Source organism: Tachypleus tridentatus, chromosome 10 (assembly GCF_004210375.1).
Source record: "Tachypleus tridentatus isolate NWPU-2018 chromosome 10, ASM421037v1, whole genome shotgun sequence".
NCBI classification, from domain to species: domain Eukaryota; kingdom Metazoa; phylum Arthropoda; class Merostomata; order Xiphosura; family Limulidae; genus Tachypleus; species Tachypleus tridentatus.
The window spans coordinates 153,186,097-153,288,479 of record NC_134834.1 but is presented as its reverse complement, the minus strand read 5'-3'; the positions used below and the strand labels follow the sequence as shown (position 1 = coordinate 153,288,479).

General features: G+C 33.2%; 1 protein-coding gene across 2 annotated transcripts; it reads left to right on the top strand.

Moving 5' to 3' along the window:
• The first annotated feature begins 8,409 nt into the window (after window positions 1–8,409).
• On the top strand, window positions 8,410–73,320 carry Adss (adenylosuccinate synthetase). 2 transcript variants are annotated; one of them, XM_076464557.1, is made up of 13 exons: window positions 8,410–8,655; window positions 13,205–13,307; window positions 23,456–23,569; window positions 28,338–28,395; window positions 28,603–28,648; window positions 34,120–34,181; window positions 35,742–35,823; window positions 36,551–36,674; window positions 44,317–44,471; window positions 57,660–57,784; window positions 58,177–58,274; window positions 64,882–65,031; window positions 72,545–73,320. In XM_076464557.1, exons 1-13 carry the CDS (start codon window positions 8,476–8,478, stop codon window positions 72,595–72,597), a joined length of 1,350 nt encoding a protein of 449 aa, XP_076320672.1. In that variant the 5' UTR covers window positions 8,410–8,475; the 3' UTR covers window positions 72,598–73,320. The 2 variants fall into 2 exon arrangements, with proteins under 2 accessions (XP_076320672.1, XP_076320673.1); XM_076464558.1 differs by having other exon boundaries at window positions 71,528–73,320.
• Window positions 73,321–102,383: the final 29,063 nt, after the last annotated feature.

The following is a 102,383-nucleotide window of genomic DNA, read 5'->3' as shown; positions in this document are numbered from 1 at the left end:
CACCACGAGAATTTAGAAACTAAATAATTAATAATTTGGAATAAGTGCCTGTGTTGTTATAGAAGGTAAGGAACAATATCACTCCTATCTCTTTCAAGTCTGTCCTCAGGTCGACGATTAAAATTAACATTAAAACCTATTATCTTTAAATTTAAGACGTGGTGAAGAAATGTTAACTTTTTCTTACTCCTAAAACATTCACATAAGTCACATATGGCATAAAAATTTCTAACATTAATGAAAATAAGATCAAAACAGACAAAAGACAATGAAATAGTGAATGATATGAAGTACAAAAAAGGTGAGGAAATCTAACAAAAGGAATGCATATCACAGGTATATACTTATAAAGATAAATATACCTTTAACAGGGATTTATCACATACTTTTTAAAAAAAACTATGAAATAATGATCTCAAAATACTTTGCATATATACAGGGGTGTAGATCCTGGGGGGATGGGGTATACATCCCCCCTTCATTTTAGGTGGGGGGTATGGTGCATGCAGTCATCCCCCCTACAGTTTGGTCTGTTGAATTGTTTTATTGCATCACAGGCCTACAAATTGTGTGTTTGTTCTTGTGATTTTTGTGTTCTTACCAATCGAATTACATAATTAGGCCTAGATGTAGGCTTTTTCAGTAGCCAAAATGTACATCCTTAATATAGGCGTGCTTCTAAGCTTTTTGATCTAAGCGATAGTTCATAAGTATCAGTCAGTTGGCCTAAGTATACATGCAAGTATCTTGGCAACAAGATTACTCTGTGACTGCATGTTTACAGCTTTCAGGTTCACATAATTAAAGATTACCAGTTTGCAAATTGAACAGTCCACACAAGTGGTTGCAAAAGTTTATATTAAAGTTGGTGATAAAGCCCTTCATTGCTCTGGTGAGTGTCAAAATTTTTGTATGAGAAAAAGAAAGTTAAGCCTAAATAGTGAAACTCCATTAAGAAGGACTGTGTCCATTTCGTTAGAGGGGAGACAGTTAATCTTGTTGAGAATAGTGAGCTTGATTTAAATATGGGGAGGCAGATATGAAGTGGCTTAAGACAAAAGTTACTGAAATTTTGTCAAGACTTGATGACTTTCACTTAATTAAAGTAAAGGTCGAAGAATTAGTGACTTCCTTTCAATATTATTCAGAGAAGGTAGAAACTATGAGTGAGGATATCACAACTTTGAGAGCTGAAGTTAAGGAGTGTAAACAGGAAAATAAAACATTAAAGCATGAAAATGAAGAATTGTGGAAGGAGATGGCAAGTTTCGGAGGAAGATGTGTGAAGCGGAACAATATTCTTATAACTATAATGTTTTGATTGGAGGTATTCCAGAGAAGCCTGATGAGAATTTGCAAGAAGTTGTTGAGAAGATTACAACTACTTTTGGGGTTGACTGTGCTCCTACAGATATTGACACTGTTCATCGTATAGGAAAGAAAACAACTGAAAATAAGAGTCCGAGACAGATTGTTGTTAAGTTTTGTCGTAAAGCAAATTAAATTTGATCTGCTTAAACTTAAGAAAACTAAATTTCGCTCTCTTAATACTAATGATATTAAGGTCTGTAATGAATCTTATCCAGTTTATGTTAACGAACATCTCTCCATATTATCGGATATTTTCATGCAAGCAAAACGAAAACAGAAAGATCTTGGCTATAAATTTCTTTGGGTATCGAATGGTAATATTCTTATTAGAAATCAGAAACTACTCAGCCCATTGTTTTACGTTGCTTGATTGATCTTAATAATTTATAAATACTGCAATGGCTGATGATTTTGATGATATTGTTGGTGTTACACCAACTTTGTCTTCTCTTTCTGATTTACCAAATGTTTTTTCTGTTGGTCATTTAAATTTAATACATGTTAATATTCGAAGTCTTACTCAAAATTTTGACCAATTTCTTGTTTTTTACAATCAAGCGTTGTTAAATTTCATATAATAGCTTTTTCTGAAACTTGGTTTGTTGAGGATGGATTTGTTTCCTTTTCGATTCCAGGTTACTCCTTTTATTCTTCATCTTCTGGTCTAAATAAGGCTAGTGGAGTGGCAGTTTTTGTTAAATTTGAGATACTGACTATGATAAAAGAAGTGCAGTACATTAAGTCTGATGCTTTAATTTTATTTTGTATGATTCAAAATAAGAAATTTAATCTCTTTGTTGTTTATCGATCTCCTAGATTGCCTGTATTGAAATTTATTGATGAGCTTTCATTAGAATTGAATTTATACAAATATGATATTAATATACTTGTTGGTGATTTTAATATAGATGTTTTGGCATTTGATGATGTTTGTTATAAAATGCATATTTTAAGTTTTTGTCTGAGAACAATCTTCGTATTATTATTTCTTCTCCTACACGGATAACCAATGTTACTAATTCTTGTATTGATCATTTTTTAATTAGTGGAAATACTATTAAAAATTGTTATTCTTATATTGTTGAGAGTTTTTTGACCGATCATTTTCCAATTGTTTTATGTATAGACATTTTATCGGATCTAGAACATGTCTCAAATGTTCAAAAGATTAAGTTTAATGAATTGAGTTCTTGTTTGAATTTTTCAGATTGGTCCTGTGTTATGAATTGTTCTGATGTTAATGTTGCTTATGATAATTTTGCTGAAGTGTTAACTGATTGTATTCAAAGTTGTACTACTACTGTTTCTGTGTCACGAAAGTTTAGAAAAAATTAAGCCATGGATTACCAGTGAATTGGTTTTGTTAATGATTAAAAGAGATAAGTTAAAAAGAAAGTACATCAATTTCCTGATGATATTTATCTAAAGATTAGATTTAAGTGTTTAAGGAATTATGTTGTTAGCTTGACCCGTAAGACTAAATGGACTTATTATCATAACCTGTTTAAGAATGCTAAAACTATTAAACAGAATTGAATCTTTTGCACCAATTTTGACTTTTTTAATTAATTTATCTTTTACTCAAGGGAAGTTTCCTAATGCTTTAAAGTTATCATTGGTCATTCCTATTTATAAATCTGGTAATATTTCTGATTTTACGAATTATAGACCTATTTCCTTATTAATACATTTCTCTAAACTATTTGAAAAATCTATGCCCCTGCATATATATATATATATATATATGAGAAAAAAGATTAAAATATTTTACATTAACAAAAGGCAAATCATTATCAAAATAATCATGTACATGCACATAAAAAAAAAATAATAACTTTACAATATATATGTGTGTGTTTCTGTGGACTATACTGGGAAGTGGCAATACAGCTTTTTACAATGAAGTTCAAGAGTAGACAATCTCCTGACTGCCCATCACCTTTGTTAAAACTCATCATCTGACATCTGTTTTGTTAATTGAATGATGGAGAAGGTGGACATTTTCAATTGACATCTTTACTGTGATCAACTGGAAAATGCTTATAAACAGGGAATGAAAAAACAAAGATAGGCAGGTGCATTCATAATTTGATCCTTCATATAAAAATCCAGATTCCAGTATAACTTCAATGAATTCCATCAATCAAAAGTTCAGCTGAGCATGTAGGCTGAAATAGATTGAAATGCATGGTTACATCAATGAAGTAAGTACTGATTAAGTAACATGTACTCAAAACCATCTCCACCTATAACATGTATTCTCAAGAAATGCAAGTACTTCCAAAGGTTTTCACTTGACTAACTAATTATGACGATGCTGTCTTTTGAAATTCCCACTAGCAGGACAATGTGTAACGTTGTCATGAGCTGATTTGCAGACAGACCGAGTGGATTCTCTCAGTGTAGCCATTGGAGATCGACTAACACTAACTGCTGTTACACGAGGTATTTATTTGAAGTGAGGATGTAGTGAGTGAATGAAGCACACAGGCACTAACTTGAGGGCATATAATTAAAACAAAGCAAAGAGACTTGAAACTAATACTTCCAACAACACTTATTTAAGCCTTCAAACACTTAGTATTTGCATATGAATAGACAGTTGTCCTAACTAATGTTTTTCATAGATACTTCTTTTAACTCTGTTAACATGATGATTGATGTTACAGAATAATGGCATTAGAATTACTTATAAAGTGTTTGGGTGTTACTCAAAACTGAAAAAAAAAGAATTGCTACATGGAAAAACTTAAGTAATTACGAGTAGTTTGACAGACTAATTTGAAAAATGTAGCCAGAATTTATACATCACTTCTATATTTTGAGATTACAATATTTCATCAGTATTATGTGAAAGACCATGCAATAAACTTAGTACAATAAGTTTATGCTGTGAAATTAACTTTACACTATGGGTAAAAGCCATACATTTTTTATAACTTCAAACATCGAATATACTGTTTTTGTGTAATATTCCAAATAGATTGCTCATATATGATATTTGTTCTCAATAGAATTGTAGGAAATTGCACCCCTTTTACTTCACTTCCACCTTCTCTGCCTGGAAATCATGAAACCCTCACATTTTCAGTTTGCTATAACATTCGAGTAGTTCATTGATTGAGCATGAAAGTAGCAGATTCAGGGGCTTCTCTCTCTCAGTTCCCCTCACTCACTAAGTTGATCACTTTGCCTTGCTTTGTGCACAGTCAAAACAAAGTCCACTCTTCTTCCTCGTATCATATTCATGGTATAATCAAATCCTGCAAAACTTTGGTTTCTAAAATAATTTAAACTCTATTTCTGTAAACATAATTATTGTATTTTTAGAAAATTGTACGAAAATAGTGACTGCCTTCAGTTCAGGTAAAGATTGAAAGTGCAAAAATCTTTCAAACAGTTTCTGTTACATCTGTGGAAAATATACTACAGTTTCATGAAGAAAGAACATCACACATAAGTTAAAGGTAGCTCAAACCTCTATTTTGGGTGTAAAATTGGTGACCAAGAAAAACAGTGGGCTCCATGTATATGTTATACAGTTGCACATCTGGCTTGACACAGTGGCTAAAAAGAAGAGAGCAAGTATGCTATTTCCAGTTCCCTAAATATGGCATGAGCCTAAAAATTATATAATTTAGTGTCATTTTGGCATAACCACTGTTTCTGGATATTTAGCCAAAACTAAACAATTCATTACACATAGAGATATTGCATTTACAAAGAAACCAGTACCATATGGGGATGATTTTCCAGTGCCATATACACCAGCAAATTAGGAAACAGAAGAGTTAGCTTGTTGGGAAGAAAGGTATCTCTTCATCCTATTCATCTAGTAGTTCTCTTCCTGATGTACTTCAATATAAACTGCCAATCTTATACAGAAGAAGAGCTAAATGATCTGATTTGGACTTAACTCTATCAAATCAACATGAAGAATTTCTTAGCTCTTGCTTACAGCAGTGGAATTTATTAGGTCTGTAAAGAAGAGTTTCAGTTTACTATAGTTGTCATCAAAGTTTTGCTTTTCACTACAGCATGCACGATACTTTTATGTTTCTGTATGAATGTTCATGCACTGATGGAAGAATTAGGTACTGAATAGCATCCTCAAGAATGTATACTTTTTGTCAACTCATCTAAAGTAAGTCTGAAAGCTGTATTTCGCACAATAGGAACACTAAGTCACCGATTTCTGTTGCTCATGCTGTGTATATGAAAGAAACTTATAAAAGCATGTAGATTATACACTCGTAAATGCAATTTTCAATAAATGAATAAAGTTATTAAAGGAAAACTTCTCACTATATATGAGAATATTTCAAATAAATCTGTCAGAACTCGAAAACTAGAGGTTATCTGTAAGAGCATTGTGATTTTTAGAATCTGCAATGCCAAATTATTCAGAAACGATTGTATATTTACTAGTAACAGAGAAAATTTTTGTTTCTGTTGGTCAGTGTAATTAAATATGGTAACGTGAACTGTACGGTCCCGAGTGATTTACAACTTGTATGACAGTATTATTAGTTAGACATAGTTTAAATGGCAACAAGACAATAAACAGGTGAGTACGATTAGAAGTTATGGTATAGAAAAGTAGTTACAGACTCAGTTACACTGACAGAGCCAGTAGAAAGAGGGTTCACTTGCTTCATCCTTCCTTGTACCGCTTTTTTTTCATTCCTGCCTTGCTCTTACGCGATATATCAAGAATAAATATGCTGTTTTCTCCCCCACTCCTTTGTTGCATTAAATATTTATTGCATTGTCTACTGAACCTTTATTTTCTGAAAAACTTACAATTCATTAATTAAAAGGTAGTGGAATCGTTTCGGACCTTCCTTGAAAGAAATATGATGTATTCTCCCTCATTTTAAGCACTTCTTATAAGTATCGTATTATTATACCCTCTAATAAGAGCAGATGAATAAAACCAGAAAATTTGTGGTGTAATTTGTATTTGAAAAAAACAACAACCAATTGACTTTTCTTGTGTATAAGATATAATGAGGATGAACATGTTTAATAAAATGAACATAGTCATTACTATCAACAAACAAAAAGAAAACATAGCATCTGTACTTGCTTAAGCTAAAAGACAGTAACTTCTACTGGATTATGATTGGGTCTACAACTCCCACTCTGTGCAAAGAGAGATTAGAACGCTCGACTTTCAATATGAATGACGCGAGTTCGAGTTCCATTCCCAAACATCTTTTTCCTTTTAATGGTAATAATGTAATGGTTAATTCAACTGTTTGTTGTTAAAGAGTAGCCTGAGAGTTGGTGGTGGGAGACAGTGACTAGCTGTCCTTCCTCTCGTCTGTCATTTTAAAATTAGGACAGCTAAAGCAGATAGTCTTCGAGTAGCTTTGCGTGAAAATAAAAACAAAAGAAACATTTTTAACAAACTCGAGAGAAATGTCCGCAGAACTAAAATACAATGAACTTAAATTTTAGTCATTCATTATATTTCCAGTTTTACATTTGATGAAAAGAGTGTGTGTGTGTGTGTGTGTTTTCTTGTAGCAAACAACCACATCAAGCTATCTGCTGAATCCGCCAAGGAGAATCGAACTCCTGGTTTTAGCATTGTAAATCCGTAGAGTTACGGCTGTTCCAGCGGGATACTTGGTAAAAAGAAGAATGTGAATATTGTCATAATGACAAGTTTACTAATTTAGATAATTCCTTTTTTAAAGGCCCGGCATGACTAGGTAGTTAAGGCGCTTAACTCACAATTTGAGGATCGCCAGATCGAATCCTCGTCACACCAAGCATGTTCGCCCTTTCAACCGTTGGAGCATTATGATGTGACAGTCAATCACATTATTCATTGGTAAAGAATAGTTCAACAGTTGGCGATGGGTGGTAATGATTAGCTGCCTTCCTTCTAGTCTTACACTGCTAAATTAAGGACAGCTAGTGCAGATAACCCTCGTGTACCTTTGCATGAAATTCAAAAAACAAAGAAACGAGCCTTTCAAAATTCACCTCAATATTGTTACTAAGAGTGTTATCTGGTGCATGCTTAGATAATTGTTATTACTGGCGGTTATGACGTTCTTTTGTTGTTTAATATTAGGTAAATTAAAAACATAGTTATTTTATATTTATAAATTACTTAAATTTGATAATGCTTGGGTGTTGCAACTATTGGCTATGAAGAGAATTCTGCTTTATAAAAGGATTTAGAACGTTTAGTGAGCAGGGCTAACAAACTGGCAGGTGTGTTTTAAATGTAATAAATCTCATTAAGATGCTTAACGTTGTAAAGGGAATTAAAAGTATAGGTGCATCTTTTTTCATACTTAACTGCGAGAATAATAAGAGAATGCGGAAAAATCTTCAGCTATTTGTTTGTTTGTTTGTTTTGGAATTTCGCAAAAAAACTACTCGAGGGCTATCTGTTCTAGCTGTCCCTAATTTAGCAGGGAAGGCAGCTAGTCATTACCACCCTCCGCCAACTCTTGGGCTACTCTTTTACCAACGAATTGACCGTAACATTATAACGCCCCCACGGCTTGGAGGGCGAGCATGTTTGGCGCGACGGGGATGCGAACCCGCGACCCTCAGATTACGAGTCGCACGCCTTAACGCGCTTGGCCATGCCAGGCCCGTCTTCAGCTGAGATAGTTTTATTTTACTATCAGAGTTATTAGCCTCTAGAATAGGTTGCCTTCAGACGTTGTGAAGGCAATAAATTTAAGCGAGTTCAAGATAAAGCTTGATAACTATATGAATGATAAGGGCTGGCATAAAAAATTGTTTATTTATTTAATAGTTTAGTTTAGAGAATGAAACACCCGAAATGTACCGATACGTTCATTGTTGCCCTTAAACATTAAGTTATGTTATAATATAAGTATGTAAGTCAAATATTAGTTCTTTATTATGAATTTATTATAAAGATGAATACTTTTAAATATGTTTTTATAATTTTCGTCGTGTTTTATTTAAACTTGGCCTTTATTTATTCGGGACTTTTGGTTAAAAGCTAGAACTCAGTGGCATCTGGTGCCTTATGTTTGAAGCTATTTTGATTTAGATCTGGTCACAGGATTAAGTATCTTTCTTTGCGTTAGCGCGGTACAGAAGAAGATGGCTACTGTCCAGAACGGTGAGATAAACGGAGAAATGCATGCTGATCCTATCATGAAACGACGCAAAACAGAATTTAAACCGGTAACAGTAATATTAGGCGCACAATGGGGTGACGAAGGCAAAGGAAAAGTTGTTGATTTACTTGCTTTTAACGCAGATATTGTGTGTCGTTGTCAGGTAAAAACTAAATTTTTAATTATTTAAAGTTGATCCTGTTGTTTATTGCTATGACTTTCAGCATTACTTGGTTCGATTTTCATGGTTTAACCATATTTTACTGTCTGTACTGAATTATTGTGTTAGTGGAATTGAAAGTTACAAATGGTGTGTAATTATATTTAAGACGTATATAATTGTGATACTTTGTTTTCAGTAGATACATAGAGATAATACTAATAGAACAAAACTAAAGAAAGAAAACAATACAAGTAACATAAGAATAAATATATGAAACAAGCACTGAAAGGAAATTGAAATATTATAGTCAATATTACAATTAGCTTTATTACTATTGCTGTAGTAGTAAGGTTAATATTGGTAAGGTGCCCTCCGCTAGTACAGCAGTATGTCTCCAAATTTATAATGCTAAAATCAGGGGTTTGATTCCCCTCTGTGGGCTCAGCAGATAACCCAATGTGGCTTTGCTATAAGAAAACACACAAACACACAATATTGATAAGTGATATTTACCAACACTGATACTGTTTAATGGAACTAACATGAGCTCTGGTTATTGTTAAGTTTTGGGCATATCACTGGACTCCTTCAAAATTTAGTTATGAAGAAAAAAAGGTCAAACATTGATGTAAGAAATGACTGACTTTTCAGAATTCGGCCATAATCATTTACACATTTTGTAAATTTTAGTGATACATCACTTCACCATTAAAATTGTTGCTTGCTATTTGTGGGAACATTAAAAATACTTAGTCTAACAAATCAGTTTCTGGAATTTTCTCTAAGTCATTAATCTTATTTTTATAATATCAAATTAAACCTGCAAAAAGACTTTAGTAAAAAGAAATGTCTAAATTTCAGTTTACCTTTATATTATTTATGAACTCGGTACTGTAATTAACTTATTTTTCATTGGATGTACAGAACTTTGGAAATATTTTCCTTATTCAGTAAGAAATCTGTGTAAATTAATAAAAGAAATTATCATTATGTGACTGTAACTTGAAAACCATACCTAATCCAAATAATATTTAAGTTGAGAAAACAGTAAAAGAGTTGATGAAACAAGGTTGGGCTAGGTTGGCTAAATATGTAAAGATTAAAAATTACATTAAAGATTTATTCAAATATATTAAGGGTAAGAGAAATGGAATGGTTAGATTAGGGTCTCTGATGAATATTTAAGGAAGTCAGTAACTAGTGAGTGGGAACCAAAGGAATGAAAATGAAAGTTGACTAATGTTACTTGAGTTTTTAAGGGAGATGAAAAAATGTCCAAGTACATGTAATTATGAGCTAATTAGTTGTACATCAGTGGTAGGAAGAATCTTTCAAAGTTTGACAAAAGATATTTTGCAAATTCATATAACAGTTTAAAATTTTATTGTATGGTAAATATAGTTTTATTAGGCAAAAAATTTGTCTCGCTGCTCTTTTGATAATCAAAAGGTTACTGTTTATATATAATATATACAAATGTATAATTGGATCTTCAGAAAGCATTGACAATACCAAATTAAAGGCATGTAAAATCTATAACTTTCAGATATATAGCTGAGCTAGTAGTAAAATCATGTAAGTAGTGAATTATCAGGTTCATTTGTTTATTTTGTTCAACTAATTGATTATTTTCACAATCATATCAGATATATATAGCTGGAATAATAATATCTCCCTTTTTGTTTTAGTTTATCATGTTTGTGACACAAAATAAGTTGAACTTTGAATTAGTAAGAAATGATAATTAGAAACCACAGTGCCAATATTTTGAGTAATTGGAGAGGGAGAGATGGAATAATAAAAACACAGTAATAATCATTAACAGTTATTTTGACTAACTGTTTTTATAGCATTACTCATCTGGATCCTAATTTCAATTATTTTACGTTTGTAGTCCGTAAGAACTTAAGAGTAGAAGCAAAAAGTATGTTATGTCAACCACTCTACATTTACCTTGTACAAGGCCTTTTGCCAAATAATACAACATGCTAGCCTGCTGTGATACATTATTATTACAATACAAATAATAGACTATTTTTGTATGTGTTGAAGTTATTACAGATCCAACTTGAAGTAGTCTATTTATTATTTGTATTGTAATTAATGCTTAGAGCAAGGTGATTGACTGAATTACCTGTATGTTTAAAGATTTTTATGGCAACAAGGAGATGCAATTAGAGATGTTAAAGTTGATATAGTTTTTGGTTCTTTGCTGTTTATCTGACAAATTAATCTGTTTGTGTCACAATAGTACACACAGACTCAAGGAAAATAACACTGGAAATCTAAAACTGAAATTTTTAAAAGTTCTAACAACTTTGATAAAGTATCAGTACAGAGGAGTTTAAAGATAAATGAAGTTTAATTAGGAATGAAACATAACTCACTTTGTGTTCTAAGCCACCTAAGAACCAGATGTAAAAAATTAATTGGGAAAGTGGTGCTATGCTCCAAATCAACTTTTGTAAGAGAAGCCAGATGTCTGAACAGTTTTGGCAATGTATGCAGCATTGGCAAGAAAGAGTTTACTATTCTTGTGATAGTTTCTTTTCATCTTTGTTTGAAGCCTCACAATAAAGAATGTCAGAAGACATGTTGCTAAAAGTATTTTTTGAGTTAGCTTCAAGAACTTTTTAACAATATAAAAATATTGTTAGCACCTGCTATCTGGGCAGTGTGCCACCTGGGTGTGGTCACATGCAATTTTGCCAAGTTTTGCTCTGTTTGCTGCTGACATCAGAAATGTTAAGCCTTACAATATGAAGTTTATATTTCATATGATAACTGTGTGATAAATTAAAAATTGTCATTGACCTTAGGTTTTATCTAAAATTAGTAGTTATATGTAGAACATTTGAACAAAGCTAATAATTATAAGATTTTATAATACATTATTGCATCTTAATTATAGTGAAAATGTTTTTGGTTGTATAGACACATTATTGTATCCTAATAATTATAATAAAAGGGTTTCTTTTGCTTTGGATACACTGTTGCATTCTTGTTGTTATGAAAAGGTTTCTGATGTTGTGGATACACTATGTAATGATTATAATGAAATGGTTTCTGGTGTATGTAATTGCATCTTAATATTTACAAAGAAAGGATTTCTAGTGGTAAAGTTACTTTATTGTATTCTGAATGTTTATTAAGTTAAAAATATATATATTCTCAGCTTTGAGACCCAGAAGATGCTCTTATCCTAAAATTCTATACAGTACATTATTTAGTTTGGCACATAAACTGCTGCCTTTGTAAGTGCTGCCTATGCAGTACGGTATTTAGTTTAATGTCCTCAAGTTGTTGTGTGGTACAATATATAATTTGATCTGTAAGTTATCCTTTTCAGATCCTGTGTAGTATACTATTCATTGCAAGGCTTAAGTAGCTCATCATTTATTCTGCTTTACATAACAGTTAAATACTCCATATATAGTACAATTGAAAATCCTAAAAATGGTTTAGCTAAGGTCTACACCAACATCTATGAATTGTTTATCAACTTACTTTTGCTTATTTGGCAGGAAGCCAAATTTACATGAACTCCCCTTTCTTGTGTGAAACTTCCCAAAATCCCTCTTAAGTTCCACAAAAGTTTTGCAGTTATCATTGATCTTTCAAAAACATGGATCACCCTTCACCTACAATGTGAAAAGAATTTAATTTGACTGGTAAATCACCCTGACAAGTCAGACCAAATAATATTCCTGTGGTAATCTCAAGTATGTTGAATTTCCTTTCTGATAGTGCTCACAAATATCAATATTCTTGTGAAAGCATATTTTTTGTACCTTTTGTAGCCTATTTAGTGGTATTCTGTGTTTAAAATTTCACACTGATGTTTTACTGACTTCAAAATGAAATATTTCATCTAATCAACATCTAAGTAACTGAGCTGAGCTACATTCTTTGACCAATGTTAAATAATAAAATGTTAAGTTCTTCAGGAACCTCAATTTGGAATCTTTTACCAACTAAAGACATGCATGCACACATCTGCATACCACATTCCTGTATAACAAATATGATTAACTGTTTAAAATTAAACAATTGTGAGGGAACACATAGCTTAAAACAAAATTTGTATCATTTTCAACAGTTTGAGTAAATATCATACCCACAACTAGCTTGTAATTATTATTTCTCATTTTTAAAAGAAAGCCAACAAGATTCTCAAATACTGAATTTGTGTGTAGAAATTATTGCCAAGAAAATCTGTAAAACCAGTCATTGTATTCAAAATGAAGGGTGTGAAATACATATCCACAGATAAAATATGACACAAAATGGAAAATATTTTCATACAGGATCTGTGTGAAAGCTAAGAATCAGAATAATTTTACAACAGGGTGAGATGCACTTTATCCATGGTTTTAATTTTGCTATTGAGTTTTAAATTCAGTAGCCAGCATGGCTGCTGATGTATGTTAGCTATCAAGAGTGTTACTTCAGTTACTCTCCCTCCCATCCCAGTTCACACACACAAAGCAAGTTTAGTTACAATGCCATGTTCTGTTAGTCTTAAGTGTTTAATCATTTTCTGTTCTAGGGAGGAAACAATGCTGGCCACACCGTTGTTGTTGGAGAGAAAGAGTACGACTTCCATCTCTTACCTAGTGGGATTGTGAATCCCAACTGCACATCTGTAGTGGGTAAATAGAGAATAAATCAGTAGATGTAAGTTCAGGGAAACTTTTACCTGTACATATGGGAAAGGGGTAATATTATGATGGAATGATGAAAGGTAGAAATATATTTTTGTACCAGTATTTGAAATTAATATTCTCAGTGTGATTTTGAGAGTTTGTTGTTTGTTTATTAAGTCTAACAAGTATGTTGGTTTGTGTAGGTTTTTTTGTGACATTTACTGATAAAAAAAACTTTTTTTATCCTTATATAAAAGTTTTAAAAATAGAATTGTAATTTTAGGTTTAAGTAGTGTAGTTTTTGAAATATTGCTATGTTTGCAATGCCTCTGGCAGCTAAGTTTCTTTCTCTTAACTATTTTGAAACTAGCTCACATCTTTCCACTCTTTTATGTGGCATCAGGCTACTTTTATGAAACAAGTTAACCTTCATCACATGTGATAGTGTTTTCTTTCCTTTGCTAAAGAATTTTTAAAGTTTGCTAATTTCAGGAGATTCCTGATACATGGATTACTGGAGGAGCTGGTCTTACTGGGAAAGCTATATACTTATTGTCCAAACCCATATAAATAATATTTTTTAAGTTTCTGGTAAATGTAATGGGGCTCAAAAGTAATTCCATGTTAATGTAATTTCATCTGAGGGTACCAATTTAAACAGCATTATTCTTTTTATATTATTATTTCATCATTCATGATTTCAAATAGAAAATAAAGATCAGTAATGGCATTTACAAATGTTTCAAGCCATTTTTATTATTATTATTACAGAACTGCATTCAAAATTCAATTTCTTAATCAATGGATGTCCGGGAGTTTGGCATGAAAATATAATTTAATATTAATTTTTCTTAAGTTTTAATTTCTTAATTTCAGAAGAAAACATTTTTATTCTACACCTCTCAGAATCTTAAGATTTGGTGGTAGTCTGTCTTTTTATTTATAAAATTTTTGTTCCATTACAAAAACTTCAAATTGCTCAACTGCTTTCAAACACCCACCTACTATTGGTATTGACAAGTCAGGTGTAAAAGCACAGCCCTTTTTTTTCTTTGCTTTATTTGTTTAACCAATGTTGACACATGTCCTCTGCCTTTTAGAAGTGTTTTTAAGTCTCTGATATTGCTACTGGACATATTAATTATAATTATCAATAGAAAGAACAATTCTAAAACGAAAGACTTACCCATCTTCACACATTAGTTATTCCTGGCATATCTGCCTCAGAGAATTTGCACATCACAAACCTTCAGCTATCTCTCATGTAAGATGTGTGAAACACGAACTGTACTTGTGCACAGTATAATCATTATGCAAAAATATCTCTCCAAAAGAAGGGTGACACATTCCATCTACAGTATACTTCCCCAAAAGCACTTGCACTCAATATTAAATTCATTCTTATTCTCTGCACTGTCTTCAATAGACATGTTTCTTAAGTCTAAATGCATTTAGTTTTGTGGGGTTTGCACTGCCTTTTTCCCAGGTGATAAGCATTTTTCTTCTGCTTATCCATCAGGATTTCCACACCTTCACTTATATCTCTTATGGGTTTGGGTGTGTTGTAAAAAACTTCATGTCTTTGGGAGGTTCGTCTCTTATGGAGTATATTTTCTACATCAGTGTTCTGGAAATCTTTGCCATCTGTCATTCACATTCCATTTTTCAACCATACCTTGTAAATCATTTGGTTATGATTCATTTTGACAGTTCTATGATCATTTCACATATTGGTTGTCCAGATGAGATAAGCTGCAGGAACTTTTGCTTTCACATGCTAGACATTCTGTTTTGGGCTCATTCACATTGCATTCATCTTATATCCTGATATATTATGGAAGTTTTGAAATTTTTGAAAATTGACTTGCTTGATTGGAAATGATTTTTCATGTGGAGTGGTTACTTTATTTCATAGGATTTGTTTTCAGTTGAGTACATCATTGATCAGTGGTTTTACCACTCCTGTCATTACTAAACTCTTCCTCTTCTAATCCTTGGTTCATCACCAAGCAGTTCTGGCTGTGGATATCTTTAGCACTGTTCTCATCTCTTTCTGTATATGTACTCTCTTCTTTTTTTGACTTTTCTCATGTGTCTGTATGTTTATTTGCAACACTCCTGTTCATCACCAAGTAGTTCTGGCTGTGGATATCTTTAGCACTGTTCTCATCTCATTCTATATATGTACTCTCCTCTTTTTTTTACTTTTCCCATGTGTCTGTGTGTTTATTTGCAACACTCCTGTTCAGATCCTATTAACATCTTTTGGGTAGCTCAGTCTTGATTTCTTAGGGATATACCTATTGAGGTTACCTACCCCTCATGCTACCTTGAATTCATCACGAGGAGTTATTGCTGAGAGGGATTTGAAGAATGTTCCCGAGTCAGAGGTTCTCACTGGTTTCTCCACTCAAGGAGTTTCTGCAGTGAGGTGCATCTCCACTTGCAAAGATAGAGTTACACTGCCAACAAATACCCTTGTTTTGACATTTACATCATCACGTGCATCTCCCACCATCAAGGCAGGTTATCTAATTTGCAGGATACGTCCATACATTCCAAATCCTCTCCGATGTTTCTAATGTCAGAGGTTTGGCCACTCAAAGACATCATGTCGTGGTTCCCTGACAGGTGCTCATTGCGGTGGCAAGGACCACGATGCCTATGAATGTGACATGGACCCACATTGCGTCAACTGCAATGGTTCTCACCTCTCCTACTTTTGTTCTTGCCCAAAATGGTTGGAGGAAAAAGAGGTGCAGTGTTTGAAAATGACTCATAACATCAGTTATCCTGAGGCTGTCCACAACTCCATCGGACATAATTGCACTGTCCACAACTACAGTGGGACTGCGGACAGATCTCTCTGTGACTCCAAGATAATCGTTTTCAAAACAAATGAAAAAAAGCCTTTTGACCTCCATGGTTAAAAAGGTTGATGACTCGACTTCCACACCCATCTCTGTTCCTCCCATACATTCCAACAAATCTCAAAATCCACATCCTTCAGTTTCAAATACAGGCATTTCTTCTGATACATCTTTTTCTTCCACCCCAAAAGGCAAAACAATCATTCGTTCACATCCTCAGTCATCGGAATCCCCTTCCAATAACAAAGATCTGCCCAATTGACCCAGGGAAGGATCCATGGAGGTTGATAGACCTCCTCTGACTAAGGACAGTAAGGAAAAAAGATGTGGTCATAAACAGAAGAGTTCTCCAGCCAATTTGCCTACCCATCATTAAAAATGGCCACCTTGATACAATGGAACCGTCGAGGTTTACGTTCTAATCTGGATGATATCAAAACACTGATTGCTTCCTACCATCCTGAATGTCTTTCCTTACAAGAAACATTTCCAAAACCTGCTGATACAGTCACCATTCGGCAGTTTTCTCTGTACAGAAATGACAGGCTGTGTGATGGATGAGTGTATGGAGGGGTGGCAATATTGGTTGATCAGCATGTGCTCACCCTATGTTTGTCACTCAACATACCCTTGGAGGCCATAGCCATCCATGTTTCCTTGGGTCATACCATCACTGTTTGTTCTCTCTATCTGTCCCCTGGAGAGACATATGATCAATCAGACCTTGATGCTCTTGTTGAACAGTTGCCATCTCTTTTTCTACTCCTGGGGGATTTTAATGGACATCATCCCCTCTGGGGCAGTGCTGTTATTGATGGGAGGGGTTGCTCTGTACAGCGGATGCTCTCTGATCACAATCTTTCTCTTTTCAATACAGGTTCTTCCACTTATTTTCATGCACCCAGTCAGTCCTTTACTGCTATTGATCTCTTGGTTTGCTTCCCTTCATTATTTTCCCATTTTTCATGGAGGGTTGACAGTAATCCACTAGGCAGTGATCATTTTCCTATCCTTTTGAGAGAGACTGGCCATGGTTGATGCCACTCTACCCACGTGCCTTGGTGGAAGCTGGATCAGGCAGACTGGTCCACTTTCACTGCTCTCACAGAACTTGATCCTGTGGTGTAATCCTGCTAGCCACTTAGCACAGAAGGCTCAAAAACGGGCCTGGGGTACTTTTTGTAGATACCCCACACTTTCGAACTGTGTCGCTTTCCAACAGGCCAGTGCACATGCTAGGTGGGTAAGATGACAAAGCCAGAAGGAATCTTGGATTAAGTTCACAACTAGCATATTTTCTACCACCAGTTCCAAGGTCATAAGGGACAAGATTTGAAAGGTCAGTGGGCACAACAATTCTGTCCCCCTCTCCATCTTACTCTCTGATGGTCAGGAGGTGGCTGATGTCCGGAGCATTGCTGATATTCTAGCTGAAAACTTTTGCTGGGTATCTAGCACTTCTGCTTGTTCCTCCACCTTCTTGGCCATCAAGACTCGGGCAGAGCATTCACCTCTTTCCTTTCGAACTGACTGTCTCTTTGACTATAATTGTCCCTTTACACTAGAGGAACTGAAAATGGCCCTTCATCGGTTTGGCAGTACATCTGTTGGACGTGATGATGTACACTATGATATACTGCACCATCTATCTCCTGCTTCTCTTGATGTCCTAATTGTCTTTAACCAGATCTGGCAGGAGAATGTTTTTCCTGATGCCTGGTGCCAGGCTATCATTTTACACCTTTCTAAGCCAGAGAAAGATCCCAAGATTCCTTCAAACTACTGTCCAGTTGCTTTGACGAGCTGTCTCTGTAAGATCTTAGGATGGTTAATGCTCGTCTTGTTTGGTTCCTTGAATCACACAATCTCATCTCACCCACCCATTATTGGGTTCCGACGACAGCACTCCACCACAGACACTTAATTCGACATGAAACATCAATTGGAGAAGCCTTTCTCAAATGCCAACATCTTGTATCAATATTCTTTGATATTGAGAAGGCTCATGACACAACATGGAGGTATGGCATTTTGTAAGACCTTCATACATATGAGTTGTGTGGCCATTTACCCATGTTTACTGAAAATTATTTGATGGACAGGAGATTCCAAGTTTGTGTGGGTTTGACACTTTCCTGTTCTTTTGTACAGGAACTTGGGGTCCCTCAGGGCTGTGTTTTGAGTGTCACACTTTTCAGTATAAAGATAAATGCCATCACTGAACAATTCCCTCTCACTATTGTGAATGGGCTCTATGTCGATGACTTTCACATCACATGTAAGTCGTTGAACATGAGATATATTGAGCAGCAACTACAAACTGCACTCAATCAGGTACTGAAGTGGACTATGGTGAATGGCTTTAATTTCTCTCTCTCTCAAACAATTTGCATGCACTTTTGCTGCCAACGAGGTATTCACCCTGATCCTGAACTTCATATCAATGAAGTTTTGCTGTGAGTGGTCCCTGAGACCAAATTCTTGGGGCTTATCTTTGATCGTCAGCTGACCTTTATACCACACTTAAAGCAACTACGGGTCAAATGCACAAGAGCACTGAACATCCGTGTTCTCTCTTCTGCCAGATGGGGAGCGGATCAATGTTCTATGTTAAAGATATATCATGCTCTTCTTTGATCAAAACTTGACTATGGATCAATGGTCTATGGCTCTGCCAGACTCTCTGCCTTAAAGATGCTAGACCTCATTCATCACCAAGGATTTCTACTCTGCACTGGGGTATTCTGCACCTCTCCAGTTCAAAGCTTATACATTGAATCTCATGAACCTTCTCTGCACCTTTGCCGTTTGCAACTCCCAAAGCATCCTACCTGGGGATGTGTTTTCCTTCCTCAGTGGACCGTACTTTATCAGAACAGATGATCTGCCATTGTTCCGTTTGCCCTGTGCATCCAGGTGCAATTGGATGACTTGGGTCTGTCCTTGGATAACATTGCAGATTCCACAGGTCAGCTCATTCCACCATGGATTATTACAGCACCCAAATGTGACCTTTCTTTCAGTCATCTGAAAAAGGCAGATACTCCAGATTGGAAGTACCGTCATTTATTTAATGAACATCTTTCAGACAATTATTCCGTTCCAATTTATACAAATGCTTCCTAATCAGGAAATTCAGTGGGCTCTGCTATGGTTTGCTGCAGTTCGGTGGTTGCGCAGAATCCCCTCTACAGCTTCTGTGTTCACTGCTGAACTGTATGCCATATCTCTTGCCCTGGATCATATTGAAGCTGAGCAGTACTCCAACTGCACTATTTATACCGACTTGCTTAGTTCTATACTGGCCCTAGAATCCCTTCACGTTGGCTCATACCCTGTTCTCGCTGATATTCAAAACCGACTGGGCCATTTCTCATTAACTGCTACTTCTATCCAGTTTTTCTGGATACCAGGCCACGTTGATATTTGAGGGAACAAGCTTGCAGACACGGCAGCTAAATCTATCTGCTCTGGCACTATCACCACTCTGCCTATTTCGTACATGGACTATGGTCTTGTATTCAAGGCTTGGCTCCATGCCAGCTGGCAGTCCACTTGGAGTGAGCAACGCAACAACAAGCTTTTCCAAATAAAACCCTATATTGGGCTTTGGCCATCTAGCTTCCGTGAGGTTTGGAAGGAGGAAGTTGTTATAACGAGACTATGCATTAATCACAGTTTGTTATATTCTTTTATCTGGAACTGATGCACCAGTGTGTAGTTTGTGTAACACTCAAATCACTGTAAGCCACATTTTACTTTCTTGCCATTGTTACGACTCTCAACGACGGCACTATTTTAAACATGTTCTGTCCCAGGGTTTGTCCGTAACATTGAACAGTGTTATTGGTGATGGTGACACTGTCCACCTTGATAAAGTTTAGTTTTTTAATGACCATTAATATTTTTAATCTCAATTAAGTGTTGGATATTTATTCATTTCACCTTTTTAATTGTGGTTCCCTTTTCACAGTTTCTTTCTGTCTAGTTCAATTTGACATTGAAAAATGGCCAGAACATTAAATAACTCGACACCAGGACTGGAAAGGCTAACTTCAGGTGAGTAATGCTGCTGAACTACCCAGTTGTGGGAGTAATGCTGCTGTATTTTAAACTTTTTGAACTATCCATTTGAACTACCCATTAGTTGTACCTGGGAAGTTCTTTACAACTTTATAGTTATGTCAACATTGGTTTTATGGAATTTTCTGTTTTAATTGCTGTTTTGTTTTACCTTCATTTTTTACAAATTTTACTGCATTTACTTTACTTTTACTGGACATTTAGCTACATTATTATGATTTTGCCATATGTCTTTTAAAACTTCTATTTTACATTTTGATAATGACACATAACATAACGGAACCAGGACTGGAAAGACAACTTCAGGTGAACTTCTGTAAGGTTATGATCATTACCTTTGCTGGAGGTACTTTACAACTTCTTTCACTCTGCTTTCTTTCTTTCCATTGTAAACTAGGTGTCAACATTGGTTTTATACTTTTTTCTGTTTTTCTAAATCAATCAATCAACCATACATGGATTATGGTCCTGTATTCAATTCTTGGCTTCTTCCACTTGGCAGTTGACTTGGAGTGAGTAACATGAAAATAAGCTTTTCCAGATAAAACCCTGTATTGGACTTTGGGTGTCTTCTTTCTGTAGGGATTGGAAAGAGGAAGTTGTCCTAACTAGACTATGCATTGGTCACAGGTTTTAACTCATCGTTTTCTTTTATCTGGGACTGATTGATGTACCAATGTGTAGTCTGTGTGATATTCAGACCACAATAAGCCACGTTTTAATGTCTTGTCATTGTTACGACTCTCAACGATGGCACCATTTTAAACATGTTTTGTTCCAAGGTTTATGCATGACATTAGATAGTATCATTAGCAATGGTGACACTGTCCACATTACATATGTTTTTAGTTTTTTTAAACATGATTAATCTTTTTAATGCTATTTAAATTTTTAGTTTATAAATTAGATCTTCTTTTAATGCGTATCCCTTTTAAGAATTAAAGTACAACTAGTACTATATGAAATTAGAAAATGGCATGTTAACATCAAATAACTCAAGCAGGACTGGAAAGGCCAACTTTGGGTGTCTAATCTGATGTTTGAACAACCTGTTAGTCAAACTGGCAAATTATAATAGTTAAAAGATTGCTATTGAAAGTCTTTAAAGCTCGTGTTACTTTTCTTTCTGAAAATGGGCGTGACATCAAATAACTTGAAATCAGGACTAGAAAGGCCAACTTCAGGTGACTAACACTAATGTTTGAACTTATCCGTTAGTTATCCTGGCGAGTTATGATAATTACAATTATGCTACAGAAAATCCTTTACAACTTGTATTACTGTAGGATTTTTCTTTCTGCTGTAGACTAAGATATAAAAATTAGATTTAATGTATTTATGTTTGTTATTCAAAAATTAAACTTTGTTTTACCTTAATTTTCTTTTATGAATTTTAATAATTTTACTTTAATTTTAACTTTTTACCCGATGTTTGGTGCAGATAGCCTAGTTGCTTTGTGGCATAAAACACTAAACCAACCAACCAGCCAACCCAGTTTTTTCTTGCCAGTGAGATGAGACACTGTTTTTCTCTTGTGATAGGAAGGGACATAATTTCTCTTGCTTTATGTAATGTGAGTATTGTGCATGGAAAATGTTTCACGCTTACATCAGAAGAATGCCAGTAATACATTATGATTATATCATACACCAGCACAGTTCATGCTATGTGTTACATATGAGATAATTCAAGGGTAGTGGTATGTGCAAAATTTGAAAGGCTGCTGCACAAGGAATAGCCAGTGTGTGTGTGCAGAAAGATAAGAATCAATTGGAAATACATTTTCAGGTTGGAAAAATATTAAGATCCTGTACTGTTATATTTTAGTGGTAAAAGTAGCTAATTTGAGTAATGGTATGATATATTTGGATGGAAGATGATCTCAGAAATAATGAAATCTTTTAAACCTATTTTTTGGGTATTAAAAAAACCAGGTAAATTATTATAGTTTTGAACATTATAATTTAATGTCTTATGTATTTTTGTGCTATGAAATGTGTATTTCAAAGCTACGTGAATTTTAGACAGCTCACATAACTAGAGAGAAAAATTTACCAAACCATGTTTATTCTGACCTTTTACTACAACTGTTAACCCACACCACAATCACTTCCATATTCTTAGTTTCTAAGACTGCATAAACTTTGAAGTGGACAAAGCAATTATGAGCAAAAATCTAAAGAAATTAAAGACTTTATCCATCACTCCCAGTTTTAAGCTTTTAATAGAGAAAGCCACCCAGCACTTCCATTATGTAACTCCAAGAATACACATTAAAGCTAATCTTTCTTTCTGTCATTGTGCCACACAAGCTAGTTTTTTATTCATTTGATATTTTTGTTCACCTTTTTTATATTAAATTTACATATCCTTCATTGTTGAATCTTACTGACCAACACTATGTGATTATGCTTTAATTTTCTCATTATTTTCTTACATTGTAGAAAACATTATTTATGTTCTATTTAATTTTCCATTTAGTTTGTTTCTCTGTTTTACTGTCTTTATGATTTAATTAATTTATAATTTTTTTTCTTGGGTATCACTTATCATACCTCATTTTCTGCAATACTTTTAGAAATAAAATGTGTTTTTACTTCATATTTTTCAACATTTGCTATATGTGTATTTGCTGCAGGTAGTGTTAACGTAGAGAAAAAAATATGTTTTTGCACAAAAAATTTTGATATTCATTTTGGGGGTTCTGTAGATCATGCAAATGATATGAAAAATTTTTTTTCTTACTGAAATCACTTCTGATTAAGAAGTTATCACACAGGATCACATGCAAAAGTTGTAATGGTTTTAAAACGAGACACAAAACTCAAGTTCTTTCAGATAGTTCACTATTTTTCAGGAAAAAGAGTAGTAAAATATTTGAAAGTGCTCGAGTTTGGTGTCATTTATAAACCATTAAAATCACTTTTTATTCAGACTGACTCAGAAGAGTCTTTGTAAGTTTTCATACACATCTTTAGTATAAATACGTGGATGTTTTTAAGGTTTAGCACTACTACTCGACTGACATCAAAATAGAAACATCACATCCAACTTTGTTATTTTTATTGACAATAGTATCTTCAAAAAAAAATTTGTACCATAAGTTTACATCTAAAATAGTATACTTGCAGAAGCAGTAATGGTAAAATGTATGAATTACATGTGGTTTGTAATTTGAAAAAAGTATGTTATTTTTACAGGGAATGGAGTTGTAATAAATCTACCACAGTTTTTTGAAGAGATAGCTAAGAATGAAGCTAATGGTCTGCCTGACTGTAAAGGTAGATTATACATCTCCGATAGAGCACACCTTGGTTAGTTTTTTCTTTTTTTTAATAAGTAATTCTTATTTTGGAGTATTGTTTTGTCAAAAGAAAAAGAAAATGTGTGTTTTAAAGGGGCTTAAAAATTGATTTTAACCACTATTTCTCTAAATGGTTATTTGAATGCATATGTTATATCTGAACATGGTAATAATTCTTTATTATTACAGGTACTTTTGAGATAAAAAATAGTTATTGTAGATGTACTTTGATTAAATAACAATAAAATCCCTAACTTGAGCCTTAGATGTTTTGTTTTCTAATTGTCACAATTTTGGTTCTCCCTTCTTATTGATTTGTTTTAAGTATATAGTAAGATATTTTTTTGGGCTTTTTATAGCACATTAAAAAAGTGGTTTTTTCAGTGATAACTTGGAAACATGCATTAGCCTATGTACTGTTGACTGGATATTAAAGGACCTACATTGCATGTGTGTTTGAGACTTGTAGCAAAAATTAAGTATGTCAATAAAACACACAAATGTTAATTTTTTTTATTGTAAACAATTTTTTTTGACTAAATGTCTTCTAGCAGTTTTGAAAATGATGAATATTAATGCAACTATTTTAAAAACTATCATTGTCAATATCTTGAAAAACAGTGTAATTTATTATAAACTAGGTATAAAAATCATATGTAAAAACATTATGGAACTACATAAACAACAAAGTTAATTTTGCTGGATTATCTGTCTTGGTTGAGGTACTTGTTAACAAATTTAGTATTAATGTACTTGTGCTTGGGTGTGTTGAGGTAATTTATGGAGTTTTTGGTTTTATGATGCCAGTTTTAAGTAGTTTTGTTTATTTGAAGGTATTTTCTCAGATGTCTGTAGTTTTGTGTAAGTTAGAAACACAAATGACTGATACTTAAAAGCTAGAATATAAAATAAAAACCAATCTTTTCTATGTGATGAGATGTAACTTTATTTAGTGAATCAAATGCAATGGTTTCTTGCTTACCTCCTTATATACACTTAATTATATATATGACATGTGAATAACCAATTGAAAGTTCAGAATGTCTCACAAGTGGTTTTTCCCAGCCACTTTAAAATATAATGCCATATTTTTTTCTTCAAGACAAACCTTTGTGCTGTTGTTCTTAGCTTGTCAGAAATTCGTATTTGTTTTTTCACATACAACTCTGTTAATAAACTTGATAAATTTCAATGGATTTTTGGGGTGTTGATATAGTAATTTATTAAATTTTGGATATTCAAATGTTTATATAAAACAAAAAATCTATATTGTTTCATACCCTTCCTGTGTGACATTTGTTAACTCTTAGCAATCTTCGACAAGTAGAACCAAATGTAAAGGCCATGACTAGAAGAGATTACATATATATACTATTCAAAAAACAAAATGCAAAAGGCAAAATTTGAGACAAATTGTTAACAAGTTTATTCTGGGTAGTTCTGTATGACGTGTGAAACTTTGCACATTCACTGCTGAACATCCAAAGTCTGCAAATACAAAGTTCACGCTCACTTGTTGAAGTTTAACGTCACTCAACGTCAATAACGAGTATGCCCCCCATGAGCATCAATAACTGCTTGGCATCTCCTGCCCATGGAAACAATGAGATGACGAATCACATCCTGTGGAATGGCTGTTCACTCAACCTGCAAAGCTGCTACAAGCTGAGGTAGAGTCTGCGGTTGAGGTTGTCGCCGTCGCAGACGTCGGTCTAACTCGTCCCAAAGATGTTCAATGGGGTTTAAATCTGGTGATCTGGAGGGCCAGGGAAGAACGTTGATGTTGTGGTGTCTCAAGAAGACAGTGGTGAGTCGGGCTGTGTGAGGACGGGCGTTGTCATGTTGAAAAACGTCGTTGACGTCCACCATGATGGGTTGCACATGGGGCCTAAGAATCTCAGTGATTGCGTATGGTCTGATCGGAAATCCTACACAGCCCTGGTATGGTTGAGGCAGTAGATGTTGCAGTGGTGGTCCTATCCCTAAAGTGACGTAACCGGATGTAGCAATCTTGTGCGGGCGTGGTCACACGAGGTCTGCCAGATCGTGGATGGTCACAAGTTGATCCATGTTGTTGGTGACGATTCCATAGCCTTGTGATGGTGCTTGAGTGGACATTCACAGCTCTGGCAACATCTGATCGAGATTCGCCTGCTTCCAAGCGAACAATGGCGTTGTTGCGTTGTGCTTCAGTCAGTCTTGGCATAACTGTATTGCGTGTCAGTGGCTTAATACTGAGCTGTGGAAACTGAGAACCCGTCACTTTTTATAGGGATTTTGCACGTGTTGCACTTGCAGAACATGCAGATCCCTCAAACAAATTTATTGGACACGAATGTGTTTTGGCGAAAAATCCTCCGTTTTCAAAGTGCACAACTTTTATTGTCATTTTGGTCTGACAATCAGTGCTTTAACATGTGTAACATCACATACTCTGAGTGTGTAACGTTATTACGTATATTTCTCTTTAAAATAACAAAAATTTGCATTTCTTTTTTTGAAGAGTATATAAAATACAACTGAAATGTGATTGTATTTTACAAAATACTAGTTAACTAAAACACAGCAAACATAAGTTAATTTGTGAAGACTATAGGTTAGTTTTATATTCTTGGATACAGTAACATGAGTGCATATGCACCTTGTCTTTGTAACCTCTATTTTAGCCAGCAATGACTTATAGGTCAATATAATAAGAATAATAAATATATATAAAAATGTATGTTTTGATATTTAAGCTATTTGGATCAAAACTTTGTTTTTGATTTATAATTTTAGTCATTCTAGAAAGAAAAAAACATTTATATTTATGTCCAAAATTTTTATTGTGGTTGAGATTGGTGAAATCTATTGAACACATACAGAGATTCTGATTTGGCAGTGAAAATAACAGATAAAATTGAAAGTTTCATTTATGAAAAAACATTTGATAATTATCTGAAAGTTGTAAAGATTTCACATGTAAAAATTGAAAATTTTATCTTGCACAAAAAAATTTTATTCTTAAAATGAAAATTACTCTGCATGTTCCTTATTCAACATTTTGAAAGAAAAACATTCATGAGAAAACCTGACATTTTATTTTGGAAAGCCTTATGTTTACTGATAACCAGCAAAATTTTGTAAATGTGCACATCTCATCAAAAATCATACTGTATGGATACATTCATGGTTACAAGCTTGATGGATTCCACCTAACCCTTTATGAAAATGTTAACTATTATTAATGTATATGAAGAAATTTTGTGAAAAAATAATTATTGAATCACATTTTAATATACAAGTTTTAAGGTCTTGATTTTATAAGGAAATATTTCAAAAATCCTCAGTCTTCCCTACTTTCAGAATTGTAACATTTGTTCTTTAAATCTTCCCTGTTGTGTAAATTTGGTCATCACCCCTTCAAGAAGTACAGAATTTAAAGTAAATTATCTATCATAATATGTATATTACTCAGCAAAACATAATTATTCCATTGCCCAAATTAACTAATAGGTTGGACAATTGCCAAGTAATTTTGTTGTTAATTGAGCCATGAATTTGCTAATGAGACTTATTTGCTATGCCTACCTGTCATATCCTCTTTCAAAAATTGATAGTAGTTCTGTCTAACATTTTATGCTACATTGTTTATAACCAATGGTAGGCTAATGTTTTAATCTATTAAGTAATATCATACTACTTTGTTTTCTGTACAGATTAGACATTTTGTTCAGTTTCAAATTTAGTCTCGTAGAAATCACATTGTGAGCTATGGAGAAATTTTGATGTTTTATTGTATAGTCAGAAGCATTATGATAGTTAGAGGGTATTCTTTGCTTTTTGCTTGTTTTTCTTCTGTGGTCTCAGTTGCATTATTCAATTAAATAAAAATGTAGTGTTGTGTCATTAGTATAATATAAAAAGGTAGCCTTAAGTTTCATTGACTGCAAAAAAATTGATCACCTATATTCTTTACAACAGTAACTACAATGTGAAATTTAAAATTTGATAGATTAGATAAGGTGTAAGATAAGATAGTAAAGTTAGTGTTGGAAAATGAACTTAAATAACTAGTGTTTTAAGCTCAAATTATATTTTGTTTTGATATATATTCAAAATGTATAGGAAATTACCTTCATCTTGAGGTTCTTGCATTCTTGTTCAAAATATTTTTCACTTAAGGTTGTGTTTGGTCTTTACATTTTCTTTCAAAATGAAAATGTGAAAAAACAATTACAGATGTTTAGCATCATGTGACCTTGAAGTTTTTCACCTCGGAAGTGTGAAAAACCTTCTGGATAGTGTTATAGAATTTATGTGAACTAAACTAATCGTAGTGAAAGTATTTACAGTTCCATTTTTACTTAATGATCTCTAAGCAAATTGAGAATTGGTATTGCATTTGAGTAATTGTGTGATAAAACATACAATTTAACAATTTTCATCACATCTGTTAGGCTTAGTGAGTCTCCTTACCTCACCACACTGCAGTGTAGTAAAATATTTTTGAAAAATTGAAATCTTTCAAACATTTGGTTTAATATTGTAATGGGCAGTTATTATGCTATGTTGTTTCAGTTATGTTGCTCATATTTCTGTTTTGGTCTGCATTTAGTGCAGTGGTAATATTACTTTCTTGAAGCAGAAGTTCAAATGTATTCTATTAGTTTTTGTTGTTTTTATTGTTGCACTTATTTATTGTAAGTCTTAGTTAAAGTCATAATATCTGTTCAATTAACTAGTTATTGATACATAACAGAGATGACAAAATGAAATAACCAACTCACCTTTTCTAGTGTTTGATTTCCACCAACTTGTTGATGGGATGCAAGAAGTGGAAAAAGGAAAACAAAGGTCAGTATTTATTTATTTAATATATAAACCATGTTTGGCTGATAAAATAAATTTAGAGGATTTAATCAATATTTCACTTTTATTTTGATGACAAAAAAATTAAGAAATTTTGTAACCATAGACATATCTTTTTTTAGTTTTGTTTTATAAAAAACAAATGTTTTATTGCATTTGTTTTCCTGATTCAAAATTATGTATCTTTTTCAGTTTGGGAACAACTAAGAAGGGAATTGGACCAACATATGCCTCTAAGGTGAAACTTGTCTGAAATAATTATTTCAATTATATATAGATTCAGGAATTATAAGGTGCATTTTTACTTATGTTTGGTACAGTGACTTATACAAATAGAACTTGTCAATTCTTGCTGAAATGTTGTTAATGAAACTATGTCAGACACTAAAATTTGTAAATCTTCACTTGGAGTAAAATAAGGTTATGAGGTTTGTTCAAATTTACCAACTTTGTGAAGAGTTAGGATAGAGGAAATGATAGAAAATAAGTTTTTCTGAAAAAAACAACAAAAACAATTGGTATTTATTAAGGAGATTTTAGGGATTATGCAAACAAAATCTGAAAATTAAGAAAAGTATTTTTCATCTTATTATGAAAAGCACTTTGCATTTGGAGCAGTCAGTATTCTAATACTATGTAATTAAACAGTTTCAGCAAAAATACTTGATTAAAAATTCTGATTTCTGTTTACAAAAGACTACTTCAGGTTTAATAAAATCTTTATACATTTCATTAAGATATAATAAGTATTTTCAAAGTTATAGTGTGTATACCATCATGGTTATATAGTGGTTAAAAGTTTTGTAAAATAAAGAGCCTGACATGGTAGGGTTAATGATCCAACTGCTGGAACCTTAATTCTCAACAGTATAACACATATGTTTGTAATGCATTAGTTTATTGTGAAATTACTGTTATTTCAATTATTTGAGATCAGATTAACTTGAAAATTACCTAAGAAGGTCAAAGTTGTTCTTTATTTTAAAGTTTTATTATCCTTACCAACCAACTTAAGAATACATAAAATTAGTCAGTTTTTATTACCTTACAGGTCTGACAGAGTGGTTTACTGCATGGACAACAAATATTTTTGGGTAGTATGTAATTCACTTGTGTGAATAATCTCTTTTAGAGTTTTGCTTTTTGCTCTGAGCAATACTAAATTTTCAAACATAATTCCTCTTATTATTGCCTATCTGTTTAAACTCAGAAATGTTTTATGAATTCTGAAAAACATTTTGTGTAGAACAGATTTTTGTCTTGAATAGGTATTTCCTCATGTTTCTATTTTATCCTTCCAAAAAGACAGAATTCTAAATGATATCACATTCACTATGTATGTATATATATTCAGTCATAAATAATCTGTTGGTCTAGACAGATTAACATACATATATGCATAAGTAATAACTATCAATTTTATAACCTAACCCCTCGAGGTGGATTTCTGTACATGAAGGAACCTCTTGGAGAAAGTTCTGTACTTTCAGTTTACCTCTTCTGGGATCTAAAAATCCACTGATGTTTTACATGCATGGTGACCTGTGAAGGGGAGGAGAGGATCCTGGTGGTCGAGGGATCCAATGCCAACATGCCACTTTGGCCTTGAATTCCTGTAGATGGGCAGTCTTGGTCAGTCAGCTGGTGAACTTGGACTAGCATCAACTGAGTAACAGTATTATATGTTCTTAACAGGTGTTGTGGACATTGTCTGATACTGGTGTTTGGGTATAGTGCTCACAAAACCCTGGAATTGCTGCAGTATTCTTGTTTGGCATTGTATTGTGTTCCCTTGTGGGGCTCCATGATGGGTAGGGTCAGTGGGCTCTTGGAATGGATAACTCCATTTATGAAAATATAAATAAAAATGAGAAAATTGAAAAAAAAAAACAGATAATCAGAAAACAACCAAGCATGGATATCTATTGTACAGTCAACATCACAGTCAGATGCTGCACCTCGATTTCTAATCCTTTCCTTATCTGGGAAATCCTTAGGGCAGATGTCCCCCTTATTTATTCAAAAGGGATTAGAAGGGCTTGCTGGCACCCCTAAGTTAGTAAATTCACCATAACGTACAAAATTGAAATTGAAATTGAAGGTCATTGGGGTTACTCCTTATACAACTTTCAATTCTTTCAGAGGAGTTATAGTTGTAAGAGATTTAAAGAACATTTCTGAGTCAGAGATCCTTGCTGGTTTCTCCAGCCAAGGTGTTTCTGTAGTGTACCAAATCTCCACTTGCAAAAATGGAATTATGGTGCCTACTAATGTGGTGATGTAAATGTTAGTATCGGAACATCCTCCTGCCACAGTAAAAGCAGGTTATCTGCACTGTAAGGTATGGCCATACCCTCTTGGATGTTTCCAGTGTCAACAGTATGTTAACTCAAAAACATCATGTCGTGGTTCTTTAACATGTAGTCATTGTGGTGACAAAAACTATGATGTTTATGATTGCAGTGCTGTTTGCAACTCATCTGAAGATTCTTTTGCCCTCAATGATTAAAAGAGTTAACAAGTCTATGTGTGCTTCCATCTCTCTTTCCTTCCACTGATTGCCTTGTTCTGCTTCCTTTAGCTTTTGGTTCAGGTGATTCCTTGGGTCCATCCTTTTCTGCAGTCCTAGAAGAAAAACAACCATTTGTTCACACCCTCAGTCACAGGAATCCTTTATCCACAGAAAGAGATCTGCCTTTTCGACCCAGGGCAGGAACCATGGATGTCAATAGACCTTTGTCCAATAAAGAAAAATAATGCCGTCAAAAACAGAAGAGCTTCCTGCCATGTTCTCCTTCACTTAAATAAAAATGGCCACTCTGATCCAGTGGAAGTATTAGGGTTTTCATTCAAATATAGATGGTATTAAGGAGTTTATTGATTCTTACCATCCTGTGTGTGTGTCTCCTTATGGGAAATGTTTCTGTAACCTACAGATTGTTTTCCTTCATGTTAGTTCTCACTAATATTCAAAATTAACTGGCACATTTCTCTCTATTATCTGTTTCTATCCAGTTGTTCTGGATGCTGTGCCATGTTGGTATTTGCTGGAATGAACCTGCTGCTATTGCAGCTAAGTCTGTCTGCTTTGACATTATCACTGCTGTGTATGTCTCATGCATGGACTACAGTCCTGTATTCAAGGCTTGACTCTGCACTATTTGGTAGTTGACTTAGAGTGAGCAATGTGATAACTACTTTTCCAGATCAAACCTTTTGTTGTTCTTTGGCCATCTTGCTTGTGCAAGGATTGGAAGGAGGAAGTTATCCTGGATAGGTTATACATTGCTCACAGTTTTCTAACTCATTGCTTTATTTTATCTAGTACTAATGCAGCAGTGGTGGTCTGTATGACATTTAGGTCACAATATCTCACATTTTACTATTATACTGTTATTATGATCGAGAGTGAATGTACAATTTTAAAAATTTTTACCTCTGGTTCACACTTGATGTTGGACAGTGTCATTGGCGATGGTGACACTGTCCATCTCAGTTGTATTTTTAAATTTTTAAAGGCCATTGGAACTCTATATAAGATTTTAATTTGAAAATTGGACTTGGTCTGTTTCAGCATGATTTCTTTTTATATATTTTAGTGATTTTAGCTTTTACCAGATAGCGTAGTTGGTGTGCACCAATAACTACTAAACAACTAAACAACCTACAATTTGAACACATTGTTAGATTTTTGAATGTCAAATTAAGTACTAAGTTGCTCTTTACCAATAAGACTTGTATACTTGAAAATAATTGGACTGGTGACTAAAACATTGTATCTGTTCAAAATAGAAATTTTACTTGCTATAAAAGCTATAACTTGTGATAAAACATCATAAATACTGCTTAAACCATTTGTGTGCTACAATCAGATTTATCTGACTTGATATTTACAGTTATTTTGTGGGAGAAGTGGATTTACCACACAGTATTATAAAACAACTTTTCTTTGTAGTGAGACATTGATCAGTATACATTAATGTCCTTGGATTCCCTACTTTATATGTGCACATGCATATACCACTACTAAGTTTTGATACAAAATAGTACTGGATGATTTGCACTTCTTAAGAACCACCCAAAGTTTAATTACATACTCAAATGGTTAAGGACTCATCTGTCTGATTGAGGTGGTTTCAAATGGTGATATAAATATCAGTAGCATGGGGAAATATTTTTAACACTACTCATGCTTCTAAAGACTTGAAATAAAAAGTTATTTAATTTCTCCATTAATTTATTTTTCAAAATAATTGTTGCATCAGTGATACATCACTTCAAAAATAAGGAGCATCAGTTCTTTCAACTTAGAGTTTTTTTACTTAATATTAGTTAAGTTACCTAATATTTTAGTATCTTTTTTAGTAAAAGGTAAAGGACAGGAAAGGAAAATAAAACATTAAAAATTATGTTGATGATATCTACAGTTAGTGAGAAAGTTTATAAAAATAATGACCTTAACCCTCCATATGTACATGTAAAAGAATTTTTTTATATTGATCAACAACAATATTCTCCCTGCAGCTTCATCAAGGTTAATACACAAATTTTTGATATTAGAATATTCATTTATCTGTAAAACTGCTTGTAATGTTCTATTTCTGGAGTCTGCAGTAAAATGTGTCTGACAATTTATAAATTATGTTTCATTATTGTTATAATATAGTTATACCTAGAGAAAATTAAATATAAATGTTTACCTTAAACAAAACTTTTCAGTATTCATTTAAAAAGTTTTAGAGGTTGTACAAATGAAACATGAAAACTATAATATGATTAAAAGTATTTTAATACTTAAAATGAAAATCTCCTTTTCACTTGAATTACTTGGAATTTGATAATAGTGATAATGACTAGATGAGCTTAGATATAGATGAATGAAATTGCAAAGTTACTGATCCAGTAGACCAATAAAAGTTTTTATGAAGTTTGGTTTAGATGCAAGTCCCCTTGGGTCTAACACTGATATATGATCATCTGCATTTCTTTTATCCAAGTGGATGGATAATGGTAGTAATGATTTTAGTGATTTTTCAACAAAACATTAGTAATTTGTGGTGAAACATGAGTTATCTTTGAATTTTGTAAATCCAGGATATTTGAAATATTTACATGGTTGCATTTAGTTTATAAATGTTGTTAGTTTTGTCTTAAAATAAATATTACACCAAAATTATGTCAGTAGAATGTTAGTAACATTTTAGTCTATATAAATAACTATTTTTGCTAGACCTGAATTTAATTTTAACAAATGGAAATTACTTTTGACAACTAAAGAGACAACTTATTAATTTTGCTTCATATTATGATTTCTAACTAGTGTTTAATGATGAACAAGATTCTAAAATTTAAATAATTTTTTAAGTACTTCCTGTACACTGACTTCTATGACAACTTTATTTTATTGAAAAATTTAAAATGATTGGATATTGTTTCTATGATTATTGCATAATGCTCCCTTATCTATCTTTAGTGATCAAAGTGACTAGTAAAGAACTGTAAGTTGTTACTTGATGTTCAGAAAATTTTCTGTTTAGCATTATAACTTGATTTCTAAAAACAACATACAAGGATGCATGATTTTAATACTGTAAACCTTGAATGAAAATGTTGTTTACCACACTTAGCTGTCAAAAGAAAAAGTAAACTTTTGTGATTATTTTAAAAGTAAAATATAATTCTAATTGGATTATAATTGCTATTCTATAGGCAAGTAGAAATGGAATTCGTTTAGCTGATCTTTTGGGGGACTTCAGTTTATTTATCGAAAAGTGAGTATGAACAAAACACTGGAGTATAGAGAACTTTGAATAACTAACATTAGATGAGTTATGTAAAAGACTAAAGATTGTTTAATTGGTTAGGTAAGAGTTTGGAATAGATTCTAAGTACATATAAATAGATTAAATAAGAAACTGATGAAAATGAATGTTCAATCCTTAGTGATTGATGGGTTGAAAAGAGGCTAAGGATTGACCTTTCAATCCAGAACAGTAGTTTATTGAAGGTTGTTATTCTGGAAACAATAACAAAATATTTTTAAAGTAAAACTTTATTTTCTTTTACATGGGATAATTGCTTAATTTTTTTGTACCTAAGACACTCAGTTTTTTATGTGTGTGTGTATGTGTGAGAGAAAAAAATTTGCTTATTAAAACTGTGAATTTTTGTATAATAGCCACAATTTTAAACTAGTGTTTTCTTGTTTTATAATTGAAGTAAATGATCAAATACTAAAGTTTGTAAATCCTCATGATAAATCTTGTCAGACATATTTTGTAAGTACATTATAACACTCTGTAGTAACTGAGTAACTTCTATTCGAATGTTCATCCCAATTCAAAATAAATCCAACATAAGTTATGATACCAATTGGTAAACTTTTAATTACAAATTATTGAAGGATTGATTAGTATACAAAACATGGTTCTATGTAACATAAACTGCTTGGTCATAATTTGATATGTTGCTGCATAGTGTTAGGGTAAAAAATATTGGTGTTAGTTTGCTGTGTGATGGTATTTTTCAGGAACACTCACATTGATTCTGGTTTAGTGATCTGTTGTGTTTAATGATATAGAATTGATTCATCAAAAATTACTTGCTGTAGTAACAGTGATTTTTTTATGTCTTCAGAAACTATTTATGGATCCTTAACAGGAGTTTTGCTTTTAAATTTTCTTTGTATAGCATGAAACACAAATTCCACTTTTTTTTCTTTAGATAAGCTAACACTATAGGAGTCTTTCTACACTAGATTAATTCACTGCTCTCACTACAGTTGCACAAATGTATAGCATAAAAGTGTAAATAATCTAACTTCCATTCCATCCTGTGTTACCAGGTGTTAAATTATGCTTTATCTACACCTTCATAAGTAAATTCACACACACTCATCTATAACTGAATCAAGAAAAATGTATTTCAGTATGCAACTGAATCAATAAAAATGTATTTCAGTTGCATACCATTTTAACACTAGTTGATTCATTTTCCAAAAGACAGACATATTTAAGTGTTAAACTGCATATATAAATATTGTTTTTTTCCATTTTGCACCACTTTGCATCTACATTCCTCCATTCTCTTTGGAAGTGTTTTTGATAGAATATCAGTAATATTCTAAATTGTTTGCAATTGGCACTGAAAAGTATAAGCCATGAATTGTAAGAAATTGTGAGCTGCATTTTTTGTTAAGTTACACGAAAGTTTGTTGGTCAGCTGTACACACTTACTTGGTTTATAGCTAATTTTACTGATTAGCTTTAGTTGTTTTTTGACTGTATTAAATTTTTTTTAAAGATTCCATCTTGATTTTTATATCTCTGCAGATTCCACAATCTTGTTTCAGCCTTCCAGCGTTTATACCCTGATTTAAATGTTGATGTGGAAGCAGAACTGGCGAGGTATAAGGTGAAGGGAAATGCCATTGTATAGGATTAAACAAAAAATATATGAAATTTTCTGTTATTTTACTTTGTGTGTTTTCTAAAATGTGAATTCATCAGAGTAACATTTTTCTTATAGTAATAAATATTGTGATATTAACGTGTGTATTTACTTGCTTATTTAGTAATGAAATATTCTCTTAGAAAAGTAAATGTTTGGTATTGTTTTTTTGTTTTGTTTTTTACTTAACATTAATAAATTAGAAGTAAAATACTGAGATGGCAAGTTCTTTTCCAGTATATAACTGAAGATGAATTAGTTCAAATGATTTTCTGGGTACAATCTCAACAACTCAATTTTGTCATTTTCTTGATTAATCATTGACTTAGATCTTCATACATTTTTCACACAGAGCTCTTATGGTTATACTACTATTCTTGCATATCAACTTTTATGTGAAGGTTGACTTGAATATATTGACATTCAAAATGATATTCTTTAGTAACTTTAAATAGAAATGTTTTGTTTAAACTAAAGTTATAAAATCATGATTATTTTGCTTTTACTGTTTTAATATTTAACTTTGTTCTATATTATTGAAAATGTCTGAAAGTGGATTTTGTCTGTCAAGCTTAATGTCAATAGAACACTGTCTGGTATACTTGTAATATTCCTGTTACATTTTGAAAAAATTCTTAAGTTTATTGTCATATAACAAAATTTAAACTTCACTGTTGCTATTGTATAACAGGTGTATGCTGAGAAAATCCGTCCTTTTGTGACTGACACTGTGTCTTATCTTCACAATGCAATAATAGCAGGTAAAACTGTGATGGTTGAAGGAGCTAATGCTGCTCTCCTAGACATTGATTTTGGTAAGAGATTCTTTAAATGTAATTTCATAATCATACAAAGGGTAATTTACACAATTCTTAAATACAACTTACCAGTGGTTAAAAAAATCAATTTTATGCAAAATATTTATCACTTTGCTGCCAATATAGAAATTAAAATGCTTCTTTTTGTAGCTGTTCATCGGTTTAAAATTAATTTTTAATATCAGAAGAAAAGAATTTTAGCTTCATCCTTGATTTTACAGTGCATTTTTAGGGCCTGGTAGTTTAAGTACTAGGCTTACAATTTGAGGGTCATTGGCTTGAATCCCAATTGTTTAACATTCTTTCCTGTATGCTTGCAATCTGGGCTGGCTATCAGAGTGTAAAAACTTTTCACTTACAAAATAACTTGCTGACACCAAAATACTTGAGATTCAGATCTTTATAAAGAAAAAGATTGTTTGTACAAAGTTTTTGTACAAACAATATATTTATAAAAAAATTTTCCTATTTACAATTAAGAAAAAATGTGAAAAAATGTTCACATGAAATTTATGGTAAAGGTAGGCAAATATCCTTCCTTATCATATATATTTGTAGCTTTTGTGTTTGTAAACATGTTGTCTAATTTGAATGCTATAAAATATTGCAGTAGTACAAATATTACCAATTCATTATTGTCTGTAGATTTTGTTAAAAATGCATATATAATGTATGAGAAAAATTTCACTTACAAAATTTAACTTTCTTACAGAAGGACTAAGAGTTGTAAAATATGAGGTGTTTTAATGGGATTTGGCACAGTTATCTACTTGTATAATTTTTGGTATAAATTCATAGTTCCCTAACTGCTGGGAAATTGGAGAAAGTTGTGAAAAATGTTGTTCCTGAATGGGAAAAGCATAGGAATTTTTTTTTAATTTATGAAATCAGGAAATAACCTTGAATTTCTCCATGGTAATCCAGAAAGTTTTGTCTATTTCATTGCCATTTAGCAATAGACATTAAAATTTCAAAATGCATGGATTTATTACTTTATACAGCTAGTGACACTTTTCTCGAAGATGGCAATACTATATGTGTACAGAAACTGAGTGCATGGTTCATGTTTTGTCAGCGTGAGCATTTGTGAATTTTTCTAAAGTTAAGACTTTTTTATTTATTGTCAGTGAATAAGTTGTGAAAGGTAACTATATTAATATGAATTGGGATTGTGCAGAAATTAAAGTTATATGTTCAATAACTCTTATGTACATACTCTGAGAAATATCAACAAATTTTAACCCAAATTTCAGACTATTGGAAATGCTGTTTAGAAACATAAACTACATTCTCTTTTGTATTGTACATTTAATTATATCATTATATAAAATAAACTTTAAAATAATAAACACTTTTTATCAAATATTATATTTTTTTGAATATATATCCTATTTCTAATAAAAACAAAAACTATCATGGGTAGGTATAAATTTGTGATCCATCTTGTTAAGTGAGTGATGCTGGTATACATTATAAAATTTGAGATATTTCTTTTGTCATTTGATTATATTTTAATACAGAATAATTATATTATTTATCTTTTATTTTGTAATGTTTGTATTAATTTCAGAATTCATATTATATGCAGTTAATATTGTGTTCCTGTGTGAAAAGTAAAAAATTATAGATCAGTCTTGGCTGTGAGCAAAATAAGAATAGCTAAAGAACATTTCTTAACCCCTTGAATTTGTGCATAACCTTTTGGACTGTTTGCATGTCACAATCTTTGTTTTACATTCAAATTTAAAATTTAATTAAACAGTTCTAATGCATACCAGTAAACATTTTACATGAAAATATAGCTAAACTTAAATTAATGTATTGTCATTATAACTTCTTTATTTCAACAAAAAATAATCTGAATCATGATTACTGTTTCATGACTTGTCTAAGTTCTTGTTTTCCCATTTCAGAAATCTCTAATATCAAAAATAACTGTTTCAATTTGTGCTTTACCTAGATATCAATCAATGTCAAACCCTCTGAAAAACCTCTCCCCATTTTTCTGATTTTTTTCAAATTGCTTGTTTATAAACTTTACATTATTATAGAATTGAAACAGGAGATTGTTCTTCACATAATACTAACAAAGCCATGGTTTGATTTTTCCTACCATAAACTGGATTTTTCTTAATCTACTTAGAACTTAATTTTTAACATTTTTATAACAAATTCATTTGAATAAGAATTTTGTCATTAGTAAAGGTTTACTATACATTGTTTTTAGTCATCAATTGAACATCCTGTTTTTATTTTTGCAAGTGTTCCCCTTGGTGTGGATTCCTGTACATGGTGTTCTTTCAGTTTGCCTTCTCTGGGTTCTAAACATCCACCCACGTGTTTGCCGTGCATGGAGACCCATGAAGACGAGGAGAGGATCCTGGTGGTTGAGGGGTCTAACCTTAACACACAACTTTGGCCTTAAATTCCTGTAGATGGGCAGCCTTGGAGTGGCCCCCCCTTGGGTCATTTGGCTGGTCCAGTTGGGCTAGGGTCAACCAAGTACCAGTGTTGGATGTTGTCAACAGGTGTTGTGGACATTGTATCTGATGCTCGTGTTTGGGTATTATGCTCACGAAACCCTGGCGTTGCTGTAGGGTCCTTGTTTGGCATTGTAGTGCATTCTCTTGAAGGGCTCCATGTTGGGGTGGGATCAGTGGGCACCTGAATATTCTTTATTTATTATGGATCCCCCAATCAAAATAAAAAAACAGACCACAGGTAAATGACCACGTCTTGAAGATTCTGTCTATCAGTCTTCTGAGTTTCTGATATTACATTCTTTGTCAGACAAATCTTTAGGGGCAGATGTCTCCCTTTTTTTATTCAGAAGGGACAAGAGGGCTTGATAGCTCTCCTAAGCTATGTTCTAGGGACATCTTGATGGAAGCATCCACTCCAAAACACAGTGAACTCCTCTTACATTTGAAGGCCATTGGGGATATACCCATTAAGGTTACTATCATGTTACTTTTAATTTGTTCCTAGGAGTTGTTGTTGAGAGGAATTTGAAGAACATCCCCAAGACAGATCCTTGCTAGTTTATCCACCCAAGGAGTTTCTGCAGTGTGGCATATTTCCATTTGCAGAGATGGAATTATGATGCAGACCAAATGTTCTGATACTGACACATCACCATATCCACTTGCCACAACCAAGGCAGGTTATCTGAAATGCAGGGTACAGCCATGTATTCTGAACCCTCTGAGATGTTTCCAGTGTCAGTGGTTTGGTCACTCAGACATCCTGGCCATGATCATTGGTGTCTGCTTGTTGTAGTAGAAAGAACCATGATGCCTACTTGTGTGAAATGGACCCCTGTTGTGTTAATTGTAGTGGCTCTTACCCCTCTTTTTGTTCTTGCCCAAATTGGGTGGAGTCAAAAGAGGTACAGTGTTTGATAATGGTTCACAACATTACTTATCCTGTGGCTCAAATGTTACTGTCCATTACTTCATCTCACACATATGCTGCTGCACAACGTTCCTCTGCTACAATGGGAGTACAGATGGATATCTGTCTCTGACAAAGTTGTTTTCAAACCACATGAAGAATCTTTTTCTCTCCATGGTTAAGAGAGTTGTCATGTCATCAACACTTGTCTGTCCTCATCATTCCTTCCAGTGGCTCCCTGGATCCACCTTCTCTGGCTCCAACTTCTGATGTTCCCTTGGGTCTATCTTCTTTGACCCCAAAATGCAGAACGATTATTCATTCACACCTTCAGTCACTGGTTTCTTCATCTGTTGACAGAGACCTGCCAATTTGACCCAGGTAGGATCCATGTAGGTCAATAGACTTTCTAATAAAGAGAAAGAATGTGGTCAAAATTTGGAGGAGCTTTCACCTCTGTTCTCCTTCACATAAATAAAAATGTCAACTCCTTCACTTCTGTCTCGTTTCTCTTGGGAGGTTGATGGTGACCCACAGGGAAGTGACCATTTTCCCATCATTTTGAGGGAATCTGGCCATGGTCTGTGCCACCTGACCTGTGTGCTACATTGGAAGCTGGACTGGAATATTTGGCCCTCTTTCACTGCTCTCTCAGGACTTGATCCTGCTGTCTGTATTATCCAGGCAGCTGCTTAATCTATTCCTTAAACCTTGAAATGTTTTTCCATTGTATTGTTATCAGTGGTGAAATCCTGCCTGCTGCATGACATGGAAAGCTAAAAAACAGGCTGATACCTTTCATAGGTATCCCACACTTAAATCATATCAGTTTCAAGCAGGCCTATGCACGTGCTTGGCAGGTAAGACATCAAAGCCAGACAGAATCTTGGATTAAGTTCACAACTAATATTCTTCACCAGTTCCACAGTCATATGGGACAAAATTTGAAATGTCAGTGGGCAGTATACCTCTGCCCTGCTTTCAATCTTGCTCTCTGATGGCCAGGAAGTTGCTGATGCCCAGAGCATTGCAAATACTGTCAGAGAAAGCTTTTCTTAGGCATCAAAAACATCTGCTTCATCTCCCACCTTCTTAGTCATCAAGATTCAGGCAGAATGATTACCTCTTTCCTTTCAGGCTGATCATTTCTACAAGTATAATTGCCACCTTACACTGGTGGAACTCAAGCTTGCTCTTCATTAGTCTGGCAGTACACAAGTTAGACCTGTTGATATTCACTATGAGATGCTGTACCATCTCTCTCCTGCATCTCTTTCTATTTATCTGGTTGTTTTTAACTGGATCTAGCAGGAGAATGCTTTTCCTGGTGCTTGGTGCCACATTATTGCCCTTCCTTTTTCTAAGAGTGGAAGGAATCCCAAGATTCCTTCAAACTACTGTCCCAATTGCTTTGATAAGCTGTCTCTGTAAGATCTTGGAGAGGATGGATAATGCTTGTCTTGTTTGGTTCCTTGAATCAAATAACCTTGTCTTGGTCACCCAGTGTGGGTTTTGATGAAAGTGCTTCACTGCAGACCACCTGATTAGACTTAATGTCAATCAGGAAAGCCTTTATCAAGTGACAACATCTTGTTTCTGTATTTTTTTACCTTGAGAAAGCTTATGATACAATATGAAAGTAAGGTATTCTGTGAGACCTCCACTTGTGTGGGTTGCATGACTACTTTCCCATTTTTTTTAAACATTTTTGAACGGACTGGCAATTTCAAGTCTGTGGGTTCAAACTTTTTCACGTTCTTTCCCACAAGAACTTGGAGTCCCTCAGGGTTATGTCTTGAATGTCTCATTTTTCATTATAAAGATTAATGTCACGAGTGGACAACTCTCACCCCACATTTGCAAACAGTCTCTATGTCGACAACTTCCACATCTTGGGTCAGTTGTTGAACATGAGGCTCATTGAGCAGCAGCTTAAGACTGCCTTTGCTCATGTAGTGAAATGGACCACAGCAAATGGTTTTACCTTTCCTCTTTCTAAAACCATTTGCATGCACTTTTGCCACCGTGGTAGTAATCCCAATCCTGAATCCCGTCTTGGAGAAGTTGTACTTCCAGTGGTTTTTCTCCCACCTTTTCTATCTCTCTAGTTTGAATGCTGCAGACCAATTCCTTGATACTATTATGGTTTTATTTCCATCCTTTTGCTATTCTAAAGGAAAGGAGGAGGTTGACAATCTGTTATAGATCTGGCCTGCTTGAATGTAGTTTGGTTGGATAACAAGGACTATCTCGTATGCGTTATCCACATCCTGATTTATTATTCCATGTTTTGTTTTCTCTGGTTTATCCACAGTAGTGAAAAAATTCACAACTCTTGTTTTGGACTGGTTATAATGTAAGCTTTCTCTCTTGGTCTGGTGATCTTTTGCTCAGAGTTGGCATCCTTGAAACCTACTGTTGAACTACTCTGTGTGTTTTGCTTCTACTTGCAGCATTTAAGGTGGCATCCACTGTTGCAACTTCCCCTTTGGGAGCCATCTGAAATAGAAAATCAGACCCTTCTTGTCACATTCTCTCTTTCAGATTTTAATATTTCTAATAGAGATCACAATCAGTACTATAGTATTTATTATCAACAGAAAGTCAAGGTTTTCATTTATTAAAAAATATATTACATTGTTTTCTACACAAGGAATTGTCAATATCTCTGGCAGTAAAAGCTTTGTTCCCAGAGGAAACATTGATTATCTTGGAATAATTTGTAAGAGATCTTGGCATAGAAAGCAAAAAACATTGTAACAGTTACAGGGACATTGTCCACTCTTTTTTTCTCTTTTTTGCATATTATAATTCTGTTTTGTGTGTGTATGTGTAATATTTAATTAAATACAAATTTGGTGTACTACTATCATTAGAATGAAGAAAATGGGGAGGGTTAAGTAACATTAAAAGTCAACAGCAAAAAAAAAATCAAAAGTATTTTATTTTTTGTTTTGTGTATTATTTATTTATTATAAAGGTAACTATTTTGAAAAATAGGAAAACAACTGGGTTAGGTATGATTATGTTAGGTGAAATAAATATTATAATTTTGAGGCATGCACGCAAACAGCTTTGAGTAATTCATGGATATTGTAGTTTGTTGGTATAATGTGAACTGCAGGTTCCCCAAGGGAGTTGCAATGTGTAATGGTACTAATAGTAGTTAGAAGGGCAATAAAATTATAAAATTTAAGATGGACAAATGTAATTGCATTTAAAATTTACTAGAAAGAAAAAAAAAGGGGGTAATTTGGACTTGTTTTGATTATTTTAGGTGTGCGTGTTTTGTGTTTTTATTTAGTTGTTAATGAGATTGATAAACTTAACCACTCCTGTAGAGAGTTAGAGTATTGAAAATAACTGATAGCTTTACCAAAGAAAAAACTGAGATGTTAATAGGAGGTTTTAGAGATTATGTTGATGAAATTTGAGAGAGTTTTGAAATGAAAAAATAACTTTGCTTTTGGACTAATTAAAACACTTGATGCATTCACAGACATAACTTTGTTATATATGCAAGTTATATAATGCTAGCTAGGTCTCACTGGAAGGTCATTAGAATAAACTAATATATATAGCATTATGAAACTTAAGTTAGACTAAACGTTTTATTTTCATGTTATGTGTTCATTTTAGTGTGAAAATAGCATAAATTATATTCTAATTTTTTATGATTGTTACAAGGTTGGCTAAGTGATAGACCCTCACATAGTATTAAAAATACTTTGCAAAAATCTCTGTTTTTGTCTGTAAAAGACTTTTAATGTTTACTGAAAGTCTACCATATTTTGTGAAGATGCACTTACTTTACTAAAAGGTATTATTATCAAAACTATACTAAGTACAAAGTGGTTGTTCAACTTCAGAGCCTATGTAGCTGAGAGTTGGTGCTTTTCAGGTGGTAAACAGTTCTGGACACCTATATTTTATATGTATATTCTCCAGAGGAGCACTCTCTTTATCAGTGTCCTCAAGACATTGGCTGCTGTGTAAGCTTGCCTTCATCTTTAGACTTTTTGTCTGGCTTTCTTAATTTGTTTCACCTCCTTTACTGTTCCTTATATTAATTTTCAAGTACTGGAGGAAACTGTTTCTTTTGCTAATATGAAAATCTAAAATACGTTTAAGTGTGCAGGAGTAAGGTTGTAAGATGACCAGTTAAACTTTGTTTTTTCTAAAACTATAGATATAGAACAATTTTTAGAACAACGTTTAATAACATGCCAAAACTTTTGTTTTTGAGGGACATATCCATATGTTACATCATCAAACTGCACTGTAGGAGGTGTTTGTACAGGATTAGGGATTCCACCAAGGTATGTCGGGGAAGTATATGGAGTAGTGAAAGCATACAGTACCCGTGTAGGAGATGGACCATTTCCAACTGAATTGAAGAATGTAAGTTTGGGATTTTTTTTTGTCTGGTAATAAATGATATGCCTTAGTGATTTAAGTTTCTATAATTATATATGTATATTTACATTATAGTTGTACTCAAAATGCTGTAGTGTGTGTTAATTTTTTTACTTATGGAATTACTTTGCAGCTAACCCTTTAAACATGGGTAGATGAAATTAACATTTGCTTAACTATGGAAGGACATGTATGCAACAAAAATACATTAACTCTGCATTCCTCACAAAACATCATAAGATTTTGTTAAACTATAAGTAGTTTGTGCACAAACAGTGACATCATTTATAATCATATTTTTCTAATAGAAGTGTTCATCCATGCTAGTTATTCCTACTCATTGTTAAAATAATTTTTGGTATCTTATAGTTTTAATATTTCATTTTAATAACCTCTAAGAACCTCCTAAATGAATATCAAGTTTGTTTTTTTTAAGCTTAGTATTTATATTTTTTTACTTTTTTTAGAATATCATTAACTTTTTCTGTTATCATCAATGAAATGATCAAAAGTAGAAAAATGAATTATTTTACTTTTGTAGAATTTTTCTAAAGATGTTTTGCTTATATTTATAATTTTGGGGCTTTTTTTAATATGTAGTTAATTTTTAATTTTATTTTCCGTTATTGTTCTTTACCTATTATTATTCATATCAACACAAGCCAGCAGTACTCTCAAGAAATATCAGTTTCTTTAGGAGACATGCACAACCCTTCAGCAAAATTTTCATTCATTTTGTAATATCATAAGCTTTGAGAATGAATGCAAAGCATGTGTATTTCAAAAATGTTTAAACCTTTTAATTATGCACTAAAACTACATCTGTAGCTGCTCAGTTCCCTCAGTACTAGGTATAGTAACATTTTTAGTTAAAGGTCACAAGTCATTGCATTTCATAACTTGCATTCAAAATTTTTTGAACAAATATTAATTTGTCAGTAAGTTTGAAATAAAATTGTAGATTATAATTCAAACTTTAATGTTATATATGAGTTAATTTCTTAACTTAAAAGTAAATATTAAAAGAACACACCTAAATATAGATTTTAGTGAGTCACATGGTATGTTGTATGTAGCACTGTTTAAAGTTAGGTGTTTGTGATGCAAAATACTATCTCTATAGTTTTGTATAAATTAGGAACTCATATTAGCAACATTAACAAGCTAGAATATATAGTAAGAATCTTGTATCTTTATTTTGCTGAGATATAGCTTGTATACTGAATCAAACACAGTGGCCCTGTTCACCTCTTTCCATTTTTGGAAATGGTCCTGCAAATACTGTTACTATAGTGTGTGTGTGTGTGTGTGTTTTTAATCTGTGAAAAGGCTACCACACTCTTTCAAACCAAGATTTCATGAAGTTATGTTGTGTCTGTTCTGCTCAAAGTTTCATGTTTTTAAATCTAAATAAATGTTAGTTACTAAGCTTAAAAAGTTATGATGGAATTTTATGGTGTCAGTGTAGTTAACTCGTGATTTTCTTGTTTATTCATCTGTATATATAAAACCTAATTTAAAAAATAATTTGTTTGATATCCTGCACATGCAAAATATTGAAAGGATTAGCAACCTATGTCCAGCACCAACCAAATTTAAAGGACATGATGAGAAGAGATAATTATTTGCTTTATTCCTAATTTATTTTTATATATGTTATGAAAAATATGTTTATTAATTTATTACTGAATAGTGATAATTTATATACATATATAATGTATAATAATTGAAATGCAACTATATATTGCAAAATACAAGTTCATTTTATATTATCAGATATGTAATGACTGCATGTCATTATGTCAATGCAAGTTATATAATGCTAGCTGGGTCTCACTGGAAGGTCAGTATAATAAACTAATATATATAGCATTATGAAACTTAAGTTACTTAGACTAAACATTTTTATTTTCATGTTATGTGTTCATTTTAGTGTGAAAATAGCATAAATTATATTCTAATTTTTTTATGATTGATATAAGGTTGGCTAAGTGATAGACCCTCACATAGTTAGGGTATAGAAAATAACAAAATATAAATTCCTACTGACAACAAACATTTGAAATGCAGAAATGCCAACCATTATGATTTTGATGTATACATTACGACTATATGCTCATACAGACAAATATTACGACTTGTTGCAACTCTCAAATTATTATATATTATATAGGCCTATACAATAAAGTGATAAATTGTTCTCCTGGGACTTGAAAGGGTGAAAAGAAAATTTCTAGTGAGATAGAAATACATTTTGATAAGAAATAAAAGACATAGTCCAAATGGCTACTTGCGATAATCATATTTGTGCTTGAAATAATAAAAAATATTTGTATCTCTGACATCTACCAATAGTTTGAGTGTGGTACTTCTCCATACTGGGTACGTGGGGGAATCCATAGTTACATCATCAGTGCTTGTCAGCCAGTCAGCACTTTGTGTAGAATGGGTATTTCTCATTTTCTAAACAGCATAGAAATACCAATGCGATCGTTCAAAAGATGGAAAAAAAGAGGCCTCGTTCACCAGATTGTCTTGTTTCTGGCAATTTTAAAAGGAGTAAAACTGCGAATCAAAAATTTAGGAAAGAGTATAGTGCAAAATATCTGGTCATTGCATCAAAATTCAGTGACGGTCATGTGTTTTGTACAGTTTGTCACATCAATTTTTCTGTGGCGCATGGCGGGATAAACAATTGTTCCAGGCATACAAAATCGGCATCTCACCAACATAATTTCAGAAGAATTTTTTTCATTTATTTATTAAATATGCAAAACACAGTCATAAATGAGCAATCTGTAGCAGTAATAAATAATAGTTATGATAAGAATATAATAATAAACAGCTTAGAGACATTGGTCAGGCCTAGTAGCTGCAAATGATAAAGAGCTCTGTCTACAATCATTACGCTCAGTCATTTGAAATAGTTGTCATCTCTGGAAGTGTATTTAGGTTCTAGAGATTATGCAAATATATGAGATTTTTGGGATGAAGAATAGATTTTGTAATAATAACATGAAATCACTTTACACTCACACTAGTAACTAAACACACTATTTTCACAAACAAGTCTTTAGTAAAAGTATTTCATTAAAAAATCTGATTTTTTGTATTCAAAAAATTTGCTGTATCAAAAGTTAAAGTGCAAATACTTAATGTGTGCAAATGTGCACACTAGCTTGTATACATTATACTGAGCCCATAGTGAAGGGGTTGATATCACGTTATGCACATTTGTACATAAAATGTGTATGAATATTGACTCATGATGGAAGGAATAATGTTAATGGAAGGATTGAGAATGGAAAGAAACTAAACATGCTTACTATTGTGCATAGGAAAAAGCTACCAATTAATGCAAGTTTACATAGGTAATTTAATTCAAACATATGAGATATTGTAAATTGATTTTGACACATGAAAGAAAGCATCACTATTATATGAATAACAAAAGAAAACTTTACAAAATATTTCAGCCACACTTTAATGTAAAAGTAACCAAAGTTATACTTTGAAATAAATATTTAGAGAAAAAAAAGTAAAGGAAAAGGACAGACATAGGTAAAGAATTACTCTTTAAAGAGTAACACCAGTGTGATACTTCAGTATGATTAATATGGAGAAATTCATTACATAGTTTCTATTTCATTCTTACTTTATTTTTTTGGAAGGCACAGTCTGTATTTTTTGCTGTGACCCACTTATGCTTGTTAAGTGTGAATCTCAGAGGTGACAAGGTCTGTACAGTTCTTGAAAGTGGTATGCCAGAAGGACCTAGTCCGCTTTGAAGTAGAGGCTGAATAAGAGCTGTAACCAGGTCCATTCTGCAGGTCTTTTGGGATAATGCCAGGTGATTGGCTTATTGTTTGTAGAAAATATAAACATTTATAACTGACACATCTAAAAGAAGTCAATTTTTTCTACTATATTATTGTCACGTAGAACAGTAATTTAAGTGTTGGTCATTTAGGTCTACCCCTCTCATAACCTTGTTGTAGTTCACAGTTAACTGAGGTTTTGTAACCTCACCATCCCTCCCTCTTCTTATTGCCATTGTCATAGTACTAGTGTGCATATGAAAATGCATAAATGTCTTGTTTGTCAGTCCATTTCACAACTGTCAGAGTTTCACATTTAAAAAAATCGTGCTTCCCCTGTTTGTAGGCTTGTGGAAACCAGTTGTTATGGGAAATAGTCTGTTTTTCTTGCATGTCCCACAAGTATAGGTTCCTACAGTCAGTTGTTTGTGAAAGAAACAAGGGAAAGTGTAAAAGTGTCAATGAAAACCCAGTGTTCTAGTCTGTTGTACTCATCCATCAGTTCTATCACAACATTCTCTGCTAAACCTTCAGCCAGTATTTGTCCCTGTTTAGATTTTGGACTTCAGACAGTATCCATTCACAGCTTCTGTCAGGACCCATCACTTGACAGGCTTCTTTGGGAAAGACTGAAGGAAAGCAATTCTAAATTTTGTTCCAAGCATTTGTTCAGCCATAGTTAATTCTCTGTTAGGAGAGTAGAAGGAAACAAAAGTTTAGTAGACATTCTGTGATAGTTTTAACCTTGAGTTTATCATAGTTAGGGTCAGTTCTAGGAAAAGCATTAGTATTGTTATTGAAATGTAAGTAAATGTGGATAGCTAAAACAACCTGTCCCCAGAGAAGATGTTAGTAAACAAATGATTATGGAAAGTAAGTAAAACAATACTCAGAAGGAGAAGGCTGTAGTCCCTTTGTTAAAGTTAAATCTAAATATGCTAAAATTTCAGAACATGTAGCATTAGTACATTTGTTTTTTGCTTTTGGTATTTTGTTTTTTTTTGTTATGCCTGTCTGTGGTTTGCATACTAATTTGTTTCATTTACAATTATATTTAAAATCTCTAAGCACAAAAGTATAAAAAAGTTTTATTCAAAGTGGTGGTGACCTGTTTTGATATAAGCTCACCTGTGTTAAATAGAGGTAACTCTAGTTACTCCTTCTGGGTGATTTGCACCCAAGTCCAAGTGTCACTGCAACTGAGAGGCTTCTCCTGTTGGGAAGGGCCAGTCCTAGAATACACTGCAACTTTACTCCTTTCCCTCCATTTCTGAGCCCTGACTTTTCTGTGTGGTGGTGGTGGTGGTTTAGCTTGTTTAGATGTAACCACCAAATGGGTGGTTCCTATACATCTTTATCTGATGAAGACCTTTGAGCTACTTCCTAACACATCCATAAGACAGAATCAAGAGGAGCTGGTTCTGTCTGAGGCCATCTTGTTATATTTTATAGATTGATTGTCAGAGGCTTGCAATAAAAGTATCAACTTCCTCAACTGCTGATTTGCCTGACAGACTGCTGCTTTAATTGGAAGAGAAAGATTTATGTAGTAATAGTTTAATTTGCATCATGTATTCTCTGTTGTGTAGTGTGTGTGTGTGTGTATATATATATCTGTTATGTGCATCTTGGATTTCAAAAGCAGTATATTTTATATCAAAATACAGAAACAGCTACAATGTATTTTAGTCAACAACTATATGCTAAAGCTATTCAACAAGGATTCCAGATGTATCATAAATAATAATTACATCTAGATAAAAAGGTTTTAGTAAGAAATATGCTTCAGGTGGAATGGATTTGTTTGGTACTAATTTGTTTATATTTTCTGACAAAGTGTAGAGAAATAGCCAAAGTTAGAGTGCCAGACTGCATTTCAATGCTTGCAAAATAGTAACTGGATTTAAAACCTGGATGTTTATTGTTTGATGAATAACTTTGCTGAAAGAGAAGCAGAAATTCACAATCATGTGCACCAGTTGAATCTTTGTATACCTGTACATATACCACGAAATTTCTATCATTCCAGAAGGATTACCATTATTCCAAGAATTGCTATGTTTATTGTATTGGCACTGAAATATATAATAAACATTTTGACAGATTCAGATTTCAATTTTATTGCTCTGGAGAATACTTGTAGAACTAGATTACATAAATAAGCTGAGAAATTCCACATCCTGTTGTTGGCATAAATGTTTTCACAGACTCTAAGTGTGGTATAATTACTAAACTTATGTTCCAGATAAATACTGCAAGATAGATAATTCAAATAAATCAGACATCCTGTTCTATAAGCAGGGGTCAAGTCAGTTGTGCATGCTTTATTGCTGTTGAAGGTATCATTTTATGCTGTCATGTTAACAGTCCACTGACACAATCAGTACTTTATTGTTTCATTTTCAGCAGATTTTTTATGTTGATCATAGACTGCAAAATATGCAGATAAAGTAAATGTGAATATGTTTAGCAGTTGAAATTCTTAATTGTGGACACTAATAAAGAAAACAGGGCAAATCTCCCCTTATATGTGATTTTACAACTTTTTACTGTTTATTTGATTTGTCTATGGGCTGAAGAAAAAATCCTTTTTGGGTTTAGGAAATAACAGATGAAATACAAATATTTACTAAGAAGGTTTTAGCAATTATGAAAATGAAGGTTGAGATTTTTGAGACAGTGAGAATTATTTTTAATTATTACATAAAAATCACTTTTCTTGCTTGGAATAGCAAAAAAATTCAATTCATTCGTGAAGAAATTGCTAGTAAAAATAATTAATTAAAAAATTGATTTTTTTGTACAAATGACATGTCTACTAAAGTCTAACCTAAGAAGATTCCTGTGATTACATTTTAGTTACCCTTTGAATAATAAATGAAGAATAATTATGAAAATAAGAAATAAGGTACTTACACAATCTTTTTTTCTTGCTGTTAATTGTCAAGGACATTAAAGCTTACTTTTTTATACTAAGGGTAGTAATATACTAAATTATTTTTATTTAATTAAATATTGCACCAAAGAACATAATTAATAATGTGCAAAAAGTAGACAATTTGCCCCAACTCTTAATTTTTCTAATTTTCTAACTATATGACAAGAGCTATCACAAATTCACCTGGCTTGAATTTAAGTTACTCATTGGAATGTTGTTTGTACTTTGAGTGAAATTAACTATTATCTGTTCAGTACAGTGTTATGCAATATGTCATTTGATAGAAGAAAACCTTGAATTTCTTTTGGTTAAATGTAACATAATTAACCTTAAGAGAAAATTATGAACTTATCCTAAAAGAGAGGATGTGACAGGTGGGTGTGGCAGGAAGCATTTGATGTTTCTATTGATAGTTCTGTAACCAAATAAAATTGAAGGGAATAAAAAGTATGGTTTGTCTGAGTAATAACGATTGTGTGGTGAGTAATTTACATTTAATTTTATTACTTTTTCAAGGGGTGGTGGATAAAATAGAGAAGACATCGAGAGAAAATGTCGCATGTCATGCTAAGGAAATTTGGGATTTTTAAAAAATATTTCCTTGTTGAATTAAAAAATTAACTTGCATATTATTAAAATACAGATTATTAGCTAAGAATTTGTTATTCTAATTGGTACAACATAAACAAAAAATAGTTCAATAAAATTTGAATATAAGAAACTTTTTTATGCATAGTAAAGGGTATGCAAGCTGAAAGAGTTAAAACTGTAGTTAGTCTTCACAACATTAGGTACAATAACATTCTTAATTAGCATTAAGGTTTTTCTTCTGAAAAAACAATTGTTGATTTACACACATGAAGACAATAGTGCATGAATATCATATGCTGGTGTTAGTTTATACTCATTGTAAAGGAACTTGTGTATTGTCCTTTTTCCAGGAAGCTCCTGTACACTTTGAATTATTGGTAATGTTTATATGTAAAAATGTATGGAAATCAATTACAACAGTCATGGAAAACTAGGTAACAGTGAAAAATTATTCACTACTGATAAACAGCACTGAACGTTTGCCATTTTTAAATTCATTAGTGGTTTCTAGGAAATTGCTAAATGATGTTTAGTAGTATTGATTTAATATCAGTATGATTTGTATTATTCAAAGTTTAGTTCAGAGTAATGTGATCTATTACACAAATGTTAGGTGTAACATTTTTTACAGATTTATGTTTATTATTTGTATTATTCTTTATGGTGAATGTGATACATGGAAATTACACATTATATAGTAAAGCTCAATTTTTGGGTTGACCAAAGCTTTTCTAAATTTTCTAAGCCAAGTGTAGAAAAATATATGAAATTTATATACATATCTTGAATCATAACTGATGTTTAGTTCAGAATAATGTGAACCTACACAACTTTACTAATTCAGAAAGTTGTGCAAAATTTTGTTGTGAATGTAGTAATCTAGTATTTTGAGATTGACTCCTACTGAGTTTATATTACTATCATTTCAAGTGAAGGAACTTAGCCAAAAATATAATGTGCATGAAATGTATTGCCTGATAAGCTATTATGCTGTAATGTTTGTCTTACCATGAAGAAAACAAACCATTGTTTCTTGAAAGCTGTGATCACATAATGCCAGTTATAAGTTTAAAATTCCTGTGCAATAAGAATTTATAATTTTTATATTGTAAAAAATGATGCATTATGTCTAATCATCTTCATGATGTATTGTCTAACAAATCTGCTAATTTGAATTAAAAATGTTTACTACGATGATTTATAAGTGCATTGTAAGTTTCTTTAAAAATGAGTTACAAATTAGAATTCACAGTAATATGATTATTGCACAGTGATGATGCCTTTATATCTCAATTACAAAATGTCAAGTATCTTTGAGAATCATGGTTACCAAGTGAATCACTTAGTAACTTACTAAGTCATGGAGACATTGTAAAACATGTCTGCTTGAATGTTTCTTTGAGACTATCATTTGACCCATTCTCATTTTTAAAGATAGAAGATCCACGAAAATGTACAAAGATATCAACTCGAAAGCTTCTAGGAGGTTGTCCACTATAATGTCATTCTACTATGAATCAGAAATCAAACTAGGAAAATCAGTGAAATCCCAAACAATGCAATAATGGCTGTGTTTATGTTTATTGTAGTACATGAAAGTGTATTGTCTTTTTCCAGGCTTACAACTTTTTTTTGGTGGTGTTCTCATAAAACCATGTTTCTGATCATTCTTAAATCTATTATTTCTGGCATATACTACTTGAAAATGAAATCAATTCCAGTCTAGAAAACATCTTTTCCATTCACAAATCATCATCTCTAATGATTTGTTTCATATTCAAAGCATCCAAATAAACTTTTTGTGATCTATATCAAATTGAACTAATACCTGGCACTAATAAGTAAACATATCTTACACTTTTATTGCATTTTCAACTTTTGTAAAGCAGAAACCTCTAATTGACAGTGCAGCCTTTAAAGAAGTCATTTCCTTCGGGTACTTGATCCCAGACACTACAGTGATGGCATTTGGGGAAGCTGCTAAAGTTGCCTTTGGATGTGTCCACAAGTAGAACACATTCCTGTTCTTGATTTCAAGTTTTAGTAAAATAATCAAGCAGAACATATGTTTTGATGCTTTTTCCATATAGTTTGCAGATGTGAATGAATTTATAAAATTTGCTTTGCTTTTGAGGTGCACATTATATGGTATCTTTCATCCTGTAAACCTCTCCAAAGTGAGAAACTTTGTTTCCTTTCTTCTTTCCTTTGTACTGGTCTTGGGTGTGTTGTTTTATTATTATTTTTTTTATTTCAGTTTGTTGTTATTGTGTCACTTGATGTATTTTTTTCAATTTCAGGAATGCTGAGTCTAGTTCATCAGGTTTTCTGTTCCACATTCAAAATTCTTCTTTCCATTGTTGATCACAAATAGTGCATTCATGGCTTTTGAATGAGTTTTTTTATGACTTAGAAGCTAAAGTTTTTTGTAAACCTTCATTTTTTGAGTTTGAGATCTAGCTATGCATTTCTTAAGTTGGCTCCAAAGCCTATTTTGCCCATACTTTTCAAGGTCCCACATGATCATTTTACAATTATTTTTTTTTAGGAAGAGTATATGTAGCTGTAGTGACTCAACCAGTAAGTGACTCTTTAAAAATAAAATAGAGCACCATCCACTGGTCAGCCAATCCCACCATGGCTTATTACAGTCCCCAAATGTGACCTTTCTTTAAGTCATCTGAGAAAGGCAGATATTCCCAATTGGAAGTACAGTCTTTTATTTATTGAACATCTTTTGAACAATCTTTCCATTCCAATTTATACGGATGGTTCCAAATCAGGTAACTCTGTGGGCTCTGCCATGGCTTGTTGCGGTCCAGTGGTTGCACACAGAATCCCCTCTACAGCTTCTGTGTTCACTGCTGAACTGTACGCCATTTCTCTTGCCCTGGATCATATTGAAGCTCAGCAGTACTCCAACTGCACTATTTATACTGACTCGCTTAGTTCTCAACTGGTCCTGGAATCGCCTCACGTTTGTTCACACCCTGTTCTCGCTGATATTCAAAACTGACTGGCCCATTTCTCATTAACATCTACTTCTATCCAGTTTTTCTGGATATCAGGCCACGTTGGTATTCGTGGGAACGAGCTTGCAGACATGGCAGCTTAATCTATCTGCTTTGGCACTATCACCACTGTGCCTATTCCATACATGGACTATAGTCCTGTATTCAAGGGTCAGCTCTGTGCCAGCTGGCAGTCGACTTGGAGTTAGCAACGTGACAACAAGCTTTTCCAAATAAAACCCTATATTGGACTTTGCCCATCTAGCTTCTGTAAGGTTCAGAAGGAGGAAGTTGTTCTAACTAGACTATGCATTAATCACAGTTTGTTATATTCTTGTATCTGGAACTAATGCACCAGTGTGTAGTTTGTGTAACACTCAAATCACTGTAAGCCACATTTTACTTTCTTGCATTGTTACGACTCTCAACGACGGCACTATTTTAAACATGTTCTGTCCCAAGGTTTGTCCATAACATTAGACAGTGTTATTGGTGACGGTGAAACTGTCCACCTAGATAAAGTTTTTAGTTTTTTAATGGCCATTTATCTTTTTAATGTCATTTAAGTGTTTGATATTTATTCATTACAACTTTTTAATTGTGGTTCCCTTTTAAGAGCTTCAACCTCTCTTGTTCAATTTGAAATTGGAAAATGGCCATGACATTAAATAACTTGACACCAGAACTGGAAAGGCCAACTTCAGGTGACTAATGCTGCTGTTTGAACTACCCATTATGATCATTACCATTTTGCTACAGAAAGTTCTATACAACTTTTCTTAACATTGTAGACTAGGTGTCAACATTGGTTTTATGCTTTTTCTGTTTTTCAATGCTGTTTTGTTTTACCTTCAATTCCTTTTATGAATTTTACTACATTTACTTTATTTTTACCTTTTTACTAGATGTTTGGTGCAGATAGCCTAGCTGCTTTGTGCCATAAAACACTAAATCAACAAATCAACTCACTTGCACATGATGGTCATCTATTATAAGAACCTTATTTTGATCTTCAAACCTGTTTGACACCAGTAAACTTTGTAAGAAATGCATATACATCTCTGCTAAGTTTACTTCTTGAACTGCTTATCTATTGAAATAGTTTAGCTGTTGGATATTTTTGCACAAGAAAAGTAATAGTAATAAGATTTGCACTTATGGTCATCAAATATATTGTAAGATGTATATCTTATTCCTTCTTTCAGTTTCCTCCATAAATTGCTGTATTATGTGGTGTGACATTAACTTTGTGAGCACATATTTTTTTAATCTCAGTATTCTGTCTTTGCAGAAATGTGCTGTTTTCTGCATTTTTTCTTGCTATTTGAAATAAGGTTTTTTTATACAGTCTTGTATCATTGTTAGCACATTCCATTTTTTTCTGTACAGTTTTAAGTTTAATGCAGATATATGCATTCACCTTTGATATAATATTTTGTTTTTCATTTTCAGATATAAGTTGGCTTTCTGAGAGCATATATTCTCAGTTGATGTTAATTGTATAGCAAAGAAATTTCATTTTATGGTTAAAACAATAATCAGGCTGGTGGAATTAGTATGGGAAGAAAGATTTCACCTCTTATGTCCAATGTTTTTTGTTTTTATTGAAAAGAGTGGTTAAAAGTATGTCCTATTGAAATTAAGTTATTTTACTGTAGAGGATATGGGGATATATTTTTCAGTTGCAGTCATGTTGATGAACATCAGAAATATTTATATAACCAATATCCAAATACAAGTATAACAGTTAATATGAACAAGAATCTAGTACATCAGAAAATAATTAACAACATAATTTTAAAGTTAATTTATATATTTTGAAACCAACTTCTGAGGTTTTATGGTAATTTTAACTTTTATTGCTGAAACATTTATTTGGGTTTAAAGGAGTGTAAACAGTTATTCTTCAGGGTGTTTGGAAAGTCACTGTGGAGTTTTGTAATCACATTTTATTCAGTCTATTTCAAACCAGCAACTGAGAGCAGTGTTTAAAAATAAAATAAGAAGGATCCAGGGTTGTATTGATGCCAACAGGGGTCACTTTCAACATTGTTTATAATTGTCATTCATGTTTACCTCCTGTATTCTATATTGAAACATGTCTGTTAATAAATATGTAAGTGCACAGTGAGTTTTCAAACACCCTGTATATAAATAAAAGACAAAACAACTAAAAATAGGATATAACAAATTTTTAACCTAGAATCATCATTTAGCTGTTGTAATTTATCACCAACATTTACAGTTTAACTGTAAAATTGATAACTTAAAATGGTCATTCTGTATGGCATGAAATACATTAGTTACACAATGTTTTAATTAAACAAGTCTTGTAGCAATAGCAGTGACATTATAAATACATGGACAATGCATAAAGTTATGAAATGTACTGATGAAAACAATATTACTGTCTAGTTTTGGACAACAATTTCATTGTATAAGTAGTAGTTTTAATCCTATATAATGTTTATTCACAGGTAGAAATTCTATGTTTGCTTTAAGAATAAAATACTAAAGATAGGGTATCTAAGAGCAAAAGTTTTGTCTTCTGTGAATTTGCATGTGCTGTTTGAGTGAACTCTATCACCATTAGATGGCTGTTAACTTTTATAGAATTTCAAAATCACAAAGTATATGTAACATGCAATGGTGTCAATTTATGAATTAATAAATACATATTAAAGTTATGTTAGCTTTGTTTTGCTGAATTCAGGTAAATCACATTTTTTGACATTATATAACTTGTAATACATAATTGAAAACCCTATTGTTTTTAAAAGGTTTTATTGTGTGTATTTTAACTATGTTTCCATAGGATTTGGGGGAAGTGCTACAACAAAGAGGCCAAGAGATAGGAGTTACTACAAAAAGAAAACGACGCTGTGGATGGTTAGATATGGTAGTGTTACGATATTCCAGTATGGTAAACGGCTATTCAGCGTAAGTTTCACAGTGGGAAATTGCTTCTAATTATTTGATACTGAATTCTTGCATACAAAATCGTTTCAATTATGTGTGTTTAGTTTAAGAACCAAAACATCAGAATACTGAAAACTATGCACAAAGTGCTTTGGATGTGAATTTTCATCTTAAAAGAGTTTGGAAATTTGCTGTCATAAGGTTTGGCTATTTTTTATTCTATTAGAAATCGTTTTTTTTTCTTCACAATCAGTTGTGAATGAAATTTGTGAATTAATGTAAGCGTTGACTGTTAAATAACATTTTCCTGTTATGACTTTTTTGTGGGAGGATAGAGGTGTACACTTTCCATTGGCTTTTTTATAGTTATAGCTATTTGTACATCTTTGTATGACAGTTATACCATTTTCTAGGATTGCTCTAACGAAGTTGGATATTCTTGATGTACTTGATACAATCAAGATTGGAGTATCATACAAGTTAAATGGAAAGACAATATTAACCCCACCTGGTGAGTTTCTGTATATCTTTTTCATTTTTTGTAGGGATCAGAGGGTAGAATGCATTTGTAGACTTATATTTAACATTATATTGAACTGTTTTATGAATGTATGTCAAATTTTACATCAAATTGTGGTTTATAATTCACATTTAGTATTGTATGTTATTTAACTTCTTAAATTAAAAGCCAATATTAAAAAGGCCAATCATTGATTTGTGTGCCACATGATATAATGGTTTCTGTTTTTGTTTATATTACATTTTATTATGTCCACAACACTATGGCTCTAGTTTCTTACAATTTAGAAACTCAAGTTAGTGATATTGACAAGATAGAATATTAAGTAAGAACAGTCTACCTCCTCATTTTGATGAGATGACATATATAACAAATGTACCACAGTGACTCCACCCACCTCTTCTTGTTTTGCAAATGCCTGTTTACCCATGCCCACTTCTCTTTATATATTTTTGTAATCAATTGAAAGCACTTACTTTATGCATTATAATTGTACTAGACTTTCTAAAATACATGCATGGTTAAAACTCACTTCTGTTGTAAGCTTGAAGAGTGGCATCAAAGCAATACAGTGTCCTGAAATAAAACCTTTTTAGACTTAAATATATTTGTTAGGAAGCCTGATAAGTTACGATAGAAATTTGTAGTATCACTATAGTAATTTATAAATTTTTGTTTCCAAATGACTATAAAATCTACAAAAACATTTTTTACATCCTTCTTTGAAACCTGACGAGGCTTAGCAAGTACAACGCAAGTGTAAAGAAACTTCACTACATCATCAGTAGAAAATACCACTGTTTTCTCTATGTTTTACTATTTACTTTCTTGTGTTTTAATAAAAATAACTGAAATTTAAGAATTTGTTTATAAATAATATTCATCCACAAGCACATGTGATGTAACGAAAACATAATTGTATTTTACAAAGTACTTGTGTGCTAATACTAAGACTGAGACATTTGTATTTAATTGATTGATTAATAACCTAACACCTAACTACAACACCCCTATAGTATCTTGTATGTTTGCATTCTCATCCCTAAACTTTTCCCAACAGTGGTCAATTGTAAACTTTCTTTGTAAATCTGAAGATGACCTAAGAAGGTCAAAACATTGTTCTGTACTTTATTTTAATCAAAGTTTTAGTACCCATACCAGCTCTCTTTAAAAACTTTTTTACTTCAAATGGATTTCTCATTATCATGGACATTTGTACTTAGTAAATACCAGATTTATGCTACTCAGTGCAGTAATGTGAGCACCATATGGTGTGCAATGTGTATGATGGTGCTTTTTATCGGAGGCATTTCAAAGTTCATGAGCAAAAGATTTATAAATACAAATAAATGTACACTGTTACAAGATTTAAGCTATTTAGAATGAACATTTGTGGCTTCCTGTTAGTTTGCAGTAATTCTAGAATGAAAATAGGTAATTTAGTTTTAATTTTAAGTTTTGTATGGCAGTTACAAGTTCAGTCATATTGCCCAATCGAAATAGACAAGGAAATAAAAATAAATAAATTTAGTTTTTCTTTAAAACATTTATGTATTTATAGGGTTTAGTAATTACACAAAAAAGTTAATTATACAAAAAATTTTCAAGTGAAGAGAAGTGTTTGTAAACTTAATATCAAAATTACTTTCTATGCTTGGATATTCAATATTCTGAGAGAAAAAAATTCAGGAGTAAATCTTCAATTAAAAATTTTTATTTAAAGAACCAGATATATTGTGTCCAAAAAAGCTTGTAGCACTTATGGATAACCTGTAAACTTTCTTGATGTACATACATTATAAAAATGTTATAGTGCGGCTATTCTCATGGTTATTTTGGTGGATATAAGCTGAGTACATTGCACCCAGACCTGTAGTCAAAAATCATTAGTCGTTTTTAAAAAGTTTGTTTTTATGATAATAAAATAGATCAATTTAAAAAATTTCATATCTAAATTATTTATACACAAATATTTCTGAATAACATTTTTAATGTTAGCATAAATTATTATTTTGGCTTATTTCACATCTCTGTTGCTTATAACTATCATTGATATTTATTGTATGCCAGACTGTGGGAAATTTCAAATTTGGCAATATTCATTGCCATTGAAATTGTGAAGGAATTTTTAATTTTGTAGTTGGATGCAATTGAGATGCATTAAGACAATAAGCAGAGATAAATTACATTAATGTTTACTCTTAAAGATAGAAACTTATCCAGAAAAGAGCTTTGATGATCATTATTTCTGATGAAGTTATATTGATGTTTAATTTTGTAGTTGGTAAAGATATTACAAAAACTACTTTTGAATTAATTAAATATGGAAATTGTATATCATGAATAAGGTTCCACTGATGAATGCATTCTATTAATAAAACCAAAACCCAAGCTTTCTAAATATACTGTTTTTATGCAACTTTTATGGTTTTTTCTAGTGTATTAAACAGAAACAATGTAGTGCTGTGTTAGCCACTCATGGTGGACTTAATTGCTATCGAGATATTCTGCTCAAGGTGGATTCCTATACATGGTGAGGGGACCTTGCAGAGAAGGTTCTGTACTTCAGTTTATCTTCTCTGCAATCTGAATGTCCATTCACATGTTTGCCATACATGGTAACCTGTGAAGGGGAAGAGAGGATCTTGGTGGTTTAGGGGTCCAACTCTAACACACTATTTTAGCCTTGAATTCCTGTAAAGGCAGTCTTAGAGTGGCCTCTTCCAGGATCATTCAGCTGGTCAACTTAGTCTAGGGTCAACTGAGTACCAGTGTTGGGTGTTCTCAGTAGCTTTTGTGGACATTGTGTCTGATGCTGGTGTTTTGGGCATAGTGTTCACAAAACCCTGGTGTTACAATAATGTCCTTGTTTTGCATTACAGTATATCCTCTCTTAGGGATCCATGGTGGGTGGGAGAGGGGCTTGTTGGCTCCCCTAATTCAGTAAGAAAGCTGTTCTCAGGAAATATTTTGGTGGAAAAATCTTTACCACAACACACCAAACTCCTTGAAGTCAAAAGCTGTGGGGAATATACTAATTGAAATTACTCCCCATGTAATTTTGAATTCTTCAAGAGGAGTTATAGTTGAGAGGGATTTAAAGAACATTCCTGAGTCAGAGATCCTTGCTGGTTTTTCTACTCAAGACATTTCTGCATCTCACTGTATCTCCACTCAGGACAGAATAATTCTACCTATAAATTTAATTATTTTCACATTTACATTGCCACATCCACCTGCCGCTATGAAAATAGGATACTTAAATTGTAAGGTAAGGCCACATATTTCCAATCCTTTCTGATGTTTCCAGTGCCAGCAGTTTAGACATTCAAAGTCCTCTTGCCATGGATCTTTAATATGTTCTTGTTGTGGTGGCAAAGACTACAACACCTAGAAGTGCAAATTGGAATCATTCTGTTTTAATAGTAGTGGTTTGCACATCTTGTACTTATGTTCTTGCTCTAAGTGGGTGTAAGAGAAAGAGGTACAACGTTTGAAGATCATTAACAATATTTCATATCGTGAGGCTCAGAAGTTGCTGTGTACTGCACATCAACTTGCACACTGTGTTGCTGCACTGTTTCAATGCTATGGTGAAAGCGTAGACAGATCTCTGTGCCTCCAAAAGAGTCGTTCTTCAACCATGGGAAGAGACTTTTGCCCTCCATAGTTAAGAGATTAAATGTATCAACATCTACTCCAGTCTCTGTTCTCAACCCTTTCAGTGACTGCTCAGGTCCACTTCCTTAATGCACAGCATCTAGTGTATGATTGGGCCCATATTCTTCAGCCCCAGTATGTTGAATAATTACTCACTCTCAACCTCAATCACTAGACTCTACATCTACTGACAGAGACCTTCCTACTTGTTCCAGGCCTGGCATGGCCAAGCCCATTAAGGTGTGCGACTCGTAATCTGAGGGTCGCGGGTTCGCATCCTCATTGAGCCAAACATGCTCACCCTCCCAGCCGTGGGGACATTATAATGTGACAGTCAATCCCACTATTCGTTGGTAAAAGAATAGCTCAAGAGTTGGTGGTGAGTGGTGATGACTAGCTGCCTTCCCTCTAGTCTTACACTGCTAAATTAGGGACGGCTAGCACAGATAGCCCTTGAGTAGCTTTGTGCGAAATTCCAAAAAAACAAACAAACTACTTGTTCCAGGGCAGAATTCATGGAGGTCAAAAGACCTTTAAATATGGAAAAACAACATGGTCATAAATCAAAGTTTTTCACCTCTATCTTGACCTAAATTAAAATGGCCACATTGAAACAGTGAAACTGTCATGGTTTACATTTTAAATATAGATGACATTAAGGATTTGATTGATTCTTATCATCCTGTGTTTCTCTCCTTACAGGAAACATTTCTGAAATCTGCTAATGCAGTCACCATTCAGCAGTTTTCTTTGTACAGATTGCATGATGAACAAGTGCGTGGAAAAGTGGCTCTGCTGATAAATCATCAGGTGCCCACCCTGTCTTTGCCACTCAATACTCCCTTGGAGGCTGTAGCCATCTGTGTTTCCTTGAGTAATACCAGCACTGTTTGTTCTCTCTACCTGTTTCTTGGAGAGAACTAGGATCAATCAGACTCTAATTCTTTCATTGAACAGTTGCTGTCCCCTTTTTAACCCTGGGGGATTTTAATAGAGAAAATCCTTTCTGGTGTGGTGCTGATATTGATGGGAGGGGTGGTTGTTCTCAGATCACAATCTTTCTCTCTTTAATACTACTTTTTAAACTTATTTTCATGCACCTAGTCAGAATTTTACTGCTATTGACCTCTATCTGCTCCCCTTCACTTCTCTCTCACTTTTTCTAGGAAGGGTGACGATCATTTTCCTATAATTTTGAGAGAGACTGGCCATGGTTTATGCCACCTGACCTGCATGCCTCAATGGAAGTTGGACCGGGCCAACTGGCCCTCTTTCGCTGTGCTCTTCGAAATTGGTTCTGCCATCAATAACATTGAGTGATTCTATTATCCAGGCATCTGCTCAATTCTCCAGTTTAATATTTGTACACCTAGTCTCATGAACCTTCTCTACACCTTTACTTTTTGCAGCTGGTTTTACTGTATACTTAAAAACTTTGATCCTTACCACAGCATCCCACCTGGAGTTGCGTTTTCTTTCTTCAGTGGGCTGTGTTTTTTCAGAATAGATGGTCTGCCATTGTTTATTTTGGCCTTCATATCAAGGTACAGCTGGCTGAATTGGGTTTGACCTTGGATGATGTTACTGTCTTCACTGGCCAGCCTGTCCAACCAAGGTTTGTTACCATCCCCAAATGTGACTTTTCTTTGAGTCACATAAGGAAGACAGATACTCTCAATGGGAAGTACAGTCTTCTGTTTGCCAAACATCTTTTGAATCATCCTTCCATTTATACAGATAGTTTGAAATCAGATGATTCTGTGGGGTCTGCCGTGGTTTATTTTAGTTCAGTGGTTGCACATAGGATCCCCTCTACAGTTTTTGTGTTCACTCCTGAATTGTATGCCATTTCTCTTGTTCTGGATCATGTAGATGTTATGCAGTGCATGAATTATACTAATTATGCCCACTCTCTTATGGCCCTGGAATCTCTTCACATTAGTTCTCACCCTCTTCTTGTTGATATTCAAAACCCACTGGCCCATTTCTTGTTATCATTTGTTTCTATCTGGTTATTTTCATTATCAGACACGTCAGTATTCATGAGAGCAAGTTCACTGACACTGCAGCTTCATACATCTGTGCCTGTCCCATACATGAATCACAGTCCTGTATTCAATGCACAGCTCAGTGCCTGTTGACAATTGACTTGAAGTGAGCAATGTGATAACAAGCTTTTCCAGATCAAACCTTCTGTTACTTTTTGGCCATCTTCTTTCCATTAGAATCAGAAAGAGGAAGTTATTCTGGCTAGTTTATGCATTGATCACAGTATTTTAACTCATTGTTTTGTTTACTCTGGGACTGATGTACCAATGTGTGACCATGAGTGACAGCATAACTTTAAACATCTTTTTATCATAGGTTCACCTCTGACATTGGATAGTGTCATAGGTGATGGTGACACTGCCCACCTTACTAATGTTTTTAAGTTTTTATCAACTGTTTGAAGTTTGTTTACTTTTACTTTGATTCATGTTTGCATTTTATAACATTTTTAAGAGGTTATTTGGCACAAATAGCCTAGTTGCCTTGTACCAGTAAACAGCAACCAACCAATCAAGATATCCATGAGATATAGTGCTGTTCTAGGCACTAGATGTGGCATGTCAGGAAGCACTTTCATCTTCCAGCTTGGTGTCATAATGTTTTGCAAATTAAATCAAAAATATTTTTGTTTACAGGTGTATCCTTTAGGGTAGCATATGTATTAACTAGTTTCTTATGTTTTTTCTAGGCTAGTATATTTACTGATTGTTTCCAATGTGTGTATAATTATGTTTTTAGGATAATGTGTGTACTAAATCTATTTCTGATGCCTAGGTAATTAATCTGTATGCTGCTATATATCCTGATTTTGTTTGAAGGGTTTATTAATACAGTGTTTTTTGTGTACTAATTCTACTTCTAAATATCTTTCTAATTTCTTGATCTATAGCAAATTTTTCTGACATGTCATCTGTAGAAGTAGAGTATATAAGTGTGCCTGGGTGGAAACAGAGTACAGAAGATGTACGGATGTTTATGGACTTGCCCCCTGAAGCCCAAAATTATGTGGAAAACATTGAACAACTCTTGGGTTTGCCAGGTAAGAAAGATGCTGTGTAATGCTATTAGTGTATTCACGTGTTTATATAATTTAAACCAGACATTTTAAAAAGTAATCTTTAGTTTTACATATGACCTATACAAGTAAGATGAATACACTTTTGTAAGTAGATTTTTTCTTTATGTTGCTGTTAAAGAATATACTTGCATAAGTTAGTACAAAAAACTAACGACTTTAATTATAATAGATTTACTGAGAAGATTCACCTATGAGAGATTAGTTTCCTTGAAAGCTAGTCTGTTACTCAGTGTTTTGCTCTTGCCAACTCACCATAAATGTTGTACCTGCTGACTATTGAAACTTGAATACCTGAACGTATCTGTTCACAGTTGAATCTTTTGTTACATTTGTGTCTGGTAATCATGAATAGAAATAGTAATCTTTTTTTTATTATTTATTTACATAAGAGGTGGGCTTGATTAATGTATGATTGGCAAAATCTTGCTGGCTATTAAATGGATTGTTTGATCAGCAAAGTCATACCACTATCTGAAAATTGAGAATTGTATGATGAAAAAAGTAATTTTAATCTTCAGTGATGTCAAGAAAACCCACTTGTAGAGAAAAATATATATGTAAAAATGACTCGTTTGGGTTGAGAAAATATTTTACGTAGAGGAGCGAACAACGTTTCGACCTTCTTTAGTCATTGTCAGGTTTGTGAAACATTGTTTGCTCCTACGTAAGATATATTTTCACAACCCAAACGAGCCATTTTTACAAATATAATTTTAATCTTTTCATAAAAATCACTTTGTAATTGGAATGGTCAGTCTGAGTGCAGTCAAAGAACCACATGTATTCATAGCAAAGTTTTTAATAAAAAATATATTTTAAAAAACCTGAATTTTATGTTAATGTGTAATATTTAATAAATATTTTGTGACAATATACTTACTACATCAAGCGTTTTTTACTTTGGATACTTTTATGGTTATCTGGTGGTTGCAAGGTTGGTTAAAATGATCAAGCCCACGTTGGTAAAGTTAATGAATAAATGTCTCACAAAATCTTTACACTTCTGTGGGATCTTTTATTAGCTCAGATCTAACTGTTGGTTTTTTCCTTGATGAACAAACCTACCTGATTATCAAATTTTAGGATAAAACCATATTTGAACTTGCAGCATCCATACTAAATATTTGCTCATAAAACTTACAAAAATCCATATTTGTTTTTAGATGGACTTTGTTACTTAAGATTCTCGTACTTTCTATCTGCTACAGAATTTCTTGCTCAGTTTGACAGCTTTTTGCTCTTAAGTTGCAAATATATTCTAATTACACATTTTTAACCTGAGAAATGAATATTTAATATATTTCTGCTTTACACAAAAAAATTTTGTTTTCCACAACCTGCTTGTGTCTAATATATACCAAAAAAGTATACTTGAGAAGTTGACCAAAGTATTAATAACCAATTGCCAAGAACTTGGCAATTCATACAAATCACCTACAGTTGCCAAATGCCCTACATTTGGCAGTTTGCAGAAATCAGTTGCAATTACTCAATGTTCTATGTTTTAATTTAATCAGCTACTTAAAATAAAAATGTGTTTAAGCATAAACCACATAAGACATTGAGATTTTATTAGCCAGTTAAATGAATGTCTTGAAAAATATCTTTGGAATTAAGCCACTTTTTCATGTAAAAGACAATCTATCCAATACCCTGTATTCATGGTAATTTACAAATGTATGGTGACTGTAAGGTTATATATTGGAAATATTATAAATTTATTTAAACCTTTTTAGGGTTATATTCAAAATTTAAACTATTTTAGTACACAAATAAATTTGGCATGAAAATGTAACTAATAATTCAAATCTTAATTCTGTGTGTGTGCGTGTGTTTTAAGTTAATTCTATAAAGTGGTATTAAAATAAATTCTAAATTTTCCTTGTATAAGAATTGTGACATTTTCTCTGGGCATCTCCTCTTCTGTAATTTATTTGCCATCCCTCCAAGAAGTATGAAATTTAATATAAATTACTTATAATAATGTCATTGCTTAGACAAAGTATAATTCTTATAGCCTTCAATCACATATAGTTACAGATCAACAAAATAAAAAAACAAATCACTCTTTTTGCTACACTCACCTGTTACTTTCTTTCAGAAACTGTCAGTAATTTTCTGTTTAATATTATATTATGTGTAATCAATAAAAAGCCAAAGTTTCAGTCTATCAACAATTATATTGATTGCTGTACATAAAATTTTCTGTTGTGCATCCAGTTCAAACTTTATCCCATGGGAAACACTTGATGTCCTTAGCTGAGGTTTAATGACTCTTGTTGCATAGTTAGAAAGTCAGAAATATTGTGATAGTTATGGGACATTGTCTGCTTTTAGCATGTGACTATTCTGTTTTTGTTTTTTTTAGTGCATTATTTATTTATTTTTTAATTTGGTACAGTTGTAGGGCATTGACAGAAAAAAAAGACCCAGGAAAGTATGTTATTTCTTGTTTTTCATGCATATGCAATATTTAATATTATAAAAGTGACTAAAATTTAAAAAATAAGACTTTTTATATCAGATTAGGTTAAATAAAATAATAGTAATAAGTTGTGAGAAGCTTGTATGCTATATAATTTGATAGGGTAATATGAATTCCACATTCACCAAATTATTTACAAATGTTATGACGGTATTATCAGTTACATTATTCAAAGTGAAAAAAAATTAAGTACAAACTGATGTATACTGTTAAAGTTTAAAGCTATTTAGAATAAACAAATGTAGTTTCATGTTACAATTGAAGTCATAATAGAAGTTTTGTTGGTGGTAACAAGATCAGTCAAATCAACAAATCTTGTACAGAGTTAGTGAAAATATAAATTGAATATTTAAAGTTTTACTGAAAGAACATTAAGTTTATTTAGGAGGTCTAAGATATTTCAAAGATTAAATTTCATATTTTTAAGGTGAAAAGAGTATTTTTAATCTTAACATAAAATTCACTTTGCACTAGTAGCCATCAAGAATTTGATTATTTATATTTATGGGAAAATCTAGTGAATATACTATAAAGATTCTTATTTTTTTGTCTACAAATGGCTTAATAATTACTGAAAGCTTGCAAAATTCTGTGAAGATGTACAAAACAAATTACAAATTACAGTATTGAAACTGTAAAGGTAAATTTGGTGTCAGGGACTTGGCAAAGTTGATAAAGCATACAGCAAGGTAATTAATCATACAGACTAGTGCCTTTTTTTGGTCGTGTCACAAGAGTTTACTTTATTATACTCAAAATTTAGTTAAGAAATTGTTGTGATCAATGTATATCAATAAAATTAGAATTAAAATTTAAAGCATAGTTCAGTGTTTTATATTATTTAAATTTCTTACTCCAGTTATGTTGTTACAAGGTGCAAAAGTTTACAGTGTCTGAACTTTTCATCTCTGTAATATGTTTACCCTACTTTTATTTACAGGTAAACTGTTAATTGCACTGTCTACATATTCTTCTTTCAAGTTCCCCCAGGGCATGTTTGAAAAAATAAATAAATTTCTTGGAATTCTTTGACAAAGCCACACCTATTTTTTACAGTCTGAACATGCAAGTTAAAATACTGTAGCACGTAATATTTAAATCCGATACAAGTACAGAATCTGTCTTGTATAATATTTATCTGACCACAGCCACTGCTATTTTGCTTGCTTTGAAAGTTTTAAATTTTATAATTTTTTACCAGTATCTACTTTTTTCACATTCATATCAATATAATGAAAAAGATAAGTATATTTTCTATATGTATTTCAGTATTGATATGTCATTGTTCTTTCGTATTATTGAGACAGATGTTCAGATTTTTATCAGTTTTGTCTAAATACAGAACATTTTTAACAACATTTCTAAAATGGGAACATTGGCAGATGCAGTGTACTTTATTCCATTTTTGATGGTACCACCCCTATTACCAATGTGTCTTGCTTTTGTATATCTTCATGATATTTTCAGCGAATTGATACAAGCCAGTTGTAATGTGTAGAGACTTGTATAATTTCCAGTAATTATATACAGCAGATCTGTTATTTAAAGACAAAACAGGTGCGAGTGAACATTTGTCATTTCTGTTGTTATGGATATTTCATCTTTTTATGGCTAAGTTTTTTCTGACTTTTGCCCATTTGCTCAGTTTGATAAACTCTGTACTTGAACAAGTAGAGCAAAGTGAAAGTTTTGCCATCATGACAAATTGCTGACAGTATTCAATTGAGAATCAAATAATTATTACTTACTTTACTATTAGATTTTATGAAAACTTAAATTGATAGCCAATTTGGTCTGGTTTACATTGATCAGTGTATACGAATATTAGTTTTATCTGAATTTCCAGATCTGTGGGCTCTGTGTTTCAATTTAAATTTCTGCAGATTGTAAAGGAAGCCATTGAGAATAACAAGTGATGAAATTAATATTGTTTTTCACCTCCACCTACTAGTGATCAACCTGTGTCAAGGAAGGTGATAAATATCATATAACAGAACAAATAAACTTGCATACTGTATGAAAACAAGTAGAAGAGGATGAAACTGGAAAGTTTTAAAGATTATTGCTAATTATTGTATCACAGTATGCCCTCTCAAAATGATTATTGGTCAAGAAAGAATACTTGGAAGTATCAATCTTTGTTGAGACAATGCATAAAGACAGGTTTTGCTCCATCAAGAGGTACTTGCATATTACTGCTAACAGTAATAACTTGGCTTAATTAAAGGTAGCTGAAGTACTTGCCACAATTTGACATGCTTAGACAGTTTCCAGAAGTTTGGAATATTTCATGAATTTCTAAGTATAAATGAAGCTATTTGTCCATATTATGGCCATTATAGTGCACAATTCATATAAAATATAAGCCTGTTTGATACAAATAAAAAAATGTGGATGTTGTGCAGTGCAAATGGCTCTCGTTGCATCTTTTCCATTTATTGTGCAAAATAAAAATATCATGTTGTCATAGGAATGCTGTAACCAAGTAGTCGGTATAAACGTAGTGTTTGTTTCAAAATATTTTTACAAATTGTAAGCTAATAACTGAATTGGCTCAGCTAAACATTCATGCTTTTGGAACTATCTGCAAGAATCGAACCAGACACTACCCTCTCATATCAAAGAAAAAGAAAAACAGGAAAGAGGACCTTTTGATTTCAGGCCATAGGGAATAGTTATTGCCAGTAACTTCTATAGTGCCAGACCAGTTCTGAATGGTGAGTAAAGAAAGAAAATAAGAAGACAGTCAGGCAGCCATATCTCATCAACATGTACAACAAATGATGACTGGGAGGAGTAGATGTGACTGGTTGCTGTCATCATACAAGCCTAGACTGCACTCAAAAAAATAGGCAGTGGAACATACTTTTAAATACCTTAAACTTGATTGTATTTGCTGCCTTTAGTTTTTACTAGCACGTTAACCTTACTTCAAATGTTACTTATTTACAGTTTAGGAGAGAAGTAGCTCAAGCTATGGTTAAAGTTCAATAAGAAAGGTATCAACAGGCAAGCCCATCTATTCAATCTTCCAAAGTTGTTAGGTATGACAAAATAATCACTTTCTGGAACCTTTCTCACAGGGTAGATATTCTGTGTGTTGTAAATACCAGATTGAGATGCATGAAGTGTGAGAAGATATTACACAAGATGTGATGTTCCACTGAAACTAAAATGCAAATTGTATAGTCTGCTAACTTGTATAGCAGAAAACAGATTTAAATCAGTATAATGAAAAATTGTCTTTTATTAATAAAAGGAAGAAAATGTTTTAGTTTGATGCATTTTCATTGACATTTCTATTTAGTTGAATAATTGAACAGCAATTGTTCTATGTATAACTTGTAAAAATCAAATTTATTTACATAACATCATATCTGCAAAATTTTGTTTTACAGTTACTAGTGTTACAGTTTCTAGTTATTTTATTCAGTGAGTAAAAATAAAATCGAGAATGTTGATTTTTTTTTTAAATATAAACTAGAGAAGATGCCAATATTCCCATTTTGAGAAAATATAATAGATCAGAAAATAGATATCTAGCACAAAAGTTAGACTGTTTCATCAAAAAAGTGAATAAAATGAGCTACCATTTCCAATGTTTACAGGTTTTTCATTACTGGGTTATATAGCAGCCAGTAAAGAGTTAAAAATTCAGCTAAGCTTGTCATTGTTAATAGCACAAGAAAAAGTTTGAACTGAAGGTAAGATAGATAATGTTCTGCACAGAAAACAGTTTAATGCATCAAGGGACAGACTAAAACTTTTTGCTTCCTGTTGGTTAAAAATATTGTATAAAACAGGGAGAACTATAGGCAATTGGTGTGAGTGTGAGACAGGTTAGTATGGTTAGTGGGTTTAATTTTCTAGTTTTTGGCTTCATAAACAAAAAAAATTGAATGCTATAAAAATTATACTTGATTCATAATATCTATACTATAATAAGTAATTTTCATTAAATTATTCAAAAAGGGCTGGTCACTTAATTGAAGGAGGGAGAAGACCTAGAAAACAAATGTCACAATCTTGTCCAAGAGAAGATGGAGGAGTTTAAGTATTTTCTTATAAAATTAAGAAATTAAAACTTTTTAAATATTACAGCATGATTTATTAAATATATTTTGATGCCATACTTATTTTATACAATTATAATAAAGTAGTTTGATTAGATTTTGAATTGAGCTATTCAAAGTTGTGACATGCACTCTTTGACCTACCAGTTGTGAGAGCACTGAAGGAGCAATCAGTGAAGGGAACCAATGTCATCAAACTAATAATTCTATTAAAGGGGGAATTTATTTTACTTATCAATTATTAAATCAGTAGAAACTATTAGAAATTTAATTTTGGAAATTGGCAATTTTAAAAGTTTCAAGAAACTTCTGCAGAAAAAAAGTGTTACCGGGTCTGTTTTTTTACTATTATATTTCTTCAATAATTTGAAACATTTATGTATGTCACCTGATGCTGCTGGGTGAACCTAGCAAAATGTCATTAAAAAAAAAAAGGTTTGTTAAATGTAGTTATTTGTAAATGTAAGTTTCCAAAAATGAAATATCATACTTGGGATGAGTATCTTAATGATAAAAAGGATGTCTGTGTTGGTATCTTGGTAGCAGTGTTGAACTAATATGAGAGTGGAGGATGTGTGTTGATATCTAGTTAATCTGGTACAGAAGCAAATATGTGTTGTCAGCAGAGGATGTGGGTTGATGTCTTGTTCTTAATACAAGTGGGAATGTTAGTATAGAATGCAAGTTTTTTCAACTCGTACAGGAGTGGGCATGCATGTTTTGATTTTCCATTATCGAGCTGTTGTGGCTCAACAATTATAAATTTGATAAAACTTGTCTTGCTTTTCATTAAAGAAATGGAAGCATAATTTACTGATGTTAAACATTAAATTAAAAAAGGGCAAGCTTAGGTACAGAGTAACCGATCTTCCAAATAAGTGGTAATATTTACTAATGTTTATCTTATTTTGTCCAGTGAAGTGGATAGGTGTTGGCAAGGAAAGAACTTCCATGATTCAAGTCTACTAGGCCTATGTGACCGTGCTTTCTCCTCTTACTTTGTTTTATAAAATTCTGAGATACTAACACCCATGAAAGGCATTGAAGTGCTCTATTATCTCCACCTGTTGAGAAATTTGGGTACATATTCATCAAAATTATTTTACATGAAATGTATAAATTGAAAAAGTAGCTGTATTTTCATGATTTCTTTCTTATATAAAGATACTTTAAATTTATTATTATTATTGATAATTTTCTGTTGTATAGTATTTTATTTCTGTTTATCTACAGTGTAATAGTAACTGGTAACTATTATTATAATTGCCTGTGACAACAACAAATGTTAATTCAGAAACTGAGATTTTTATCTTAAATGATGTAGAACTTTGTTTTGTATAATGATAGCTTTTTTCCATAAAAAAAATTGACTTATGATGCTCTGTGTTAATTAAACATTAAATTCTTATTTTAGTAATGTGTTTTAGCAAATAAACTTAACATCAGATTATCCGTTTTAGAACAAATTTCTATGAATCACTAAATTAACATTTTATTGTGACTGAAGTTATTTTAGTAACAGTTTTATGTTTATATGTAAGACATTGTAAAATTTTAATGTTTTCATAGTTTAAATAGATTTTTTTTTAAATCTTCTTAGGTAAAACAACAAAATAAATGGCCTGTTTTGCCAACTTCTAATAAAACTAAGATTGTACTAGATATGCGAGATTAAATGAGTTCTATTCCTAACACCTGGCTGGAAAATTCATTGTCATTTAGAAAATAAGAAAAGGTTAAGGTAGAATAGGTTACAAATTGTTACTTTTTTGTGTGTTTCCATAAAATCAGTTTAGATTCAGTAGTAGTTATGATTTTGGTGATTTTAAACTTTATAATCTCTCTTCATAATTTTGAATTTAAAAAAAAAATACAACATTATAGAGTAAATTATGGAGCAAATTTGTAGAAAAGTTTATCACTGTAGTAAGAAAAAAAAAGCCATAAATATAAAATTGCTTTACAGAATCAAACAGAGCAACTTGATGCAAAATATCCTAAATATAATTTGCATTGAGTCGGAAATTTTTCTGTACGATGGTTTGTTTGTTATAAAATAATACTTCTTTGCATTTTATTTAAACGTGTCTTAGAATATGTTTCCTTGTTTTTTTAGCATAGTATGATAATTATACTGAGTAAATTAAAAATGGGAAATATTGTGAACTTGTGCCTTTTTTTGTATTTATGCTTGGAATATCACCAAGTGTTGTAAGTGCAGCACGCACACGTGTCTTGATTTAGATATTGTGTTCAGAATTTTACATAATTTCATTATACAGAATTGCTTTACATATAGGCAGTCTTTAGATTTGTGACATACTTCTACCAGTTACTTCACATTTTGCATTCAGTAGTCATGTTTGTTCAGAAAGGTAATGTAGCTCTACTAGACAAAATTCCTTTTTACATTTGATGAGTGGGCTTGATTTGACCAATATTTTAACCAGTGTATGGCATATCCAAGCTATAAAATATAAAAATAAAACAATACTGTCACTTGAATGAGATGTGTAAAAATATAATGAGGTGCTTTATGACAGTGATAATTCAAACAACACTTTAGCAATTGACAAGTTCCATGTACCTTGGGTGAAGCCTGGCATGTTTGTTTATTGTGTATCGAGATGAACTAGGCAATCGTAATACACATTTAACAAAAGCCCACAGAAGTATTCCTGTCCCATTGTGCACCTTAGATATGTCTTGAGGTTTTGAAGCTTGCTGAAACTCCTTGCACTTGCACAATTTGATAAGTAAGATTGTAACTATTTGCTGAGCACTGTAGATACTTCACTACATGTTCTGGTTAATATGCTTCAGTGTACTTTCAGGAGATGATGGAATGTTGCCATGGCAACATGAAGTGATCTATGATCAGTTTACATCTTGAGTAGCGACTCAGTGATTGCAAGATAAAGTTAATTAAACACATCAAATGCATTGCTGCATTGTGTCTTACATAAACTCAAGTGTTTTTGACAAGCATCATGACATTCCTCTGATCTTATTGTTTAGTATTTCCTACTGATTTGGTGACTATACATTTCTGATAATTCCCATCACATTCCTTATGGCTTGTCATTTGCAAACCCTCACAATTGCAAAGTTTAACATGTTGGCATTACAATCCAATTGTATTGCAGCTGAGAACTCTTATTTTATGGTGGTGCCTGTGCAGGCACATATTTTATGCAGCATAATACTTCTGTATATGTAGCTCAAGATCGTGTGGTCTTAATTTTGACAAAATTTGTTTTACCAGAGCTGTTGCAGTCAGCCAAGTGACTCCATCTTTTGCAAGTAACAAAATCTACACACTACTCCTGAATGGTTCCATTGTGCATGTAATAGAGGCACAGTGGCATTGACCCTTTATTTGAAATGTCTGCAGTTTAATTTTCTATGATTAAAAATAATAATAAATTTCTGCTTATTTAACCTTTTTCAAGCTAGCAGATCTGATATGATCTGTTACAAGTATTAACTTACTTTGTACTGTTTTTGACATATAATTGGCATTTTTGGTACATTTCTTAAATGGGTTGCAAATGTGGAATCCCCACTGTCTACTTGGAAATCAAGTAATGCACAAAAGAAAATAATAGTCTTCAGGATTAAGTCCAACTTTTGTCTGTTTTTTGGGAATCATTTTCCAACAGCTATATAAACCTGGCATTCATAGAGTGATGTATTTTTTTACCATTGTGTTAAAAATCCAACTGTCTAACATTTTGTTATGATGATACTTGCACTCAGGTCTCTCAAATACTGTTCTTGAACTTGCTCAGAGGTTTAGATGAAACTCCTATCTAGCAATATCCTGTCATGGCAAATAGGCACACATGGAAAACACAACTCACCATCAAGATTCTTTGAATAAACTAGCCAGTTATGTTGTTCCAACCAATTACTTGAAAATAGTGACACTTGTATACCTCCCTCATGATACAGATATACAAAGTGTGTGTCTGGTTGTAGAATTTTCTTGGTAATAGTATATTGATTTGATGGTGAAAGAAACTTGCACTTCTCTAATTACAAATCCAATATTATGGAGAGAAGTTATAATAAAATATCATAATTCTGTATCTTTGTTGTTGACATTCCACCTCCATTATGATCATTGTCATAATCCCTAGAGTTTCCTCATTTTCATCCTAACAGTGTTTAGTCAGTGGTTCTTTATTGTAATCAGTGCTTTTAGGCTTGTAAGAGCCAAAAAGTGACACTTGTTTCTGTTTTCCTGACATGAGTTTAAAATGTTCAAGGTGTAATTAAATCTGAGCCTGTTGCACAGAGTACAGATGCAGTCAATTGCAGTTTACACAGTGATTTAGGTAGGGTTTTATGCCTTTTTATGAAACATCATGCAACATACCCATGTGCAGAATAATTAATATTGTAATTATTATCTAGGAATCATTGTATAGTCCTGTTACAGAGGGGCTGTTCAAATATTAATTAATTACAAGATGCGAGATCATTTTGAATATTTTTGTTGGTAGTCGAGGGGAGATCCAGGCCCCATAGACCTTCCCCTGGATTTGTGCCTGATTGTGATACATGTCTTTATTTATAGATATGTACTTGTATGCACATTGCTATCAAAGTTAGGCCAACTATTGCTTAAGGTATTCCAAATACATGGACATTATATATCTTTTAAAAAATGATACTAAACAAAATAGGAAAACATTTTATAAAACACATGGAAAACACAACTCACCATCAAGATTCTTTGAATAAACTAGCCAGTTATGTTGTTCCAACCAATTACTTGAAAATAGTGACACTTGTATACCTCCCTCATGATACAGATATACAAAGTGTGTGTCTGGTTGTAGAATTTTCTTGGTAATAGTATATTGATTTGATGGTGAAAGAAACTTGCACTTCTCTAATTACAAATCCAATATTATGGAGAGAAGTTATAATAAAATATCATAATTCTGTATCTTTGTTGTTGACATTCCACCTCCATTATGATCATTGTCATAATCCCTAGAGTTTCCTCATTTTCATCCTAACAGTGTTTAGTCAGTGGTTCTTTATTGTAATCAGTGCTTTTAGGCTTGTAAGAGCCAAAAAGTGACACTTGTTTCTGTTTTCCTGACATGAGTTTAAAATGTTCAAGGTGTAATTAAATCTGAGCCTGTTGCACAGAGTACAGATGCAGTCAATTGCAGTTTACACAGTGATTTAGGTAGGGTTTTATGCCTTTTTATGAAACATCATGCAACATACCCATGTGCAGAATAATTAATATTGTAATTATTATCTAGGAATCATTGTATAGTCCTGTTACAGAGGGGCTGTTCAAATATTAATTAATTACAAGATGCGAGATCATTTTGAATATTTTTGTTGGTAGTGGAGGGGAGATCCAGGCCCCATAGACCTTCCCCTGGATTTGTGCCTGATTGTGATACATGTCTTTATTTATAGATATGTACTTGTATGCACATTGCTATCAAAGTTAGGCCAACTATTGCTTAAGGTATTCCAAATACATGGACATTATATATCTTTTAAAAAATGATACTAAACAAAATAGGAAAACATTTTATAAAGAAATTATAATATCTAAATTTCATAAGAAGACTATAACTCTATCAATCTATGGAAAGTGGTGTTTTAAGTGCATTTCATGTTTGTATGGCTAAAAGGTTAAGTTACTATAAGTGCTGCACTGTAACTTTGTTAGTTCAGCTTAACAAACTTTATTTACAAATGATGAGATTTTAATGTTTCTTTTGATAGTTGTAATGAAGTTTTCATTGGTGTATTTGATAAGGATAAACTAAATAGTAAATCTTTAGTTTTTACATTTTAGTATTAATGGTAAAACTAATGACATAAATATCTGATGTTGCAACACATACAGTGCCATTAGTGGTGTCATAACATTAAAACTCTTATTTTGTTATGGTATTTCCACTGACCTGTAATGTCACAATAACGTCAGTGCTATTAATGGTGTTACAGTCTAATATTAGTTATTGGTGTCTTCCTTGTTTTGCAAGAATAGTAACTATATCATTGATGGTATTGGTATGTAAAATTGTAAATCTCCTGATGGAGAAACAGTTTCTCTCTCTCATCGATATTGTGAAGGCAAAGTTACTTTTTTCATTTTGGCCACTACTAACATTATCATCAGATACCGTATTTTAATTGAACACGTGATATGAAGAGTAATATCTAAACCAGTTAATCATAAGTACAATTAAACTACAAGAATTCCAGTCAGTGAATGTTGATTTTTAGGCTTTAATGTGACACTTCAGTGGTTCTTAAAAATGAAATATATAAAAAATGTTACAAGTCAATTATGAAAGGTGAATTTGCAGTGGAGCTAAGTTTTGTGGGTTAACAGGTACAAAATGTGTGAATTTATATATTTAGATTGTGTTTAGCCCAGAATATATTGCACATTATGCATTAATTCCCTTGATTTATCTATTAAGTTTGGTTTGAAAAACAGTATCTTAGTAATATGTATGTGTTACACTTGCTACTTGTATGTATTTTATCTACAAGTGTACTGTGGAAACAAAAATTGGAAAATGCATGCATACATGTTTTAGGCGTTAGAAAATGAACTGTGTTTATATGATGTTGAGATGTGAAAATAAAATATAATATTGAAGTAGTGACTGTATTACTATAATTTCAGACTTACCATGAAACTAATGCCATACATAAATTGTTTTTACAGCCCAATGGTTAAAAGTGTAAGAAGGCCCAGCATGGTCAGATGGTTAGGGTGCTCAATTAGTAATCTGCAGATCACGGGTTTGAGTCCCCATTACACTAAATGTGCTTGCCCTTTTCTGCATGAGGCATTATAGTGTTCTGTCAATCCCACTATTTGTTGGTATAAGAGTAGCCCAAAGGTTGGCAGTGGTGATGATGACTAACTGCCTTCCCTCTAGTCTTACACTGTTAAATTAGGGATGGCTAGCGCAGGTATCTCTCGTGTAGCTTTATGAGAAAATTCAAAACAGAGTTAAGTACTACTGTAAGATTCCTAAACCAGTCTGAAAAAATATTAATTATGTAGTCACATAAAATAATGTCATCAGTTTAATACAATTTGTTTTGTGAAAATGAAAATACATATGTAGTCTGACATCATGCACATTATTTAACTACCTCTTAAGAAGTAATCTGGCCACTTGTGATATGAATATATGTCACAATAATATCAGACTGGCGTGATTTACTTCTTTAAAAGTAGTAAAAGCCCCGATTTTCCCTAGTAGAGGTGCATGTCGAAAATCTGCTGACTTGAGTGTTTGAGGGTGTGATGGGCTGTTTCTGGCCTACCGTGAATCATTGTTGCTATATACTGATGAATTCAGGAAAAACAAATCTGGATAAATAACGTTTTGAGAGTAATTTTTATCTACAATAACGTGTGTACCGACACAATTTACTTTACTGATAGCATTGGTATGACCTTGAATTAACCTGTAAAATAGAAAATTACCCCCAACATGCCTAAACACCGTGTTTCAGCAGTTTTCAATATTGCGTAAGAATTCCAAAAATCGGTATTTTTGACTCCTTATACAAACATGTACTTGAAGAGAGACCAGTGTTCTATCGAAACTTGTAGTATGCTCCCTACAAATTGTTTGTAAATAATTTTTTGCCTATTATATATATGTAAGAAGACAATATATATGTTTTTTCTCTGGCGTACATTGCAATTTCACAAGAAAAACGTAGTTTCTTAGAAACATTACTTTAACGGTTTTTCACAAGTATTAGAAGTAGTTACCAGCTGTTTTATCTTGCTAAACGTTTCATTCAGATAAGTTTCATTTTAAAGAACAATTCATTTTCAATTTTTAACTTCTGGATTGTCATGAAAATTGACTACGAATTTAAGTTGCAAGTGTTTACAGTCCGTAAGTAGAGATTAAATGTATTGATGCCAAACTTGTAGCAGAATTATTTGTCAAAAATCCATACCAAATGTGAGAGTAAACGATATAGTAAACATTATTTGAGGTTTGCAAGATCTGGGCTCCAGTTCATCGTTGCTTTGAGTTTATTGTAGATGGCGTAAATGTAGTGAAAAACTTTAATATTATCAGCTATTTTTTAGGAATGTTGATGCAGTAATCGTAAAGATTATTTCATAGTGTAGCTTTGTGTTTAACAAAAATATCAAACTATACAAATTACACCTCATTTGTAGGATTTCTGGCTCGATTATTAATTAGGTATTAGCAGTTAAGGTTACCCATAAGTGGCGTCAGTATTGTGAAATCTGTGAGTAACTGGCTATTTCATAGCAAAGACTGAGTTTGCTTTAAATCATTGATAGCGTTAGTTGTGTATTTTTGGCATAATTTTTTCACGAGGGCTTATCCCCATGAATTTTTCTTTAACGGACGATTATCTTTGATATTTCATCAGCAATATATTGTGTTGCATGCTACAGGAACTGGTGGTATGGCAGTTTCTCCTAGTTTGGAGAAGAGGGATGCTGAGTTTTACTGATATATTTTAACACGGTAACAACAACCAAGGAAAGAGTTTCCGACATATACATGGTTTACAGTTTTATTAAATGGATTTCAGCATTAATACTGTAAAATGTGCTTCAGTGCTAATTGTCAAAGGCTATATGTGTTCTTGAAGAACATATAACAATCGTCCTCCAGCTTTGAAACTGAAGTTGCACGCATAGGTTCTGTTGAAAGCGAAACGTTATTTTTCGTTCATATAGCTGTATATATTTGACTGTGTGCAGAAATAAAGAATTTTCCCTCTTGGTGCTGATTCATTTCTGTCGGTACCGATAGGTCTATGAACATAAGTATAGAAATCGCTGTTAAGACCAGTAATATTGTCTTATCGTATACGTTATTAAATATTATAGGGTCTAGGAATTTTCTGTATTTTATGGTGATTGAAAAAGATGTAGGCAAACGATAGATATCTGTTAGTGTACTAAATACACCATTTGGAATTTGAAACTACAAGGTTGTCATCTTAAAGGCATCTTCGTTGCGTCTTCCTGCATGTGTTAGTTATTTGCCTGTCTACATACATAATTTGAAGCCACTTCATACATTTAAAGCTTTACTTAACCATATAATACAATATTTTATTTTAAGTCATCTCATTTCTTTTTTGTTCTTAATTTGCTACAAGTTTTATTATTCTGCACGTAAATATAATCTTCACAAATACAAATGAGGTAGCGTAAGTCTTCCGTTATAGCATTTGTTATTGAGTTGACGTTTTGTGTAAATTTAAAAAAAAATTATGAACTGAAGAAAAGTACATCATATACTTTAGTCACGAAGTGTTGATTATATTCAGCCTTCAAAAATTCAAATATCAACGGACACGAACCATTTTTGCAAGGGCAATAATTATGATATTCTACATATTTTCACGAAGTTTCATCGCAATCCTATAGTATTTGAGTTATAGAGCAAAAATGTAAGGAAACTAATCCTCTAGAAAGACAAAAGTTTAATACAAACAAAATTCAAAGAGGAAAGATACAGCAGTCGTTAAAAATTAATGCAACCAAGCTAATGACATAAGAGTATACTTACGTGCACTATAAATTTTGTGTGCTATGTATACCGTCAGAATTAGTTCGGAATGGTACACTTCCTCAGCACACAAAATTTTAGGAAGAACACATTGTGTTCTGGAAAACGGGTTATTAGTATAAATTAATATGTGACAATGCGAAAAAATACACACAAAGCACGCATTATTTGTGTGACCTAAGAAGTTTGTTTGTTTGTTTTGGAATTTCGCACAAAGCTACTAGAGGGAAGGCAGCTAGTCATCACCACCCACCGCCAACTCTTGGGCTACCATTTTACCAACGAAAAGTGGGATTGATCGTAACGTTATAATGCCCCCACGGCTGGGAGGGCGAGCAAGTTTGGCGCGAACCCGCGACCCTCAGATTACGAAGTGCACGCCTTAACGCGTTAGGCCACCGGGCCTGTGACCTAAGAAAAGCAATGTGCCATAAATCATATATTCTCTATCCAAGATTTACAACTGGAAAAAAAACGGAATAAATTCGCTCTGTAAAAATTACACTAATTTCTATAACTTCTATATGTATGGCAATACAGGTTGCAACTAGGATACAGTCGTTTCGAAATGGAATCCAGTTTGCAAACCATACTATAAAATCCAATAATTTAATTTTAGTTACCACCACAATATAACAACCAAAAAGAAAATGTGCAAGTCTTATTTCTGACTTACACAGTTATAACAGTAGCATCTAAAGCTTAATTTAGGCAGTATTGGTTGACAATCCAACACTAAATTACTGAAATTCAAATTCCTAAAAATTTGCTGTTGTAGATTTTTTAGATATAGTGAAAAGTTATTTTTACCACATCGAAATTATTTAAATCGAATATGTAACGTTATACTGTATCTGTCATAGACTAGACACCAGTGTTATTTTGAATACAGCATTTCACTTTGCAGTCACATTTGTCTAGATCTATTTGAAACCAAATCAGACTATATTTATTAAATTGACTATGAACTGGATAAAAGTATTTTAATCTTCACAAAATGCAAATAAGACCATCAACTTGCTGTTAGATTTATTGAAGTGAGAAAAAAAAGGGGGGGGGCTTCTGAGAGTGCTTACATAATAAATGGTCTCACCGTTAGGCAGGGGCGTATATCTTGGGGAATGGGGGGTATGGTGCATACAATCATCCCCCATACAGTTTGGTCTGTTGAATTGTTTTATTGCATCACAGGCCTACGAATTGTGTGTTTGTTCTTGTGTTCTTACCAATCGAATTACATAATTAGGCCTAGATGTAGACTTTTTCAGTCGCTGAAATGTACATCTTTAATATTGGCGTGCTTCTAAGCTTTTCGATCTAAGCTATAGTTCGTGAGTATCAGTCAGCAGGCCAAAGTATACATGCAAGTATCATGGCAACAAGATTACTCTGTGACTGCAGGTTCAGATAATCAGAAATTACCAATTTCGAAATTGAACAGTCCACATAAGTGGTTGCAAAAACCTTCCCCCCTCCCATCGGGTGTAAAAAATCTACGCCCTTGCAGCCTTAGGTTAAAAAGCATATGACAGCTATACTCAATTAGCAACTTAAAAGCCATGTGCTTAGTTGAAATGCAAGATCAAACAAAAAAATCAATTATAAGCTAACAGACCAAGCAAATTTCGGGTATCGACCCAAAGTTTTAGTAATGGGGGCTACGTTTTCTTTGGTACATTATCGAGGTCACACCATTGTGCTAATCAAGTGGAGCAGTAATACTAATGATTTTACTGCATCACAAAATTAGCAGAGTTTCACTCTAAACACAGAACACAACGGTTTGTGATAAACCAACCATTCCCATCTATATATTTTAATAATTCTTCAGAATATACCGTCGAAAGTCAAATAAGCTGCCGCAGTGCTGGGTTTTATGCTGTAGAAACTTTCTCTGGTGTATACCCAGAGGTTTAGGTACACTAGACCTCTTTCTCCTTTCATTACTTTGTTGGAGTGGCCTGATTAATATATTTTGAGTAAATACTGAGTGGCTGGAGTGACATCATAGTCTGGTTCTTTTCAGGGCAATGTCCATTTATATTGTTCTTTTTTTAAAAATAAGTCAAGAATGTAGGTGGCCTGTTTTATTTTAGCTCTATTTTATTATTACTATTATTGTTATCTTAATAATCTAATGTACAAATTTAACGGGGAGAGGTGTTTAGGTCTCTCTTCATCATATGTGCAATATCTGTCAAGTTCGCATAAAAACTCATTTTTTCGCAAATTTTTGTCAAAATATTTTATTGTAAAATGTAGAAGTATATCGGGTATTATTTGTGTATTTGAGTAATTGTGCATGAACTTTGAGGAAGTGGTTTTAGGCACTCTGCATGCTGATGTAATTAGTGTATTCTGTAATGTTTGAAGTTTGGTTTGTATTTGTTTTACATTTACATTGATCCATGCAGGAGCTGCATAGTCTATTACAGGTCTAATGTATGTTTTGTATATTTTAATGATGTTTTCTGGTTTTGTTCCGTAGTTTATACCAGTTAGACTTCTAGCATAGTTTATTCTTCGCCAGATTTTAGTTTTTATGTTGTTTACATGTTTTATCCATGTAAATTTCGAATCATATGTTAACCCTAAAAATTTTGCAGATGTAGTCGTTTGGAGAAGCTTTCCGTTCATGTAGATCTGAGGTTGAACTTCTTGATGTGTTGTTGATTTTGAAAATATTACTAATTGTGTCTTCGCTGTATATATTTTAATTTATATTTTTCGCAATATTCACATAATCTGTTTAATTGTGGTTGTAAGTTAGTGGCTGCTATTTCTGGTGTAGGGGCACTTTTCCAAATTGCTACATCAACAGCGAACTGTGACGCGTATCCATGGTTTGGTTCTTTGAGTGGCATATTATTTACATAAAGTATAAAGAGGGACGCCAGCTTCTGGAGTGAAGAACTCCGAGGAAGTTCCCTCCACGTTTATTCTACATTTTCTGTTTTCCAAAAAGTTGGATAACCGGCGAATAATTTCACACGGTGGTCCCATTTCATACCTTCAGAACCGAAGACCATTGTGCCATACAGTATCGAGGAAGCAGGCGATAGTGCATTTTTTTTTTTTTTTTATTAAAGCTGTTTATTATTGTTTCAGTTAATCTGATTAAGTGATCTGTTGTTTGTCTATATTTTCTAAATCCGTTTTGTTCTTCTGGTAATTTTGCATTAATCTCCAAAAATGTGGAGAGTCTATTGCTTATTATTCTTTCGAGAATTTTGCCTACACAGCTTATGCTGTAGAGCTTCGAGCTTCCTCTGTGTTGGTATTTGGGTAATTATGTGGAATATCCAGGAGGGTCAAGTGCGCTAGACCTCTTCCTCCATCCCGTACTTTGATGGCTTCTATACTAAGGGTGTCCCCGCTAGTATAGTGGTATGTCTCCGGATTTATAACGCTAAAATCAGGGGCTCGATTCCCCTCGGTGGGCTGAGAACTTGTCCTCTTGGTTGGGGGTTGTGCAGTAGGCTAACAGCCTGCTCACTTGAAAACCAGCCTGTTCTGAAACCACAGTGTTTGCAGCCCTCTGTTTCTTACGGAATTTCGGGGCACTATTATATTATTATTATACTTAGGGTGTGGTATTTGGTATAACTTTGGGCCAGAGTATGACACCGTACTCAGGCCCTTTTCAGGGCATTGTCCATGTATAGTCGTGAAAAAGTGTTGTTGTTTTTTTCCTTTTCTTCCTTTTTAATTTTCTTTTCTTTTATTTTACCTTTTTCCATGTATATGAAATACTACTAATAATGATAAAATAAAACTAGTTTTAAGTGTCTAGTGCGTGGTGGCCAGCTTGATTTATATTTCTTAAATCTATATTTACAGGAGAGAGGTATTTAGGACTATGTTCATTATGCACATAGTATCTGTCCAGATCACACATTAAGTCATTTTTATGCAATTCTTATTAAAATAGTTTAGTGCATTATGCAAGAGTCTTTCAGCTATTGTATCTATGTTCGCATACTTGTGCATGAATGTAGATGAAGTGCTACGTGGTACTTTATAGGCTGAAGTTAAAACTGAATTTTGTATTCTTTGAAGTTTCTGTAATTGTTTGGGTGATATGTTTATCTAGGCAGGAGATGCGTATTCTATTATGGGTGTGATGTATGTTTTGTATATTTTTATTATATTATCAGGTGATGTTCCTTGGTTTTTACTTGAAAGACTTCTTGCATAATTTGCTCTTTTCCAGATTCGTATCAGGATATTGTTTGTATGCTGTATCCACGTTAATTTGGTATCATAAGTTAAACCTAGAAATTTAGCAGATGTAGCAGTCTGTAAAAGTGATCCATTCATGTATAGCTTGGGTGGATCTTTTTTTAGTTTATTTAATCTGCTGAATAATATTTCTTGGGTTTTCGGAATATTAATTTTTATTCTATATTTCTGGCAGTATTCTTCTATATTATTTAGGACTAGCTGGAGGTTTGTTGCTGCTATTGAAGGAGTGGTGGCACTTTTCCAGACTGTTACATCGTCAGCAAATTGTGATGCAAAACCTAAATTTAGGTCCGACAGTTGTATATTACTTACATACATGATAAATAAGATAGGGCTAACTACCCCTCTCTGCGGAATTCCTGCTTCGGGTGAAAAGGACCTTGAATGGGCCCCATTCACATCTACTTTACACTTTCTGTTTTCCAGGAAGTTTGATAGCCAGCGAATAATTCCCTGGGGTAAGACCATTTCCTTTAACCGATGACGTAATCCATTATGCCACACTGTGTCAAATGCTTTCTCAATGTCGAGAAAGCAAGCTATAGTGCATTCATTTTTATTGAAGCTGTCTGGAATTGATTCTGTTAGTCTAATTAGGTGGTCTGTAGTTTGGCTGTATTTTCTAAATCCGTTTTGAATTTCGGGTAATTTTGAATTTACTTCTAAGTATATACATAGACGATTACTAATTATCATTTCTAAAATTTTGCCGATACAACTGGTCAGGCTAATTCCTGTTTCTTGGAAAGAAGCAATAATATTAATGTTTCAGAAATAAGGAAAGCCAGCGAATAAACAGGGATATATCCTGCTGATAATGATAAGTTAAGGCTGTTAAGTGCTCATATAATCTCTGAGTGCCGTGTTTTAGGAGGATAGCTTGGATACCATCTTCTCCAGGAGCTTTGTTTTTTGTGTTTTTGATAGCTGTAGAAGCGTTCGAAGAAGAATGTCGTCGGTGTTTGGGTAAGAAATGTTCATAACCTGGAGGGTCAGGTTCTCTATGACCTCTTCCTCCTCCCAGTACTTATGTTCTTGACGGATTGGTATTTATAACTGTGGAACTGAATATTATTTTGATCATTTTCAGGGCAGATAGCTGTAGATCTACGTGCAAGTAAAAACTTCAAATTTCGCGCTGGGCGCATGCGTACTCCTTACAACAGTAATGGTGCCCTCGCGCAAACAACATACAAACGAAGAACTAGTGTTTCTATTAGAACGCAAAATATTTTGCATGAACAATTACACCATGTAACAAAATTTTACTTTTGTTTTGTTCTTGGGCAGATAGCAGTGTAAGACTAGAGGGAAGGCAGCTAGTCATCACCACCCACCGCCAACTCTTGGGCTACTCTTTTACCAACGAATAGTGGGATTGATCGTAACATTATAACGCCCCCACGGCTGGGAGGGCGAGCATGTTTGGCGCCACGCGGGCGCGAACACGCGTCCCTCGGATTAGGAGTCGCACGCCTTACGCGCTTGGCTATGCCAGGCCTCTGTTTTCTTCAGACCTTATGTAAATGGAAATGTGCAAATTTGCCCATTTTTACATAGAAAATAGGTTTATTTCTAAATTTCATTACCCAGGTCACAAAAGCAAAGTTTGAAGGAAATAATGGCCACTTTCTGTACTTTTACAACATAAGCAATTAAGAAATAACACACACTACCCAGGAACAAAATTTGTGTTACATAGTGTTATATCAAGTATAACACGTACCAATAAATTGTATTGTCGCAAATCATAATTTTTACCATTTTCGAACTCAATTGCATACCTTTCTGAAACAAATTATCTCAAGTTTCAAGGCTGATTCGCGAATGTTATTCACCCGCAACAGTGACTTCACACTATTTGCCACAAAGATATATGGCCTTTTGATAAACCAAAATAATGGACCAAAAATATCAAAAGATACCACTGTAGGCAAAACTATTCTTTTTATTTCCTTTAGACATGTTTTGTAGGAAGGAGGATTGCAAGCGTACCATTTGGTACACATGATGGCTTGGGAAAATGAGTACCTGCGAATGCACGTTAAATGTGTTACTAACTATAGCTTCTCAAATGTGTACTCACAAGCACACATGAGTTTATTTTGGTACACATAATTAAGTGTGCTATCCTTATGGATTTCACAGTGTGGAACTGTCATAGATGTATAATAATTTGAACGGGAAGTAAAACCAGTGGTGAAAAAATATATTAGAGTTGTTCATTTTTACCCTAAACATTATTTCGATGAAGTAGACGTTCAAGTTTTTAAAAGAATGTTATTGAATTTCACAGAGAATTAGTTTTGTGTTTATATTGCGCAAAAGGAAAACTCGATTATAAAAAATGAGATTGCAAGCTCTATCCATAAAATCTTACAAAGAACAAATTTTATTGTGCCTAATAAGAAACGTACCTTGTTTGAAATATTTGTATTTTAGGAATGAAGAGCTTATATCTTCACAGTCGAAAGTGCGTATTTTATTGAGAACCTTGAATACCTAAATCCAGTATGGCTAAGTTTACAGATGTTCGACCCTCCGTCCCACCGAAAATTCTCGCCACTTTATTTGTGCAGTCATTGTAACTTTATGATCAATCCCACTGTTCGTTGGTCAAAGAGTAGCTTAAGAGCTGGAGATGATGACTAACTACCTTACTTCTTGTCTTTAAGTGCTAAATTGGGGACTTAAACGATGTTTAAACCTAAATCTAAATAGTATGTTTTGTTTTAGTAGAAGAACATTTTCCCAGAGTGAGTTCTAGTGAATATATTTGTATGAGAACATCTATATATCTGACGTGCAAAGTGTTACCACAATCTTTGTCAAATTTATAATGTATGAAATTTTCAGCACATATTCTGTTATGATAAACCGACTTGGAAAGTTAAAGTCATCGTGAAGAAGTGTAAGTCGAACAAATAATATGATGGTAATATAAACAGCATCGTTGAATTAGTTTCTAAGAAAGTCTGCGAGAAGTTATTCACATACTCATTGGCTGCTTCGGGTAGGAGGTAGAGATAATGATGCCACCATAGGTTTTTACGTCATAGTTCCTTGACGATGTCAGATCGCTATGATATACAGGCATGACATCATAGTTACAAAGAGTGGAACCAGAATCATAATGAGATCATCACATACATCTCAATATGTAATCAATGGCTACATTTGATGATGCTCTACAACCGATTTGTGTATAAAACTAATTCATTAATTTTATATTTAATCATATTTTTTACATTTCCTGACCTTTTATATGTAAATCACTATGGCCCTTAAAAGGAGGATTATGACAATCGTACTGATCACTCAGATGTCTTTATCCATATAACTCGACAAAAGGTTTCATTTTACAATCTTTACTTTATACTTTTCCTTTACACATGTTTTACAAAGGTGGGTGGTATTCTACTTTTACACTGTGTTATTAAGGGCAATTAAGTCATCAGAGTCTTAAATATAACTTTTTTAGAAATAAAACTATTCTAACAGGATTAGACTTGTTAGTTTTATCACACATTCATACGAATGAAGCCAAATTATTTATAATTACCTGTCATGGAAAAAAATTATTATACCTAATGTTTTATAAGTATCGAGTGATTTAATGTACAAATTATAGTTTTCGTTATATTATTTTTTTACATTTTTAAGTCTTGAAAAAGACTTTTTAACATTCCATACACACATAACGTATGTTTCACTATCTTTAATTTTAACATATAATTAATAAACTCAGTAGTAAATTATTTTGTCACATAATAATTGTTTAATTATCATTAAAGAATAGCGAAACTTGTTTTTTCATAATTTTTTGAGAGAGACGTAACTGAACTTTCTTTCTACAGTAGAGATGTACCTGACATCAAATACACGTTTAAAACCACTATGTCACGTAGGAAATACAGTGTTAAATGTAGGTGTGTTATTTCATTAACACTGAAAGCAAACAATTATCAAATGACAATTCACCTCTATTGGGTCACAGTTAACAGTGTGTAAACTTTTTACTAAAGAAGAGAGGGGCTGATGGAATTCAAAGTTCATTTTGATCATTAATATTGATCATATTTACTCTGATGGCTTGCGTGTTTGATATTCAAGACCGCTGATTAGCCGGATAAACTTTAATTTTAGAAAGTATACAAGGCAGGATGTCAAATTTAGAAAATTGTTTGACCTTTAATGTCAGTTAAAACAGATAACACTTTCATTTGAAAGTGGAACACTATCTGACTCGCAGTTTTACTGAAAGAAGATTATGATAAATATATGCAGAAAAACTTTTATTAAAATAAAAGTTGAACAAATCATTTATAATACATTGTCACTATCTATGTATTTACATTATAATACATTGTCACTATCTATGTATTTACATTATAATACATTGTCACTATCTATGTATTTACATTATAATACATTGTCACTATCTATGTATTTACATTATAATACATTGTCACTATCTATGTATTTACATTATAATACATTGTCACTATCTATGTATTTACATTATATTTATAATACATTGTCACTATCTATGTATTTACATTATATTTATAATACATTGTCACTATCTATGTATTTACATTATATTTAAGATTGAAAATAAATTGCTCAAATTATTCAAAATTTTGATATTCATTTTACAAAACACTAAATGTCTATCTGGTACAATTAAGTCTATTACAATTTTGTTTTTAAGTAGACTCTACCTTTTCATAAATAAATTCACGCACAAACTCTAAATTAAAATTATGTCATACATACTGAAATATTTATTAATAAAACTTCATTGTACACTACTATTTCTATAATTATTTTAGTCATTATCATTGCATTAGTTTTCATACAACTTTTGCTCATCTTACTACTTATTAATGTCAAATCAGTATGTAAGAATTATATAGTTTTTAAATGACAGAGTATGATTCTGGTATTTCAATAATACAGAAGCTTATACAATTTCAGTTGGCTTAGAATGATGTTTTAAAATGACAGGTTCATTCTAATTTTAATATTTACTATGACTATCTAAATACGTTAAATGTGTGAGACTTCATTGTACATCACTGCATTTGTCTTTCAAAAATCAACATGAACTTGTGCAAACATCTTATCAGGCAATCATCACTAGAGAGGACCACATACCCTCAGATGCATTGGTAGCCAATTACTTGTGTGTAAACATAATACAACAGATATAATCCATGTGTTACCATTAGTCTTTGTCATTTCTGCTTCATTTGCCGTTCCAGTGATTACTGAATGATTGGAAGCTAGTTTGTCATAATTGCAGGCCATTACCAGAAGTTCATTTCCATCTGGGACAGTAACTTTCTAAGCTATTGCTATTGGTTTCTAGAGAAGAAACAGTTCATCTCGTGTGTTAACTGTACAGTCACAATACAAAGTGCCAGTGCATTCAATAATATGTAATAAATCATAGAATATTTCTTGAATACAGTGAATTATGCGACTCTCTTATCAATGTACAATCTGTACACTGTTATTGGATCTGTACTGCCCAGCAATGAATGGTTATTCTATGGAAGCTCAGTTCCTTTGCTGCATGGGTGAAACTGACAGCCAGAACCTTGGTAAGTAATGACTTATCTTTTATTTTGTAGCTCACACAATCTAGTTGTAGTTAGAAACTTGCTTCTCTGATGACATTTAACCTGTTGCCATTAATCTTGACAAAGTTAATGTTAAATAGCTGAAGTAGTGGTTTTTCCAGAGCTCTTATCACTCATTTATCAACTAGAAACTCCATCTCTTATCCTTGTATTTTGATATGCATGTACCAGTATCTACCTTGTCCTATTAAAACCAGTTGGTCACTTACCTTGCAGTATAAGCTGCTTGCTGCACCTTAAATTGTAGCTAGCTCTAACCCAGACTCAAATAATTTTCCAGAGAGTAAAAAGCAGCAACTAAAACTCATTACCAGTATTTTTGCACTTGTTGAACAGTGAAGCAAAACTTTTTGTATTGTATATCTTACTGCATGGCAACATATGAGCAGTTCATCATATAGTGACTCTGCTGCCTAATTTCATAGAATGTGCTTTAATCCCTCATTCTAGAAAATGGTAGGGTTTAATTGCAGACATCATTGATACTGGCTTCAGTACAAGGGAGGATCAGGGTGGTGCTGCACATTCTCTGAATACCAATGATGTAATGCTGATAATTTGGTGGCTGAGTCATCATCGATTGAGCCTGATCTTAAGGCAAGGTGCCTACTTATGTAGAGTGTGTGTGTTTTCTTGTAGAAAAACCACATCAGGCTCTCTGCTGTCCTTATATAGAAAGAATAATTTGATCCAATTATAATTTATAGTATCATAGTAGTATATTCTATTTCAGTGTGGGTGAGAATAGCAGTACCACGTGGTGCTGCATTATTTTTCTTGGTAATTCCTCTTTGAACCTATTCACTACGATATTGCAGGACTACAGAGACAATTGGTGGGTAAGCTTTCCCATGCAGCTTGCACAAATCATTTGTGTAGGCACCCAAACTTTCAGAACAGACTCAATTCATCCAACTGTGCCTGGATACGAAAGCCAGAAGGATAATGGCAGATTGTCTGTTCTGAAAAAGCATGGCCCACCGAAGAAGGAAAACACAACACCAGCTGGGATCCTGTGATAAGGATCGAAGGTTCGAAGCATACACTAAAGACACTTGCAAATGGCAGAGGTGTAGAACATGTTCATGAGATTCTGAACTGGGGAAGTGCAGTAAACCCCGGTGCAGAGATGAAGTCCCTGATGATGAATGAGGCCTAATGTCTTCAAGGCTGAGGGCCTGGCAGAGCCATAGACCAATGGCCCGTAGTCTAGTTTTAATTGAATAAGACCACGATATGTCTTTAGCATAGAACAACAATCCTCTCCCCAAGTGGTGGAAGAGAGGGCACGGAGGATGTTCAGTGCTCTTGTACATTTTAATCGTAGCTGCTTGATGTGTGGTATAAAGGCCAGCTTACAATCAAAGATAAGCCCCAAGAACTTTTCTCAGGAACCACAGGTAGCACAACTTCACCAATATAGAGTACAGAAGCAGGGTGAATACACCGTTGGAAGCAAAAATGCATGCAAACGGTTTTAGAGAGAGAGAGAAGTTGAAAGCATTCACTCTGGTCCACTTCAGTAAACAGGTGAATGATGAAGCAGAAGTGCTAGATACCTGGCAAAAGCTTTCACCTGGAGTATCAGCTACTTCCTGGCTATCAGAAAGCAAGATCGAGAGGGGGACAGAATTGTATTGCCTACTGATCTATCGAATCTTGTCCCATATTTCTTTGGAACTGGTGGTAGAATATTTGCTAGTTGTGAACTCATACCAAGATTCCTTCTAGCTTTGACGTCTTACCTGCTGAGCATTTGCATGGCATGCTGGGAAGTGATACTGTTTGAGAGTGGGGGATACCTACGAAAAGTATTCCAGGCCCGTTTATGAGCCTTCTGTGCGATGTGGCAAGCACGATTCTGCCATGGATGAGAATATCATGGAAAATGTTTCGAGGATTAGGAAAACGTTGAGCAGCTGCATGTATAATACAGTCAGTTATTGCTGCCACACAGTCGTCTACGGATGGCTTGCAGACAATGGCATGATGAAGTTATGCAAGAGCATTGGAAGATGGCCAGTTGGCTTGACCAAGTATACCATTAGAGCACGCGGGTCGTGTGGCATCGACCACGGCCAGTCTCTCTCAAAATTATAGTAAATGAATCACTGCATCGTGAGTTATTGTCAACCCTACAAGAAAAGTGGGAGAATAGTGAAGGGGATAAAATTGAGAGATCAAGGATTGACTAGGTGCATAACAATAAGTAGAATAACAAATATTGAAAAGAGAAAGGTTGTGATCAGAGAGCATATGCTATATGGAGCCACCCCTCCCATCAACATCAGCACTTCCCCAGAGGGGATGATGTCCATTAAAGTCCACCAGGATTAAAAAGGGATACGGCAGCTGTTCAATGAGAACATCAAGGTCTGATTGATCATAGGTCTCTCCAGTGGACAGGTAGAGAGAACAAATAGTGATGGTATGACCCAAGAAAACACGGCTACAGTCTCCAAGGGTGTGTCAAGTGGCAAAGACAGGATGGGCACATGCTGATCAACCAACAGTGTTACCCCTTCATGCACTCGTTCATCATCACACAGCCTGTCATTTCTGTACAAAGAAAACTGCTAAAAGGTGGCTGTATTGGCAGGTTTCTGAAATGTTACATGTAAGAAAAGACAGACAGGATGGTAGGAAGTAATCGGTGCTTTTATGTCATCCAGATTAGAACATAAACCTCGACAATTCCATTGTGTCAAGGAGGCCATTTTATTTACGTGTTAGCGAATTGGGTGGAGAACCCTTCTGTTTTCAACTACATCTTTTTTTATTTTCTTTAATCGAGGGAGGTCTGTCTACCTCCATGGATCCTGCTCTGGATCGATTAGGCACGTCATTGGAAGAGGATTTCAGCGACTGAGAACGTGAACGAATGATTGTTTTGCATCTTGGGGTGGGAGAAAAAATGTACCCGAAGAAATGCCCGTTCCCAGAACTAAAGGAAGCAGATCTTGGGGCTTGCCTGGAATGAATGTTAGGGACAGACATGGGTGTTGATGTTGATTCATCAACGTTTTTAACCATAAAGGTCAAAAGACTTTTCATATGGTTTGAGAACTATTCTTTTGGAGGCACAGAGAGATCCATCTGCACACCCATTGTAGTAGTGGAAAAAAGTGCAGCAGCACACGTTAGAGATGAAGTGGTGGACAGAAACTTTCGAGCCTCAGGAATGTTTTGAATCGTCTTCAAATGTTGCACCTTTTTTTCTTCCAACCACGTAGGGCAAGAATGAAAGTAGGATGGGTGAGAGCCATAGCAATTGATGCAATTAGGATCTGTTTCACAATCATAGGCATCGTGTTCCTGCAACTGCAATGAGCACACGTCAAGGAACCATGACATGATGTTATTGAGTGATTGAAATGCTGACACTGGAAACATCTGAGAGAGTTGGAATGAATGGTTGTACCTTACAATTAAGATAATCTGCCTTTGATGGTGGCAGGTGAATGCAGTCATGTAAATGTTAAAATGAGGACATTGGTTGGCATCATAATTCTATCTGAGTGGAGATATGCCTCACTGCAGAAACTCCATGGGTGGAGAAACCAGCGAGAATCTCTGACTCGGGGATGTTATTGAAATCCATCTCAACAATAACTCCTCTTGACGAATTCAAAGTAGCATGAGGTGTTACTTCTATAGGTGTATCTCTAATCGCCTTTGAATGTAAGAGGAGTTCACTGTGTTTAGATGTAGATGTTTCCATCAATATGTCACCAGAGCAAAGCTTTTTGAGTGACTTTGGAGAGCCAGCAAGTCCCTCTAGTCCCTTTTGAATAAGAAGGGGAGACATTTGCTCTAAAGGTTTGCCTGAAAGATAATGTTATATGAGAAAATGAGGTACAAGTGTTGAGGATCCATGATAAAGAAAGAACGTTTTGGCACCTATTGACCCCATCCACCATGGAGCACTAGAAAGAGATGCAATACAATGCCAAACAAGAGAACTGCAGCAACGCCATGGTTTCGTGAGCACTTTACTCAAACACCATCATTGGATACGGTGTCCACAACACCTGTTGAGAACATCCAACACTGATACTTGGTTGACCATAGCCCAACTGGACCAGCCGAATGATCCTAGGAAGACCACCCCAAGGCCGTTTGTCTACAGGAATTCAAGTCCAAAGTGGTGTGTTATGGTTAGACCCCTCAACCACCAGGATCCTTTCCTCCCCTTCACGAGTTACCATGCACGGGGTGGATGTTTAGATCCCAGAGGAGGTAAACTGAATAACAAAACAGAACTTTCCCTGGAATCTCCTCGCCACGTACAGAAATCCAAACCGACAGGCAAGGTTTAAGGAGGTGATAGTAGTCTTTTGATTGTGAACATATAATTACGATTCCTTCCCCCCCCCCTCTCGGGGGAAGTCGTTCGTGAATTTAGTGTCTGAGAACAGTCTGCGTAGCTGTGTGTGAACTTATGGTTGGTGAAGGGTGTCTGATAAAGTTTCATCTGCAGTGTCTGATGCTTGTCTCGGGTAGTTGTCGTAGTTAGATTGGTTTTTTGTTAATAGTAGTTGTGACTAGTGTCGGATCAGTTGTAGATATTCTTTCATGAGGTTGCTTGTTTATGATACGATCGAGAGAGGGCTTGGAACTCCCAATAATAGTGGAAAAGCTGGTATTGGTTGAGTTTGCATCGTTTTCAATGGGAGAGTCCTTGTTGGAGAGTAGGTTATCTTGGGCTTTTACCAGAAAATGTAGTTCTTCCGCAGTTAACGACTTTCCTTGAGAGATTGTGGTTGGTATGAGTTTCTTCTTCTTAACCTGGCTCATGGTGTAGAATAAAATTAGTTGTGCTCAGAGCAATATGTTGTGAACATATAGTCTTGAAGCAAACTATTTAGTGAAATAATGTAGTTAAAAATTAAGATAGAGCAAACGGTGATTTGTAGTACGATAGTCGAGAGCAGTACAAGAACACCCCCTTATTGACCACATCACACCTGGAATTTTGGAATTTGAAAATATGATCAGCATCATGTGAAAGTTAAATTTCATTAATTTCCAGTACAGCATACCGTATGAAGAAAGAGATAATACAGGATCAATGTGGTATGGAAAAATGTTATAATCTTAGGTACAGAAAAAAGTGTTCAAGGCTGGACTGTTACAAACAACTAAAGTTTGAAAATATCACAAAATGTTTAACATTATAGGGATATAGTTATAGAAAGGCTAATAGTTACAATATTCCTCGCAATCACCTAAACAAATTTCTTTATCCTAACACAAGTCGTTATAATGTGACGGTAAATCCCACTATTCGTTGATAAAAGAGTAGCCCAAGAGTTGGCGGTGGGTGGTGATGACTAGCTGTCTTCCCTCTAGTCTTACACTGTTAAATTAGGGACGACTAGCACAGACAGCCCTCGAGTGGCTTTGTGCGAAATTCAAAAATAAACAAAACAAACATATTAGAGTAAAACTTATACTAACTTATACAGCAACACTAACTTATGATATATTGTTACGTACTGTAATTTGAAATAATGGGAAATTTTAATTTGGGAGTTAATTAAATGTTAATATGTATGAAATTTATGATACTTATGACTCGTAATTTGAAAATGATGGATTTGAATCATGTCTGAAAAAACTTGCTCTCCCTTTCAGCCGCCGTGGCGTTATAAAGTGACGGTTAATCTCACTATTCGCTGGTAAAAGAGTAGTCCAAGAGTTGACGGTTTGTGGTCATTACTATCTGCCTTCCTACTTGTCTTACACTGCTAAATTACAGGCGGATAGCTCTCGTGTAGCTTCGCACAAAATTAAAAACAAAGAACCAACCTATCCATTTAATGAAACTAGCTGAATGGAAGTCATGTGAATTCATTATTAATAAAAGGTGATCTTAGGACATGGAAGTTATTTATATTTTTTTAAACCGAAAAAAAAAAGAAAAGGCAAAACACAAAACGTAAATGTACATGTATCTCTTCATGGAGACACAAATCTTCATGCCGAATTTGGTGAAGATCCATCAACAGAGGCGAAGTTGTGGTAAAAAAAAAACAACAAAAAAAACGCAAAAACACTCGTATATCCACACCCTGCGGATGGATATACAACAGACAATACTGTTGTATTCTCAAGACGGCCAGTATAAGTATTAAAACTTTACACATTTTTACTTCAAATGACCGTCTCGTCATCACGAAACACAGTACTAGTTCCGCATTTGAAGTGTTTATGACGTCATATCTGCTTCCTGAAAAAGGAGAAAAACAAAGCCCTCCGCGACAAGAAACGTGACCGACTACATTTTTTCAATATTGTGATGTATTTGTATATTTCGTAATGAATAGCACATCAGCACATATTTTAATTTTAAGAGTGTTCTTAAAACGTTCAACCATAAACACTTTATTTTATGTGTTGTAAAGAAGTTGATTTTTTGTTTCTAGAGATGATGTTAGAACACATAATTAGAAAGGTTATGTTCCAACGTCACTAAGAAGTTTACAGTATGTTCGACCTTGTTTTAAAATTTTCTTGAAGGATTTTACTAGTGTCCTCCTTTCTTATTTTTGGGCAGAATAATTCATGCATATTAAAAAAACACACAAATATACACATCAGCAAATATTCAACTAATTGTTATAGTGTAATTAGATATGGTTGGTTCATGTAAAACTGGTTCAACGCTATAATTACTGTCAATAATTAACATCATTTCCTGAAATTATCTATCATTACATACCATGTAAATTAATAACTAATTAATGCTTTTTAAATTAAATGTTGATTAATTAATTGAATTATTAATATATACGTAATATGTAAATTGAATTAATCAATATGCAAATATAATTAATCAAGTTAATTAACTGCTCCGTTCCGTTATACCCAAGAGGGGGCTTACAGGTTTAATGTTCCTCGTGTTCTTGGATAGTGCATGTTTACTTCTGATTCCAAAGTCCTCTTTTAATTACAAATGAAATATTATAAATATTTGAAAATTGAGATAATGATTTGAATTTCTAAATTTGGTGTTGAAGAATGACGTATTCTGTAGGATCTCAAAAACATAAAGGTTGCAACAGATGTTTTAACATTATATTGTGACATGAGAGAAAAGTACGTAAGTGATCTACAAAGCATGTTTAGAGACTTTTACCCAACAAGACTAGAAGTTTTTAAATTTCCTGAAAGGCGTTATAATCAAGTAAAAGGGGAAAATGACTTTGCCTGTGAGGGGGCTAATATACATAACAAGTTTAACGTGAAAATCCTTAATCAGGATAATTTTGGAAATTGCGAACAAACGTTGGCTACCAACATTTTATATATAATGTCACTATCAGACGCAAATTATAGCTTTTGTAACGTGAAGTGGGAAAATTCGTCACAATGACGGAACTACGGACCAGAGGTTAGAAATAAAGAATAAACTCGCATATTCAGGAACATTTTTTGTAATTTTATTTATCATCACAGCTATGTTGAAAATTATTAATTGCACAATATCTTGCTCACTACCATAGTAGTTGTAGTTAAGGTAAGGAAAATGTACAGTAGTTAAATTGGCCCCAACGACGTTAGGTATACCTCCTCCTGATATATTCCTGCTCTTTTGGTTGAAACAAATATAGATCTATACGTTTTTAATTAAGATTTTAATATAAACACTAACTCAATATACAAATAAATGTATGAATATATTAGTTCGTTATAGTGATTTATAACTTATAAACACAAGAATCGGAGCATACTTGATTATAGAAAGAGGTTAAAGCTGGATACAACTAATTTTAGTGAGAAAGTTTTATGAGAACTTTTGATCCTGACTGAACGATTGTAATTTCGAATAACGTAATGTGTCAGCTGATCACAGAAACTGGATGGATTTTGAATTGCTGGCGTTTTTCTCCAGAAATGAGTGGACAGTATTTAAAAGCATGATATTTGTTTTTACTAATTTATTATGTTACTATGTACGTTACTGTTGTACCCCGGAACTTTTCAATTTATTTTATCCAAATATTTTCGAAAGCTGAAAATTTCTACCACCGCCACTTTCTGTTTCGATTGACATTTTTATTTTAGAAGCTTGTCTTTTTTTAACCGATGTAAAATAAAGAAAAAAATCAGTTGTTACACTTGAAAATAAATACAAAATCTGATTGATCTTATCAAATGTTGATTTTTATCATATCATAGGATGTAAACTGATTCGTTTCAACCCACAACATCATCTAAATAAACAGTTTTATTATTTAAAATAGAATAAAACAAATATCCTATGGTCGTATTCAATCAGCAGTGCATCAGAGTTTAGGCTTAAATCATCGGAGGCCTGTCTGAGGTTCTGTAATATAAAGTAATCGTTTATATTTTAGTTTTGTAACCTGTGGTGGCATCTCGGTTCCATTCAAAGAGGAGTCTGAAGATTGTGAAGTGTAATATAGGATTTTCGGTATGTTTTCTGCCATATAATAATAATGACTTGTATTTGTAAAGGTATCATTTAATAACTAGCGTTTATGAAATATTTATTTCCATTTAAATGTTCTGTGATCAAAATCAGATAGGTTATGTTACTTGGTTATTGTTCTGATTTGTGTTTACTTATAGTATTAACGGCCTGGCATGGCCTAGCGCGTTAAGGCGTGCGCTTCGTAATCTGAGGGTCGCGGGTTCGCGCCCGAGTCGCGCCAAACATGCTCGCCCTCCCAGCCGTGGGTGCGTTATAATGTTACGGTCAATCCCACCATTCGTTGGTAAAAGAGTAGCCCAAGAGTTGGCGGTGGGTGGTGATGAATAGCTGCCTTCCCTCTAGTCTTACACTTCTAAATTAGGGACGGCTAGCACAGATAGCCCTCGAGTAGCTTTGTGCGAAATTCCAAAACAAAAAATGTAGTATTAATACCATAACTATTAATATTTCGCAATACATTACGCATAGAATAAGAGAAGTTTCACTTAGTTCTGCTTTTAATTGTCTGAACAGTGAAGAATCCTTTATTCAAAAAATGTTTAAGACTTTTCATTCACATCTTGTAACAGTAGATGTATAGGTAAATGCCAAACTATTTCCTTTATTTACATTGAGGTGTACTTCAATTTGTGTTCCTAGCTCAAATATCATAAATCCAACATAAACCTGTTTGCAACGAGTACAAATGAATTTCTAAACGTGCGATTCCCAGTGTTAAAATTGAAAATTTTATTTTGAAGAAGTTATATATACTTGAAAATTAAATATCATTTTCAGTAAACTGTTATACCAAATTGTTCACCATTAGCAAACATTTGTTCAGGATTTTGTTAACGAGTTTTATAATGGAATCGGCTCTGTAAGGCAGTAAAAATGATGCATGAAAACATGAATAATAAAGCTGCAGTAATTGAAATATAAAACTGATAAATTTGGTTTAAGATAACGTGATACAGGTAATATCTTCCTCTTCTCAAAACTTGTAGATGTAATAAAGTTAATGCGAGAATGTTCCTTCTTTAGTATTGAACTTTATGTTCTGTTGTCTTTAATTCAGATATGATACACAATTTTGTTTGTGTTGTTTATTTTTAAAGGGTACAAAAATATCTATTTGCATTTTCTATAAAGAACTGATTTGAAATGATCAATTGTAACTACAATTTTTCATGACAACACAGGAAAACATTAGCTAAGCTCAGAGCTCATTTCGATCCCATTAATACCTCATCAATTTGGTGATAAAAAGAATCCAGTCTAAGACGTAGGAAACACTGCACCACTGTGTGACATGATAAGTGATGGCACAGATTTTATCATTTTCTGCTCAGGAGTCTTCAAGTGTAGAAATGATAGCATTTCTAAGAACTTATAAGTGAAAGAAAAGAGAAAAGTGACTGTATTACGTCAGTCACTATTCAATAAATAGCCACAATGATCAATGTGAAATTTTCCAAGTGAGTTAATATGACTAATGAGTCCTGCTGGTATTTATTATTGAGGACATTTGTTTGTTTGTTAATGATTTGGATAGAGTTTTGTGCACTAATATGTTTAAATTTACTGTGAAAACCCTACATTTTCTGAATGTTTTCATTCATCTATCAGAACCTTGACATTTCTTAAAGCTTAACATTAAAGACTAGTTTTTACATTGAGTAGCATAAAATTATTGAACTTGGTTATGGAAATTTGTTACAGCCTCATTAGTTTTGTGAAAAATAAGATACATTTTGATACAAGAATCTATTGCTGATGAAATTTTTAACTGTAAGGAATAGCATAGGGTTCCTGGTTCTGCTTTTAGGAATTTTTAATTCAAAAAATAAATTTATTTTAAATATGTAGCAGTCAAGCCAATTCTTACTTGAAGTACTGCAGCAAAGACTATTTAGAGAAATTTCATTCTGATGTTCAAAAATGTCAGGTTTCTAGATGATTTTTGTATGAGCTTTTGTATTTTAGCAGTTGTATAATGTTGGAAATACAAAGTTGAATGAGTATAGATATAATTAGTTTAAGCTTTGGAAGTTTAGCTGGAGTCTCTTTTTTTTTGCAAAATTATATTTGGTTTAGAGTTGTGACTGTTGAATATATATATATATCTACATACAGATCTTATTTTAAGTTAGTTAAAACTAAGAAGGAGAATTTTATTTTTTGGATGGTTGATTTGATGATTCAAGTAGCTGACGATGGCCAAAGAAGGTCGAAACGTTGTTCGGTCCTTTACATATAATTTTCTCAACCCAAACCAGTCGTTTTTTGGTATATATTTTTCTATATAAATTGGTAGGTTTTTTCGTCATCACTGATTTCTACCACATAGCTTTCTCACATATTTTATAAAGATAAATAAAATAAACATGTTTTTGTCCATTTCGTGAATATGTATCTCTGTGGCAATGGAGTTCAAAATCAGAAATCCTAAACAGAAAATATTCTATAGTTAAGTTTTTCTCCTATGGATCTTAGTGTCTTACAATATAACGTTTATGCCTATATACCGTGAATCCCACGGCTCATGATATGCGTCTCGTTTCCGCAAAATCGCGTTTTACACTTAGGCCGTAGGTGTACTATTTTTTCGATTAGGGAAGAGTAGCCCAAATATTGACGGTGCGTGTAAACTAAAGGTTACGAGCACGAAACCTAGTTTTTGAAGTTTGTCTTACTTGGATTTCATCGTGACTGGCATTATGGACATTCAACGTGAGGAACGAAAAGCTAAAGATCTAGTACTCATCCAGCAGGGATGATCGCCCAATTATCTAAATACGCAAACTCAACTGAGTTTTTAAGATACATGAAAAA

Excerpts from the sequence above, each read along its gene's own strand:
- Adss (XM_076464557.1), top strand. The coding sequence starts at position 8,476 with ATGGCTACTGTCCAGAACGGTGAGATAAACGGAGAAATGCATGCTGAT. Across the intron at positions 34,182-35,741 it reads TTCAGTTTATTTATCGAAAA|ATTCCACAATCTTGTTTCAG; the intron begins GTGAGTATGAAC and ends ATATCTCTGCAG. Across the intron at positions 58,275-64,881 it reads GACAATATTAACCCCACCTG|CAAATTTTTCTGACATGTCA; the intron begins GTGAGTTTCTGT and ends CTTGATCTATAG.